The sequence below is a fragment of the Ziziphus jujuba genome, chromosome 1 (assembly GCF_031755915.1).
Source record: "Ziziphus jujuba cultivar Dongzao chromosome 1, ASM3175591v1".
Lineage (NCBI taxonomy): Eukaryota > Viridiplantae > Streptophyta > Magnoliopsida > Rosales > Rhamnaceae > Ziziphus > Ziziphus jujuba.
Genome location: NC_083379.1, coordinates 35,366,783 through 35,510,961, shown reverse-complemented (window position 1 = coordinate 35,510,961; position 144,179 = coordinate 35,366,783). Strand labels below are relative to the sequence as shown.

The window sequence follows — 144,179 nt, the reverse complement described above, 5'->3', positions numbered from 1 at the left end:
TTTGAAAGTTTCCAAATCACGTGCTAGAAAATAGAAACAAAAACAAAAAAAGAAAAAAACGAGAGTGAAGGTGCACCTAATAATCTTTTTAACTTACTGGTGGTACACAGGTATTCTCCCAAACTCGTCGACCTGTACATAGAATTGCACATCGTATTAAACTGCAGCTTTCTCTGTTCTCAAAAAATATATTCCAAATGGAAACCAATATCTTCATCGATTTTTATGCTTTGGTGATGTCTCTCCCAATCTTGTTGGTACTCTGTAAAGCAGCAGACACGGTAACTAAAACACACTCCATCACAGACGGCACAACTTTAGTTTCTTCAGGCCAAAGATTTGAGCTCGGCTTCTTCTCCCCTGGCAGCTCCAAGAACAGGTATTTAGGAATATGGTACAAGACTGCCCCTGATGTTGTTGTCTGGGTTGCAAACAGAAATAACCCATTTCACGATTCATCTGGGAAATTGGTCATCACCGACCATGGAAACCTTCTTCTTCTCAACCAGACGAGGAGTGTCATTTGGTCCACAAACACATCGTGGGTCGCCAAGGAACCAATTGCTCTGCTTTTGGATTCAGGAAACTTTGTAGTTGGAGAGAAAAACAAGATCACAAGCTCTGAGATTTTTGTATGGCAGAGCTTCGATTATCCATCAAACACACTATCAGGGATGAAGATCGGATGGAACAGAAAGACAGGTCTAGAAGGGTATTTAACATCGTGGAAAAGCGATGATGACCCATCAGACGGCGATTTCACTTACAGGATGGACAACAAAGGGCCACCCCAGATGATGGTCACGATGGGACAGACAAGGATGTTTCGGACAGGAACATGGAATGGTGTTCGATTCAGTGGTCTACCTGCTGTGTCCGATGTGGTGTTCAAATCGACTGTCGTATTCAACGACAACGAGTCGTATTACATGGCACTGCCCAACATTGCAGACACTGTTATTACACGCATGACGCTGAATTCTTCAGGTTTGGCTCAGCGATTCATATTGCGAAACGGTGAAACCGATTGGGCTATTATGTATTCACAGCCTTATGAGCCATGTGATAGTTATGGACATTGTGGACCAAATGGTATTTGTAGGATAAACAGAATGCCCATATGTGAGTGTTTGGAAGGCTTTACACCGAGGAATCCAGAAGAGTGGAAAATTCTGAGTTGGTCCAGGGAATGTGTGAGAAAAAACCCGTTGACTTGCCAGAAAGGAGAAGGGTTTGTAAAGCTTGTGGGTGTGAAATTGCCTGACTTATTGGAGTTTTGGTCGAACCAGAATATGAGCCTCCGAGAATGTAAAGAGATGTGCTTGAAGAATTGTCCGTGTAAAGCTTATGCTAATTCTGATATAAGAGAAGGAGGCAATGGGTGTATGATGTGGTTTGGTGACTTTATTGATGTCCGGGAGTTGAGCATAAAAGGCAGTGAAGATAGTATTTACATTCGCGTGTCTGCTTCGGACATGAGTAAGTGTACTTCCGAAACTACAATTTAATCTTGTGGCCTAGCATTTGATACATCTTCTCTGTTTGTATAAGTAATATAAAAAAGAAAGTAGAAATGGATTCTAGACAAGCAAATAAAGGAAATATTTACGGCAAGATTGATTAATTGATGTGTAGTCTTGTCTTTGTAGAAACAATCCGTGAAGCGAATGCAAAATCAAGACTAAAGAAGATCCTAGTGAATTCATTATCCGTTGTGTGTATTTTTTGCCTGGTCTTCTGCTCCGTATATGGGAAAATAAGAAAAAAGATAAGAGGTAAGGAAATTGTTCCACTTGACTTAATTTTCTTAATTTTGTTAATTCAGGAAATGGTCTTAAAGAGTTTATGAATGAAGTTTACTGAGAAAAATAATTATGTAAACTTAATAGGTTTTAGAAGACAGAAAGAAGATATAGAATTACCTTTATTTGATTTGGCTACTGTTGCTTCTGCTACAAAAAACTTCTCTCCCGAGCGTATGATTGGTGCAGGCGGCTTTGGTTCTGTTTACAAGGTAGTAACTTCTTATTGAATTGAACTGAGAGTTCATTTACCAGAATATTGAATTGAAAGTTCACATTGTTTTTATGGCATTATGCAGGGGAACCTCTCAACAGGACAAGAAATAGCTGTGAAGAGACTGGCCCAGAATTCAGGACAGGGTCTTAAAGAGTTTATGAATGAAGTAGACTTGATTGGAAAGCTTCAACATCGAAATCTCGTTGCACTTTTGGGCTGTTGTATTGAAAGAAAAGAGAGGATCTTAATCTACGAGTTTATGCCCAATGAAAGCTTAGATCATTTTATCTTTGGTTTGAACCTCTTGGCCTTTTACGCATTTAAATTAATCATTGCAGACTTTGGCTACTTGAAATTAAGAATTGAATGCGTTGTTACTAATCTATCTGAAAGTTTACAAAGAGTGGAAATGTTGTGCAGATAATAAAAGAAGCACCATCTTATGTTGGGAAAAGAGATTCAATATTGTACTGGGGATTGCAAGAGGTCTTCTCTACCTCCACAGAGATTCTAAACTTCAAATTATTCACATGGATCTTAAAGCAGGGAATATTTTACTGGACAAGAACTTGAATCCTAAGATTTCTGACTTTGGCTTAGCAAGGATTTTTGGGGGTGATGAAAATGAAGCCAGAACAAGGAGAGTTGTTGGAACATAGTAAGTATAGGAGCTCTTTCATTTTTCCTTTAGTTACAAGCATATAGAGAAAGTTCGGTAACTATATTCTTCATGTAGTGGATATATGTCTCCAGAATATGCAATTGATGGAAAGTTCTCTGCAAAATCCGATGTCTTTAGCTTTGGTGTGCTTTTGCTAGAGATTGTGAGCGGCAAAAAGAATAGAAGGTTCAGTCACCCTGATCACCACCACAATCTTCTAGGACATGTAAGTTTGGCTGATATACTGTTTTATCCACAGCATTATTTTTCTTTTTTTTCTTATGTGAATTACTCAGCTAAGCTTATTTTCACAGGCATGGTTGCTTTGGAATGAAGACAGGGCCTTGGATCTAATGGATGGTTGCTTCAAGGATTCATATGTTGAATCTCAAGTATTAAGATGCATTCAAGTGGGTTTGATTTGTGTTCAAAAGTTTCAAAATGATAGACCAACTATGTCCTCCATCGTTTCCATGTTGGAAAACGAGGGAACAATCTTGCCTCAACCTAAGCAGCCTGGTTTCTTCATAGAAAGAAGTTCAAACGATGAGAACTCAACACCAAAAAATGAAGAAACCGGTTCACAAAATTCAGTGACTATGACAAAGCTGGATGCAGGTAGATAGATATTAAATCATTAACCTTCAACTTAACCTGACATTTTTATCCTTCCATTAAGAAACAAGTGCATTATTCAATATTTGGTTGGGATGCATGGTTTAAAGTATGTGCTTCAGATGAATGGTTACAACTATAATAATGATTGAGATTTTCCCAATCAAAAAGTCCTGTTACTATTAACTGGTTTGTGCAATGAGGCCATGTTTGATAGGATGGGTAAATTAAATTCTGGACTTAGACAATTTAATTCTAATCCTATATTTGCTTATAGCTGGGGTTGATCTAAAAGGTCCAAGCTAAAGAAAAAAAAAAGGGGTATTACATATTTGTTTCTATTTTAGAAGATAAGTTACACACTTAATCCTCTTTAAAGGAGTACTACTTCTTAGATCTTAATTTTATTTTACCAAAATAAACAAAGCGACGACTTCTTAATAGCCTGGACATAACAGGTGGCAGTTAGGCTATAGTACAGCATTTGTCAGATCTAATTCTCCACATATGATGACAATGCTGGAGCCATGATCACAATAGCTCAAGCTCCTATGAGGTTTTCATATTTTCATGGTTCTGGGACAAAAATGGTATTTAAAAACAGATTTTTTTTTCTCCATATTCTTGGTAAATAAGCTCTTTTTGCTTTTGTGTGTCTGTAAGAGAGTGATGCATGATCTCTATTTTTGTTCCCATTAGATGTGTAAAAAAGAAAAACAGAGGAAACAGAGCTTCAGACATGAGCTTTTTCATCCCAACAAAATTAATTCCTACTTGCAGTAGATCAAATGTTTATGTTTGTAGAGGCCGTAGAAAGCAAATGTCACAGTCGAGGGAGTTCTGACATCCAGGTGGGAAAAAAGTTCTTGTTAACCTTACAGCGTATGTACTCCAAAAGGAACAATCTACTGACCATGCCTTGAACACATGTTGATTACTGCATATAAGCATCAAAACCATCAGCTGCTTAACAACAGCATTCTAACTCTATCTCTATCTACCATTCAGCATTGTCATAGTTACAACGTTTTCATTTTTTGATTTAGAGCTCTCATCATTTGCATCTTAATGCTTCACATTCAACACATGAATCCATCAAACTTGAATCCATTAGATCCAAGGCTCTTCCTTCAGTCCAAAGCAACCATGCCTACGACAATATCCTTAGCTCACCAATTCAAAAATAAAATAAAATAAAATAAAAATAGAAAATGAAAAAAGCCAAAAAACCAAAACCAAAAAAAAAATTAAAAACAAAACAAAAACTTAAAAATAAATAAATAAATTAAGAAAAAAAGCCAATAACAAAGGCAACAACTATGGATTAGTGAGACTGGATACTCAAAAGCATTATTTTTTTCACTTCTTACATGTCCCAGAAGATTGTGGTGGTGATCAGGACGACTAAACCTTCTATTTCTCTTCCCACTCACCATCTCCAACAGAAGCACACCAAAGCTAAACACCTCAGATTTTACTGAGAACTTTCCATCAAAGGTATATTCTGGAGACATGTATCCACTGCATGAAAAATATAGTAATAAAAGTTTTGAATGAGTTTGAAGAGATTGAAAATTTTGATTCTTACTATGTTCCTAAAATCATCCTTGTTTTGGCTTCTTTCTCATCATCTTGAAATTTCCTGGCTAATCAAAAGTCAGAAATTTGGGATTCAAGTTATTATCCAATAAAATATTGCTTTCCTTGAGATCCTTGTGAATAAGTAGAAGTTTAGAATCTTGGAGGAGATATAGAAGACCTCTAGTAATGCCCATGACATAATGTCAAAGTGTGTTTTCCATCCCAATATCGTTATTCTTTTATCCTCTGCACATCAGCTGCCCTTGTAAACTCTTAAGTAGATTAATTTTGATCGTATTTGAAATTTCAAATTCAAATGTGCAAAATTTACGACAATTAAATAAGGACATATCAAGAACAAGAAGTTCGAACCAGATATAGAATAATCCACGCTTTTGTTAGGGATGTACTCATAGATTAAGCTCCTTTCTTCTCCTTGAATACAACAGCCTAAAAGGGCAACGAGATTCAGAATGTTGAATCTTTGCAGTCAAGTCTACTTCATTCATAAACTCTGTAATGCCCTACCTGGAATCCTTGGACAGTCTCTCCATAGCAATTTCTGGTCCTTTTGGGAGGTTGCCCCAAAAAATATGTCCCATGAGTAGGTGCCGTTGTTAGCCATGAGATGCATAGAAATCACATAATGGTTCAAGAAATTGGTACCTTGAAAACAGGAACAAAGCCACCTGCTCCAATCATATATTCAGGAGAGAAATTGTTTATAAAATCAAATAAGTTCTAGTTCATCTTCTTTTTTGCTTCCCTGTCCTATTTATTTCAATAATTAATGAATTATCAAAACATTACTTTTAAAAATTAAGTTGTAAGAGAAAACGGGTTGATTATATCTTCCATTGGTTTTTTTTTTTTTTTTTTTCCCCAAACGATGCACCAGATACACATGATACACATGCCAGAGCCAGAGGTTGTTGAAACAATTAGTTTTGTGTTGCAGTCTCCTCTTCCTTTTCCCATCTCGAATTGATTCTGTAACATATAGGGCAATAAAATATGAAAAAAAAAAAAAATACTAATAATCCGTTATTTGATGAAATACTACGAAATTATCTTCTGATTTAAAACCGTGAAGTAATCACTTAATAAGGAATAGTTTTACTATTTTTTTTTTAATAAAATAAATATCAGTTAGTCTTGCTTACATCTGGCTTATAAATACATGTATATTTAAATATTTACCCTACTCAAAATTAACGACAAAATACAGAGGTAAGAAAAAGATCTCTGTCAGTATCACTATCATTCGTTTATCAAGCATTACCAAAAACATTTGTTTATCAAGCATTACCAAAAACATTTTTTTTTTTTTCTCCCTCTTATTTGAAAAAAAAAAAAAAAAGAATGAAATGAAAAGAAAAACTTTTATGTCTCTCATTGAGAGTAGAAAAAAGAATCTGTTATCATTTATATAAGCAGAAAACTCTATTTTTAAATAAAATCCTAAAACAGAAAGAAGCAAGGAAACTCATTCAGCCCATCTTTGCTGACTGTATTCTATTTTAATTGATAAATAGTTGCACCTTATTCCATCTCCTGCATCCATTTAACTCTATTACACTTTCATTTATATATATTTTTATTGTCACTTTGATTGATCATAACAGAGAAAGATTTCACTTTTAGTTACAGAGCAAGCGGGAGTGTTACGTGAGGTAGACTTACACGGTTCAGATTTTGGCAACCGTATTTAGATGTCCAGCTCAGTAAATTGTACTCTCAACCCTTTGACATCAACAAGGTCACCAAAACCACGTCAAGTAGCTGTTAGAAATTTTATGGATCGAAATATACATAATAAATTTCATAAATCATAAATTACTAACCTCCAAACTCAACCATTGATAAATTAGATCTTTAATCCTTAATCCTGCAAAATAGAAACAACGTAAAGTAGTGCCTACGGACACACTACTCTCAAACCACTTTCAGATTTCTGAAAACCCTAATCTCCAAATACTATATGGTATATCCTTGTCTGCTTGCCCTAGACCCTTTAAATAGTCTCTGCAAGTCAGACTTATCCATTAATTTTGACACACATAAAATAATAATAATTTGATTATATAATTATACTAGGAAAAATATGGATAAGTTAATGGGCTTATAAAGAGAGTTGGTCCTCCAATCCAATGGGCCAACTGGAGTCTTATAGAGAGTGTGTGACCAAGGGCCCTACTACATAATAATAAAATAAGTCAGTCCCATTAATGGCATAAATAGGCCCTATAAGTGAGTAATTGATTATGCCAAGTCCACAAATATTAATTTAATTCAACATTCTCCCACTTGGACTGCATAATCATCATCATATAAAATCCAAACTCACTAACTATATAATCTCCCGAACCATAATACCATTTCATCCAAATATATAGTATACCGACAGGGCACAACAATATACTAGACTAGGCAGTAGAGATTCTCTCAGTAAATCTCCCAAAACATTATACCATTTCAACTGAGTACTTTGCATGCCATAAACTCAGTCTAGGTAGTAGAGATTTACCTAACCATGTGCAATCCCCCAACACACAAAACCATTTCATTCAAGCACATTGCGTATCGACAGGATACAACAATATACCCAAACTAGGTAGTAGGGATTCACCATGACACCTGTGGATCAACATACACATATACATAGACTAATAGTCTCAACAGGCCTGTAAATATAAGGAGTAATAATATGTGTAATAAATCATCTCATAAATAAATAATGATCCACATACATCAATTTATTAAAATATTCAAAGAAATAAATAATACTCAACATGGATATTACTACAGAAAATATAACAAACTCCCACTGACCCACAGCAGTCTTAACTGCCTAACAATCCCATACGGGACACATGCTCCTCAAATATGCCTACCGATAAAACCTTGGTCAGTGGATCTGCCACCATACTATAAGTCGGCGTGTGAACAACAATAATGAGGCCCTCTTCAACTTTCTCCTTTACCACAAAATATTTCACATCAATGTACTTCGTACCAGGAGTACCTTTTAAATTATTGGAGAAAGAAACCGCTGCAGTATTATCACAATACATCATAATAGGCCTCTCAATGGAGTCAACTACTCCTAAATCACGGATAAAATTTCGTAGCCAAACTGCATGACGGGTAGCCTCATAACACGCCACATATTCTACCTCCATAGTCTAGGATGCTGTCACTGACTACTTAGCACTCTGCCAAGACACAGCACCTCCTGCCATGATAAATATATAACCAGTGGTAGATTTCTTATCATCAACACAACCTTTATAGTCTGCATCACTATAACCCACTACTTCAAGAGAGTTAGTGCGACGATATGTCAAAATATGATCTTTAGTACCCTGAAGATACCTAAAGACCTTCTTAACTGCTTGGTAATGAAGAGGACCAGGATTGCTCATAAATCTACCAAGCACACCCACAGCAAAAGCTAGATCAGGCCGTGTACATACTTAAGCATACATCAAACTACCTACTGCTGAAGAATAGCGAACATTCTTCATTGCCATCCTTTCTCTATCATTCTTGGGACACTGATCTTTAGAAAACTTTTCACATTTCATAACCGGTACACTTCCAGGAGAACAATTATGCATATCAAATCTCTTAAGAATTCTATCAATATAAGCTCTCTAAGACAATTGCAATACATAATTAGTCCTATCTCGAACAATCTTGATGCCCAAAACAAAAGAAGCCTCACCAAGATCTTTCATATCAAAATGGTTGCATAACATCTGCTTTGTCTCAGCTAATAGGTCAGTGTTATTAGTAGCCAAAAGTATGTCATCAACATACAACACCAGAAATATAAAACTGCTCCCACTGACCTTCATATATATGCATCTATCAACAACATTCTCCTTAAAGCCATTTTTGGTGACAACCTCATCAAACTTAAGATACCATTGTCTTGAAGCTTGTTTAAGACCATAAATAGATTTCTTAAGCTTACAAACCAAATTACCATTCCCTGTTTGTTGGAAACCAACTGGTTGAGCCATATATACATCCTCATATAAATCACCATTCAGAAAAGCAGTTCTGACATCCATCTGATGCAACTCCAGGTCATAATGCGCCACAATTGCCATAATGACTCTAAAAGAATCATTTGTGGATACAGGAGAGAAAGTCTCTGTATAATCAATTCCTTCCTTCTGGCTAAACCCTTTAGCTACAAGTCTAGCCTTATACCTCTCCACTTGACCATTGGAGTCCTTTTTAGTTTTAAAGACCCATCTGCACCCAATAGTCTTGCTATCCTCTGGTAACTCAACCAAATCCTAAACTCCATTTGATGCCATGGATTTCATTTCATCTTCCATTGCATCCAACCAAAAATTTGAGTTTGAACTGCTTATGGCCTCCTCATAAGTGATTGGATCTGAATCATCACTTATGTCAAACTCATGCTCCTGCAAGTAAACCTCATAGTCATCAAGAATAGCTGATCTCCTAATCCTTTGTGACCTTCTCAAAGGTACATCAGCATCTGCAATAGCTGGAATATCCTGCTCTTCAACAATGAGTTCATTCTGACCAACTACTGGTTCATCAACTACTGGATCAATAATATCTCTATCAGGAACAACTATACTGGGAATGAAAACACTTTCTTTTCTAAATTGAGATTCCCTTAGACCATTACTATCATCAAACCCAAAATCATCTTCAAAATAAATGGCCCTGTTTGATTCCACGATCCTGGTGGTGTGAGAAGGACAAAAGAATCTTGAACCCCTAGATCCTATACAATAGCTAACAAAATATCCACTAATGGTTTTAGGATCCAACTTCTTAATTTGGGGATTATAAATCCTTACTTCAGCTTTACAACCCCATATTCGAAAATGATGCAAATTAGGCTTTCTCCTTGACCACAACTCAAAAGGAGTCTTAGGAACAAATTTACTTGGAACTTGATTCAAAATATAAGCAGCCGTCCTTAAAGCCTCTCCCCACAAATAATCTGGCAACCTAGAATTTGCCAACATAGACCGCACCATATCCAACAAAGTTCTATTCCTTCTCTCAGCTATGCCATTTTGCTGAGGTGTACCAAGCATCGTATATTACGCATCAATGCCACACTCATGCAAATAAATAGCAAAAGGTCCTGGGTTCCTTCCAGTCTAATCATATTTACCATAAAACTCACCACCTCTATCAGACTTTACAGATTTTATTTTTTTATTCTTTTGAAGCTCCATCTTTACCTTAAACTCTTTAAAGACAACTAAAGAATCTGACTTCTCACGAATAAGCTTAACATGTCCATAATGAGAGTAATCGTCAATGAAGGTAATAAAATATCTATAACCACCCAAAGCAGTTGGTGTAAAAGGTCCACATATGTCAGTGTGGATTAACTCCAAAACATCTCCACACCTAGCTAACTTATCCTTTCTTACCTTGGCAGTTAACTTCCCTTTCACACATTCAACACAAGTCAACAGATCAGAGAAATCAAGATTAGGAAGTATCCCATCCTTTACTAACCTTTCCATTCTGTGCCTAGAAATATGTCCCAAACGTTTATGCCATAACATTGAGGAATTGTCATTAACTCTTGGGTGTTTGGAAGCAACAATAGGAGCAACAACAGAATTAACAGAGAAATTGAGACCATTATTAAATAAATCAAGCTTATATAAATTGCCACATAAAGTTCCAAAACCAACAACTTTACCATCCTGAAATAATTCAACTTTGTTATTTCCAAACAAAAAACTATAACCTTGACTATCCAAAACAGAAATAGATAACAAGTTTCTTCTTATTGAAGGTACATAAGAAACTTCTTGCAACTCCAAAACATATCCAGTGGCAAGCTTCAACTTGATTGTTCCCACAATGTCCACCTTTACTCTTGAGCTATCTCCCATATAAACATGCTGCTCAAGATTGGTTAGGCCCCTTCGACTTATCATCCCCTGCAATGAATTAGTAACATGAATTGTTGCTCTAGTATCTAACCACCAAGAATTTATAGGCACATCGATAATATTGGTCTCAATCATTAAAATATTACCTTTCTTCTCTTGCTTTCCCTTTAAGGTCCAACAGTCTATCTTCTTGTGTCCAACTTTATTGCAGTATCCACACCTTCCATTAAAGTACTCTTTCCTTTCTCTAATCTGAAAACCACCATCCCTCGACCCTTTAGGCTTCATACCAGAAAACTTCTTCCTATTGGGGTTAAAACCCTGCCCAGGCTTGAAACCTTGTCCTGGTTTGAATCCTTATCCCTTCTTTTGGAAAAACGTCTTGGACTTATCTACCTGATGTGAAACCATAGCAACAGACCTAGACTTACTTAATTTAATATCATCCTCTTCCTTGACAAGGATAGCAGTCAATTCCTCCAAGCTACAACCTTCTTTCTTAGTATTCAAACTCGACCTTATATTATCAAACTGTGATGGAAGACTCCTCATTATAGAATAGGTCAAGAACCCCTCTCCAATGTCCATCTTAAGGTCCTTCAGCTTATTATAATAGGAGGAAAGTAGCATAATATGGTCCCTTACTCCTTTAATACCATCATACTTGGTATTGTTCAATAGGTCCAAATAATGATGCTTCTCATTCATATCAAACTTGATAAACTTCTTTCCTATCTCCTCAAGAAGTCCCTTTGCAGTATCCACTTTAGGAATACTAGCATATATGGCCTCATCCATGTAATTCTCCATTATCATCATACAGCACTTATTAAAGTGCTTCCAATCCTCATAAAATTTCTTAGCTGCGGCAGTACTCTCATCAGTCGGTATCTCTGGTGGATCTATCTCCAAAGCCAAATCCAATTTCATGAAGGTCAAATTCATAACTAAGGTTTTCTTCCATTTCTGATAATTTGTCCCATCCAATTTCATCATGGCAGTCATGGGCAGAAGGTTTGAGGTGCTACTAGCTGTAAAAATAGTAAACAATAAGACATTCAAAAAATTTAAGATAATTCAATTACTATTTTCCAACCCCTCAACACAAAAACACAAACATAAATATCGCTTAGGGTCTTTGCAGCACTAAAGATACCCTTACGCGGGCCAGGGACAGTCAACCAAATAACCACAATCAAATGCATTGAACTGAATCACCGACAGGGCAACTCAGAACCCGCAATACATGGCATTTAATTAACTTCCACTGCCATTCCAGGCGTCATACAAAGCAACTAAAACTACCGACAGGGTAGCCTAGTTACCCGTATAGACCCTGGTTAATAAGTGGGAGATAATTAACAAATTGGCAATTTCATGATATAGGTAAATAAAAGATAACCCATCCACTATGCCAACACACATTACATTGGTACACATAATGCAGATAAAATAAGTCTCACGATAGGTGAGTACCTAAAATCCCACACTACTATACCAACTAGGCACAAAGCCTCTTTAGGTAAGCTCACACAATCCAATTTTCCAATCACAAATATTTAATTTAATTTAATAAAATTGGAATGTGATAATTAAACAAATAAATAAACAATAAATAAATAAATTGAACAATTGAATCACTAAATTAATTAATAAATAACCAACAAATGAATCAATAAAAAAAAAATAAGTTTTTTTTTTTTTTTTACCTGCTGACGTCAGCAAACGACATGTCGTGCTGACGTCAGCAGATGACGTCAGCAATCAGCCCAAACAGCACGTCGTTCGCGCCTTCTTCTTCACCTAACCGGGTCACGGGTGACCCGGTTCCAGTCCAAACGGGTCACGCGACCCGCTAGTCTTACCCGGCCATATCTCGCCGTTCCGGCCACCGTTTCTAACGCTACTGGCGGCGATAGTTTCGTCTTCCCCTGGGCAATGTTTTCCACAAATCAATTTGATTCAAAAACAGCCCAAAATAAACATCCAAGTAAGGCTTATATTCGGCCATGGAAGGTCCATAAATAATCAATTTTACATGGTTTTGCACCAAATTAATTAGTCTAATTCACTCCATTCAAACTGAAAAACAATTTCCAAGTTAACCCAGATCATGAATTCATACAAAACAAAATTTTCCCAAAATTTTGTAAAACAAATACACACCCGATATTTACAATTTTTTTTTGAAGGATTTTCAGATCCAATTAGAAATAATAAATAATATAAAACACAATAAAGAAGAATTTTTCACCATACCCAGGTCTTAATTCGAACTAAAACAAAGTTCACATAATTTACACAAACTTAATATAAACCCGTTATTGCACAAAAGAAGAGAAATTAATCAATAAAATTCCATCATTAAAATTTGGATCTCCAAACAAGCCGCAAAACACAGATGAATATCACATATTGGATTTTAGGAAACAAGCATGTAATAGCATAATCACAAGGACGAGAGAATAATTATAAAATAAATATCATGTCATCAATATACACGATAAAAGTTCAATGGCCGCATATCAATATAACAACAAATTTCAAAATAATTTATTATGCATATTAACCATGTGCTCTGATACCAATTGTTAGAAATTTTATGGATCTAAATATACATAATAAATTTCATAAATCATAAATTACTAACCTCCAAACGCAGCCATTGATAAATTAGATCTTTAATCCTGCAAAATAGAAACAACGTAAAGTAGTGCCTATGGACACACTACTCTCAAACCACTCTCAAATTTCTGAAAACCCTAATCTCCAAATACTGTATGGTATATCCTTGTCTACTTGCCTTAGACCCTTTAAATAGTCTCTGCAAGTCAGACTTATCCATTAATTTTGACACACATAAAATAATAATAATTTGATAATATAATTATACTAGGAAAAATATGGATAAGTCAATGGGCTTATAAAGAGAGTTGGTCTTCCAATCCAATGGGCCAACTGGAGTCTTATAGAGAGTGTGTGACCAAGGACCCTACTACATAATAATAAAATAAGCCAGTCCCATTAATTGCATTAATAAGCCCTGTAAGTGAGTAATTGATTATGCCAAGTTCACAAATATTAATTTAATTCAACAGTAGCCACCGCCACCTTTTATGGTATCAGAATTAGCATAAGCTGCACAAGAACAGTTCTTCGTGCACATCTCCTTGCATTCTTCGAGGTTCATACTCTTGTTCCACCAGAATTCCAACAAGTTAGGAAATTTCACCCCAACAAGCTTCTCAAAATTGCCCCCATCATTGTAATCCAGAGGTGTTTTCCTTACACCCCCGTCAGAACAATTTAGAACTTGCCATTCTTGCTGGACTTTGGGGTGAACAATTCCAAACAGTCACATATTGGATCCCCGTTAATTCTACAGACATCATTAGGCACCGCAGTATCCATATATGTCACGCAGTTCATATGGCATAGAGGGCAAATTAGTCCATTCTGTATTGTGCATTATAAGACAGGTCCAGATTACCAGAATCACTCAATTTCAGGCGTGTAATTTCATCTTCTTTGTTAACTTTGGGCTTGAACATGTAGTAGGACTCGTTCTTATCAAATACAAAAATTGATTCATAAACAGTGTCTCCGTTAAACATATATACCATGAATTAGTACTCCATTCCAATGGTCTATTCGCAATGTTCTTGTTGTTCCCTTGAATACTATGACCTAAGGCACACCTTTAATGTCCATATGGAGAGTAAAGTCTTGGGATCATCAGCACTTTTCCATGATGTTAAATAACGTTTCAAACCATAATGCCACCGTTGATGTGTTTGAGTACCAGATGACAGTCCTGGTTCTGTTGAGAAGAAGAAGATTTCCATGGTTGGTGATGGTGATTTGGCCATATGAATTAGTAAGAGGGTTGTTACTGTTTGCAACCCAGACAACAACATCAGGAGTGGTTTTGTACCATAGTCCCAAGTACCTGTTCTTGAAGTTGCCAGGGTAGAAGAAACCGAGCTCAAGAAACTAAGTTTTGCCCTCAACGATTGACTGGATTAGGGTTATGGTATCAGCTGTGGCACCATAGAATATGAACCAGAAGAAGAAAACATAGAAAATGGATAGCAAATGCATGGTGTCCATTAGCGTGTATTATGAATAAGAAATAGAATTCTGATTCTGATTTTAACTTAGTCCTCTTTTTTCATGCTACCCACCATGGTTTGGATTGTCCATGGAACCATATAATCATGAAACAAGACAAAAAAATGAAATATAAAGTCTTCATTTTTTATTTTTTTTATTTTCGTAAAAGGAAATATAAGTCTTTTAAATTTTTCTTGGATTTTGAAAAATTCATTTTTGGAAATAATTATTATAAGCCTGAAATATCATATAAAAAATACAATAATGCTAGACTTACCAAAATGTTTACCAAATAATATTATAGGTGATGTGACAGTATTTGATTGGTTTATTTTTTTAATTTTCTCATTCATTCAAGAATTTATTTTTTTATATTTAAGTTATATGAATATGTCAACCAATAATAATTTAACACATATCAGAAAGTAAATAAATTTGGTAAACATTTTGATATCTATAGTATTGGAGATATTGACTAAACTAGGTTTGAGATATACAACTTATCAGAAAAATTAAATTTTGGAGACAAAAGCAATCTTGTGAGTTTCACTTGGACTGCCGCTTAACTATCCATTTACTTCATTAATGAATTAGACCAATCTGTAAATTTGAAAACTAAAAGACGTAAATCGTATATTTATGAAATTGAGATTCTAAACCGTACAAATTTGAAATATTGAAGGTCTAATAGCATTTTTATGAAGTTCAAAACCTAAATGACACAAATATTGAAAGTTGAGCGTATCAAAGTGAAAGGGGTAAAGGATAGCATGCTAACAGTCCATTTATAATTGGACCAATTTACAGCAATTTGAAAAATTAAAAGCTCAAATCACATAGTTGTAAAGTTGAAGGTTTAAATTGCAAAATTTGAAAGTACAGGCTATCAAAGTACAATAAACCTAATAATTTATTGGAAAAAAATAATTATGGGTAAAAGTGTCCTTTTCGAAGAATAAATGTATCATTGATAACTTAAACAAAAGACTTAGACCTTTTTTTTTTTTGGGGGGGGGGGGGGGGGGGGGACAATGCATAAAACTTAAAATATGTCCAATAAAGATGTGTATTTTGAAAATAGACATGCCACATAAGGCAATATGGACTTTTTTTTTATTACTCTCCAATGGTAATATCTAAAATGAATGCCATATTGATGTGGCTTAGACATTATCAAGGTCAATGTCGATTCTACATTTTTTCTAGACGATGTTTTTTTTAGATGCAAAATTTTTATTAGAAAGCCAAGTTTTTCAAAAAAGACATAAGAGTTAACAAAATATATAGTTAATTAATGTTCATTAATAGTTTTTGTGCACAATAATATTCGAAAACAATCTTAAAACAAGTAATACATCTATGCCACATAGATATCAAGAATGTCAACTTCTATACTCGGTATAAAGCAATCTACATTCACTATTGGAGAAGCTCTTAGGCTTGATAATTCAAAAATCTATTTGATATTAATATATATTTAAATTTATTAAAGTTATAAATTCATAATATGAAAAATCAAAAGCGTACTTAGAAATGCATATGGTGAAAGCGAAAGACAGATTAGTAAAAGAAAAGAACAGCTAGAGAAAATACCAACGAGTTACACGTAAGGTCGAGTTTTTTTTGGAGTTGTGTCCACAGGAAGCAACATTCCAACGTATATCCTTCAGAGACGACCTTAAGACTCTTAACCGAATCCTACTTTCAAATTTGAAACCCAATTAATCGAAAAGAATGAAATAAAGTGAACACTTTAAGTTTTCTATATATTAGTTAATTTAGTTTAGTGTGATTATTGCTTTTTTATTGGACCATACATAAGCATAGTTTCTTTTTTTCTCTATTTTTTTTTTTTAAGACATGAGATTGTCTAACTTAATTACACCATAATCATCGTGTCAAGTGCAATACAATTATATGCTTTCAACCATGGTTATAAAAAACATATGAGTTACGATTCAATACATGCGATTCAACTCGTTTTATAGCCCAATCGATTCAAAACACAAGATTGGAATGAAAGTAGAAAAATTCGTACCATTTTATCTAATGTATCATGCCTTTATGCATTTTTAAATATTCAACAATTTAACAAAATAAAAATAAAAAAAAGAATTGTTTCTATATTCTTCAATCTTTTCATACCGAAACAATAAATCCAAGTTTGTTTTAGGGCAAAATGCATTTTAGTACCCTCTAATTTTAGCCTTTTTTAGTTAGGGGTGTCAGGACCCGTCCAAAATTCCTCACCGGAACCCTAGACAAGCCCTGATCCCAAGAAAACCCTACCAGATCCTTCAATGGAAAATCCGGCAGAACTTCCCCTAAGGGTTGAAATTATCACAATTTTCCTGCACTGAAAACACACTTCAATATACACCACCTTATTCCTCCCACATTACTACAATTTAATTCCACAAATTTACAGCACTTCAAATGAATAATAGCAAATCAGTGCATAATTAATAAATAAATGTCCAAGATAGTATACAGAGCTTCATAAAGTACCATTAAGTATAGAAATTATACAACAAGGATGAAGAAAATATTACAATAGAAATAAATGAAAATAAAGAGAACTTCTCGAAATACGACAGCGACGAAAATTAAGCTCGCTCCAAAAGAACGTCTACCAATCCTTGTACCTAAGGGAACAGAATTTAAAAATATGAGATGCTAACCATTTCAGTGAGCGATCCTATCTACTGTACAATTATAATAGTAACGATAATTATAACACATTTGATTAATTAAAAATAAATAAGTAAATAAATAATAATTAATTGAAAATAATATTTTCTCTCAAAACCCTCACCATTCATTCCGTTGGAAAGATTCCCCTTTTAAAACATTTTCGCAAAACCCAATCTTTTATGCACCAAAAATTAAGGAATAATTAATCTAATAAATAATTAAATAATCCAAATACGAATAAAATGTAATGAAATATAATAAAATAAATTTAGAATACTTGCATGAAAAAAAATATAACATAAAGGAAAAATTCAATATATAATTCATAAAATTTGATTTAATAAATCAAAATAAACAGTATCAAAAATATAATTTAAATAATTATAAACAATCCTGTAAAATAAATGGTAGAAAAATACTATAATATTCATTTTGAAATATTCAACCAATCTATATAATATTTTTATGACAAGATGCATTTTAAAAACATTGATTTAAAATAAGTGACATAAAATATGAATAGTTATATTTTAGAAAACACTAATTGGAAATAGATGATAAAACAAATTAAATGCATTTAATTTAAATACGATTTTAAAACCTTTTGGATTTGAAATTTATATTTGGAAAATAATATCTGACGGACCACACTATATACCAGTAATGTCCTACGATATCCAGCGTCCCGAGCACCATCTGGCGGGAGGTTAAAGAGAAAAACTTGCATACGGTCGCTTCGGCGTCCCGACAGCGCTGCTGCTTAAACCGTCAACCCGGCCATGGAGGGGAGCGGCCTATGTGCACTATATAAAACTTGCCTGCCCTCGGTCTGATGGCAACTCACGGGAAACATTATAACTTGTGCGCTCATCCACATGTACAGTACAGAACACTAGTACTGTATGAGTGCGTCTAAAACAAATAACCAAATTTATTATTAAAATAAACAATTTTTTCCAAAATTCACCGTAGGAATTATACCATTTTTCAAACTCACATTCCCACATTTTTCTTTAATATTTCCAGCATAAATCCACCAATAATAATATACAAATAATTTTTCCCCAAATCATAAAATCAATCAAATAATATTTCAAGGACATAATTATATAATTTGAAACCACCAAACTTAAACCAATATTTTTCTTGAAATATTAAAAATCAAATCATGCCCAAAAATAATATTAAAATCCAAATACAATTAGTTAAATGAAAACACATTGCTGATGCATAATAAATACAATTAAATCACAATAATAATAATCAAGAATTCCTTAATAAACCAAATTTTCATTTAGCATCAATAAGCATATATATATATATATATTACCACAATTATAATTAAATTCCACCACATGAGCATATTTCTAAATATTAAATTAACACAAGATAAATATAATTAATCATCCCAAAATAGTTTTAAAGGTGGGTCACTCACCTCAAGCACGTGTATCAATTGAGATCCTCTGCAGGATCAACGCCACTACCCACACGTGCATCTAAAATATCCACAATACACAAAACTAATTATTTTAACATTTTAATCGGGTAACTCCCAAATGGTTACCCGGGGAGCGAACACAAACGACAACCAAAATTTACGAGTAATATACCGAATCGAAGCTTGTGAAATGATGATTACGAATCTGGTCTTACTTCCCGGAGATCGGACCCGAGGCAGCCGAAATCTCGCCGAAAAGCTCTCAGATTTTAAACCCTCGATTCTCACAATTAGTTAAGAATTGAGGAAAGGATGGGCGGTGCAGCTGAAAACTCGCTGGAAAGTCGATTTCCCGACGAGCCGCCGTGGTCACCAGAACCTGTCACCGCCGACGGTGCGTCCGGTAGCCATTGGTCGTGATTTTTGGTGGGAAGATAGATTGGGGAATGGGTGACTCAAGGGACCCGCGGTGAGGCAAACGGAGGTCAAAATGGAGAGAAATCTGGGTTTGACGTAATCGGCGCTGCCATCGGAAAAAGTCTCGATCTAGGTGCATCGAGGTCAGTTGGATGTGATTTTTGGCTAGCCGGCCGATTTTCAGGTGGGCTTCAAGCTAGGGTGGGCATATACTGTTCTGGTGGCCGAAAATGGGTGAACAGCGGTTGGCCGGTTGGGTTTCTCTCTCTAGCTCTCTCTTTCTCCTCCCCTCTTTCTCTCTCCTTCCCCGGCTCACGTAGTTTGGCCAAAATAAAAGCCACCCGTGGGTGACACTCTTCACTTATGGGATTGGCTGAAAATATGACACATGGCACATACTATTCACTTAAGTCAAAATATATTAAAATATTATGGTATTCGAAAAAATTTGCATGTCCATAACTTTTTAACCAGATGTTCAATTCAAGTGTACCGCTAGTCTATGAACTCGTATCGACGAGTACTTCACAATCATGCATGAGTCAAAGCTCAACTTTGCATAAACAAAAAGTCAACTTCGGCACCCCTTGGACAGTTTGGACCTCAACTTGTTTTACTCATAACTTTCAAATCGTAGCTCCGTTTTCAATGTGCTACTAGTCTATGGACTCGTGACAACGTACTCTTTAACGGTGCCTCCATCAATGTGAAATTCCATCAGGAACAAAAAGTCAACATTTGACCCCTTCTCGGTCAACGATGGTCAAACCCGGTCAACCTTGGTCAAATTTTAGAAATTTCCGATGTACTTCGGGACGGTGTGTTACAAGGGGCTTGTAAAAATTTTTTTTACATATAATACCCTCTACTACCCAAACTGTTAAAGAAATATGGATTCTATTAAAAACCAGTTTCGTGAGTTGCACGTGACAACTAAGTTCAATTTTTTAATACTTACTTGTTTTTTTTTGAAAAATTGAAAATGGAAAAATATTTTTAAAATGAAAAATCTAAAACTCACCGTTTCGGCAAAACGAAACTTGCACACGTAGGGATTTAAGGACTTTGGTTGCCGATTTTGATTGATTTAAAGAAGAACAACATTGGAATTTCGGGATTGATTTGCTGATCTTGATTGATTTAAGGAGAGGATTATGAAATTGCAAAGCTCTGTTTTGACGATGAAAAAAGTGCGGGATTGTGACAAGATGAGGTATGTATGAATATTAGCTTAGTTTTATGCAAAAATGAACGTGCTGGTTGAAAATGTAATTGTTTTAGTTCATGTTTGCATGTGGGTTGTTTGGAAGGGGTACTGATGTTTGATTAGGTGGTGTGGGTCATAGTTTGTGGAATGGGTCTGATGTGTGATTGGGTTATGTGGGTCACAGTTCGTCTAAAGCTTTGCTAACACCATGTATGTTCACATGTTTTTTTAATATATTTATTTTTTATTTAATTTTTTTTGTTTGTATTATTTTGTGAATGGATGGTCCTACTGATGATGATAGTTATTGTTGTAGTCATTTGATAGTAACAGCATGATATTATGTTGATAACATGCGTTGTAAGAATAAAAAAATGCTACAACAGTGGTATCGGTCCCATTATATCTCTTTTAAGTTAGACATGGGTTGGCAGCATGTAGTTAAATGTTTAAAAATGATAAAACAGATGTGCTGGTGTGCTGGTCCCCATTGATGAAGTACCTGGATGGGGACCTTATTATTACTATTCTTTTTTTAAGTACGAGTGGCAATATTTGTTATTTTACTAAAATATTTAGAACTTATGTGTATTTTTTATTTGAGTAATATATTTGAAACTTATATGGCTGTGTATTGTGTACAATATAGGTTCAATGGATTTATTTTCAATACATATGTGGTATGATGGTTATTTTGACTTTAATCCAGTTAGAAAATATAAGGGTGGGAAGGTGAGAATATTTGAAAAGTTTGATCCCGATACAGCCAACATAATTGACTTGAAAGATATGGTAAAAAAGATGGGGTACAATAAGTTTAAGTTGTGGTATTTAGAGCCTCATAGCATATTACAATGGGGTGTGAAACCATTACAAACTGATGGAGATGTATTGAAGTTGGCTGAGTTGGGTAGTAAAAATGGAGTGATTACATCTAGCATGAGGATATGGATGGAAATGAACAAGTAGATGAAGCAGTACAGTCACCATTGGATGAACCAGTTGGTTCATTGCTTGACTCACCATTGGATGAACCAGTGGCTGATGAAACTGAGAGTGAAGGCCATAATTCTGATATGAATGTTAATGTAGAAGAAGATGATGATGCTTGGTTACATGAGAGGGATGAGGATGAAGAAGATGATGACCATGAATGGTTATATGAGAGTGATGAGGATGAAGAATAAGATGAGGTCCAAGGGGGTAATGGTGCTGGTATTTCTACTGGGACTGCAGAAGGTAATGGTGCTAGTACTTCTGTTGGGACTGCAAGAGTGAATGATGTCAGAAAATATGTTAGAAATTATGCTGGTAGGAAAAATAGATCGAATGGTGTTGGTACTTCTTCTTGGAATGCCAGGGATGGTAATGCAGAAGGTAGTAATGAAGAGAGTGTTGGTGTAGCCCCTGCATCTGGCCATAAGAATGATAACAGTACGGAAGAGGTTCACTGGGATTCTGATGAGCTTGTTAGTTTGGGAAGCTCAGATGAGGATAGGGAAACTTTGACAATCCAAATTTATAGTTCAGTGGGTGACCAGTTGGAACTTTATGTTTGAATGAAGTTTTCTAGTAAAGCAGCTTTTAGAGAGTACTTGGTGGATTATGCTTTGAAAGGTGGTTACAATACTAGATTTATAAAAAGTGCTTCGTGGAGGGTTATAACAGTTTGTAAAGTAGGCTACCCTTGGAGAGTACATGCTTTAAACATGAAAAAAGAAGAGATTTTCCATATCAAGACTTTGCAAGAAGAGCATGCTTGCAGTAGGCAGCTGAATAATAGGTTGGCTAATTCAAAGTGGTTGGCCAAGAAATATTTCCATACATTTAGAGAAAACCCTAAAATTAAACCTACACAGTTTCAATCCCAAGTTAAGCAGGATTATGTAGTTGGCATATCAAATTTACAAGCATATAGGGCAAAGGCTAAGGCAAATGATCAAGCAACAGGAGATGTGGCATAACAATACAATAGGTTATGAGACTACTGTGTTGAGATTGTTAGAACCAATCTTGGGAGCAATTGTAAGCTGAAAATAAATAGAGAAAGTGGGAAACATATTTTCCAAAGAGTTTATATTTGTTTAGCAGCATACAAAAATGGGTTCAGGGCTGGATGCATTTCATTGATTGGATTAGATGGCTGTCATTTGAAAAGCAAGTATGGAGGACAACTATTGTCAGCTGTTGGAAGGAATCCAAACAAGCAAATGTATCCAATAGCCTATGCTGTGTTTGAGAATAAGAATAAAGAATCATGGACTTGGTTCTTTAAATATTTAATGGATAATATTGGGTATGCCGATGGAGATAAGAAGTTTACCTTCATGAGTGATCAACAAAAGGTATTTGTAATTAATTTCTTAAGTTCTCTTTGAGGATCTACTTATTAGTAATATTGTTTGTTTGTTATTTTTTTTTCCTTTGTTTTTAACAAACAATTTAGCATTCGTTATGTTCTGTTACTAATAACCTAATTTTTATTTATGTAAGGCATTTATAGAGGCTAGTTCCTGCAATTGAAGAGTTTATGCCGGATGTGGACCATCGCTTTTGTGTAAGACACCTCCATGTTTGCTTCAATAAGCTTTATAGAGGAAAGAAATTTAAGGATTTACTGTGGGATGTAGCTAGGGCAAGCAATGCACCTGATTTTGTGATGAAAATGGAAGTTTTGAAAAAGGTAGACAAGAATGCAACCGAGTGGTTGCTAAGGTTGGATCCGAAGCATTAGAGTAGACATGCATTTAGGAAGGATATTAAATGCAATTTGCTAACAAATAACATTAGTGAGTCTTTTAACTATTGGATTTTGGAGGGGAGAGAGAAACCCATTATATGCATATTAGAGTATATAAGGCAGAAGCTAATGTTGAGGATGAGGGAAAATAGGAAGAGTATGAGAAAACATACTTACAGGATTTGCCTATTACCTCTACAGAAACTAGAGCAAGTAAAAGCGGATAGTAGGAACTGCTGGCCATATTGGGCTTGTGGTGAATTTTTCGAGGTAGATAATCATCCGAATAGGTTTGTGGTTAATTTGTAACAACATTCATGTAGTTGTAGAAAGTGGAAAATAAGTGGTGTCCCATGTAAGCATGCTGTGTCATGCATCTTTTTTATGAAACATGATCTAGCTGACTACATTGACCCCTCATACAGTACAGCTGCTTACATGAGAGCATGCGAACCTATTATTTTCCCATTAAGTGGACCAGAGATGTGGACAAAGACCTCATTTAACCCTGTGTATCCTCCCCCATATAGAAAGGCTATTGGAAGGTCAAAAAGAGTAAGAAGGAGAGATCCATCCGAGAATGATAATGCATGGCCTACAAAGGAATCAACAGTCCAGTGTAAGAACTATTGGGAGTGGGGACACAACAAGAGATCATGTAAGCAAGTTGCTAGGAAGAGACCACAAATATGGCGACTAGGAGACAGTGTGACCATGAGGCTGCAACTACAACTGAGATGGTAATATTCAAACTAGTGTATAGAATATGAGTAGTTGTTAGATGTGTAGTATTATGAGTAATTATTACATTTTTGCTATTTATGGTAGGGAGACAATGATAATGATGGTATAGTAAGTGAGAATGTAGCCACCATGGCACCTGCAGCTACAATTCATTATGCAGCTGTAAGTACTTTGTAATTTAAGCTTAAATCCTACACAGCTTATACCATTGATGTAAATTGTTGCTTTTAAATAATCATCACAAAGTCAACTGATTTGTTTTTTTTTAAACATGTTAAATAGATTGCCACACATAATACAGCGATAGACAGAGGGTTCTCAGCTGAAACTCGAGGAAGACGGAGAGTCAGGGGGAAAACAAGAGGAAAAGGAAGTGCAGGTAGAGGCATTTCCATTGATGAACAACAGCCAACAGAGATAGACAGAGGCTCCTCAACTGAAACTCGAGGAAGAGGGAGAGTCGGGGGGAAAACGAGAAGAAAAGGAAGTGCAAGTAGAGGCATTTCCATTGATGACCAAAAACCTCCACCAACAGAGCCAGAGGCAAAGAGCAATACCCAACCACTACTTTCTAGAAAGATTTGTAAGGGCAGAGGTAAAGGAACAGAAAAATCATTGTCTCAACCAAGTTGAAAATAGATTGTAGTTGATGTTCAAGATTTTCTAATATGTTTTCCAACAATTAGCACCTGTGTGGGACATCTTTAGCATATATATGGACATATTTAGCATATGTATAAACATATTCTTTATATGTATGGACGCAATTTGTGCTACAATATATTTTAATATATTCAAATTAAATCAAGTTATCTAATTTCCCCATTATATTTAGATTTCGATTAATTTAGTTTGAAATTTTCCATTACTTAAGCTACAACAAGGATTACTTTGATTTTATGCTCAAAAGTCTATTGACCAATGGTTGATATGAACTAGTTGAAACATGTTTTATCTTACTTTGAATGAGTATTGATATGAATAAGCTGCTATACTTTTTAATTGGACTGTACTTATAATGCACATTAATATAAACAATTTGAGCCAAAAATTATGATCAAAATGACATAACAACATTAAGCTAGTAAACAAGATCATCTATATCACACATTGAACATCCATTATCTAATTCAACTCGAATACACTACTACAAGAAAAATACATTAACTACAGGCCATCCACACAACTATACAGGTCATCCCTAATTCAAATACATATAATATATATTTGTCTTAGGTCCACAACTACAACCACTCCAGAGCAATAACATAAGAACTATCACAATTCTTGTTAATACAAAGTATAGCTTCCTAATTTTGATCACATCGATGTTGACTTTACCCTCAAGTTTCGAACATTTTTTCTCCATATACTTATTTCGTGACATCCATTTGTCCACCTCTGCCTTATAATCATCTATTGTTCTGCTCTCATACCTTTCTTGTTGTTGATAAGCTTGAATTTTATCCTCCAATTTTCAAATTTTCCCCTTTAAATGATAAACCATATCCTTTGCATTATCTGATATAGGTGCATCAATCCACTTAAAAAAATTACATCCTCCAGTATCCTACAAACATTGACAATTTATTAGTTGTATAGTCATCATATAAATGGATAACAATTGCAGGCAATAATAAATTATCAATATGGGAATTAGAAATGGAATTTAGGAAGTTTTATACTGCACTTTAAGCTTCAAAGATGGTGTACTAATTCCATGTTCGAGAATCAAAATCCCAATCTTAATGTGTTCATTCGAAAATTATTATTCAATTACTTCATTTGGCTAGCTTTTACAGTTTCCCCAACCACTAAATCAAAACTTTTTTCCAAAATCAGAATCATCATCTACGTGATTGGTATTTTCTTTAAACTCCATCGACACAAAACCCCATGTCCTAATATTGCATTTCATACCTAGAACATACCTTATGGGTATCACATCGGTAAAACCTCCTTCCACTTTTGGCACTAGTCATGAAGGTTCTCACCATAACAAGTCGTGGCCTTTCACAGCTGCATAACAACTTTGTTGAATAAATCGAGCTACTTGAAGACATCTCACTTCTCTTCTTCTTACTTCCTTCTTCCTTACCTCACTTTGAAAACATCTCGAAAGGCATGTCTTCTTCTTTCTCCCTTCTACGTTTCGTCGGTTTGAAGAAAATCCCTAAATACCAAAATCCCTAAATCACTAAATCCCAAAATCTGCCGAAACGGTGAGTTTTAGATTTTTCATTTTAAAACATTTTTCCATGTTCAATTTTTCAGAAAAAGACAAGAAAGTATTAAAAAATTGAACTTAGTTTTCATGTGCAACTCATGTGACTGGTTTTTAACAGAATCCATTTTTCTTTAACAGTTTGGGTAGTAGAGGGTATTATATGTAAAAAAAAGTTCACAGACCCTAATTAAAAAAGGCTAAAACTAGAGGGTACTGAAATGCATTTTACCCTTCTTTTTAGGTAACAGAGAGACGAAGACTCTGTTTATTTACCTTCCATATTTCTAATTACAAATGTGTACGAATCTAAACCTTAGAAAGAAACTAAACATGATGAAGTCAATAATTCTCATGGCCACATTGAACAAAAAATTAAAGTGAAGAAGAATAGAAGACAGAGCTGTTAAGGTTAAAACAAGCTTATGCCATGACTGATGCAAAAGTCTAGAAGAAGATGTAGAAGATGAAAAAATGTCAAACTTTAAAAGAATAAAATACCTTTTGGTGTGATTTTTAAAAATAAGGGTAATTGTGGTTAGTAAATCATCTAATTTTAGGTCATTTAAGTGGTCTAGGTTGTTTTATGATAAATACTTATTTTTGGAATGTTATGATAATTATTCTTTTTTTGGCATCTTAGATAATTATACATTACGTGGCAATTTCACACGCTATTTTATGATTATTTTGCTAAATTTATATGGTTACGCTTCTTATAATTTCAGTATTGAAATTAATTCAAATTTGATTAACTTATCATGCATACATATTACATATTAAAAGTTAAAACTTCTTATATGTAAAATTAAAATATTGTGTATCTTACAATACATGATTTTTTACAATACACATTCCACAAAATTAACAAAACGATTCACAATTTAATAACCTTGCTTTCAACAACAATTGGAGAAACACCAAAGCTTTAGTGAAAAGAGTAGTTGTGTTGACTTTACCATTGAGAGGTTACTTAAAATTTTCAAGTCTAAAATGGCGGCATTCTATTAATTGGAGTTTTTTTTTTTTTTATGCATTAATTTCAGTTGAAATGTGCGAAAGGCATAGAATCTTCGTACTGTATTGTGGCGCTCACTTTTTCTTGTCATTTTTTTTTTTTTTTTTAATGAGACTACAAACGCCCGATTTACTACTAAAATTAGCCAGCCAATAAAATGGTTTTGAATTTAGAAAACTTAATTGCTTTTGAGATGAGTATTACTAATTTTGTATGTTCTTGCTATGTCAAGGAGTTTGATGTTGACTGGAGTTGAGTTATTGAAAGACTAGTATGGTGGAAAATTCTTTTTTCACAAACTGATCAATGCAGAAGACTTGGAGAATAAAAGGGGGATTAGAAATGCATTAAGTCAAAGATGCTCATCTGTTCTATCATAGTCAGGATGCAGAGAAAGGTTCTGCTGAGTTTATCTTGACTTTTTCTTTTCCAACAATGACTACTATATATTATTTAAAATTAATTGTATGTATCCATTCGTGCATGCATGTATGTACGTATGTATATATGTATGCATATATGTATAATCCATGCAGTGTAATTTAGGGAACACACATGCTAATTGTATGTGTATATATATATATATGTATGTGTAGGTGACATTAATCCATGTATTATAATTTAGAGAACACACGTGCTAATATACCATACTTGTTAAAGTCAAATTATAGAGAGAAAATATGAGGTTTGGGCTACTCTAATGCAATAATGTTACTAGAAGTTCTAGTTGCATTACTAAGTGAATTTTTTATATAGTTTCATTATTAATTTACATTTTTACCTCCATTTAAAATTACTAATAAAGATATTTAATAATTAAACATATTAATATTCATAAATATATAAGTGAACATCTCAAATGTATTTAAAAGAATATGGTTGAAATTTGAAATATATTCATAAATATATGACCGAATATTTTTAGAGATGAATATCTTAAATATATTAAAAAATATGTGACTAAACATTTAATCTATGTTCAAAAGTATATGATTGCACGTATTTAGGGACGTTCATAATTTTAAAACCAAATACCCCAACGAATCATTCTTTCTATTATTCAAAATTGTTGATGGGAAAGAAAATTTCATAGAGTTTTCTTGATTATTAGTTTTATCCAAAAGCATTTTGATTTATTGCCCAACAACAACAACCAGGTTTTGTGTAAAGTTTCCTTAGAGTAGTGTTTGATTTGTGAATGATTTTTCAAATTAAAAAAATAAAAATAAAAATGGTGTTTTTGGCTTAGTTGTGACTGTATGAACTGCTGATATTTTAAATATTAAAAATATTATATAAAGTGATATATTTTATATATTTTATATGTCTAAATGATAGTGTATAAAGAACGGTTTTGTAAAAAGTTTTTTTTAGAATTGAAAAAAGAACTTTAATGTTATAACATATAATTATTTATCAAATTTATTTACTAAATTAATATTATTGATAATATTTAATTATTTATTTTTTAATTTATTTATATTTAAGTAGATGTACTTCAGATGAACTAAAGGTTACGACTCCACTAATAATTTAGATTTGTCCAATTAAACAGTCTTGATACAACTAACTGGTTTGTGCAATGAAGCCATGTTTGATAGGATGCATAAATTAAATTTTGAAGCAAGACAAATTAATTCTAATTCTGTGTTTGCTAATAGCCGGGTTTATCTTAGAAGTCCAAGCTAAAGAAGAAAATATTGGTATTACATGTTTGTTTCTATCACAGAAGATATGTTACACACTTATCCTCTTTAAAGGAGCACTACTTCTTATGTCCTCCATCCCCCCTAGGAGACGGAGAATATACTTCTTAAAGTCTTAATTTTATTTTACCAACCAAAAAGAAGAAAAAAAAAAAAAAAAAAAAAAAAAACAACAACAACAACAACATGACAGCTTCTTAAGAGTCTGGACATAACGGGTGGCAGGCTGTTACAGCATTTGTCTGATCTAATTCTCTACATGTGATCACAATGCTGGACCCATGATCACAATAGTTAATGCTTCTATGAGGATTTCATATTTTTCATGGTTATGGCACAAAAATGGCATTAAAAAAAAAAAAGGATTTTTTTTTACCATATTCTTTGTAAATAAGCTCTTTTTTATTTTGTATGTCTGTAATAGAGTGGTACACCATCACTATTTCTGTTTCCGTTAGATGTTGTGTTAAAAAAAATATATATATATATATATATATAATTAATAATAATTAAAAAGAAAAAGGAAAAAGAGAAAAAATAAATAAATAAATAAATAAACAGAGGAAACAGAGCTTCAGACATGAGCTTTTTCATCCCACAAAATTATCCCCACATGCAGTAGATCGAGTGTTAATGTTTGTAGAGGCCGCAGAGAGCAAATGTCGCCGTCCACAAAGTTCTGACATCCCTCAGGTAGGAAAAAAGTTCTTTTTAACTTTACAGCGTATCTACCTAAAAGCTTTTGGCCCAAAAAGATCAATCTACTTACCATGCCTTGAACACAAGTTGACTATTGCATATAAGCATCAAAACCATTGGCTACATGGCAACAACATTATAACCGTATTTCTATCTACCAGTCAGCTTTGTCATAGTCACAGCAATTTCCGAATGGGGTTTTTCATTTTTAGATGCAGAGCACTCATCATTTGAATCCCTTTCGACGAAGAAACCGGACAGTTCAGGTTGAGGCAATGTCGCTCCTTCATTTTCTCACATGAAAACCACGGACGCCATTGTAGGTCTGTCTTGTGGAAACTCTTGGACACATAACAAACCCACTTGAATGCATCTTAATGCTTGACATTCAACACATGAATCCTTCAAGCTTGAATCCATTAGATCCAAGGCGCTTCCTTCATTCCAAAGCAACCATGCCTGTGACTAGACTCTTAGCTCAGCCATTCACACACACACACACACAAACACACAACCCAAAAAATATAAATAAATAAAAAATCCCTAACTACTATGGATTAGTTAGACTGAATAATCAAAAGCATTATTTTTTATTTCTTACATGTCCCAGAAGATTGTGGTGGTGATCAGGATGACTAAACCTTCTATTTCTTTTCCCGCTTATCATCTCTAACAGAAGCACACCGAAGCTAAACACATCAGAATTTACTGAGAACTTTCCATTAAATGCATCCTCTGGGGACATGTACCCACTGTATGAAAAGTACAATTATAAAATTTTTGCTAACCGTTACCTTATGAATGAGTTTGAAGAGAATGAAAATTTTGCTTCTTACTATGTTCCTACAATCATCCTAGTTTTGGCTTCTTTATCATCATCTCGAAATTTCCTGGCTAATCCAAAATCAGAAATCTTAGGATTCAGATTGGTATCCAATATAATATTGCTTGCTTTGAGATCCCTGTGAATAATTTGAAGTTTTGAATCTCGGTGGAGATATAGAAGACCTCTTACAATACCCATGACAATGTCAAAGTGAGTTTTCCATCCCAATAACGTTATTCTTTTATACTCTGCACATATCAGTTGCCCTTTCAAATTCTTAAGTATAATAATTTTGATCGTATTCGAAATTTCAAATTCATATTTGCAGAATTATTCGACAATTAAATAAAGATAAGTCAAGAACAAGAAGTGCGAACCAAATATAAAATAATCCAAGCTTTTGTTGGGCATTTACTCATAGATTAAGCTCCTTTCTTCTCCTTGAATGCAACAGCCTAAAAGGGCAACGAGATTCCGATGTTGAAGCTTTGCAATCAAATCTACTTCATTCATAAACTCTTTAAGACCCTGTCCTGAATCCTTGGACAGTCTCTTCACAGCAATTTCTTGTCCATTTGAGAGCTTCCCCCGAATACATATCACATCAATTGCCTTTGTTAGCCATTAGATGCATAGAAATCACATAATGGTTCAATTTACAGTAAAAAATGGGTACCTTGAAAACAGGACCATAGCCACCTGCTCTAATCATATGCTGAGGAGAGAAATTGTTTGTAGCAGATATAATGGGAGCCAAATCAAATAAAGGTAGTTCTAGTTCATCTTCCATTTTGCTTCCCCGTCCTACTTATTTCAATAATTAATGGTTTATCGAAACATTACTTCTAAAAATAAAGTTTAAGAGAAAACGTATTAATTACCTCTTCCATTGGTTCTTTTTTTCCTAATGATGCACCAGATCATCAGTACCATGATACACATGCCAGAGCCAGAGGCTGTTGAAACAATAAGTATGGAGTTTTGTTTCCTCCTCCTATTCCCATCACTAATTGAATCTGGAACATAAAGGACAATAAAATAGGAAAAAGAATAATACTAATAATCCGTTATTTGACCAAATACTAAAAATACTAATAATCCGTTATTTGACCAAATACTAAAAAATTATCTTCTGATTTAAAACTAGTAGTCATCACTTAAGAAGGAATAATTCTTTTTTTGGAAATATAAATATCTGTTAATTTTGCTTACCTAAGGCTTACATATTATGAATATTTAAATACTTCCGCTATTGGAAATTAACGACAAAAGACATTAGTATGAAAAAGATCTTTGCTTGTATCACTAACGATATTTGTTTATCATGCATACAATCAACAATTTTCACCAAGCGAAAAGCATGATTCTATTTTTTTATTTTTTTTATTTGTTTTATTATTTATTATTTTTTAAACTTCCATCTCTCTCATAGACCTTGAGAAAAAGAATATGTTATCATTTATAAAGCAGAAAGCTCTATTTTTAAATGAAATCTTAAAACAGAAAGAAACAAGGAAACTCATTCAGCCTATCTTTGCTGACTGCATCCTCAATTAATTGATTAAGAGTTGCACCTTATTTCATCTCCTGCATTCATTTAACTCTATTTATACTTTTGCTTTTTCTTTACATTTTTATTGTTTCTTAGATTGATCAGAACAGTAAAAGGATTTCATCTTTAGTGAAGGAGCAAGCAGGACAATGACAATAAAAAATGTGACAGGGGAAGACTTACTGAGTTCAGACTTCGACAACCGTATATAGAAGTTCAGCCCAATAAATTGTGCTTTCAACTCGCTGACATAAATGAGGTCACCAAACCACATCAAGCATCCACTGCCACCTTCTCTGATATCAGAATTCGCATAAGCTGCACAAGAACAGTTCGTTGAGCACATCTCCTTACATTCTTCGAGGTTCATTCTCTTGTTCGACCAGAAGTCCAACAAGTCAGGCACTTTCACCCGAACAAGCTTCTTAAAACCATCCCCATCCTTGCAATCCAGAGGTTTTTTCCTCACACACCCATTGGACCAATTTAGAACTTGCCATTCTTACTGGGACTTTAGGGTGAATCCCTCCAGACAGTCACATATTGGATTCCCATTAATTCTATAGACACCGGTAGCACCACAGTATCCATATCTATCACAGAGCACATATGGCATAGAGGACATGGTTCTCCACTCTGTGCTGCTATTATAGATTACAAAACGCACCAAATTACCAGAATTACTCAATCTCACACGCGTAACTTCTTCATCATTGCTAACTGTGGGCTTGAACATGTAATGGGACTCATTCTCATTGAATACAAAATTTGAACCATAAATAGTGTTTCCTCTCACATACACACCATTTAATCGTACTCCATTCCATGGCCCCAATCTCAACATTCTCGTTGTTCTTTTGGAAACTATGACCTGAGGCATACCTTTGATGTCAATATGGAAAGAAAAGTCTCCAGTTGATGGATCATCAGAGCTTTTCCATGATGTTAAATAACGTTCCACACAGGTTTTCATGTTCCATCCAATCTTCATCCCTGCTAAAGACGTGTCCGTTGGATAATCAAAGCTCTGCCATGCATAAATCTCAGAGTCGGCATCCCTGTTTTTGCCTTGGACTACAAGATTCCCTGATTCCAATAGCCGAGCCATTGGATCTTTTGCAACCATTGATGTGTTTGAGGACCAGATGATAATCTTGGTTCTATTGAGAAGAAGAAGTTTTCCATGATTGGTGATGGTGAATTAGCCATATGAATCAGCAAGAGGGTTGTTTCTATTTGCAACCCAGACAACAATCTTAAGAGTGGTTTTTGTACCATATTCCCAACGATAAAATTGAAAATAATATGGCTGGAATGAATGTATTTCATTAACGTAATGGTATTTATACAAGAGTCAAAGACTATGTGATAAGTCATATAAAAATTACAGATAGACTTGCACATACAGATAGGTTTACATATTTATATTAACTAAATCTGTTAAGATATTTTATCATTCCCCCGCAAGCGAAATAGGGATGCCTTCAGATTTAGATTGGACCGTAGCAGCAAGAACTGTGAGGATGGAAGAACTTTGGTTAAGACATCTGCAATTTGTTTAGAACTAGGCACATAACGAACTTCTAATTTCTTTTGAATTACTCTATCACGAACAAAATGAACATCAATTTCTATATGTTTCGTCCGTTGATGATGAGACAGATTTTTAGCAAGATAACCAGCCCGCACATTGTCATACCAAATAACTGGAACTCTGTTTAACTCAACCTGTAACTCATTGAGTAAGGACTATAACCAAAGAACTTCTGCAGCACCATTAGCCAGAGATCTATATTCTGATTCAATACTAGAACAAGCAACAACATGTTTCTTCTTTGAGGACCAAGAAATTAAAGTTTGTCCCAGAAAAATACAATAACTGCCTGTAGATCTTCTATCATCAACATTTGAAGCCTAATCCACATCTGTATAACCTAAGATTGTAACATCAGAAGAGGGTCGAAACTGAAGTCCAAAGGTTTTAGTACATTGTAAATAACGAAGGACCCGTTTACATGTACTCCAATGCATATCTGTAGGTTTATGCATAAACTGGCTCAATTTGTTCACTATGAAAGCAAGTTTCGGTCTTGTAATTGTCAAGTACTGAAGAGCTCCAACAGTACTTCTGTACATAAAAACATTCTTGAAAGCACTACCGACAGCTTTACCAAGTTGAATGCCTGTGCTAGCAGGAGTTGGACTAATGGAACAATCAGCCATACCAGTTTGCTATAGGAGATCCTCAATATATCGAGTTTATGACAAATGCATCTCATTTGAACCATAAACAGTGTTTCCTCTCACATACACACCATTTAATCGTACTCCATTCCATGGCCCCAATCTCAACGTTCTTGTTGTTCCTTTGGAAACTATGACCTGAGGCATACCTTTAATGTCAATATGGAAAGAAAAGTCTCCAATTGATGGATCATCAGAGCTTTTCCATGATGTTAAATAATGTTCCACATAGGTTTTCAAGTTCCATCCAATCTTATCCCTGCTAAAGACGTGTCCATCGGATAATTAAAGCTCTGCCGTGCATAAATCTCAGAGTCGGCCTCCCTGTTTTTGCCTTGGACTACAAGATTCCCTGATTCCAATAGCCAAGCCACTGGATCTTTTGCAACCATTGATGTGTTTGAGGACCAGATGATAATCCTGGTTCTGTTGAGATGAAGAAGTTTTCCATGGTTGGTGATGGTGAATTGGCCATATGAATCAGTAAGAGGGTTGTTTCTGTTTGTAACCCAGACAACAACCTCAGAAGTGGTTTTGTACCATATTCCCAATGATAAAATTGAAAATAATATGGCTGGAATGAATGTATTTCATTAACATAATGGTATTTATACAAGAGTCAAAGACTATGTGATAAGTCATATAAAAATTACAGATAGACTTGCACATACAGATAGGTTTACATATTTATCTTAACTAAATCTGTTAAGATATTTTATCATTCCTCCGTAAGCGAAATAGGGATGCCTTCAGATTTAGCTTGCACCATAGCACCAAGAACTGTGAGGATGGAAGAACTTTGGTTAAGACATCTGCAATTTGTTCAAAACTAGGCACATAACGAAATTCTAATTTCTTTTGAATTACTCTATCACGAACAAAATGAGCATCAATTTCTATATGTTTCATCCGTTGATGATGAACCGTATTTTCAGCTAGATAACCAACCTCCACATTGTCATACCAAATAACTGGAACTCTGTTTAACTCAACCTGTAACTCATTGAGTAAGGACTGTAACCAAAGAACTTCTGCGGCACCATTAGCCAGAGATCTATATTCTGATTCAGTACTAGAACAAGCAACAACGTGTTGCTTCTTTGAGGACCAAGAAACTAAATTTTGTCCCAGAAAAATACAATAACTGCCTGTAGATCTTCTATCATCAGCATTTGAGGCCCAATCCATATCTATATAACCTGAGATTGTAATATCAGAAGAGGGTCGAATCTGAAGTCCAAAGGTTTTAGTACCTTGTAAATAACGAAAGACCCATTTACATGAACTCCAATGCATATCTGTAGGTTTGTGCATAAACTGACTCAATTTGTTTACTATGAAAGTAAGTTCCGGTCTTGTAATTGTCAAGTACTGAAGAGCTCCAATGGTACTTCTGTACATAAAAACATTCTTGAAAGCACTACTGACGATTTTATTGAGTTGAATGCCTGTGCTAGCAGGAGTTGGACTAATGGAACAATCAGCCATACCAGTTCATTGTAGGAGATCCTCAATATATCAAGTTTGTGACAAATGCATGCCATTGACATCTCTGACAACTTCTATGCCCAAAAAATAGGATACTGAACCAGATCTTTAAGAGAGAAAGTTTTGTTTAATTGAAAAACAAACTTGTTGATGAGAGAAAAAGAAAAATCGGTTATCAAAATGTCATCCACATATAGTAGTAGCCAGATACATCCAACAACACAATGAAGAAAGAACAAGGAAGAATCAACTTTAGAATGCTTAAAACCCTATTGTAAAAGTGTACCTTTGAGTTTATCAAACCAAGCACGTGGTGCCTGTTTGAGACCATAAAGTGATCTATGGAGTTTACACACAAAGTTAGGATGAGTTCCATCGGAGAATCCCACCGACTGCTGCATGTAGACCTCTTCGTGTAACTCACCATTTAAGAAAGCATTATTAATATGAAGTTGTCTTACTCGCCAACCTCTTGAAACTGCAATGGACAGGACCATCCGAATGGTTATTGGTTTGATTACAGGACTGAAGGTGTCTATATAATCAACTCCAGCAGTTTGATGAAAACCTTTTGCCACAAGTCATGCCTTATACCGCTGTATAGAGCCATCAAGATTCCTTTTAAGCCGAAATACCCATTTATTTCCAAGCACGTTCATTTTGGGATCATAAGGCACAAGAGACCATGTTTTATTTTTTGATAAAGCATCAAGTTCATTATGCATTGCATGTTTCCATGGAGGTGACTAAAGGGCTTGAGCAACAGTGATAGGTTCAGTGTGAAGAAAATTTTCTATGGAACATGTAAACGTTTTCTTTTTACAGATACCAAGCTTGGATCGGGTGACCATCAGATGTGTGGATTTTGACAAAGCAACGGAAAGATCAAGGAACAATTTAGTGTCTCACATGGTGGTTGTTGTGCCCACAGGTTGTCTCTGGTGCAAGCTAGAAGTTGCAGGAATTGGTATCTGTGTTGGTGGAGCACTATCAAGTGGGTTGGATTCTTGTGAAGGAGATGGCATGGTGCTAGGATGTTATATGGCCTCTGTTTGTTGAGTATTATTAAGAGCATGTGACATGTCAGATAATAATGGATTAGAATGACTTACATTGGGAGTTGGTGTTGAATAAGGTGAAAAAGGTGTTAGACAAGGAGAAGTTAAAGATGGCACGTGACTTGGATGGTGGTTATTGTCCTACGCTAAAACACTTAAGGAATGAAAAGAATGGCTAGAGTTAGAATTTATGTGGGCCCCCCCTTTCTATCAAAATAAGGAAATACATTTTCATTAAATATTACATGTTAAGTAATATATATTTTACCCGTAGTAATACTCTGGCATCTATATCCTTTATGATTTTGACTATAACCAATAAAAATACATTTTTCAGAGTGATAAGAAAATTTATTATTTTGATAAGGTATGATAAAAGGATAGCACTCACATCCAAATATTTTAAAAAAAGAATAATCAAAGGATTTTCGAAATAATTTTTCAAGTGGGGACTTAAAATTTAGAATTTTTGCTGGTAATTTATTGATTAAGAAAAAAGCCGTAGAACATGCATCCCACCAATATGTGAGAGGCATGGAACTATGTACCAATAAAGACAAGGTAGTTTCAGTTATATGGTGATGTTTTCTTTCAATTTTACCATTTTGATTGTTAGTGTGTAGGCAAGGGTGTTGGAAATGAATCCCAAAATTATTTAAAATAATTTTCAATGGCCTAAACTCACCCCCCCCCCCCCCAATCAGATTGAAAAGTTTTAATGGTAGTTTGAAAAGTATTTTCAACCATAGTTTTAAATTGTAAAAATATTTTTAAGGCTATAGATATTAATTTCATGGGATAAATCCAAGAATAACAAGAATAATCATCTTCAAAAAGAATATAGTACCTATATCCCTCATTTGACAAAACAAAGGCTGGTCCCCACACATCAGAGAATACCATATCAAAAGGTGCATGACTTTTAGAATTAGATACTGATGAAAATAAATGATGCATTTTTCCTAAAGGGCAGAAATCACAAAATTCTTTATTATTTGAAATTGAGAATTTTTTACACTGAGAAGCAATAGATTTAAGAATAGGTAAAGCAGGATGACCTAGACGATAATGCCATAACTTATTGGAAGATAAATTTACAGAAAAACAAGTAAACTGATCAACTTTATTGTCCATAGTGGCAAGAGAAACAGATTTTTTTTACTGCACATTAGGCAAGGACACCTGATACAAACCATCTTTAAGGATTCCTTGTAGCAACACCTTCTTTGTAACCTGATCCTTCACAAACACAAAATGTGAGTTAAATTCTACAATTGTATTATTATCAGATGTCAAACGTGCAATACTTAATAAATTTCTTTTGATTTGAGGCACATGCAAAACATTTTTAAGTATTAAATTATTAGAGGATTTGACAAGAGAAGACCCAGTATGATGAATTATCAACCCTTGTCCATTACCTACTACCAATTTGTCAATTCCTCCATATTCAGATCTCTGATGAATGTTAGTAGGATCCAATGTTATGTGATTGCACCACTGTCCATCAACCAATCAGGATTGGCTACCTCAGAAGATGAATAATACGCATAATTGTTGCTATTATTATTTGATGACAGAGGGACAAAGTCTTGATCAAACCTGTGCCAACACTTAGCAACAACATGACCTGGCACCCTACACAATTGACAATAGACCCTAGGGCCACCTCCAGAACCATGGCCTCTACCTCTGCTGCCACGTCCTCCACGAGCTCCTCTTCCATGGCTTGATGACCTTTCGTTCCAACTTACTTTGTTTGACCCAACATAGTGGTCGTTATTCCTAGAAGTATCAATATTGGCCAACAAAATAGATTCTGAAGCAATTTTCTGTTGAAGCCAAATTTCCTGGCTTAACAATATGGCCTGAACATCTTCAATCTCGACTAATCCACTGATTGAATTTATATTTGCAACTACTGGATCGTATTCAATTGGCAGCCCTTGAAGGACATGCATCACAAAATCATCAGTGGAAATTGAATAACCTACCATGGTTAGATTGTCTGATATCTCTTTCATTTTAGACAGATATTCAATCATGATAAGTGATCCCTTTCTCATAGATTGAAGTTACAATTTTAATTGCATTAGTTTTTCCTTGGACTGATTTCCAAAAAGTTTATTTAAAGAGTTCCAAAGCTGAAAAGAGGTTACCGGTTTTGTAATCTGAGTTTGAACTTGAGGTGACACGGATGAAAGCATCCATCCCAAAAGTGCTTGATCCAAGTGTCTCCACAGCAAGTAGTCTAGGTTGATTTGTGTAGCTTGACTGGTGTCTTCTGTAGCTGTAATCTCCATTGATGGCTCACAGATTGCTCCATTAATAAAACCTTCAAGGTTGCTTCCTCTGATGGCAGGCAACATCTGAGTTTTCCATAGTATATAATTATCATTCTGAAGTTGAAAGGGAAAATTGTAATTTGGCAGAGAAACTTCATTAAGTTGTGGAATTTTAGGAGATGAAATTGTAAGCTGAGACATTTTTACAAGCTCTGATACCATGATAAAGTTGAAAATAATATGGCTGGAATGAATGTATTTCATTAACGTAGTGATATTTATACAAGAGTCAAAGACTATGTGATAAGTCATATAAAAATTACAGATAGACTTACACATACAGGTAGGTTTACCTATTTATCTTAACTAAATCTGTTAAGATATTTTATCACCCAAGTACCTGATCTTGGAGTTGCCAAGGGAGAAGAAGCCAAGCTCAAAGGTTTGGCCCGAAGAAACTAAAGTTTTTCCGTCAATGATTGATTGGTTTGGATTTATGGTATCAGCTGCAGCGCTATAGAATCTGGACACGGTTCGCAGAAAGAAGAGAACATAGAAAATGTATAGCAAATGTATGGTGTCCATTAGCATATACTATGAATGAGAAATAGGATTCTGATACTGATTTTTACGTAGTCCTCTTTTTTCTTGTTACCAATAAGGCTTGGATTGTGCTTATAATCATATAATCATGAATGATGAAACAACAGAAAGATAGGAAATATAAAGTCTTCAGTTTTTATATATTTGTTATTATGATTATTATTATTATTATTATTATTATTATTATTTTGTAAAAGGAAATATAAGTCTTTTAGATTTGTCTTGGATTTTGGAAAATTGGTTTTAGGATATTATTTTATAAGCCTGAAATATCATGTAAAGGATATGATTGATTTTCGTAGGCTTTAACATAGGAGATGTTGACTATTCTAGGTTTGAGATCTACAAACTATAGGAAAATTCAATTTTGCAGAGGAAAGGGATCCTGTGAAATTCATTTGGGTTGCTAGTTAACAATCCATCTGTTCAATTAGTAAATTAGATCAATTTGTAATAATTTTTAAAAGCTAAATCGCACATTTATGAAGTTCTTTTTCTTTCTTTCTTTCTTTTTTCCCCCCGAAAAAGCACATTTATGAAGTTGAGAGCTAAAATTAGGCAAATTTGAAAAATTGAAAGCCTAATCACATATTTATGAAGTTGAGAATCTAAATGGCACAAATTTGGAAGTTTAAGGTTATCAAAGTGCAATTAAAAGGAATTAAGTAAAACTTTAGGCTAGCAATGTGTAATTAACTTAAGAATTTATTGAGGAAAAAAAAACACTAATTATGGGTAAAAGTGACTTTTTGAAAAATAAATACGTTGTTGATAACTTAATCATAAAACTTACACTTTTTTCTTTATTCTGACAATGCATAAAACTTAGAGCATCTCTAATGGATTATGAATTGTCAAAATAGATAGGCTATGTAAGACAATATGGATATTTTTTAAAACAAATGCACTTCAATGATAATATGTAAAATGAATGTTAAGTTGATACGACTTAGATATTGTCACGGTAAATGTAGATTTTAAAAATTGTTTTAGACATTATAAAATTTCTTTAAAAGCAAAATTCTTTTAAAAAGTAAAATTTTTCAGGAAAAAAAGTTAATAAAATATATAATTAATTAATATCCATTAATAGCCTTTATGAGTACTTAATTTTAAAATTAACAGAACATTTATGCCATTTAAATTTTAAAAATTTCAACTTTTATACTACATATAAAGCAATCCACATGTAACATTGGAGAAATTCTTAGATTGGTAATTTAAAAATCTATTTAGACATTAACATCCACTTAAACTTATTAAAGGTATAAATTCATAGTATGAAAAATCAAAGTCAAACTTAGTGAAACCCAAAGACCAACTGGTAAAAGAAAATGACAGTTAGAGAAAATACCAACACATGACATGTAAAGTGGAGTTTTTTTTTTTGGAGTTTTGTGCGCAGGAAGCAAACATTCCAATGTATCCTACAGAGACGGTCTTAAGATGCCTTACCAAGTTCCGCTTCCAAATTTGACCCTATCAATCGAAAACAATGAAATAAAATGAACACCTAAAATTTCCTATTAATTAATTTAGTTTAGTGTAATCATTGCATTTTTATTAGACTATACATATGCAAGAGTTTATTTTTTATTTTTATTTCTTTTAACCTCAGACATCTAAGGCATGGGATTATCTTAACTTAATTATTCCATAATTATTGTGTCAATTTCAGTACTACTAAATGATTTCAACAACAATGGGAAAAACACGAAAGCTTTAGTGGAGAGAGTATTAGTGTTAATTTTACCAATAAAAGCTTACTGTCACATTCCGTGCAAAAGGAGTGGAATCCTTGAGGTTTAACCGGAAGATTCTACACTCTCCATGAAGATTCAAGAAAGCCTGGAAGATTCTAGAAGATTCAAGAGCAACCTAGACTAATGTAGATAGGAATCTCTCTATAATACTCCATGTAAATATCTTGTACATAACCCTAGAATAAAATAAAACCTTAACTAGATAGGTGACATGTGTACATATCGAGAACCTTGTATTTTTGTGATACGTGCCAAGCCCTCTATATAAAGGGTTGGACTCTCGTTTGTAAGATATCCAAGAATTCAAGCAATACAAGCACTCTCCACATTCTCTCAAACTCTCTCAAGTTCTCCTACTTCCTACTTTCTTACTCTTAACTTCCGCATTGTGATAGCTTGTGATCAAGGCTTACTTAGCAAGGGAGGTGCTAAGTGCCGCACGGGAGTGTTGGAAAACTTAGGTCCGTGACAGTTGGTATTAGAGCCAATTGCTACTCAAGCATACCATTGGCATAACGTGGAAGTAGGCAAGATGGCTAGTTCGGAGGTTACCATCAATGTGGAAGGGGCTACCGATGTGCAAGGTCGTGAAAAGCAACGCAACCCCAATGCGGGGAGGCAGAGGCATAAGTCCAAGTCCAAGGATGTGATGACTAGCATAGAGTTACGCCTGGAAGAGCATGTGGCTCAAGTACATGAACGGTTTGAGGTGCTGGAGAGTCGCCTAGATGGTCTAGAGTCGAAGGACATCGCCATCAGTCAAGCCATGAGAGGATTACTCAATGGGCTAGATGATGCCTTAAGGAGGGAGCTCCGCTCAACACGCGACCAATGCATGGGGGAGGTAGCAGACCTTCATGCCATGCTGGAGAGAGAATTGGATGTTATCCGCACATAAATGGAGGAAATGCGAGTTGATTGGGCTCTTTGCAAGAGGGCGGTGGCATCAGGAACAACCACCATATGCGAGGGGCCATGAATCGATGTACCAAAGCCCAAGTCCTACTCTAGCGCAAGGAATGTGAGGGAGCTCGAGAATTTCCTTTGGGGCTTGGAGCAATACTTTGAAGCGATGGCCATTGTGGACGATGCTTCAAAGATTAGGACTGCCACTCTCTACCTTAATGACACGGCCATGTTATGGTGGAGGAGGAGGCATAGTGACATAGAGCGAGGTACATGCACTTTTCATACCTTTGATGACTTTAAAAAGGATCTAAAAAGGCAATTTTATCCGGAGAATGCCGAAGATCAGGCAAGGAGTCGCCTTCGAGGACTCAAGCAAGTGGGCTATATCCGGGAATACATCAAGGAGTTCACCAACTTGGTGTTGGAGATCCTGGACCTATCGGATAAAGACTCCCTTTTCTACTTCATGGATAGTCTACAACCCTGGGCAAAGACGGAGTTAAAAAGGCATGGAGTACAAGATTTGGCTAGTGTCATTGAGTATGCCGAAGGCTTCATTGACTACTCCACCCAAAAAGACTCTCCAAAGCTGAAGGAATGGAAAGACAACCATGGAAAAGGTAGGGGAGAACCTAGTAGGTCTAAAGAGGATGAAAGGGAAGAAAGTACACATAAGCCAAAAAGCTCAAGGTGAACGGCATCTAAAGAAGTTAAGGATGCTTCCAAACCCAAAAAATCTTGTTTCTTATATGATGGACCACATTGGGTTAGGGATTGTCCGAAAAAGAAGGCTTTGAATGCCATGACTACCCAATACGAGGAGAAGCAAGAGGAAGGAACTAGTATAGGTTCCTTACAATTGTTGAATGTATCAAGGCTGCTCCTAAGGAGACAAAGAAGGGTGGCCTAATGTTTGTAGAGGCAAAACTCAATGGAGTGCTCACCAAGGTGTTAGTGGACACGGGTGCCTCACATAATTTCCTATTGGTTGAGGAGGCACAAAGGCTTGGGATTAAGGCAACAAAAGAAAGGGGCTCTATAAAGGCGGTGAATTCTGAACCGAAGCCTCTCCAAGGAGTTGCTAGAGGCGTGAAAACCACCATTGGAGATTGGGATGGCCAAATGAACCTATCGATTGTGTCCATGGATGACTACAAGGTTGTACTTGGCATGGAATTCTTCAACCAAGTAAAGGCTTTCCCACTCCCCTTTGTAAACACGTTATACATCATGGATGAGGGAGTGACGTGCATGGTGCCTATGGAACAAGCTAGCAAGCAAGAGGCTAAAGTTTTGTTGGCACTGCAAGTTGAGAAGGAGGAGCAAATCAACCTAGTTACTGCCCAAGAGCCTAGCAAGGATGCTCTAAGCCATGCTAATACATCTCCTAAGGTGTAAGATGTACCAAAGGAGTTGGAGCAAGTGAGCTTGCATGCATTGGCCTCAAGTTGTGGAGACAATGAGACGAAGCATATAGAGGTTAAGGAAGGGAACTTAGTCAAGCTACCACCCTAACAATCCAAAACACTACACAAGGAGCATAAGGGGGTGATAGGACCCTATGAGGGGTCACTTCCCATTATAGGAAAAGGGTGCAAGGAAGCCCCAAACAAAGGTAAGTTAAGAAGGGCACCTATGGTGATAGTGACTTCACCCGACAAGAATGTGGAAGCCACACCTGCGGATCGAGTCATTCAACGTAGAGGCATGCCTAACTAGACCAAATACTTGGTGAAGGGGAAGAACCTGCCGGATGGTGAAGTAAATGGGGAGCACAAAGATACACAATGGCAACTCAAAGATCACCTTCGGCTGGCAAGGAAGAAGGCACGACGAGGGCATCACGAGTTTAAGTAGGGGGGAGTGTCACGTTCCATGCAAAAGGAGTGGAATCCTTGAGGTTTAACTAGAAGATTCTACACTCTCCATGAAGATTGAAGAAAGCCTGAAAGATTCTAGAAGATTCAAGAGCAACCTAGACTGATGTAGATAGGAATCTCTCTAGAATACTCCATGTAAATATCTTGTACATAACCCTAGAATAATCTAGAACCTTAACTAGATAGGTGACATTTGTACATATCTAGAGCCTTGTATTTTTGTGATACGTACCAAGCCCTCTATATAAAGGGTTGGACTCTCATTTGTAAGATATCCAAGAATTCAAGCAATACAAGCATTCTCCACATTCTCTCAAACTCTCTCAATTTCTCCTACTTCCTACTTTCTTACTCTTAGCTTCCGCATTGTGATAGCTTGTGAGCAAGGCTTACTTAGCAAGGGAGGTGCTAAGTGCCGCACGGGAGTGTTGGAAAACTTAGGCCCGTGACATTACGTGCTTAAAATTTTCAAGTCTAAAATGGCGGCATTCTATTAATTGTAGTTGAAATGTGTGAAAAGGATTCCTGGTGTAATTTAGCTCTCATTTTCCTCGTAATGTTTCCTTTTTTGTTTGCTCCTTCTTCTTTTTTTCCTTCTTTTTTATTTGAATGCAAATGCCTGATTTACGACGGAATAAAATGGTTTTGAATTTAGAAAAAAATAAATAAATTGCTTTTCAGAGATGAGTATTACTAATTTTGAACGCTTATTGCTATACATGTTGAGGAGCTTGATGTTGACTGGAGTTGCGTTATAGAAAGGCTAGTATGGTGGAAAATCTTTTTCATAAACCGATAAGTATAAATGGAGGACTTAGAGGCTAAAAGGAGATTAGAAATGCATTTAGTCAAAGTATTCACAACAAAATTGGAAAAAAGAAAAATACCAAAAATATGGAATATATTGGTGATACACTGGAAGTCTAATTCAATTTAATATATAATTATTAATTATTTCATTAAACCGCTATTCTTCTCTCTCCTCTTTTATTGCTGAATGGTGAGACAAGGTATCAGGACCCTTCCAGAATTACCTATTGAAACCCTATGATAGCCCTGATTAGCGAAAAGCCCATCAGAAATTCAACAAAAATTCCAACAACATCTCCCCTGCAAATTGAACTTTTCCAACTGACTCCAAAACTATACATTCACCTTACTTCTCCTCTCCTTACTACAAGTTTCCATAAATTTGCCATTTTTCGTTAACAACAATGTAAAAATATAAGCATAAATAATAAATCATAAGTATATTTTTCTATGTCAGGATCCATCTTGGAGTGTCCTACCTGAACACTAGGATGGCTCTGACTTTTCCCTAAGTTTTAACTCAGGATATGAAAGCCGCCCACACCTCTCACTCCTCTCACTCACTACCATTCTAAAATTTTACAGCACTTCATAAATATACCGGTATCTAAATGAAAATAAAAAGATAATAGTAATAATACGGACCATGACAGGTCCATAACATATCTAGTAATAAGGGATACAACTATGATAGTAAAGACAACCCCAAAGTCATAATAATAATAATAATAATGATGATGACGATAAATGTAGACAAACTAGTCCTAGATCCTAAATCATATAACCCACATTTCAACATTTAGGAAAGATACCGCTACAAATTTATGTTGTTAAGAACCAATAAATTGGAAAATATCCTTAAATAAATGAAATTATATTAAAATACACATATAAAAATAATCCTTTAAATTGAATAACTAAGGTCATGACAAATAATTCCGATAGCATTACCGCTATTCAGAACTAACGTAAATACATATTTTCTTTATATATTATATATGTATATATATATATATATACATAAATATAAATATGTATACAGTCTCTCAAAATATTTGAGTAACCTGCTTGAAGGCTGATACACCTGCTTGAAGACTAATACACTTGTTCAAAAGCTGAAACACCCGTCTGAAGGCTAATAAACCTGCCGAAATACTAATACACTTGCTCAAAGGCTGAAATACATGCACAAAGGCTTATACAGATTGTTGTTACCAGTACTGTATGAACCTTCACACTACTTTATAATGTTACATACATACTTCCAAATTGATAATGATGATGATGATGATAATAGTAATTAGAATAATAATAATATAAAATAGAATTAAAAATAATAAATATATTATTTAAACTTAAAAATAATAAACATATTATTTAAACCACACATTCAATGCTGAAATACATCCAATGTACCACTTGATATACTAATGCACAGTCTCATGATATCAACTGTCCGTAGGTATTACTGCTTCCAATATGGCTAAGGGTGGTTGCCTATAATGGTCATCCAACCCAAGCAACAAAAATATGATACTACATCATTCATGACTGTATAGTACACTTAACATATAATATATATATATATATAAGTAGAAAGGATATCTTATGCACTCATATAATATACCAATACTGACAAGTGATATTTGGCATCCCAACACCACTTGACAGATGGGGAGGGGAGAAAATATCTTGCACACGACCCCTCTAACATCCTAAAAACCTATCATCCTACGGCTAAGGGGAGGCTGGCTAGTGTAATCACTACAAAAATACATATCTATCCTCGCTCACCTTAACTCCCATAGGATGGTTAAATATAAGCTGTCATCATTTAACTATAAGGAAGGTAGCTAATGCGATCATTGCAAAATATATATCTACCATCGCTCACCACATTGTACAAAGGATGACGACATATAACATCGATCCTAATATTGATTACATTTATATCAAGAATAGCAGTACCATATGGTACATCTATAAACCAACTAATCATGTGCATGTTATACAAATATGAAAGCATCGACTTCTCATAATTACATTTTAAAACAGTAAATAAATATTTTAAATAAATAAATAGATGAATGAATAAATAAATAATAAACAAATAAAAAAATAAGATTTACACATAACAAATAATTTTACACATTCCATAAAATCAACATAATTCTAACCATTTAAATATCATCAAAGAATTAATAATCAAAATAAAAATTTTCGAAACCCAAAATATAATTTTAAGAAAATATACCATATTAATATCATTTTAATATTAAATATTTTTATAACTCTTAATTCTCTTACATCAACATAAATAAATAATAACAAATGGCCTTATAAAATCATATACACGTATTTATTTATTTACACATATATGCATACATATATGAATATATTTTAATACTATATTCACTTTACCAAAATTAGAGTAATGAATACTGTTTTCCCAAATCAAACATAACTTAGAAAATGGCATGCCACTCATATTTATATGCCTTACACATATAAGCACATTCATAATTTTATAATCAAAATTTAAGCGCTGAAGCATTAAAAATAAATTTTATTACTTTTTTAATTCTACAATCGACCTAGATAAGCAATTTAATAGTCAATTATGTCCAAGTCACTTTTGGAAGAAAACAAAATCTCATAAAATAATCATTGTTATACATAATAAATATACTTATAAAAATACATGAAATTATATTAATTAAATATTAACCTCTAAACCTTTTAGAAATTTGTAAAATACCCAATTAACACTAACTTGTTAAATGACACATTAAATCCAAATTTAATAATACAGATGTATATATTATCCCAAAACATAATTTAAAAACAAAAATATATCACTTATAGTACTAATATTTGCTCATCCTCGCTTTACTACAAGGTTAGCTGCAAGATCTACGAGGGTGCTTAATATACACCATAAATATTATTTAGATATCAAATACATTATACAAGGATATTTGAATACTTTGAGTATTATAAGATTAATTTTTAATATTTCAGGTTTGCAAAGTTGAACTCCAAGAGAGTCCAGATATACAGTGATCCCGAATGACCTATTATCCAAAAAATTTGGACTTTTCTTATTTATGCTTAATTTTATGAAATTGAGTATTTCATTAACCTCTATTTATCATGGGTAACCTACATGAAATATGAATTTGTAGGAAAGACTTCCAACATAGACCAATTTTTACAGTAATTACTAAAATTAGCTCAAACATAGTAAAATTTTAAATACTTAATCATAATTAGCAAACTATATACCAAATGAAATTTGTAAGACAAGCATTTAAGATACTTAACTTAATTTAACAAAACCCAGCACCGGTGGCCAGAAAATAGATAGAAAGTTTAAGCTAAACTTCAAATCAACATAACTCTCAAACAGCTTCGAATTTGGAAGAACGAAGGCTATATACGAAATCAGAAGGATGAAAATAAGGAAGATAGTTGTATGGATCGGATTTGGTTGGTCAAAAAATGGCTGAATCATCAAAAAAATAAAAATGGCCACCCTCGAATTCAAAAGCCAGATCAAGGCACATCGCAGGCCAGCTGGCCGTGAAATTTGACTACCAATGTAACACCCCGTCTCGAAGTACACCGAAAATTTTGCAAGTTGATTGTCGTTGACTGAGAAGGGTCAAACTTTGACTTTTTGACTCGGCAAGAATTCTAGGTTGACCAAGGCACCATTGCGAAGTACGCATCGACTCGAGTTCGTAGACTAGTAGCACGTTGAAGATGGAGTTACGATTTGAAAGTTATGAGTAAAACAAGTTGAGATCCCAACTGTCCAAGAGTGCGAAAGTTGACTTTTTATTCTTGTAAAATTGAGCTTTGACTTATATATGGTTATGAAATACTCATTGATATGCATTTGTCGACTAGCGGCGCGTCCGATTTGAACATGTGGTTGGAAAGTTATGGACCTGTGAAGTTTTTCCAAGACAATTGTTACTATTCATCGATCTATGAGTGTGCGTGAACAGCGATGCCACGTGTAACATTATAAAAGGTACCATGTGTCACAACAAGAAAATGCCACATGTCAGCCATAATTAAACATTACATTATTTTATTTTATTATTTTATTTTATTTATTTCTTTTTCTTTTTCTTTCTTTTCTTTTTTTCTTTTCCCCATGTGGAAAATAGGCAGGGAGACCCCGTTCCTTCTTCCTTTTCTTGTTCTTCTTTTTGGAACTCTCAGGGAGCTCTCCCTCTCTTCCCCTCCCCGCTCATTCATGACAACCATTTTCCATAACCAATTTCCTTTCAATTTTGGACACCCACCAAGAAATGTTTATACTGACTTGAAACCCACCTTCCCAGGAAACCATAGCCATGTTTATCACACCACGAAATGGTCTAGACTCGCCAGGAAGCCATGAAAACAGGTGAGGGATGCATTTTTCGATTGCTGTCTTCCGATGAGCATGAGGTCGAATGGGTTTTTTCATATCTCAAAACTCGCTCGTTTAGGAGATATGACTAAACCCATTTCGACAACAAGGTCCTGGCGGGATTTCGGCCACCTACGGCGTCGGTTAAACCAATTGAAGATATATTCTTGATGCTCTCACCATAAGCTTCAAATTGGTAGTTAGAATGTGAATTATAGTTGAGTATTTAGGAAGTTGCCATTGATGAAGCTAAGTTATGTTTATGTTGAAATTGGACAGAAATTAGACAAGTCTTCAAACAATTGTCATCACAGCTAAGTTCATAATGATTGTTAAAGGCCAAAGAAATTATTAAATTAAATTAATCCTCAAGATGTTAAAAAACCCCAACTTTTGAGTTAAGGCTAATCGGGTTTTGTGTATAAATGTTTATGTATACATATGTTTGTAAATATATATGTGTTTCATTCATGTATACATATGCGGACATATAAGTGTTGGTGCATTCCATGGTATGTGCTAGTTTGATATATATATATATATATATATATTACTATATGCACATATATTTTGTAGGTATATGAGCATGTGTATACATTTATTTAATTGCTGAAAGAATGTGTATGTGCATATGAACAAGTATGAACGAATATATATATATATACATATATATACATTGAAGATATTTATATGTGCGTATATACATATATATATATATATATGCTTGTGTATACATATGTATGTGTAAATAAATATATATATATATATATAAATATTGTGTTATGGTAATTTACGTGTGTAATGCCTAAATAAAATTGTTCTTTAAAATTATGGTGCCAAAGTTAAGTATAGCATTTAATTTATATCTTCGAAATTAAGGAAATTGTAGTTTTCAATTGTTGCAAAATTACTATTAATTTTGTTGTTGAGGTTATGATGCATAACAAAAGTATTCTCATTTATTTACTTATATATAACATTTTACGTGTTTCTAATGATATTTGTTATGAATTGATTTTATTAAATTACTATGATAAAGAAAATATGTTTATGTGTTTATTTATTTATTTATTTATGGAATTGAATTATTGTGGAAGAGATTAATTTTATGAAATTATGGTTTAAATTTTTTTATTAAAATTATTGTTGATTTAAATGTCAAAATTTTGATGCATAAATAATGCATTTATGTGATTCTAATTATGCAATAATTTTTATATTGTTTTGGTGAAAATTAATTTCATAGATTTGAAGAAAAATATTTATTTAAAATTTAGTATTTCCAAAAAAAAAAATTATGCATTAATTAATTCTTCATAAACTTGATTTTATCTTATTTTATTAAAACTCATTATTTTAATAATATTATAAAAATTTATAGTTTTTAGATGTATCATACATGTACCGGTGTTCTGTATTGTGGATGTGATTAGCGCGCAGGTGGATGTGGATGTGATTATCACACAGGTTGATTTATAGGGTTGTCCTGTGGTTGCCATCGGACCTAGGGTAGGCAGGGTATAATGCATAGTGAGCATCAGCCACCCCCCTCCATGGCCAAGACACCTGTTAATAGAGACACGGTGGGACACCACGCGACCATATATCGGTTTCTCTCTTTAACCTCCCCGTCAGACGATGCTTTGAGATGCTGGGCACCATAGGCCACCACTAGTATATAGTATGTGTATCAAGTATCTTTTGTAAATATATATATTTCATATTTGTATGTATCACACCGAACGGAGATAGCGATTCGATGTGGTCCATGAAGAGCTAGCCTCGTAACTATGTTGCCTATGAGTCCAGGGGATTGGACAGCCAATCTATGCAATCACTTTGGATTGTATTGGTAGCAGGGTGCTGACAACAGCTAAAATCATGGATTGAGCAGCATGTTGGAGGGTATCGTTTGTACCCCTGAACGAGTTTATATTTCATAATATATTTTGAATTTTAAAAATATTATTTGATCTCATACTATTTTATCTATTAATAACCTGATTTTCTAACATTATACTTAATTGCTTTTATTGTCATTATTATTATTAATATTATTCTTGTTATTAATATTACAATTATTATTCATCAGAATTATGTTTACAATTATTTTCATTATTACTAATATTATCATCATCATTATGATTATTAATTTTATTTTTATTTTTAGTTTATTATTATCATCATATGATATAATCCGAACAAGTATCACAGCTTACGGGTAAGAAAGATAGCCATAGGGCAAGTATAATAGTCCTTGGACAAGTGGAAGTCTTTGCGCAGGTGAGATAGTTCTTGGAACAGCTGTGATTATGTGATAGCTTTTGGACAAGTGATTACCTTCAGGTAAATATGACAGATGACATTAATACTATTTTTATCATGAAAACGACTGCTATTATTATTATTGTTGTTGATGTGATGATTGTTTTACTTTTCTTCCTATATTATGCATCGGTAGATTTCGTAACACAATATTTGAAATGTATTTAAAATGTACGACAATAAGTGGGTAGTGTGGGAAAATGTATTTAAAATGTACGACAATATTTGAAATGTATTTAAAATGTACGGCAATAAGGTATATTTGGTGTTTATTTAGTTGATTATTCCTATTACATATATATATATATATATATGTGCATATTTTTTTTTTTATACAAATTGTTGTCGAAGTGCTGTCATTGTGAAAATTATTATAGTAAGGTGGGAGGGATAAGGTGGTACCATATAGGAGTACATTTTTGTGCAAGTAAATTGTTATGGTAAGTCCTTCCTTTAAGGGAGGTGCTATCGGGTTTTCCATTGGAAGGTTCGGTGGTATTTTCCTGGGATCAAGGTTTGTCCAGGGTTCTGGTGAGGTGTGTTGGACGGATCCTGACAGCCGAGGTCACCGACGACTAGACTTTACCAGCCACCAGTGCATGTCAAAATCGGGTGGCCAAAAATAGTCAATTCTAGCCAAACCAAGAGAGAGAGAGAGAGAGAGAGAGAAGGAAAAGAAGTTGGCCATGTGTCATTTGTAGATTGGTGACACATGGCACCCATTAGAGATATGTTCAAATATCCCCTTATATGCTTTTCGATAAGGACTACCCAATAAAGTCAGTCCTAAAAAAATATGTAAAACTTTATAGATTCATTACTCTTCAACCGTAGGTCCAAATTAAGCATGCCACTACTCAAAGCTAGAATTTATGCGGATAAAAAGTCAACTTCAACCTCACTCGATCAATTTGGATCTCACCTTGACCTTACCATAACTTTTTGATCTCAACTCCAATTTTGCCATGCTATGAGTCTATAAACTCATGATGTTGCATACTTCACGATAATGTTCTGGTCAATATGAAACTCTACCCATGCCAAGAAGTCAACTATGGGACCTATTCAATCAATCTCAATTAAATTCGATCAAATTTGATCAAAAATCCAAATTCAAAGTGTTTTCTCAGATCAAAATGTTACAAGAGGTTTATTAAGCTAAGCTTATATTCTATACTTTGTATTTGAATTATGTAACAAAACACAACTTCTCTTTATAGATTGTCCAAATTTCATATCTCCATCACTAAATTTAACTCATATTTTAACAAAACAATATGGCTTCAGTTTGTTGAACCAGGTAGTCAATCTTTTTTATTTTTCTTTTTATTATTTTATTATTATTATTATTATTATTTATTTTTTCCAATAGTAGTTGATCATTTTGATTGTTATATGATGAATATCCATATAATACAGCTGATACAACTACATTTTCAATGTCTCTACCCATGTTGCCAAATGACAATTAGGGAAGCTATGTAAAATCAACTATGATTTTGCACATGATTAAACCTTAGTGGCTCCAAATGTCTGGGTAAATTAATAAGTTAATAATAGTGAAGTATATCTGCATACAAATTTCGTGAATAGGATTATTCATTTGTTGATATTGAGCCCTCAACATTTGAACTCGTTTCTATGAATACAAACCAAATGTTATTGCGACTCTAAATTCAAGAACCAGCTTAAGTTGGATGCATATGCTTTGATGAAATGTGAAATGATGGTTGTGACGAAGCATTGGAGGGCTTTTTTTTTTTTTTTTATGTGACAAGTCAAAAAGGTGGTAATGGTGAAGTTCACATGTATGGCTTGAGTTTTGAATTAATCTTTAGGAATTGGTCTATGTTATGGCACATGGACTCACAAGCTGAAAATTTCAGCATCTTTTAAGTGGGCTCATAAACCCATCTGCTCATGGGACCAATTTTAATTCGGTGGTTCAAGCACACTTGGCCCAAGCTGAATTGGTACTCACAACAGCTAGCGTACGAACGCATGATCCCAAGGCTTGGGGTACACTAGTTGATGTTCAAATGTGCTAGAATGTCAATTTAGCCCTCATAAGAGATAAATCTTTCTTGCAAATTGAAATTGGGGCAGTAGATGTGAGAGAAAACCTATTTTAGTGAAAGAAAGAGTGTCCTCTTTATTTTCTTGGAAAGCCATTGCTCAAGAAAAAATCAAGGTTGTATTTCTTCAAGATTAATGAGAAATCCTTCTTTACCCTATAGACGTAGATTACATAGATTGAACTATGTATTTCTTAGTGTGCATGCTCTTACTTGCTCTCTAACTTTCTCTCTCTCTCTCTCTCTCTCTCTCTCTCTCTCTCTCTCTCTCTCTCTCTCTCTTTTTATATTTATTTACTTGTTGGTTGTGTTGCTTGGTTCATCTATTGCTTTCATATTTTTCTTTATTGGTTATTTTGCTTGGTGAAATTTATTTTTTCAGCTACACAATCTAGATAATTTCTCATTGAACCTTAGGTTTTGGGATTTGGACTTTGAGTTTGGAATTGGGGATTTTGTTTGGTTAGTGAATTAGTATCTTCTGGTTGGAATTTGTTGTTCCTTGATAAAAAATATTTTGAAATCTTGCATACCCAAGTAAATTAGCCATGTCTAACAAGTTTGAATTGGAGAAATTCATTGGTTCAAATGATTTTGGCCGCTGAAAAATGAAGATAAAGGTGGTGTTGGTTAAGGAAGGGTTGGATGCATATTTAGATGGTGAGGATGAGCTATTGAAGACTATGGAATCAAAAGAGATGAGAGAATTATTGAAAAGACTTATAGTTCAATAATTCTTGGTTTAGAAGACAAGGTTTTGAGAGAAGTTTTAAGGGAAATTATAATGGCGGATGTTTGTAGGAAGTTGGAAGACATTGGAGTTGAAGGAAATGATAACGGCTATCATGGTAAAGAATGCAAAGAAGAAGGTCATTGGCAAGTATAGAGATGGTGAGGGTCTCTTGGCATGAGGTAGAGCCTCAAAGCGGTCTAGTGGAAGATATTGGCATAGTAAAAGTTAGGAAAGATCAAAATCAAAGGACAAAATGAGATGTTGAAATAATTAATTGAGGTATTCTAATAAGCATTGTCTAAAAGGAATTAGGAAAGAAACCAATGGAGATGCTAGTGTTATTATGGAAAGCTATGAAAGTGTGAAGGTCTTGTTTGTAGCCAATCACAACAATGGTGATGAATGGATTCTTGATTCGAGTCTCACCTTTCACATGTTTCCAAAAATAAACAATTTTAATACATTTGAGGAGCTTGATGGAAGACAAGTACTCATGGGCAACAATGCAGTTTTCAAATTTAAGGGAATTAGCATGATAAAGTTGAAGTTGCATGATGGAATTGTATGGACTTTGACCAATGTAAGGTTTCCAACATAAGGAGTAATTTGATTTCTCTTAGTGCACTGAGTGGTAATGGTTTTTCATACAAGGTGGAAAATGGTATATTGAAGGTTTTGAAGGGTTTATTGGTGGCTATTAAGGCTTCAAAGGTTAATGGTTTTTATCTGGTTGATGGAAATATGGTTTAAGGTGTATCTGAAATACTAAGAATTTGAGCAAGACTACACTTTGGCAGAAAAAAGCAAGCCATATTAACGAGAAAAGAGTAATTGATCTTTGTAACCAAGGAATTTTGTATGCTCATAAAGTGGAGAATCTTGATTTTTATGATTTTTATATATATAGCAAGCAAGCAAAGGTGAAGTTTAATGTAGCAAACTTTCAATCCATTTGTCAAACTAAGGGAACCTTAGATTACATTCATTTCAATGTATGGTGTCAAGCAAACTCTCAATCCATGGGTAGTTATAGGCACTTCATAACTTTTATTGTTGGTTACTCTAGAATAGTATGGGTGTACATGTTGAAGACCAAGAATGAGGCCTTTCAAAAGTTTAAGGTATGACAACTAGTGTAGACAAGTGCGAGGTACTAACAAGTTACTTGGTATCCAATCCCACATCACCAGGGTATGAGTCAGGGGATAGTTTAAATATAATGATAATCACTCTCATAACACTGAGATATTTTCAGAGTTGTTGGCTTCAGAGTTCAAAAGAATTTTGAAGTTAAGCTTGCTCAGGCGATTGGAAGCTCGTCTGACTACCTCTTATTATTACTATATTCTAGTAGAGTTCCTCTTTCCATCCCCTTTTATATTGTTATTTTTATTTCTTCTGACTCTGTAACATTTGTACTTCTTTAAATAAATTTCAAACAGCTTTGGTACTGAACTACAGACTAAGAGTTTTTGTATAAAACTATTTTGGGTATTTACTTATTTATTCATTCATCGTGTTTGTTTAGTTTTTGAAGTGCTGCAATCTTATGGAAATTTTATAATAAAAAAGGAGGAATAAGGTGGTTGTACCTTTTTGGAGTGTGTTTTCTATAGAAGAGAATTTTTGGAAAATTCTATTCTCAAGAGAGATGCTGCTAAATTTCCTGTACAATTTCCATAAGGTTTTCCTAGTCGAGCCTAGCCTAGGGATCCGGTAGGGAATCATGGGAAAGTCATGACAATTTTGGTATCAGAGCCCCAAGTTCTCGTATTCCTAAGGGATTGTACATTGTTGTGCATCCCATTTTTCAATTGTGTTCTTTATCAAATAATAATGAAAATTTTTTTTCCAAATCTATGTTTTGCTTTTCTAGAATCCAACGTGATGCCCAAACGAAATAAATGCGATGCAAGAGAGGACTCGGCTAAGACTTCTAGAAGTAGATCAACCTTCAAAAATTTTGTCATACATTTACTAATGCTATGGGGTACATGGTGGATTAGGCAAGGCATTTGGGAGCTATGAACTTTGGTGGAACTAAAGGTCTAGTAGCGGCTATAGTATGGTTAGTCGACATGGAAAAGATCCTAAATGAAGGGATATAGTGTTTTGACTAGAATAGAGTCAAGATATCATGCTTTATGCTATATATAGATGCCAAGAAATAGTGGAGAATAGAAAAGAAGAGGAGATGTCATACTTAGGAGCAATTTAAAAACGTGTTCACCACAGAATATTACCCTCCTGTTTTCCATGAGTCGAGAAGGAGAGAATTCATAAGGCTGCACCAAGAGAATATGACAATCTTTAAGTATGAAAGAAAGTTCAGAGAGTTGTTTGAGTTCTATATTCATCTGATTTCGTATGATGAAAGTAAGAAGACAAGATTCATGGATTGCCTTAATAAGAACATAGAATTGAATATTTCTGAGGCCATGCATCTAACTTACCAATTTATGCGAGATACCATGCTTGAAGTTGAAAGACAAATTCTGATGTGCAGATCAAGGCATAGGTCATTCGAAGGTACTTACGTGGGAGCCCCAAGTCGAGGATCACCTAAAAGAAGCCATAGTATGAGATCTGCTGGTAATGGATACAGGATGTTATAGATGGTATCAGAGCCTATACCTGATCAGAAGTGTGCCAGCGAGGACACTAGGGTCCAAAGAGAGTGGATTGTGATGATCAGCGTGGGCGAGGGCAGGGCACTAGTGAACTTCCTAGTGTCCAATCCCACATCACTGGTGTGGATCGAGAAATGGTTCAAATATAATGATAGTCATTCTCATAACACCGAGGTCTTTTCAGAGATGTTTACTCCATAGTTTGAAAGAACTTCGAAGTGAAGTATGCTTAGGCAAAAGTAATCCAAGGACAAGTGACCTTCCAGGAAGCTCTTAAAAAAAATCCTATACCAAGTGCGGTGGCAATATCAGCAGAAAGTGACAAGTCCATCAGTGGAGGTGAAATGTTACACAAGGATGGGTGAACTCCCAAAAAAAAAAAAAAATCCAAGTGCAATGGCAACATTGGCAAAGAGTAATAATTTTTCCAGTTGAGGAGGGATGTTACACAAGGAATGGAGGGTTATGGTTAAGAACCAAAAGTGGGGAGGAGATTAAGATGCTTCGGTTGAATAATAGGCTTGAGTATTGCAATGAGGAGTTTAAGTCCTATTGTAGTGAGCATGGAATTGCGAGATATAAAGACTATAAGGATGACTCCACAACAAAATGGTCTTGCAAAATAGATGAATAGGACTATTTTGGAAAGGGTTAGAAGTATGTTATCCAATTCTAAGTTACCTATGAAGTTTTGGACGGAGGTGATGAATACTATAGTGCATTTAATTAATTGTTGTCCATTACATGCTATAGGTTTCAAGACTCCTATAGAGATGTGATCTAAGCATACACTGAAGTTGAGCAATCATAAAGTCTTTGGTTGCACTTCATTTGTACATGTCAGTGAAGGCAAACTAAATAGAATGATAAGTCCATCAATGGAGGCGAGATGTTACACAAGGATAGGTGACCTTCTAGAAAGCTTTTCTCTTAAAAAAAATAATAAAATAACTATTCCAAGTGTGGTGGTAATATTAGTAGAAAGTGACAAGTTCGCCAATGAAAAGGGAGTGTTACACAAGGAACGGATGGTTATAGTTGAGAACAAAAGTGGGAAGGAGATTAAGATACTTCAAACAAATAATAAACTTGAGTACTGCAATGAAGAGTTTAATTCCTATTTTAGTGAGCATGGAATTGTGAGATATAAGACTGTGCAGATGACTCTACAACAAAATGGTTTTGTAAAATGGATGAAGAGGCCTATTTTGCAAAGGTTGAGGAGTATGTATCCAATTCTAACTTACCTACGAAGTTTGGGGCGGATGTGATGAATATTGTAATGTATGTAATCAAGCGTTGTCCATTAAGTGCTCGAGTTTCAAGACTCCTATGGAGATGCGGTCCAACCATGCAATGAATTTAAGGAATCTCAAAGTCCTTGGCTGCATTTCATGTGCACATGTCAACATAGGCAAACTACATTGAAGGTTTATGAAATGCATTTTCTTCAAGGATCCAGATGGTGTTAAAGGCTATAAAATTTGGAATCTGATTACAAGGAATGTGTGATTAGCAAAGATATGATGTTTAAGAACAGTAAAATGCATGGTTGGCAAAGGACAATGAATCTTCAGATGGAGGTGAAGTTATCAATGAGATATTTAACTTGGGGATGGGTTTATCTGATAAAGCAAGTGGAGATGTGACTCCTAAGGAGCACCATAATACATAAAAGTCTTCAGAACAAGTTGTTGAGGTAAATGATCATATCGAGGAAGAGGTTGTTAATGGTCAATACCTCCAAGATTACAATTTGGCTCGGATTTGTGGATTACATTACTTATGCACTTGAAGTTATGGAAGATATAAATTTGAAGCCAAACACATATGAGCAAGCTTTGAAATCAAATGACTTAGAAATGTGGAAGGCGGCCATAGATGATGAGATTGATTCCTTGTATCGAAATCAAACTTGGAAATTGATTGACAAACCTAAAAGGAAAAAGTAGTTGGTTGAAAATTGGTATTCAAGAGGAAAGAAGGTGCACTCAGAGTTGAGGTACTACGATACAAAATAAGATTGGTAGCTAAAGGTTATACTCAAAAGGAAGGATTGAATTTCAATGAAATATTCTCTCCGGTTGTGACACAATACCTCTATTAGGATCTTATTGTCACTTATGCTACAAAAGAACCTTGAATTACATCAATTGGATATCAAAATGGCCTTTTTACATAGGAACCTCAATGAGAAGATATACATGGATCAACCCATAGGTTATGCCAGAGGTTCTAAGGTATATTTGCTCAAAAAGTCCCTTTATGGTTTAACGCAATCTCCTAGGCAATGGCATAAGAAATTCAACATGTTTATGCTTGATGTTGGCTTCAAAAAAAGCACGTTTTATGACTATGTGTATTATAAAGAGTTGTCAAATGAGGGGTTCATGTATCTCTTATTGTATGTTAATAGTGTGCAAATAAATGAAAGAAACGAACAATTTAAAGAGGTTGATGAGTTCAAAATTCAAGAGGAAAGACCTTGGAGAAACTAAAAACCTTTTGAAATCGACATACTTCTAGATAAGAAGAAATGGGAGATATTTGTTTCTTAAAGGAATTATTTGGAAAAGGTTTTAGAAAGGTTCGACATGGGGGATGTAAATCCAATGATCACACCTATAGCACTCAACTTCAAATTGTGGCTAAACAATGCCTAAAGGATCAATAAGAGATGAAAAATATGGCTGAGATGTCATATGCAAGTGCTGTTGGTTGCATTATCTATTTGATAGTTTGTATTAAACCAGACATTGCTTATACGATGAGTGTGGTGAGTAGATAAATGATTAACTCGAGCAAACTATATTGGGAGGCAGTACAATGGATCTTGAGGTATTTGAGAGGATCCATGGATGTTGGACTATTATACAAGAAGTGGAACAATATCAATGATTGTATTGTTGGATATGTTGATGCAGACCTTGGCGGTGATTGAGATAAGAGGAAATCTTTGATAGGCTATATTTTCTCAGTTTGGGAGAATACTATAAGTTGGAGAGCATCGTTGTAACCCGCAGTTTCTTTCTTAAGTATGGAACTCCAGCATATAGCAACGATGAAAGCCATTAACATAACATTATGGTTAAAGTGGTTAACCAATGAGCATGGAGTTTCCCAAAACCAAGTCATTGTTCATTGTGACAACCAAAGTGCAATCTCCTTGGCAAAAAACCAAGCCTTTTCGGATAGAACAAAGCATATAAAAAAGAAGAAGTACCACTTTGTTAAGGATTTAATGGACAAAGGTGAGGTTGGTTTGGTAAATACTATGGGAAAAAAGAACCCAACAGATATGTTGACCAAGATAGCACCAACGAAGAAGCATAGGCATTGTATAAGCCTAAACAATGTGCTCAAGAAGTGATGAGCATGTAAGCAAGCAAAGAGGAGGTAGAGACTGAAGAAATGGGAATTTAGAGTCAAGGTGAAGAGTTGTTAATGTGACTCTAAATTCATGAACAAGCTTGAATGGGATGTACATGTGTCAGTGAAATTTGAAATGATGGTTGAGATGAAGCATTGTAGTTGGCTTTTTTTTTTTTTTAATGTGACAAGTCAAAAAGGTGGTAATGATGAAGTTCACATGTGTGGCTTGAGGTTTGAATAATTTTTGGTAGCTGGTCAATGTTATGGCATGTGAACTTACAAGCTGAAAATTTTGGCATCTCCTTAGTGGACGAATAGACCTATATACACTAGGATGCCAATTTTGATGCATCGGGAGCACCTAGCCCAAGCTAAATTGGTGCTAACAGCATCTAGGGTGCAAACAAGTGACCTTAAGGCACAGGGCACATGAGTTAATGTCTAAATGTGTTGAAATGTCAGTTTTACCCCTCATGAGCGAAATATGTTTCCTGGGAATCGAAATATGGGTTGTAGATGTAAAACAAAAACCTATTTTAGTGAGAGAAAGAGTGTTCTCTTCATTTCTCTTGGGAGCAATTGTTGAAGACCAAATCCAGCTTGTACTTCTTCAAGATTCATGAGAAATCCTTCTTGCTTGCCCCATGGATGTAGATTACATCGGTCAAACCACATATTTCTTGGTGTGCTTGTTTCTTGCTTTATCTTTATATTTATTTGCTCATCTTTCTCTCTCTAGATACATAATCTAGATAATTCCTCAACCCCAAAGATGTTTTAAGTTGAGGCAATATCAATTGGTCCCTTGTTTTCCAACATGAAAACCAAGGATCACATTGTTGTTTTGTCTCTTGAAAACTTTTTGCACCACATAAGACATAACAAATCCACATGATATAGCTCGAGACTTGAGATTCAAACTTGTAAATCCCTAAACCATATATATATATATATGTCCTAACTCCCTATCTTCATCCCAAAGATATAGTCATTCACCAAAAACTGTATGCTCTTTTATTTGTTCTTTAAATGCCCCAAAAGATTGTGCTAGTGATCAGGTAATTAATCTTCAATTCTTCTGGTAAAAGCACTCCAAGGTAAAAAAGCATCAAATTCTACCAAGAACTTAGCAGTGCATGGCGTACATCGGGACATAAATACATCCAGTGCATGAAGAATATATGTATACATATATATATATATATAAGTGCATTTGTGTATGTGTGTGTGTTATAGAAACTCAAGCAATATTGGCAAAAACCTTATTTGTATTGAGTAAATATCAAGTTTAAATACAACTTTACAGATATGTATGATATATAAGACATGCACATGATATAACAACTAGCTTGAAGTTAATAACAACCAATGGATGAATGAAAACAAATTATCTAGCTTAGCTATTATTTCCCTTCAAGATGTGGGGTTGTTGTAAGGTAGCAATCTTGGATCCTAGAAGATGAAACTGATGTCTAGAGAAAGTCTTGGTGAGAGTATCTATCAAGGACCCATCCAGGATTCCTTCCCAGAATCCTAGATAAATCCTGATCCAGGGAGATCCAACCAGACCGTCCTATGAAAAATCCGGCAACATCTCTTCCTAGGGGTAGAAAATGCCCTAAATTTACCTGCACAAAAACGCACTTCTAACCATGTCTCATTATTCCTCCCACCTTACGACAATAATTTTCACAATTTGCAGCACTTTGATACCAAACTATATAAAAAAACATACATCATAGAAATGAACTAATAAGTAAATAACAAAGTTATACCTTTAGATGTTCACATCCGCCCACACCACCCACTTAGTATTATATTACATGTTAATATTGCTCTACAACATTCCAATGCATAACATAATCAAGAGAGCATAGGACAATAATAATAATAATATTAATAACAATAACATCATAACTTGCTTGTAGGCTTCCACACTTGTTCGTAAGCTTACCCACTTGCCCAAAGGCTTACACGCTTGCCTGAAGGCTTCCTTAATGATACCTATGATAATAATAATAATAAAAATAACAATAAATGATAATAGTACCAATAAAAATAATAATAATAATGATAATAACAATAATAATGATAATAATAAGGAATAAATAATTAATAATCATAGTAACAATATTAATAACAATAATAATCACAAAATACCAATAATAAAAATAGTAGCAACCATGACAATTAATGGCGATAATAATAATAATAAAAGCAATTAAGCATAATATTAGAAAAGCAGGTTATGAATAAATAAAATAATATTTTAAAACTAAAATCATATTATAAAATATACGCCCGCATCGAAGGTATGAGCGGTACTCTCTAATATGCTACGCGATCCATCATTCCAGCTGTCGCCAGTACCTTGCTACCAATACAGTTTGGGGTGGTTGCCTAGATTGGCCATCCGATCCCCTGTACTCGTAGGCAACATAGTTACAAGACTAGCTCTTCATGGACCACATCAGATCGTCGCCCCGTGGGGAGTAATACATACAAACATAACATACATATTTATATATATATATATATATATATAAAGATATTTGATGCATATACTATATACCAGTGGTGTCCAACAGTGCCCAACATCCCAAAGCACCGCCTGACGAGGAGGTTACAGAGAAAAACCGGCATACGGTCACATGGCGTCCCACTGCGCCGCTGCTAATAGGAATCCTGGCCATGGAGGGGGCCGGCTACGGCCAATATTAAACTTGTCTACCCTCGTTCCGATGGCAACCACATGACAACCCTACAAATAAACCTCTACACTAATCATATCCACCTGTGCACTAATCACATCCACATGCGCGCTAATCATACCCACAACTACAAAACACCGATACGTGTATGGTACATCTAAAAACTCTAAATTTTTATAATATTACTAAAATAATGAGTTTTGATAAAATAAGATAAAATCAAGTTTATGATAATAAATTAATTAATTAATGCATAAATATATTTTTTGGAAATACTAAATTTTAAATAAATATTTTACTTCAAATCCATGAAATCAATTTTCACCAAAACAATATAAAAATTCTTACATAATTTATAATATGTGTAAACATCTTTATGTACTAAGCATATATATACATATATATACACACACACACACACACACACACATACATATATATATGTCTCATGTATATGTACATGCATATATACATATATAAATTTAAGTAGTCACAAGTTGGGCATTATGATCGCATAACTATAGTACACAGTATACAAGCGTTTCAAATGTTCCAATTACTAACCCAAGCTCAATGCCAACCAAAGCTTCATGGTATCCATACACCATTTCCGTTGGTCAACTTTTAATTGACTTTACAGATATACATATATATATATATATAAGAACCTTTCACATTTATAAATCTCAAAATCCTCAAGAATTTAAACCGCCTTAGCATTGTGAATTCTAAATATGTCAAAACCTCAAATTGGAATACACATGCACACATATATACATACACATATACACATATTTATAATTTATTCAAATTTCACCACAATTATGATATTACCCCACAAATAGCAAAATTTTAAATACCCATAAACAACTGACATATTATATATCAAATAGAAGCTTGAGAGACATAGAGTACCAATATTTAAATTAACTTAGCTTAAATCGTCAGCGGTGGCTGAAATTTCTGTCAGAAAATGCTGTCAAGTATGTCTTCTTGGTGTGCACCACCAAACGAGCTTAAATTGAGCTAAACGGGGATCGCCATCATCTTTAGAAGGTTCATATTAGTGAGAGAGGACCAGAAGTTGACAGGAAACGGCCAAAATCCGACGCATTGAAAAGAAGCCAGCCACCGGCTTTTATGGTATCTTCCGGGGTGTTTCCGCTGTCTCGAGAACGGCGAGCACCATGGAATTGCTGGTGTGATAGGTTGTGAGCTGGGCATGGTGGTGATGCTCAGTCTGACTGGCATTGATGGCAGCACAAGGAGGAGGATGACTGGCAGGGAGGAAGAGAGGGAGAGCTCCAGAGAGTTCCAAAAAGAAGAAGAAAAAAAGAAAGGAGGAGCGGGTGAACCCCCCGCCGCGGCCGTTTTCCCACGTGGGGAAAAGAAAAAAAGAAAAGAAAGAAAAAGAAAAAGAAATAAGTAAAATAAAATAATAAAATAATAATAATAATAAAATAATGTAATATTTAATTATAGCTGACATGTGGCATTTTTTATTGTGACACATGGTAGCCTTTAAATGTTACATGTGGCATCGCTGTTCACACACACTTGCAGGTTGATGAATAGTAACAGTTGTCTTGGGAAAACTTTACAGGTTTGTAACTTTCAAACCACATGTCCATATCAGGCGTGCTACTAGTCTATGAACTCGTATCGATGCGTACTTTGTAACGGTACCTTGATCAATCTAAAATTCTTTCCAAATCAAAAAGTCAAAATTTGACCCTTCTCGGTCAACGACAGTCAAACCCGATCAACTTTAGTTAACTTGAGAAATTTTCGATATACTTTGGGACGGGATGTTACAGTGTCAGCTAATTGGTCATTACTTGAGACATTAGACACATGAATTTACCAGTGGAAACAATATCACAAACAAAATGATAGTCAGCACACATAAATTTTCCAATGGCATATTGGATTTGCACACAAATAGGTTGCACCAATATTATCGTAGTAAACTGAAGGTGGAATCGAAAAAATGATTTTTAACTCATGAAGAAGGGAAAGAATTTAACACTATGTGCTCTGCTTCTGGTAAAAGAGCAAGACACAAATTTTTGTTTCTTAGAGGACCATAAAACAAGATTTCCATTGAAAAAAATATGAAAGTAGTGCTTAAGGTTCTATCATCTTGGTTTCTAACCTTATTAGTATCAAAAAAAGCATCCAAAAAAAGATCTTTTTCTTTTTTTATGAAGAATAGACCAAATGAGCATGTTCAAGTCATTTGTTAACTACATGGGCCATATGTCCGGACGGATTAACAACAAAGCTGCCCACTATGATGTTGAGTTGCGTCAAAGGATTTGGAACCATCATGTATGTTTGGTACGTTGGATTGGCCAGGATTGTACGAGACACAGTCCGAATCTGATGTTTGGTTTATCATTTTGAGATCGGGACAAACTTAACCTAAGCAATAAATTTATATCGATCGGGACACATCTGACCTGTCTCCCCCCCGGGTCACTTTTGTCCCAAACTCAAACAAGCCTTAGTCTATTCTCTCGCCAAGCGTATCATTGCCTCGCGTGGAAAATCGAAGGAAAAATCACATATGCAACTCTCAGAGAAAGAAACATGATCGGTGAGTATGTTTTCTTCTCTACACCTCTGTATCTGTTTTCTTCTTCCTGTGTTGTGACCTTTCTTCTTATCCTTTGAAATGAAAGGCCATCTTACTCGATCTAGAAAAGGCTTCGATTTGTAAGTAAATCCCGGACCCAGGCAAGTGTCATCTTCCTCTCTGTTTTATGTTGTCGTGGTGGGTGTGGATTTGAAACCCAATGTCATATCTCGCCGACATATCTTAGAAAAAAAAAATACTTAATTTTTACCCAAAATTCATTATTTTGTTCTCTGCGTTTGGGAAATTTTTTTTTCTCAATTTGTGTTTTCTTTCCGATTGGGAAAGGGCTTCCATTTGCAAGTACCCCAAATTTGCAAGGACCCAGGCAATTGTCTTTCTCTTTGTATGTCGTTGTGGGTGTGGATTTGAAACCCACTTTTCATCTCTCACCTACATATCTAAAAAGAAAAAATATATCTTTTTACCAAAATTTGTTTTTTTTTTTTCTGCGTTTGGGAAATTTTTTTTTTTTTTTTTTTGGTTGCAAATTGTGTTTTCTTTCGGGTTAGGTTTACATTCGTTTGGCTTTCTTCTTCTTCTTATTTCATTCCAGAAGATCGAAAGAGCTCGCCGGACACCTGCATCACTCGGACAAAGAAACACAGTTGGTGAGTATGGTTCTTACCCTCCATCTTTGCAGCTCTATATATAATATTTTCTTCTTCTTCCTTCTATGTCGTGATTTTTCTTCATGTGCCGATCTTACTCGATTTGGTATTAGGCAATGCAAGTAAATCCCAGATTTGCAAGTAAATCCCAAAGTTGAAACCCAATTTTCTTGTTAGGGTAATAGGTTTTAATTTGATGGATTGCATTTTTTTTTTAATTTGGTCTTGTGTGTCTGAAGTATGTAAAATGGTTCTAACTTAGTTGTGGTCTTCTTTGTGCTATCTTGATTTGGGTCGGTTTGATTGATTGTTCAACATTTGGGTCGGTTTGATTGATTGTTCTCATTTGGTGTTGATTTCACCTATGGTAAGTGTGGTATCTCGGGATTGATTTGAATTTGGAGTGTTCGATCTTGGTTCTGTGTTTAGAGATGTATAGCAATGTTATTCAATGGGTTCTGTGAATTTGTTGTGTACCAGTCCTTCAAAATCTCTATGTTCACGCTAATGGGATGGATGTGTGGAATATGGTGATTCATTTTTTTTATTTTTTTTTTAATGATGATGATGATATGCATCTGCAGAAGTAATGCTACCTTTCAGCAGATTCTTCATGTACATATTGAGGTTTAATTTAATTATATTGCTTATCATCACTTTAGACTTTATATTGTATATATTTTGCTGAAAGCATTTATTGATTAGCTTAGCAATTTAAAAATGAAGTTTTAGTACCAACGAATATCTTGCCAACAAAACGGACATATAAATATGTAAAGTGGTTTTTGGGTCTCTGTCTGCGTGGATCTCATGTGCCACCAATGATAATTAATGATGCATCTGCTAATTGCCCATAACACATGTGCTACCAATATATTCAGAATTTGTTTTTAATCATGAAGGTGGATTCACTGCTTGCTTAATGTTTAGGGGATACACGTTTCCACTTTTATCTCTTAGTCGGTTCTTATCCAGTACTATCTTCAAACTTGGTCAGGAACTTATAGATCTTTCACTCCATTCGCAATTGCTTTATCTGATCTTATCTTTGCCTAGTGTAGAGTCCAACTTTTCCAAAGATGTCGTAAGGAAAAATTTATTCAGCAATCTTATAATATATGTATGGTATATTCTGTCCATTCAACCTCTTCTTTTTAGCTTCTTCTGTGAAGCATCTTCTCTACTACTTGTGCAAGTTATGTTCGCTGTCTATCTGATCCTTGGCTGGTTGGGTTTACCACCCTTCTCACCAAAATTTTTGGTTTCTCAAATTTGACCATGGTGTTAAATTAATTATGCGATTCTGGAAATGAACTGTGCTGATTGATAGTATAGTTCATTCAATATCATCCCCCCTAATGAAGGCAAAGTGTGTGCTTATTGAGATTCTGCTTTCTAAAATATTTCCTCATTCTGCATCCTGATGGTGTTATGGTATTCAAAATAAACTCCATGAAACACAGTATGAACGCGGCAGTATCCTGATGCTTCTTGGTCACTCACTCTCATTTTCTCATATCTTTTGTTTTTTGTTCTATCTATTATGTGACCCTTGAATGATTTGTTATAGCATATTTCGGCAATTAATACAGCATATTTAGCAGTTGGCAAAGTGCTCACATATTGTGATTCTTCCTTCTAACATATTTCTTCCTCCTGTGTCATGATCGTCTTATCATTGAAACATGCTATGATAGCTATAACACAACCATTGCAGTGGCAATGATGCTTATTTTAAAGCTGTTTACTCATTTCCCCATAATTCGTCTTTTATATCCGTGTTTCTATTTTACCATTGAATTATTCGTAATGGTATATTTGAATGTTGGAACCAACGTGCTTACCTTGTTGAAGTTACTATTTCTTATTGGATATATATGGCTTTAAGTTGATAGGATCTTTTCTTCATACACGGAAAAGGGATATATGTGCTGACAAAAGCTCATCAAAATCAACATGCATAGAGCATATAATGCGTTTTCCAGATTTATCAAAATCGGGGTATTTATTTGTGGCGGTGGACAGGTGGTACATGTCTTTGTTAATTGTATAAGGATCCTTGTCAAGGCAGAATGTGTGAAGTCCAGTCGCACCAACCACAGCCGCACCAACCACAGCCACCATTTTTGACAAATGGACATTGCTGCACCGAATTCCAAATTGATCAACAATTGTGGGCTAAGCTGTTGAATATTGTGGCCTTGTAAGCCTATAAATAGGCTCCTTCCCGTTGCATGCAAATTAAGCCAAGTGAGCAAAGCTCAATATTATCCCAAGTGAGGAATATTGAGAGAAAACTCCGAGAGAGAGAGTGTTTAAGTTCCAGAGAGAGCTTGAGAGAAGAGTGAGCAATTCCAGAGAGAATTGGAAGGTGTAGGGAGAGATTCCACGTGAGAATCCAAGAGAGAGAAGTTTTTGTATTTTTGTATTCTATTTCTAAGAGATTAATAGAATTCTTTTTATTTTCTTCTCATATTTCTTCTCTAACGTGGTCAGACAACCACAACAAGTGGTATCAGAGCTCCAGGTCGAGAGCTTGGGTTCAAAATTTGAAGAAACAGAGCTACTGTTCTTCAAGTTGGTGTTTCGAAAAGTTGCTCAAATAATTAATTTGACAATACCAGGTGACAGTAGTCGACGAGACGAGAACACACAAGTTTTCCGGAGAGAAAGAAACCGTCGCACGCGCCCGCACGCGCCGCCTGAAGTTTTCTGCAACAAGTCAGGCGCCTCACGCGCCGCACGCGCCGTCTGGAGGTTGAAGACAACCACGTTAGCAGACACGTCAGCGCACCCTGCCACGTCATCTGCCACGCCAGCCGACACGTCGTCAGCCACGCCAGCCGACACGTCATCTGCCACGTGTTGACACGTCAGCACAATCTGCCACGTCATCAATATTTTCTGAAATTACGGAACAGCCCCTGAATTATTGGAAATTACAGATTGACCCCTGTAGTTTCTGAAATTACGGAACAGCCCCTGAAGTTTCTGTATTTGCAGGTTGACCCAGAAAGTTTGTGAAATTACAGTTTTGCCCCAAAATTTCTGGTAATTATATTTTGACCCCGGAAGAGTCAAGTCCACTATTTTCGGCCGTTCCGGACGCAACGGTTAACTCCGTTTTGCCAAATTCAGCTCCATTTTTTGTCAAGCCATAATGTCAATGGAAGAATCATCTTCGGGAGCTATGGTTAAGCTCACTGCCACAAATTATACACTTTGGAAACCTCGGATGGAAGATCTCCTCAATTGTAAGGATCTGTTTGATCCTATAGAAGCTAAAGGAGAAAATCCCGATCCCAGCAAAGTAGCAGAATGGAAGAAATTAAACAAGAAAACGATCGGTCAAATCAGGCAATGGATCGATCACAGTGTCTTCCATCATGTAGCGAAGGAAACGGATGCATATGCCCTCTGGATAAAATTGGAGGACATGTACCAGGCCAAGACTGCTCGGAACAAAGCCCTGTTGCTTAAGCAATTGGTAAATTTAAAATTACAGAGTGGAACTTCTGTAGCCGAGCATACCAGTGAGTTCCAGAGCTTGGTAAATCAACTATCTGCTGTGGATTATCAACTAGGGGATGAGGATCAAGCCCTCCTACTTCTAAGCTCTCTTCCAGACAGTTGGGAGACATTGGTAGTCTCTCTAGGCAATTCGGCCCCGAATGGCAAACTTACTATGTCTATGGTTAAGGATGCCCTATTTAATGAAGAGGCCAGGAGAAAGGACATTGGCATGGATCAGTCACATGCCCTCGTCACAGAGAGAGGAAGACAGCAAAGAGGTGGTCATGATAGGGGGAGAGGCAGGAGCAAGAGCAGAGGCAGATCTACAGACGGCAGAAAATCATCATATAAGTGCTATCATTGTGGCCTGGAAGGTCACATGAAGAAGAACTGCAGAAAGTTGTTGAGAGAGCAGAGACTCCAAGGTAATCAGCCGAAGAAGGATGGAGAGACACTAGTCACTGTTACAGGCGAAGTGGCGCTCTGCTCCACCGAAGAAGAGACATGCCTTCATATATCAACCCAAGATGTTGAGTGGGTAGTAGATACTGCAGCATCCTACCATGTCACTCCACACAGAGATTTTTTCAAAACGTACAAAGCAGGAGACTTTGGTACGGTAAAGATGGGAAATTCCAGTTTCGCAAAGATAATGGGAACTGGTGATATTCAGGTAAAAACGAATGTTGGTTGTACAATCACTTTGAAGGATGTCCGTCACGTTACAGATCTTCGGCTTAATCTACTTTCGGGAGCAGCCTTAGATAAGCAAGGCTATGACAACTACTTCAGCAATGGCACATGGAAAATGACGAAAGGTGCCATAGTTGTCGCCCGAGGACATATTTGTGGAACGCTGTACAAGACTCATGTGAATATATGTGCAGATAGCCTCAATATTGCAGAAGGAGAGGCGTCTCAAAATCTGTTGCACCAGAGACTCGGTCACATGAGTGAAAAAGGATTGTCCACTTTGGCAAGGAAGAAGCTTATCACTGTTTGCAAGGATGCTGCGCTAGATCCTTGTAATCACTGCTTGTTTGGTAAGCAACATAGAGTCTCCTTCAGTTCCTCTGCATTGAGAAGATCAGAGTTGCTTAGTCTGGTACACTCTGATGTTTGTGGTCCCATGGAGGTGGAATCATTAGGTGGCAACAAGTATTTCCTGACCTTCATTGATGATGCTTCTCGGAAGGTGTGGGTATATTTCTTGAAGACAAAGGACCAGGTATTAGATTACTTCAAACTGTTTCATACCATGGTAGAGCGTGAAACAGGAAAGAAGCTGAAATGTCTCCGCTCAGATAATGGAGGCGAGTATACTTCCAAGGAGTTCGATGCCTACTGCAGAAGACACGGCATTCGACATGAGAAGACGGTCCCTCACACCCCACAACATAATGGAATAGCCGAAAGAATGAACTGAACCATTATGGAAAAGGTCAGAAGTATGATCAATATGGCTAAGCTGCCAAAGCCATTCTGGGGAGAAGCTGTTCGTGCCGCCTGCTATTTAATCAACAGATCACCGTCAGTACCGTTGAATTTTGAAATTCCGGAGAAAATGTGGTCGGGTAAGATTCCCTCCTACTCTCATTTAAGAGTATCTGGTTGTTTAGCTTATGTACATATATCCAAGGAGCTCAGACAGAAGCTCGATGCAAGATCTACTCCATGCATCTTTATAGGATATGGAGATGAAGAATTCGGATACAGGTTATGGGACCCGAAAACAAAGAAGGTTATTAGAAGCAGGGATGTAGTAATCCATGAAAACCAGAAAATGGAAGACATTGAAAAGCCCAGAATGTCTCCTAATTGTAGTTCTAGTGCCGAGAATTTTTGTCCTAATCCAGCACCAGCACAAATAGCCACAGAAGATAATGAGGTGCATGAAGATATACCAGAAGCAGACCAGGAGGAAGAAGGGGATATTGAGCAGGGGGAGACTCAATCCTCTCAAGCAGCTGCAGGGCCATCACAGCGGTCAGATGATGGTACACCTCCTGAAACCAGTGGTTTACAAGTTCGGAGATCTGAGCGAGGCCGAATTCCATCAAAGAGATTTCCAGAATCTGAGTATATTCTGCTTACTGAAGAGGGGGAGCCAGAGAGTTTCCAGGAAGCTGTTTCTCATCAAGAGAAGGAAAAGTGGCTGCAAGCAATGCAAGATGAGATGGAATCCTTGCAGAAAAATCATACTTATGAGTTGGTTGAGCTTCCAACAGGAAAGAAGGCACTAAAGAATAAATGGGTGTTCAAGCTCAAGAAAGATGGCAGCGGAAAGGTGGTGAAACACAAAGCTCGATTGGTGGTCAAAGGATTTCTTCAGAAGAAAGGAATTGACTTTGATGAGATTTTTTCACCAGTGGTAAAAATAACTTCAATTCGAGTCATTTTTGGTTTAGTAGCAAGTCTAAACCTAGAACTTGAACAGATGGATGTGAAGACAGCATTTCTTCACGGTGATTTACATGAAGAAATCTACATGGAGCAACCAGAAGGATTTGAGGTTTCAGGGAAAGAAAACCTCGTATGCAAGCTAAAGAAGAGCTTGTATGGCCTCAAACAAGCACCAAGACAATGGTATAAGAAGTTTGACTCGTTTATGGTGAGTCAAGGTTATAAAAGGACTGCAGCAGACCAGTGTGTTTATATTCAAAAATTTTCAGGTGGAAACTTCATTGCACTTTTGCTATATGTGGACGACATGTTGATCGTTGGACAAGATGCAATGAAGATTAGTCAGCTGAAGAAAGAATTATCTAAGTCCTTTGATATGAAAGACTTAGGACCAGCTCAACAAATTTTGGGAATGCAAATAATCCGAGACAGGAAGAATAGAAGGTTATGGCTATCTCAAGAGAAGTATGTTGAACGGGTGATAAAGAGATTCAACATGGATAAAGCCAAACCGGTCAGCATTCCACTTGCAAATCATTTTAAGTTGAGTAAGAGAATGTGCCCCTCATCCAAAGAAGAGATAGAGGAGATGGCTTCAGTACCATATTCTTCAGCGGTAGGAAGTCTGATGTATGCAATGGTGTGTACCAGACCAGACATTGCTCATGCAGTAGGTGTTGTGAGCAGATTTCTTTCAAATCCTGGAAAAAAACACTGGGAAGCAGTCAAATGGATTCTCAGGTATCTTAAAGGTACATCGAAGCTGTGCTTGTGCTACGGGGGAGGTGATCCAATCTTAGAAGGCTATACAGATGCAGATATGGCCGGAGACCCTGATAATAGAAAGTCTACATCAGGTTATCTCTACACTTTTGCAGGGGGAGCTGTGTCATGGCAGTCAAGATTGCAGAAGTGTGTTGCTTTATCCACTACTGAAGCAGAGTACATTGCCGCAGCGGAAGCGGGTAAGGAAATGTTGTGGTTAAAGCGGTTTCTCACAGAATTGGGCATCAAGCAAGAAGACTACAAGATACATTGTGATAACCAAAGTGCCATGGATTTGAGCAAAAACTCAATGTATCATTCCCGTACAAAGCACATTGACATCCGCTATCATTGGATACGCGAAGTAATAGATCAACAGTTGCTGAACTGATGAAGATCCACACAAAAGAGAATCCAGCAGATATGCTAACAAAAGTTGTAGCTCAAGAGAAGCTGAAGCTATGCAGAAACATAGCTGGAATAGATGGCAGATGACCATCAGTTTAAATGCGGCTGGAGGGGGAGAATTGTGAAGTCCAGCCGCACCAACCACAGCCGCACCAACCACAGCCACCATTTTTGACAAATGGACATTGCTGCACCGAATTCCAAATTGATCAACAATTGTGGGCTAAGCTGTTGAATATTGTGGCCTTGTAAGCCTATAAATAGGCTCCTTCCCGTTGCATGCAAATTAAGCCAAGTGAGCAAAGCTCAATATTATCCCAAGTGAGGAATATTGAGAGAAAACTCCAAGAGAGAGAGTGTTTAAGTTCCAGAGAGAGCTTGAGAGAAGAGTGAGCAATTCGAGAGAGAATTGGAGGGTGTAGGGAGAGATTCCACGTGAGAATCCAAGAGAGAGAAGTTTTTGTATTTTTGTATTTTATTTCAAGAGAGTAATAGAATTCTTTTTATTTTCTTCTCATATTTCTTCTCTAACGTGGTCAGAGAACCACAACAGAATGCACTTCCTATGGGAGAGAATATTTCTTTTTTCCTCGCAGTTAACTTTTCATTTTCTTTGGTTGCTATAGTTGCTTTTAATTGATGGCCGTGAATATTTTTTTACATACAGATTATGTAGTTGTAGAATAGATGGAAGAGATTAGACACGGGTCTAAATATTCAATTCTTTTGAAGAGCATATTTAACGAATCTGTAAGCTGCTCCATTAAATCTTTCAATTTCATCATATTGTGCCCTTTGAGGATACCATTTAAAGCTTTTGTAGAATATTGGTGTTTGGATATTTTTAAGTACCATTGTCCATGGAACCATAATCTCGAATGATGGCTGGTTTGCACCTTTGTATATCATTTTTAACTACATGATTTCTTCATATCTTTTTGATACAAAATATTGCTGGTGTTTACTTTCTCATCTTTGATTACCCGTATTTTCCGATGCACGTTTGTTCATCCCTTTTCCCTCATATTGATGTATGCGTTTAATATTTGTAAATGATGAGAGTAATCCAATGTGTAAGGCCAAGAAGAACAATGTATTTTTTTTGGTCAATGTGATTTATTTTAAAAGTTGTCAATATAATTAATACCCGATTTTATCCTTCGCGTTTGTAGGTTTTCTTGGACCCTACTGAGTACAAATTCCAAAGTTCTGCTGCAGTTTATCAGCAGCTTACAGGCAAGGATTTTGGTTTGGAGGACTTGTTAGAGAATGTTTTTTGATGGATGTTGTTCTATTTTCTGGCAGTACCAAATGTTCATGTTATTGCTTGAAGTAGAGTTTTTATATGTTTGAGATAATATTGTCCCGAGTGTTGAAGCCACTTTATTAGTTTCAGTCCTGAGGCATACACGTTTGTTGGTTTTATCTTCTCTCTCTTGGCAAAATATGCATGATGTAGTTGAATAATTTAATGTCTTCAACAAAAACAAACTCATTTTTTGCAAAGTATCTGGACATACTAAAAATTCCATGTCTCCTAAAAATTCCCCTCTCACACACAATCAAACACATTTTACTGTACTGACCCCATCTACTTTATTGAAATGAGGTTATGAAATTGATGCCTTATTTATTTAAAACATGTAAAAAAAAAAGATTAAAAAATACATATTAAATTTAACAATAAAAAAATATATATTTGATTAAAACTGAACAAATGTTTAAAAAAATATAAGTATAAATGTTTTTGCTTTTAATCTTTAATTCTACCCCATTGCCATAATCAAATAAACAAAAAAACTACATTAATGATTCTGTTTCTTTATCTTTGTATGAAGAAAGTATGTGAAATCTTCGTTATCAACAAGTTTTTAATTAAATATGATGCTAACTTTATTTATTTGTACTTATGATTTAGCATATTATAATATCATTTTAATTTGTTTTGAAAACCATATATTAACATAATTTGTGGGTCTAAAAAAAAATTACAATTTAATTTCAATGTAAAAACAAAATTACAATTACAAAATTTCATTAATTAACTTTATTTCTCATTAATTTTTATTTATAAAATATTATGTTATAATTTAATTTTCATTTATTTTTAAAATTATAAATTAATATAGCTTGTGGATGTAATAAAAATTTAAATTTTATATGTAAATACAAATATATCAATTTCCAATATTAATTAAGTACATTATTTTTTATTGTAATTATAAATAAAATTTTATAATTTTTCACTTAAAAAAAAATTAAAATTATAAAATAGTTCAATCCAGTCTAATCCTCTACCAAATATGGAACAACTAGTCCATCATTCAATCCGAAACTATACCAAATACAGAACTGCACTATTCTATTCTGTCTGATCCAAACCTATCATGTCCAATCCGAACCTATCTTGCGTACCAAATGCACCCGAAAAGTTGACTAGGTGGAGGAGGCCATTAGCATCAAATCATCCTTAGTTTCATGCATCATTTGTTCCCCCCCCCCCCCCCCCCCCCCCCCCTGCCCGTGTCTTTAAGAGAAAATTGGTTGGATAATTGTGTGATGAAGCGAGACAGAAGTGTTGCATCAATACCAATATATGCAATTTCATCTACATAAATATATAGATACATTGTGAGATTTTAATGATAGATAAACAATGATGTATTCAAGAGAGAGTGTGCAAATTCAAGTTCAAACATCTTCGACTCATTATACCAAGCTTGAGGAGCCTGTTTAAGCCTGTAAATAGCTTTCCTCGGTCGGCACACATGAATAGGTCGGTTGGAGTCAATGAACGTGGGATTCAACCATATAAACTTCTTAATGAATAGTGCCAAGGAAGGCATAATTGACATGCATCAAGTTGTCGAACTGGCCATATGTTACAAGAGCAATGCTTAATACAAGGTGAATTATGTCTAGTTTTTCTTTTCTTTTCTTTTTTCTTTTATATTTGTAATTAATTTATATGTTTAACAAAATCTAACTATTACTAACACCAACAAACAAATAAAATAAGCAAATTACATATAATTAAAAAAAATTGAACATATTAATTTAACGAACAGCACGTTAAAGTTTACTTTAATTAATTTAGTTTAGTATAATTATTGGTTATTTATAAGACCATACAACATTCGTGACTTTTTTTCTTTTCTTTTTTTTTTTTTTTTTTTTAATAACAACCTCAGTCTAAGATATTAGATTGGCTAACTTGATTAGAACACAATTATTGTGTCAACTGCAGCACTACGGTATGATTTCAACAACAATTGGAGAAAACACCAAAGCTTTAATTAGGAGAGTATTGTATTGGTGTATATTTGACCAATAAGAGGTTACATGCTTAAATTTTTATATTTATTTTGTCTGAAATGGCATTCTATTATATTTATTTATTTTTTCTTTTTACAATTATAACAGTTTCTAATTTAAAAGGAAAAAAAGTGTGGCATTTCAAATCCACGATTTTATGGATGTGAAATATATTAACTCACCCAATTTTATTTGACAAATAACATTATATTAATTGTAGAGGCTCTATTCAGTTTTACATATTTCAACTGCAATCAATAGAAATGACATTTTATTAATTGCAATTGAAATATGGAAAAATGTATTGAAACTTATTGTGCCACTCATTTTCTCTAGATCTTGTCAGTTTTTGTTTTTTCTAATGTGATTGCCAATGCCTTATTTACTACGTTAATCAGCCCATAAAAATGGTTTTGAATTTAGAAAAGTTACTTGTTTTTGAGAAATGCTATGTTGAGGAGCTAGCAAGATGTTGACTGGAGTTGGCTATAGAAAGACTAGTATGCTGGAAAATTCAACTGAAGCAAGCTCATCCATGAAAAGGACTTGGAGACAAAAAGGGAGATTAGAAACGCTTATGGTCAAAGTATTCGCAACAAAATTTAAAAAAAAAAAAAAAAAAAAAAAAAAAAGGCGTTCGTAAAAGATGGCATACATAGGTGATACATGGGACTCTAAAACTTAGTTTAAAGTTGCTGTAAATTATAAAATAATCCGCAAAAGCTATGCTGAAACAGCAATTAATTTTTTTAAAAGCTAATTAGTGTTTAATAAATTATTATTTCAAAATTGCTAAAAAGTTATAAAATTAGAATTTAAACATTTGGTAAAAAAAAAAAAAGAAAAAAAAACTATTTAAATATTTTAATTATATACAATGACCAAAATAAATATGAATTATTAATTCCTTGTTTATATATATATATATATATATTATTATTACTATATATAAATGGATATAAAGAAATTTTATTATTAGTTTAAAAATATAATAGTAATTTTAAGTTTAAAATTTAGATTGTGCTAGAAGGAGAATCTAAAGAACCTACTTTTGACTACTTCTTAGATTTTACCTTTTGGAAATGGTAGATTATTAAAGAATATAAAATCTATAGGTTTATCAAACACTACAATTGATAAAAAAATTTCCTATAAACCAAAAATGAGGTTTAAAAGCAACCTCAAACGCATACTGATTCAATTAAATATAATTAGAAATTATTTGATTAAATTGGTAGTCTCTCTCTTCTCTCTTAGAGCTGAATGCTAAGATTAGTTTATCAAGCTTATTACAAATGATAATTCATCTAGTATCTAGGATTTTGAACTTTGATATTATATTAAATTATCATTAATTTCAAAAACTTAAACTATTAGGCTATAAGTTTATTATGTATAACAAACTTTATCAAAATAATTTTAGAAAGAGTTTATCAAGCTTATATAGTTTGTACTTATATGAAGTAACAGAGCACAACTTCTCTTGAAATATTGGTGCCACCTATTTTTGTGCTAATCCTGTCATTTATTCTTGATAAAGTATATTGCAATTGATTTTTATTTTGTTTGCGACAAGGTTCAAAATGATCTTATTCGGGTTGCTCATGTAATTGCTTCTGCTGATCAATTAGTTAATGCCTTAACTAAACCTCTCTCTCTCTCTTTCTCAATTTCTTATTCTACGGTTCAAGATTGTGTATATTTGATTTGTATTTACCTTAGTTAGGATCATATATATTACTTTTTAAAGTTTGTATCTGTATTTATATATTTAGCCAATTCAATGCAATACACGGTTTTTGCCATATCACAGTCATCTTCTATAGATAAAAGTATCCGAAAACCATTTGGCCAAAGCACACATGGCTTGGATGTCGTAATCTAATCCCGAAGGGGATCCAAACCATATTACACTTGCCCAATGATATCCCTTAAATAAGTGGTTAATGCTTTCAAATCCACAATTCATCCCTTGCTGCCTTTCTCCTCATTAAAATTAACCTTTATAGGAACACTATTAAGGAGAAGTCTCAAAACAAAATTTCTAATTTTTGATGCTACCTCCAAGTTCCAACTTATTTTCAAATTGTGGGTCCAGGACTTAGTCTTTGCACGACGTTTCTTCACTTTTTTTTTTTTTTTTTTCCTTGAAGAAGAAGAAGAAAAAAAGGTGGAATTGTCACTATAAGGATCCAAGTGATATGGTAATGTCAAGGAATATTGTAGTTCAGCCCTCCATTTTTATTTTTGCTTCAGGCTCTAGAAAGAAACACAAATGGGCAAACTGCCTTTTCTTGCCTTGTTTCACGCTCTAATCCTATTTGTAGCATTTTTTTGTCAATTTTCCATTGAAGTTGAAACTATAACCCCAAACAATTCAATCAGTAAAGGAGAGACTTTAGTTTGCTCAGGTAAAAGCTTTGAGTTTGGCTTCTTCTCTCCGGCCAACTCAAAAAACAACTACTTAGCTATATGGTACAAGAAAACCCCAGAAATAGTTGTGTGGACTGCTAACAGAGAAAACCCAGTTACAGATCCAAAAGGAGTGCTTTTCACCATCAGCACTAATGGAACTCTTCTACTTCTTAACCAAAGAAGCCGAAAGCCCAGTAATTAGGCTCTTAGATTCCGGTAACCTTGTTCTTCAAGAAACTGTCACAAACGGTTCTGGAAGTCATCTGTGGGAGAGCTTTGATTACCCAAGCAAAACATGGTTGCCTGGCATGAAAATTGGAGGTGGGTTAAAAAATAGATACTTGGTTTCATGGAAGAACTTGGATGATCCATCTTCTGGGGAATGGACTTTAGTTTTGAAGAAAGGCAAGAAGTAATAAAATCGGGTTCAATAAAAAAATACCGGTCAGGTCAATGGAATGGTATCCAATTCAATGGCCTGCCTTTTTTCACTGATCCGTTGTTCTCTCCGAGATTAGAATTTCTAGATGATGGTCTAACTTACAGTTATGAACCAAAAAGCAACTCATTATTTACTGCGAGAATAGAACTGGATCACTCAGGCTTTCTCCATTTATACGTGTTGAGAGATGGAACCACAGAATGGTCCAAGATGTACACAATACCAGATGACCAATGTGACAGTTACGGGAAGTGTGGAGCTAATGCCGTTTGCAGAGTTTACAGAGCACCAATATGCGAATGTCTGAATGGGTTCATACCGAAATCATAATATGAATGGGAAATACTCAATTGGTCAAGTGGATGCGTGAGAAGAACGTCACTGAATTGTCAAAATGGAGATGGTCTTATGAAACTCATGGATGTGAAGTTGCCAGACTTGGCTGATTTTCATTTCAATGCGAGTATGAGCACCAAGGAATGCCAAGCAGAGTGCTTTAAGAAGTGTGATTGCATGGCATATGCTAATTCTAATGTTAGTGGAGAAGGCAGTAGTAATGGTGGCACCGGCTGTTTGCTGTGGTATGGGGATTTGATTGATATTAAAGGTTTCACAGAAGAAAGTAGAAGACAAGATGTCTATATACGACTGGCTGCTTCAGAACTTGGTATGTGCTGTAGTTTTTTTCATCAAAGTAACTTTTTTCCCATATTCAATCTCATAATTTCATCCACAAAAGCCAAGCAAGTACAATTACATGGAATACAAATTTGTTGACTTGTATTAGCCTGAAAGGCTGGAAACAGGAATTTTGGAAATAATAATGTGGTATATCAATTTATTTGTTGTAGAATCAATTTATAACTCAGATAAGAAGAGAAAGTTGGCTATCATCCTTTCACTATCAATCGCTTTTGGAATGCTTACTCTTGGGTTAGTCTTCTATTGTGTAGTTTCGAAGAAGAGGAGAATTATGACAGGTAAGAATGTTCCCATTGATGATTTTCTGGATATGAGATTTTAGAGTAGTGAGCGTCATATAATAATATACATATGTCTAAAAGTGACATTTATAAGGTATATATCTAGCATTATCAGATTATCTTCTTCTTCTTTTTTCTTTTCTTTTTTTTTCATTTTGTGCTGTATCAATAGCAAATTATTCTTTGTCATGTGTATGTTTATAAGTAGTTCCTACCAAATAACGTTATAGGCTTGGAAAGCAAGAGGTATGACACAGAGGTGCCGTTTTTTTATTTTGAAACAATCATTGCCGCTACAGATAACTTCTCTGATGCAAATAAGATTGGAGCAGGTGGATTTGGATCTGTTTATAAGGTAATAGTAACAATATACTTTTGCAACAAAGAACAGACAAAATTCTATTTCAGACTTTTGGACAACCGAAACCAATGCTCATTTATGGTGATATGCAGGGCAACCTACCTACAGGAGAAGGTATTGCAGTGAAGAGACTGTCAAGAAATTCAGGTCAAGGTCTTTCAGAGTTCAAGAATGAAGTTGTTCTGATTGCCAAACTTCAGCACAGGAATCTCGTCAGGCTTTTTGGCTACTGTGTTCATGGAGAGGAAAGGATTTTAATCTATGAGTACATGCCCCACAAAAGCTTGGATTATTTTATATTCGGTATGATCCACTTAACCATTTTCTTGCTTGAATCTATTTCTTTTTTCTTTATGCTCAACGATAAAGAATGTTAAAGAACTTAAAGGATACTGCAGTTCATGTAATAGGAAATTCACAACAGATATAAATTATTTGCAGATAATACTAGATGTAAACTACTCTCATGGCAAAAGCACTTCGACATTGTTTTGGGGATTGCTCGCGGACTTCTATATCTCCACCAGGACTCAAGGCTGCAAATTATTCACAGGGACCTTAAAGCAAGCAATATTTTGCTAGACAGCAACTTTAATCCGAAAGTTTCAGATTTTGGCTTGGCGAGGACCTTTGGTGGGGATGAAGATGAAGCAAAAACAAACCGAGTTGTTGGAACCTAGTAAGTGATGTATAGTGACCTTGAACGGCCTGATGTATTCATCAAATGAAGTAACCTCTATTTGATAGCTAAATAACTTCATGCAGTGGCTACATGTCTCCAGAGTATGCGGTTGATGGAACATTTTCATCAAAATCCGATGTCTTTAGCTTGGGAGTGATTTTGTTAGAGATTGTTAGTGGCAAGAAGAACAGAAAATTCTATCAACCAGATCATCGCCATAACCTCCTAGGACATGTAAGTGGAAAAAAGAAAATTTAAATCCCCTACTCTTTTCTCTCTTATTCATTCATGGACAAAGAGAAAGACCAGATTTGCTAAACAATTAAGCGCATGTGGTTTTAAATTTGTACCAGGCATGGTTACTGTGGAATGAGAACAGGGGCATGGAACTAATGGGTGAATGTGAGATGGCTTCTTTCAACAAATCTCAAGTATTAAGATGTATTCATGTGGGTTTACTATGCGTCCAGAATTACCCAGAAGACAGGCCAGCCATGTCATCAGTGGTTTTCATGTTGGCAAATGACCAAGCTATTTTGCCTCATCCTAAACACCCTGGTTTCTTCACAGAGTCAAGTTCCTCTAATGCAGATGAAACATCAGGAAGTGAAAAAATCCTCAGCCAAAATGCTGTCACTATTACTACAATGCAAGCAAGATAAGCACTGGTAACTCAACAGATAACTTCCAAGAAAATTTGCTGAATGCATTATGCACGTGTGTGTATCAGTTTGTTCATATTGCTGTCAGATTTATATCCTTTGGCATATACTTGGAATATTGAGTATTTTTGCCTTTAGAAAAGGCATAATTGCTTAATTAGTAATAAATTGAAGGGCATAGTTAAAAGTGTGTGTTTTATAATGAAATGTACAAAAAATTTATGTCTAAATTTTCACTACAAAAATTGATAATTTACACATATAAAAATAATAATATACCTCTATATTTGACATATATGATATTTAATTTACTTAGAACAAGATTTTGGCTTCAACCATCCCCATGCCTTGAATGCAAGTTGATTAATGCGGAACAGCATACTTGAGGGATGGATGGTTCAAAGTTGGCAGCTGCTCAAATAAGATAATTTAATTGTTATCTACCATTCAGCTTTGTCAAAGTTACTGCATTTTGTGAGCCGGATTCTTCATTTCTTAATTTTGATGAGCTCTCTTCATTTGAGCTCCTTTCCATGAAGAAACCAGGCTCTTTAGGTTGCGGCAGTACTGCTCCTTCGTTTTCCAACATGAAAACCACAGACGCCATTGTTGGTCTGTCATGTGAAAACTTTTGGACACATAACAAACCCACTTGAATGCATCTTAATAATTGACATTCATCACTTGAGTCCCCGAAGCTTGCATCCATTAGATTTAAGGCTCTATCTTCATTCCAAAGCAACCACGCCTACATAAAATTCATAGCTTCATTGAGACATTCAAACACAAAATGAAAAAACAAAAGAAAATTGTTGTGGATAAGCCAAATCATTGCTCTTTTCTTACATGTCCTAGAAGGTTGTGGTCGTGATTTGGGTGAATAAACTTTCTATTCCTTTTGCCACTGATAATCTCTAGTAGAAGCACACCAAAGCTAAACACATCAGATTTTACTGAGAACTTTCCATCAATTGCATACTCTGGAGACATATATCCACTGAATGAAAAAAAATTTTAAAAAAAATTGTTAAAAACTTTTGCCGAGTGATGGTTGATGAATGTATTCGATAAAAATGAGAGGAAACTGCTTACTTACTATGTTCCAATGACTATCCTAGTTGTGGCTTCTTTTTCATCGTCTTCAACAATCCTTGCTAATCCAAAGTCAGAAATCTTGGGATTCAGGTTGATATCCAGTAAAATATTGCTTGCTTTGAGATCCCTATGAACAATTTGAAGTTTAGAATCTCGGTGGAGATACAGGAGACCTCTTGCAATGCCCTTGACAATATCAAACCGTTTTCTCCATCCTATTAGGCTGATTCTTTGATCATCTGCACATCAGTTGACCTTGCAAATTCAGAAGAATATTAATTTTGAGCATATTGATAACCTTTTTAACTAATAAGATATGTGAAAGACGAACCAAATATAAAATAATCCAAACTTTTGCTTGGCATGTACTCATAGATTAAAATCCTTTCTTCTCCTTGAATACAGCAGCCCAAAAGTGCAACAAGATTCCGATGTTGAAGCTTTGCAATCAAGTTTACTTCATTCATAAACTCTTTAAATCCTTGTCCTGAATCCTTGGACAGTCTCTTCACAGCAATTTCTTGTCCTGTTGAGAGCTTCCCCTGAACATATGCCACATCAAGTGCCTTTGTCAGCCATGAGATGGATGCATAGAAATCACATAATGCTTCAATTTACAGTAAGTAATGGGTACCTTGAAAACAGGACCAAAGCCACCTGCTCCAATCATATGTTCAGCTGAGAAATTATTTGTAGCAGATATAATGGCAGCCAAATCAAATAAAGGTAGTTCTAGTTCATCTTCTATTTTGCTTCCCTGTCCTATTTATTTCAATAATTAATGGTTTATCAAAACATTACTTTTAAAAATAAATTTTTTGAGAAAATGTATTAGTTACCTCTTCCATTGGTTCTTTTTCTCCAAAAAATGCACCAGATCACCAGTGCCATGACAAACATGCCAGAGCAAGAGGTTGTAGAAACAATTAGTATGGTGTTTAGTTTCCTCTTCCCGTTAATTGATTCTGGAACATATACAATATGAAAAAATAAAATAAAATAATTACAACACTGTTCAAGTAAATGAAAAGTGACACGGGAATTAAGACTTACTAAGCTCGGATTTAGGCAAACGTAAATAGATGTCCTGCTCAGTATCTTTAACTCTCAACTCTCTGACGTCAACAAGGTTACCAAACCACATCAAGCAGCCACTGCCACCTTCTCTGATATCAGAATTAGCATAAGCTGCACACGAACAATTTTTCAAGCACATCTCCTTGCATTCCTGGAGGCTCATACTCTTGTTCAACCAGAACTCCAACAAGTCAGGCAATTTCACTCCAACAAGCTTCACAAAATCATCACCATTCTTGCAATCAAGAGGTGTTTTCCTCACACACCCATTAGACCAATTTAAAACTTCCCATTCTTGCTGCGACTTTGGGGTGAATCCCTTCAGACAGTCACATATTGGATCTCCATTAATTCTACAGACACCGTTAGCACCACAGTATCCATATCTGTCACAGAGCTCATATGGCATAGAGGACATAGTTGTCCATTCTGTATTATGCATTACAAGACGCTCCAAATTACCAGAATTACTCAATCTCAGGCGCGTAACTTCGTCTTTGTTAACTTTGGGCTTGAACATGTAATAGGATTCATTCTCATCGAATACAAAAATTGATTCGTAAACAGGGTCTCCGTTAACATACATACCAGTAAACATAACTCCATTCCATAGCCCTGACCGCAAGGTTCTGGATGTTCCACTGTAAACTACGATCTGAGGCATACCTTTGATGTCCATATGGAGAGTAAACTCTCCAGTTGATGGATCATCAGCGCTTTTCCATGATGTTAGATACCGTTCCAAACCGGTTTTCAAGTCCCATCCAATCTTCATCCCCGCTAAAGATGTGTCGGTCGGATAATCAAAACTCTGCCATGCATATATCTCAGAGTCGGCCTCTCTGTTTTTTTCTTGGACTACAAGATTCCCCGATTCCAAAAGCCGAGCCACCGGATCTTTTGTGACCATTGATGTGTTGGAGGACCAAACAAGAAACCCGGTTCGGTTGAGAAGAAGAAGATTTCCATGGTTGGTGATGGTGAGTTGTCCATGTGAATCAGTAAGAGGGTTATCTCTGTTTGCAACCCAGACAACAACATCAGGGGTGGTCTTGTACCATATTCCCAGGTACCTGTTCTTGGATTTGCCAGGGGCGAAGAAGCCTAGCTCAAAGCTCTGACCCGAAGAAACTAGAGTTTTGTCGCCATCGGTGATGGACTGGTTTGAAGTCATGGTATCATCTGCAGTGCCACAGAATATGGACAAGGTTTGGAGAAAGACCAAAGCATAGAAAATGGAGAGCAAATGTATGGCGTCCATTAGCATTTACTATCACTAAGAACTAGGATTCTAAGTTTTACGCAGTCCTTTTGTTTCTTTATATATATATATATATATATATATATATTTAACCCAACGAAGCTTGGAGTGCCATAGATTCATTAAGCAACAGAAAAAGAGGAAATATCAGTATTTTTTATTTGTCTTTGAATTTTGGCATATCAGTATTTTTATATGTATCGTTCAATTTTGTAGGCTTTATAATATATTGGAGATGTTGACTGGACTAAAATTCCATGTGAAGTCTAGCCACACCACACTGCACCGACAGTGTGAAACCAGCAGCTCACCATTTTTTACAATGGCCATTGCTGCATTTGACACCGAACTCCAACTTGCTCAACAATTATGGGCAATGTCAAAAAGCTGGTGCTGAAAGTCAGAAGAGGTTAAAAATGGAGGACATGCACCGAATTTGTGAGCCTATAAATAGGCTCCATCCCATTGCATGCAACCCAAGCCAAGTTGAGCAAGCTTAATATCATCCCAAGTGAAGAGTATTGAGAATAAATTCCAAAAAAGAGTGTTTAAGTCTACAGAGAGCGCTTGAGAAAATAGTTGAAACTCCAGGAGAAAATTTGATAATAAATAGAGAGAGATTCCACGTGAGAATCCGAAAGAGAAGTTTGTGTTTTGTATTCTAAGAGAAGTTTGTGTTTTGTATTCTATTTTCAAGAGAGTAATAGAATTTTTTTTATTTTTCTTCTCATACTTCTCCTCTAAAATGATCAAAAAACATAACATTCCGAACTGGACCCTATAAGAGGCGCAACTAAAAAAGAATCCTCCTCGAATTTCTGACTGAAAAGGGAATGGCAAATTAAACTCTAGCAAAATTCAATTTTGCAGCAAGGTTAAGTTTTAATTTTGATTTATTTAAACTAAATAAAACGTTTTATTCTTTTTTTTAATTTAAAAATATTTATCTGAAGCTAAATTTTACTACTTTATGTTATAAAAAAAAAAAAGTAAATAAATAAAGTCTTAAATTTTGTTTAAATAAAATTTTTGAAACTATCCTTATACCGGCTGCCATCCATATTTTTTTTTTTTTTTTTTTTTTTTTTAATTGTGACATGAGAACAAAGTTTGAGTTTGGGTCAAAGTTCGAGATTCCGATCCAGAGACTTTGTATTATAATATTTTGCCATTGAAGAGTGTTTCAACATTTCTCCAAAAAAGGAGTGTTGATTGAAAAAAAAAAAAAAAAAAAAATTGGTATTTCAACATTAAATTAAAACATTATTTCAAAAAACATTAAATTCAACCTCTTTTGCTCAACCTTATTTTATATGATGGAATTCTTTGACTGCTGAGCTTGTGGCAGATGCTACTCTTTTTTGTTTGGAAGCTGGTTCTTTCACGATCAAGCAATTAGTGATTCTTTGGGCCGGGGCCAAGAAAATTGACTAATCAACTAGTTGGTGTAGATGCAAATTGATCTCTTGTTGAAGAAATCCAATCTTTACTTTCTCGCCATGTCAATTTTCAATGTGTTTATAAGAACTAGAAGTATTAATAGGGTAGCTCATAAGATAGCTCTTATGCAGTATATTTAGAGTCTTTTGAATCTTAAATAGTGAAGGTTCTTGGTTAGATTTCTGCTGCTATTGAAGAAGACAATTGTATTTCTGTTTCTTCTTTAAAAAAAATTTCTTCTTTCAAAAAATAAAAGAAAATAGGAAAAAAAAAAAAGCCTCTTTTATCAATTCAACAAAGAAATAATTTATTGCAAAAAAATAATTAATTATGGGTAAAAGTGTCTTTTTAAGGAATAAATATATTATTAGTAACTTAAATATAAAACTTAAAACTTAGTAATTTAAAAATATATTTAGATGTAAACATTCACTGAAATTTATCAGGTGATAAAATCATAATATGAAAAATTCAAACGCGAACTTAAAAATGCATAAGCTGAAAGCAAAAGATGGACTAGTAAAAGAAAATGTCAGTCAGAGGGAAATATCAACACGTAAGGTGGAGTCAAATTACCAAATAAAAAAACACGTAAGGTGGAGTTTTTTTTTTTTTTTTTTTTTTTTTTTTTTTGGGTTTTTGGTAGTTGTCTGCCTGAGAAGTCCACAGGAAGCAAACCTTTGAAGCTATCCTTCAGTGACTGTCTTAGGACTCTTAACCAAGTCCTGCTTTCAAATTTGATTTCCTATAAATCGCCAAAAAAATGAAATAAAATGACACATAAAGTTTTCGTTTAATAAGTAACTGAGTTTAGTATAATTACTGGTTATTTATTAGACTGTACATTTTTTTTTTTTAAACCTCAGACTAAGATATGAGATTGTCTAACTTAATTATTATTTGTACCACAATAATTGTATCAATGCAGTACTATTATATGATTTCAACAACAATTGGATAAACAGCAAAGCAAGCTTAATTTAGTGAAGAGAATATTGGTGTGCTTATATTTTTCAAGCCCAAAATGGCATTTTATTAATTGCAGTTGACTTTTGCGAAAAGACATAGAGCCTTGTTAGTGTATTGTGCCGCTCATTTTACTTGGATTTGTATTCAAACTTTCAAACCTTATCTAGGAGTCATTGTCTTGTTTTTTAATTCAAGCTAGAAAATGATTTTTATTTTTTATGATTATAGCTAGAAAATGATTAGGTTGGTTTTCTTAATAACAATTGCATTATCCAGTTTAATTATTGGATTCCTGATTTTCATTCAATATTGTCGGGTATGTATTTAATATCATTTGGTTGAATAATTCATTTTTTTTTTTAACAACATTTAAGTTAACAAAAATTATCTACTTACTTATATGAATTTTTTTTTTTTAATTTAAGGGAAAAATAATATTGTTTTTACCTTTAGTAGTTCTGATCATATTAAAATACCCAAATGTTATGAAATTAGGATATTGTATCTTACTTTATAAAATTAAAATATTCTGATATGATAATTACAATATATATATATATATACATATTTCTATTTTTTTGGGCTACCGAGACATTTTTCTTGTTATACTGAAAATTATTTTTTTATGTTTGATTAAAAATATATTTGATTAGAATATCCTACAACTTATATTATAATTTTATTAAAATGTATAATGTAAATGTATAATGAAAATTTATTCAAAAAGAAATTAGTGAATTGTATTTGTTTTAAAATTGAAATTGATCTCTGTCCTCATGGATTTTTTTTGCACCACATAAAACATTAGCAAACCCTTCTGATATTAGATACATCAAATTTTACTGAGAACTTTCCATCGATGCGTAGTATACATGGACACACCAGGGATATATATCCACTGCATGAAGAATATATATATATATATATACACACATATATGTGTGTGTCATAATTAATGGGAAAATGAAGATCTATATGATTTATTAAGTTCCAACAGCTCGATCTCTTTGTTCTGGCTTCTTTTCAGAATCCCAAAAATATATCCTTGTTAAGCCAAAGTCAGAAATCTTAGGATTCAAGTCATCTTCCTGTAAAATGTTGTGATTCTTTTACCATCTGCACATCATTTCCAGCACTACTCCTTGTACTAATTAGTTCCAATTCTAATTAGATTGATTTCGTCATTTCTATCTTTCTAATTTTCGGTACGCAAAATTTTGCAACAATTAATAAGATGTATTGAAAACCAAGAAAATCAATGATTTGGTTATGCTTTTATTGGCAAATATATAGCCATATAGAGGGTAAGATACTTTATTTTCCTTGGATATAAAAGCCCAAAGGTGCAACGAGATTTCTATGTTAGAAGTTTGCAATTAAATTTACTTTATATTTAAACTCTTTAGGACCCCTCTTCTGAGTTTTTTGCACGAGAAATAACAACTCAAGAGAAGAAAATTGTTCTCCTGTTTTCACTCTCATGTTACTCAATTTTATTTCTCAATTTCATTTCTCTATGTTTCAAATGACTAGCTTAGGAGGCTAATATAGCCATTCAAGATACATCAATATTAATTACATTCATCATAAGACAAGAATATAATTATTACATACACAATCTTATCTTATCCAATTATCTAAATCACAATCTATATCTTATTTATCCATATCTTATCTAGAGCATTGATTAATGCATATTTATCAAACCAATATTTTATTGTATCTTAAAAGATATTACTCTATTAACAATCTGGCAGCTGTCTCTTGTCCTGTTGAAAAGGTTCTCCTGTTGTTATGCTTTAATGAGAAAAAAGAATAGAAATATTATTATTGAGCGTATAATTAGAAAGAAGCAACAGTCACCTTGTAAACAAGAAAAATGTAGCGATGGTTGCCACATCTTCTATCATGCTTTGCAGATATATATGTTCCATTGAATAGTTGTTCTTTATAAATTCCGTATGCAGTAATTGAACAATACACCATGTTCAGCAAACAATGTCAAAAGTAAACAATTAAATGAGGATAGAACAGAATGAAATTTGATTACCTCTTAGCTTGGTCCTTGTGTTCCAAAATATGCACCAGATTTAATGGCGGTTCCAAGATATACACGCACAGGTCAAAATAACCAGTATGGTTATGTGAATATTCACATCATGGATTAATTATGGAAAAGAATAACTATAAGCTTCTCTGATTCAGCATTTTACATTTGTATTATAATCTTTTCTTTGTTGTAACTTTGTCAACATAAAATATGAAAAGTAGTGTAGTTTATCACCGAAATTGGTTGATCTGCAGGTAACAAAGTAGGAATGAATATAATGTAGTTTCACATTATAACATGGACTCGTAGGGCAGCAGTAGCCCCAAATCATCGTCTCCTAAGTGGAGCGGCTCTATCTATTCACTACATCTCCTCTAAGTGGTTTCTTCTAGTTATTCTTTTTGCTTCTCTGTCTGCTTCTAATGTCATTCTATTTGCAATCTATCTTTATCTCTTATCTCTCCCCTATGATTTCAACTGGATATGGCATCAATCGGGGGGACCTTATTCATTCGCCCCTGAAACAGCTTTCCCCCTGTATCCCTGTTTGTTTCAAAGCTGTATCTGAAAATACATTAATCCTCTATGAACTGGAAGTGGATTTTAATTTACCTTATTTCTTTAAAAAAAAAAAAAGGAAACAAAATGTCTATCAAATTCTTTGATTGTCACTTTTGACTAACGTGGACAAATGGCAAGGGAGATGTGTTGAAAAACAATTTTGCTTGGCTTCATATATAATTGTTTTAACAGTCACTTTTGACTAATATGGATAAATATAGGGGAGTTAAGTGATGAAAAAATAATTTTTGGGATCTATGTATGATAATAGCAAAATTCATATGTGGTTAATGATATTGTTGTTATATTGAAATTTTTTGGTGCTCCTCTACATCTTTAGTCCTGGCTAAACTTTTTTTTTTTTTTTTTGATTTATAAAAATGTAAATTACACAAAATCATCTTAGGTTATCTAGTTACAAAATATTTTACTAATCTTATAATTAAATAACATCCATATAATATAAAGTGCAATGCGAATACAATTTCAAATTTAAAGAATTCTGTCATTTTGATTAAAATTTCAACGATGGAATTGATATTATATTCTTAAACGTACATGTCGTGTGGTAATGCAACGCATTCTAGAAAGTGTTCCCATCTTCAAGACAAATCAGGGCTGGCTTCTTTCTTACGACATGGTAGTATTACTATTAACAAGAATGACACAGCAAATTAAAACAAAGCTACAAATTTTTGTTGAAAAAATTGAATAGAGTGGTCGTAGTCCTTTTCTTTTTCTTTTTCTTTTTTCCTTTTTTTGAGTGTGTGTGTGTGTGTGTGGAGGTTGGTCATGGTAGTTGGAGTGTTTGGTCGCACTGTATGAGATTGTGACCTACCAAGCTATATATAATTAATCATCATACTTAGAAAATAGTCTGTTTCATAATTGCTTACTAGGAAATGATATCACACATGGATCAGCCAGGGCAAGTAATTAATTTGCATGACTAGGGATTTTGATGAATTAAAAAACTCTAGTCCCAATTCAGCAAGTTCTTACTTGGGTGAAAAATTAGCAAATGGTTAAGTTTGTAATTATAATCAATTTTGTTGATTGAGTATGATTTATTCAAGGATAACAAATTTATTTTCATTGTTTTTTTCTTCTAATTTCCTATTAGAAAATCATGACTTACTTTACTACTATGGCCGTATGAGTAATGGTAGTACATATTTTTTAAAAAAAAATTGCATATATGTAAATTTTACTTTTTTTCATATTTATTTTATTTATGATTTTTTTTTTTTTTTTGGAATAATAAGTTATAATTTTCGTTTAGATAATTTTGACAAGACAAATGAAGTAATGTAACCTCATCAAAGTTTTAAAACCATATTAATGAACGTACCATATAAGATTTTGATGTCCAAACGAGTCCCTCTTTAAGTAAACCCGGTTTACAATTCCAACTCAGCCAGCGTAACAAAACTGAACTTTTCCGACCCAACGTAATGACCAAAATTAAAATATGACAAGAGAATAATGTCACATTAAAAATTGGAAGTAATATGGTAATTCAAAGAACGAGAAAAAAATTTAATTAACAAGTGGTGGAAATTTCAAAAACACCCTCCTAGTTTTCATTTACTACACATATTTAGCACTTGATGTTAATTAGACCCATGAAAATGTTAACTTGTTTATCAATTAATACCTAGAAAAATGAAATATACGAAAAGTCAGATAGAGCCTAGTTCCTCACAACCATGTATTTCCATTTCCTACATTAAATGTGGGTCCATCATTCAATCTGATAAGATGATGACCATACACGAGCAATTGTTTATCAATTTCATGATTGAAACGAGCATGAAAATATATTTCTTATCTTTTTTTTTTCTTTTCTCCTTTTCTTTTCTTTTCTTCATGAGGAATTATCAAGATTTTGAATTTTTGATTAGGGAAAATATGCGTATTATGTGGAAGCATATATGATTTCTTTGAAATTTATGTTTGAAAATTGTAATTATTGGTTAGTTAATTAGAAGGAAATTTCGAAAATTAAAATGCAAAGGCCTTTAATTTTTTTGTGTGTACTTTCTAATAAAGAGAGGAAAGGAAGTATGAAGGAAGCTGCATTGAAATTTCCTCCAGTTGGACTTATGCAAACCCAATTCAATGTGAACATCACCTCAGACCCTCACTATCATATCCCTCACCATTTACCTTTCAGTGTAATAGTAAAGCTATGAGTTTCTTATATTTTGATACTCTCATTTTTAGGGTCTTACAATTTAGATATTTGAGTTCTCATCCTAATAATTTAAATTTTTAATTTTGAACAATTTAGGCCTTTTTGAATTTTGATTAACAGCTGTTTTGTATAACCAATATCAAATTCCAAATTAGATGAAATTAAAGTGTAAAATTTTAAAAATCTACAATTTTAACATCTACTAGTTTTTTGTTCAAAAAAATATATTTTTTCTAGTTTAAAATTTAATATAATTTAATAACAATTAGGTGATCTTCACTTACCTTTTTAAAAAATAAATAAAGAGTGTTAACGTGCAAAATTTTAAAAATAGTTTTAACACTTTACCTTATAATGTCTTTTAATTTGAAAATTGATACAACTTAATATCAATCATGTAAGACAACCATTAAATTTGGTATATAAAAATAAAAAATAAAAAAAAAATCAAATTACAACGAATTAAGTGTATGTTTAGTATGCAAAATAAATGTATGAATAAAATACATATTTTCTAGATTCAATTTTTTTTATGTTTGGTTCATTTTAATTTGAAAATAGTTATTCGATAGAAATATATGTACATCTATTTAAAAAAATAGAAATTCCTTATAAAAATTTTAGAATTTTTATTTTTATGTTTTAATCTAAATAAATTTTAAAATATTCTTACAATATTTTGATAAATTTATATTTAGATTGGTTATATAAAATTTAAATGTGAATTAATTTTTATCAAATTTGAAATTTTTTTAAGAAAATTATAAATGCTAAATCTTATTCTAATTCAAAATTTTTATAAAACACATAAATAAAAATGATTATTCATTTTTTATTTTTTATTTTTTATTGTTATAAATAATTAATTTTATTTTGTTAAAAACAGTTATTCTGTGTACAAAATAAATGTTAAAAAATTAAAAGCCTAAATGGCTTGTGTTAAAATTGGTACATTAATTTATCACCAGGGCTCGCTGTACCTGATTTTGATAAGGACAAATCCACTGCCATGCAATAATGGCGATTTAAATTTTTCCTTGAAGTGAAATCCAATCAATTAATTTGTAACCCAAAAAAAAGAAATGGTAAAACTCTAGAATCACACCCACAAAAGAGAGAAAAAAAAAAAAAAACAAAAAAAAAAAAAAAACACTCTTATGTAGAGGTACAATCATTTCTGAAAGTTCATTTTTAGATCGATGTACCATATGATTTTCAAACTGCACGACTTCAGAGGAATGATCCAGTTTTTTTTTTTTTTTTCATTTTTTCATTAGAAAAAAAAAATTTCTTTCAACACAGAAGTATATATGAAAGATACAAATGAATAGAAGCGTAAATTTACAAGTACGTTACGTTTAATGGTAAATTATAAATTTATTATTTTTTCGGTAAATCTAAATTATACATATATTAATGTATGAAAGTATAAAGCAAACGTATAATACACATATATAATGTTTAAATGTACAGTAAATATTAACAGCAATTAATATTGTTTTTAAGCTTTAATCTGTTAGATTATTTTTCTTTCCAAAAACTTTAATCTTATAGAAGATAGGATCTTCAATACATTATAAAAAATGAATCCCTCTACCTTTAGAATATATATATATATATATATATATATATCAAATACATTTCCGATTAAGAAGTAGAAAACAAAATGATTTTTATTTTTTGAGGAAAAAAAAAAAGAAAACAAAAAGATATTAGAATTAATTATTAAATGCATTAGAAGCAAAGGAAAGTAAAGTTACAACTACAGCTATGAAGTTTATAATTTCGTTTGTGCAGTTTGGAATATAATTATTTGTCGTATTATATATATATATATACATACACATAGTATATTTGTCATATGAGCTTAGTTTAGGTGGTGAATCAATTATATTTATATTTCGAAGATTTTGAAAGTTATAGATTTTTGACATTGAAATGGAAAAAAATCATTGTAAATAATAAAAAAGAAATTCTCTCAAATAACGCTCAAATGAACATAAATGGATTCAATTATTATATATGATGGTTAATTATTAACTGTTTAGATTGAAAATATCTTTATTTTGTGTGTGTGTGTGTGTGTGTGTGTGTGTGTGTGTGTGTATCTGCTATAAGTTCAACTGCTACTTTTTTTTTTTTTGGTGAATAGTTTATATGTTAAGGGGGCACGTATTATCAACCATGATGGGGATAGAGAGAGAGAATGAAAATTTTGTTTAGCTAAATAATGGCAGAGCAAAGGAAACCAGTGATTGACGGAGAGAGATTAAAGAAGTGAGAAAAGAATAGAGCAGCAACCGCAAAACTGACAAGATGGGTGAGGTGTGGTAGCATGAGTCAATGAGAAAAAGTTGGAGGAATTAATAACTTCAAAAGCAGTTCGCTCATGATCATCATTATTATTATTATAACTTACAAAAAAAAAAAAAGCAGTGATTAATTATTGCATATCTTTTTGAGAGGCAGTATAATATTATTACTTGGGTATATAACATACATTAAAATCACCAATGTGTATATTATGTAGTACGGGCATTTATTATTTACAAATAGTTAACCTTTTGAAACAATATTTATTCATATATTAATGTATATATGAAAAATATATTTTTGATTATCATAACTTGTGCTACATATTACATTAATCCAAATAGCATAACTCCTGCATTTTGGTTGATAAATTTAAGTTAAGCATTCGACAAATGGAAACAGCCCATTTAGATTGTTATATATATTGCAACACATGCAATTTACACTAAATAGGGGTAAATATTCTATTTGTGTTCCTAGAAATAGAAGAAAATGGAAGGAAATTGGAGAACGATCCACCAATTTTTTTTTTATTTTTTTTTTTGGCTAAAAGCTCAAGCCTATAAAAGATAGATTTTGAACAATTTGATACCCTAATAGATTCCTTTCACGTGTGGACTTCAATTTGAATCCCATAATTAATTGTAGAATAAGTTTTGAAACCACAGGATTTGGAATAAAAAATCTTCAAATTTAATACCTGGTCAAAGCACTTTTTTTTTTTTTTCCCCAATAACTTACACTATGTTTGAATTGAGAAAATAGGAAAGAGTACAAAAAATGTACTCAAAATTTTAAATCTCTTGTTTGAATAATTTAAATGAAGTGGAAAGGAAAGGAATAGGAAGGAAAAAGAGGAAATTAATCCTTTTATCATCTAGTTGACTTGTTAGAGATATACATTCTGGTAATTATGTAAACAATCCATTTTTCTTTCATTTTTTTCTTTTTGCATTTACTAATCACCCAAAAATTATTATTAATACATACTATCATTTCCTTTCCTTTTTTTTATTTATTAAATTTATCTTTTCCTTTTCTTTCCTCCCTCCAATCCAATCATAGTTTTAAGCTGACGGAGAAAATGGGCCTTAAACGCTTTACATACCAAAGTATCCTCAATATCGGTAGGGGCTCCAAGAATTCATAGGTGAAACCTTTCATACATACTACGTTAAGGTCCAATGAGCTCCTTCACGTTTATCAAAGCTCATAATGACATATATTTTGGGTTTAAATTAGCAATAGCCTTATGCAATGTGGATATATATATGTTAGTTAGCAAAATACAAAATTATGTACCATCATCATTATTATCATCAGCAACCTATAATTTCCAATAATAAGTGCGTAGAATATTCAATTAGTGCTTTGAATCGGCTTGCTCTTTTTAATTACTTTCTCTTTATCTTTTTTCGTTCTTTATTTTAAATGACAATTAAAATTTTAAGTTAATTTAGGAGAACGATTGTCAGCCAGCCAACTCGTGAATTAACTCACATAAGTTTGTCTTAGAGCACTCACCTTCTGCCATATGGCAGTGTTGACGTCTTGGGCTGTTTAGCATAGCATTACTCCAAATCTAAAGACTTTTTGCACCGGTTTATAATGTAGAAAAACAAATCTAGCAAAAATAACAAAATCTAGTTTTGTTGTTTTACTTGTTTTTAACTTGCAATCATAGAAAACAAGGCGGGTTAATTTGTTCAAGAAAAATAAAATTTGTATACCCACCTTTTTGTCGGCCACTATTTTCAACCACGAAAATAATCACATTTTATTCTATCAATTTGGAGCACTTGGTGTCTACGTATGATAATGATTTACACTAGCAAGCACATATAGAACTCAAATATGTTCATACTATTTGTGTAACACATAGTCACATACGGTACTTTCCCATGCCATGAAATGCTTTTTGCACCCTCCAACCCTAGACGAAAATAAAAATATATATACGTGGAGTTTATTGATCGATGACATTTGGCCTTTCATAACGTTATAATTCACTACCGTATTACCTACTTTTTAATTGGAAAATAATAGTGCAAAAATATACATCAAAATCAACAATGAACAAACACATAGATGGTGATATATAAAAGACCTGCATAATAATGTAAGTGTGACTAGCGTGAGTGGTAATTTTGTAAATTCTTCCATTAAGTTGAGCTAAGTTGTAATGGGCTACGCATATGATCCATGCAGCTTCCAGGAAGGAGAGAAGCTCTTAGAAAACCAAAGACAAGGAAAGCAAAAGAAACTCACTATACAAAAAAACGACCATTTAAAACCAAAACAACAAAATAAAAAATAAGAAAAAAAGTAATTAATTAATTAATTCTTTACTTTATTGTCCGTACTCTTTGGGTTTACCTTCATCCCTTCCCTTAATAAATACCCCACTTCAACTTTCCTATTCTCCACCACTACTCAAAAAATATTTCAATAGTATTCCTTATCTTTAGTCTGCCAAACAAAAATTTGTGTTCTTTGATTTTACAGTCATTAACCATGGCCTTGGACATTAATGCGGTGGATTTCGAGGATTACTTCCCGTCGATGATAGCTCGGTTGGGAACAGAAGGGTTCATCTGGGAGCTGTGCAATGGATTCAGGTTGCTGATGGACGTGGAGAAGGGTCTGATAACGTTCGAGAGCTTGAAGAGGAACAGTGTTCTTCTTGGTCTTCACGACATGAGGGATGATGAGCTCCTATGCATGTTGATGGAAGGAGATCTGGATGGAGATGGTGCTCTCAGTCAGACGGAGTTTTGCATTCTCATGTTTAGGTTAAGTCCTGGTTTAGTGGATGCTGGACCCAATATTAATAAACAGTGGATGGAAGATGGTGATGTCAATGAAATGCAGGCCGCTTGTTAGCTGCTCATGACTCCTTATTATCATCATCATCCGGATATTAATTACTTAATCTCTCTTTGTCTCTATCTCTTTGTCTCTCTCTGCTGCTGTTTCTTGTTTCTGAATTTTCATCTTCAATTAATGTTCTTTTTGGAGTAATGGAAGATCATTTCTAAATTCTAATTAATATATTTGGTTGATGGTGTAGTCTTCCTTCAAAGATCAAATTCTCTTATCAAATTAATCAAAATTAATGCTTCTCAATGGAGAATTGATTACAAATCCATATATGTTTATAATTCAACTCTATAATTTTAATTATTCCAAGAATTTTAAGAAACTAAATAGATAGAGTTAGTTTACATGGCCAGTATTAATTTGAAAAAAATAAATAAATAAATGAATAAAAAAATAAAATCAAAATTAATAAGTGGAAGCTAGCTTGGACGATCACATGGTGCACAGAGAGAGTTATTCCTTTAGAATTTTTTACGGGGTTTTATAATCTAAAAAAAGCCTTATTTTAGCTAGATTTAATTTCCATATTTTACTAAACTCTCGAATAATTATCAGTGGCTGTTGGAGTTTTCTCTGAACGTTCAGCCGACAGTTTGCTTCCCCAATTTGCAAAAGAAACCAGCGGCTCCAGTTTGCTTCACAAGTTGAGAGTTGTTCCCCATATATGGTATTTTTTCTGGTTTTGCAGGACATTAGTTAACCAGCTGTCTAAAAAATGTGACCAGACGATGTATGCGTCTGCTTACTTTTTTCCCACGTTTTTTGGGGTTTATTCTGTTTTTTGTTTTTTTACTCTACTCGGTGTACTTTTTTTTTTTTTTTCACTAATATTCCTACTATTTTTCTTCCTTTTTCCTTTTCCTCATGTTTTAAGCATGTAAAACTTCAATTTTAGTGACTGTTTAGTCACTCATTTGAAAGAAAGAGATCAAGTCATTAAAACAAAGCGCAAGAGACTGGGAGAGAGTGTGGAGCACTATTATATTATTGACAAAGGAAGAAAGCGATATTGAAAAAACGATGGATTATAACTATTATTATTATTATTATTATCTCAAAACTTGAAAATTTTCTTATATCTCACTATAGAACTTTTGAAAATATGGGCAAGAGAATGAGAAAAAAGGTCAGCCGGAGAGAATTTCTTATTAATTTGGTGCTCATGATCAGTATCAGACTTTATTTAAGCTTTTATCTGCTGCCACGTAGGACTATCTGACCGTACGTATCCAAGTTATTATATATATATATATATATATAGCGATAAAAGGAAGGAATAATAAGCATGCTGGCTCTCTTACATCTGGGCCTGATATAGGTAAGTAAGATACAAGCATACATGGTCCAGCTCTAGGACGAATTGCAATTTTTAAATAGTATGATATTATTAATATTACATATAGGTTATATCAGCAGAAAAAGACAAGAACAAAGCTAAAACCAAGTTTTGATAGATGACTTTTATGTTGATCCAAATCGAAAAGGCTTTTTTTTTTTTCTTTTCTTTTTTTTTTTTTTTAATAGAATCGAAAAAGCATTAAATAATGTTCTAGCGCAAAATTATATGCTTTCGATTTTCTTTTTTTCTTTTTTTGTTTTGTTTTTGTGATAAGACGAAAAAGAAAAAGAGATTATAAAATCAAATAACGTGGCCCATCATACACTTCTTCGCTATCAATGTCGCAAAGTGATGATAATAAAATTAAAAAAATAAAAATAACAGTCTATAATATTAAGAAGTTACTAGAATTGGACCAATTATTGTCTTAACACGTGTTTGTTTTCGATTATATTATTCTTCCTCTTTTTACATATTAATAATATATAAATTAAAGTTGAAAACAACAAACAGCAGTTAAGTCGCTTTCCCATATCACTTTTAATTAATAACTAAATAAAAAGATGCATTTGCAACCCCACAAGTTAAAGTGGACATGTGAACGATCTACCTTGTACAATTTTATATGACTAGGTCACTAAAGCTTATATAGGCTATGTCTATGGCTGATGTACTCATAGATTTACAGGTCTAACTGTAATAATTTGGAAAAGTGAGTCTTGTTTTATGTACACGTTGTGCAGAAAAGATACTTCGATTCCATGCACCTTCCAGGAAGGAGAAGAAGCTCTCTTCAACAAAGAAGTTTCAGGCCAAATTAAGAAAGATGGAAGAAGCTCCCCTTTAAAAAACAAAAAACCATACAAACTATATATATTGTGTATATATATATATACACTATATATATAGTACCTTATATATTAATATCCTATATATATATATATACACCGTACCTTTATTGGCTCCCTGCACAGTGGCTCCACTTTCCTCTAATATTTCCTCTCTTTCTGTCCCCTTATCTCTTCTCTTTCTCTCCCTTTGCTTTTTCCCCTTTTTTTTTTTTTTTTTTTTTTTTAAATGCAATTCGTTTCCAACACCTATACACACTACATTACAAGTTTTACAAGCTCTTATGAATCTTCCCTTTTCACGTGTGCTAACTATATATATTTTCAACAATGCAATTATATACTTATATATTTGTATCTATGAATCTTCCTCCTTTTTTCGTATAAAAAGTTAAAAACCTTCTTTTTTTTTCCTTTTTTTTTTTTGTGGGTAATTGGCTTTCCGGTGCTAGCTAATAAGGCAGTACTACTACTATAATTATTGGATTTGGAGGCAATTTAAAAACGATAAGTATTGTTGGTGTTCATTTCCGGGAGATAACTGAGAATGGTTTGGTCCATGAATCAGATATAGGTTTATGTGGAATTTTCAAACTCTCAAGCTTTCTTGATATAGGTAAAACACAAAAAAAAAAAAAAAAAAAAGGCCTGTAAAATAGACAAGCATTTTTAATTGGTATAGAACTCGTTGAGCCAGATCAATAAGCTGATCTTGTGCAAAGAAATCAATTTGTTTTGAGCCATATGGATAAGCTCTTACGTGAAGAAATCAATTTAGTTTTCGAATTATCCATACACAAAGATAAGATCTTCTATTCCTATCTCTAATCTTGTCCTATCAATTATAACTGCACATCTTATTTAAAAAATCCATCTCATATTCCCTTTATCTCACTCTTTTAACCCCGTTTGTTGACTTTGCTCTCTATTTCTTTACAATCCTGTCACAATAGACTTTTTTTAAATTTTTAGCTGATTCTATTACAAATAGACTTATGTCTTTTCAATTACACTGCCCTACTGCATTAAATATTAGGGATTATGTTTGTGCTTTTTGTTTTTTATTTCTTTGTTTCGAAAATGCTTCATCAAGAGTCTGCCACTCTTTGTCCCACACCCAGCAAATAAGCCTTCAACACTTTTTTTTTTTTTTTTAACCTTTTTAGTTTATTTCCTTCTTATTTGAAACCCTCTGCATTTTTTTTAAATGCTTCCTACCCTCTCATTCTCCCACACCTCCCATACCTTTTTTTGTTGTAAGTGAGAAGCCATTAACAATGTTTTTACTCTTCTTCTTCTTCTTGTAGGGATAAAAATGGTCTTAAGGAGAACATTGATTTTACTAGCTTATGAATCTTTCTAATTGGTTCAATATTTTTTTAATTTAATAAATAATGGCAGTGGAGGAAAGCGTTTTGGGTGAAAAAAATGGCTAAGGGTTTCAAAGAAGAAAAAATAAAAAAGTAAAAACAACGACTGAGGTAGCCTTTTTGAAAAAAATATAATAAAATAAAATTGTTAACAAACTGGGAGAACAAACTGAGGAAGAGAAAGAGAGATGAAGATAGATAAGTTAAAATTTTAAATTATGTGTCAATTGATAATTGATAGAACAGAATTAGAGGGGATAGAAGATCTCGATCCCACACACACTTTATTTTTAAGTTAATTATCTTGTTTTACTTGAAAATATGACATACTTTTCATTTTATTTTGAAAAAAAATAAAAATTTGTTGCATTGCCTTTCAAAATATTGTTGTATCACTTTTAGTCCAATAATTATTTTTAATGAATTTTGATCAAATAAACCGTACATATGCTGTACAAAAGCAAAATAGAATATCTTTGAATTGTTCAACACAAAGTTCAATGGGCTGTATATATGAAGAGAGAAAGACACAGAGAGAGAGAGAGAGAGAGAGAGAGATAATTTTATCAAATTCATGCATCGAAAATTCTATATTAGACTGAAATGACACAAAACAATTATTATATACAATTTAAGAGACAAAGATAAAAATGTGTGGTAGTTTAAATGGTAAAACGATATAGATTTTTTGTATTATTATTATCTTAGACCTTTGTTGCTTTTTGAAAGATCATTTATCGATTTAAAAATATGTAACTAAAGTTAATTAGGATAAGAGGGACGCAAGGTTGAAGCTTCGTACAATTTGGAGACGTCTGAGAGAGACCTGTCGGGCCTTCATAGCCCCCCCACCACAAACATGGGCACCTATGGACCACCCTGTTTTCACCAAAGACAATGGGCCTTCATATTTTGGATCTACATGTATTCCTTCATGGAAGGAACCAGGCTACAACTTCAACTTTCAAACACAATCATCACAAATCATCTAACAAAAATGCTTTTAATGCCATTTGTCATCGTTGCAAACCACCATCTGTCATTTAATAATTAAAATAACTCCCCCAAAAAAAATATCTTTGAAATGTTCATCACAAAGTTACGTGGGCTATAATATAGTTAATATTATCAAATTCTTGCATTGAAAATTTTTTATTAGGCTAAAATGACACAAAACAAATATTATATACAATTTAAGAGGTAAAGTAAAAAAGTTGTTGTAGTTTGGAGGGTAAATAATATCGATCTTTTATTCATTTATTTTTTATTCCAAATCTCTGCTTCTCTTTGGAAGATCATTGATCAATTTAAAAATATCTAACTAAAGTTAAATTAGGATTTGAGGGATACAAAACGTTCATAAACAAAGCTACGTACAGTTTAGAGATGTTTAAGAAGAACATTACTATTTATAATCACTAATTATTATCACTAGTAAGATCTATATTTACATGTGAAGTTGTAGATGGTTGCATTTGAATAAGTTTTACTTTTTAAACCTAAAATCGTAGACAAGAAAGTAAACCCTTTGTCATTAATTTGTTAATAACTGATACATAAATATGGATTTTATTGACGATGATTAGCAGTAATCACAAACATATATTTTTCTGTATGAAAGAGACCAGTGGGTCTTCTTTGCGCCTACCAACACCCAATCAAAACACAATGGGCCTTCATATTTTGGATCTACTTGAATTCCTACATTGAAGGCACCAGGCCTGTAATTTCAATTCTCAAATAATACAATCATCTTCATCCAGTGCGCTGTCTCCCAGTCAAGACCGTCTTGTTATTCCATTTTGTTCTACTTCAACAAAAATGAGCAGAATTTCTGGGAAACAGCAATATATGTACCCATTGTACTTAGAATTTTGGACTCTTCTATTCAATTTCCAATTGTTTTTAGATGGTTCTGGTCAGTTTCCCTACTTTGTTATCCATGATCAATCAAGCATGCAATAGGGGAAGCTGATAATTCTTTGCAAAACCTTGTTTTAGATTGTTTTTTCTGTGGGTATAATGGGAGACAAAATGGCCTAACACAAAACAAAACAAAACAAAACAAAACTTCATTATCTAATGGGAAAAGATACATTATAGCTGGGTAAGGCCTAGCTACACCAATTGCTGCCAACAATGTGTAAACGTCCCATCTCCTCAAAAAGAAGAATCTACAGTACTCCCGGGAATAAGGTCGTTTAAGACTTTTTGCTCTGATCAATTTTCACAACCAACCAGTATACCATTTATTTGCTTTTTTTTTTTTTTTTTTTTTGTTTTTTTTGGCTCAGATTCGTTTTTTGCTCACTATTACTGATTCCTGAATGTCCATCTGTATTGTTATATATTATGAATTTATTTGTGGAGGAGCTGAACTCAAGTGGATTACTTCCAAGCATACAGTTGGATGGGATAATGTACCTGCTTATAATTTCAACCACATCATTTGCGAATTCACCACTTTTTTTCAATTATTATTATATAAACTGAAATCTCCCAGCAAAACTAAGTGATAGTTTGGTTATTGAACTTAAGATCTATCCCAAAAAGGAGGTTTAAAATTGATTGATTTTGGATAAGACAACACTACCAAAAATTCAAACAAATCTATACTTTTTCGATGGGTCTTCTTCTTATTATTCTTCCACCGCGATAAAGAAACAAATATAACAAATAAAACCATACTAGCCATTCACAAAAATTACATGTCGGTTAGAGGGTGCCAGCCATACAAATTGAGCTTTCACCCTATTGCTCCACTTATCTTGATTTTGTTGAACAAGATTTCTATTAAAAAGAAAAAAAAAATAAAAAAATTCATAAATATAGTTATCACTCAAAATTAAGAAATATGCTCAAATTTAGTGGGCTTTTCTTAAGTACGTATGTGTGGGCCTCACAACTCACCACCAAAGTCGTCACCTTGTTTCTACTTTGGCAGTTGAGTCTACCCAAAACCGAAGAACATGCATTTCCCCTTTCTCAACCCTCCCAGCACGCCGTCTGGATACATAGAACCTTCAGATCTTCACTCTCCTCCACACAATTACCATCTCCATCTATTTCTTTCTCTCCTCCACGTGTTCATACTTGAATGGCACTACTCCCCCCACTCCACGTCAGCAAACAAAGATTTCTCGTTCTATAATCTCATCCCACGTAGGACGACCCACGTGAAATCTGCCACATCATCATCTCAATACTGGATTTGTAATAATATTCCTTTTTTCTTTTTTTCTTTGTTTTTTTAACGTTTTCTTAGGGGGCATGGCATGGCCAGGGTCTCCAACCCTCTCCTAGCTCATTAAATTATATGGGGCCAATATTTAATTTCTATATTATACATATATATATATATATATTGGTAAAACCAATAATGTCCTCGACTTGTCGTACATTAATATATATATATATATATATGTATTAATTTTCTTTTTTAACTGATAAAAGAAAAAAAAAATATATATATATATATATATAAAATAGTGGGATTAAAGAAAAGCTAGAAGATCAAAACAAAATTATTCGGGAACCGAAAGACGAGGCGTGAATAAAGAGAGTAGATAGATAGATAGATAGATAATTGGTGGGTCCTCCTATTTTGTACCAAAGCTAGATGCTCAATCAAAAACATCCAGGTGGGCATCACGTGGCTCGCGGCCCCTTTGCGGCCAATAACCGTACACGTAGGACTATTGGGGAATCTGCTGGCCCCTACTGTGGGTTGAAACGTCATCACTAAATCCGCGATAAAAATATCTTGTGAGAGAGCCCAGTAAATGCACTTGTACACGCAATGTACCTTCGCTCCACATTTTCTCTGCCACGTGGATTTCCTTGAGCTAATTAAGGGTTAACTCTCAGCCGCTTGATTTCACTTTTTATTTGGTGTGTGCGAGTTTCAATACGTTGGATATTATATAGCCAATGAAATGTTGTCACATGCTAGTCAACGTGATGTTTCTTCTGACGTGGCCAATTGGTAATCGTTGGGATGGATTTAAAGAATTGGTTCGTCGTACAACCAGAGGAGGTTTTAAGCAAAGAAAGAAAGCTATGGTTCCGGATGAAAACTGTTAAAGATATTTTTTTTTTTCTTTTAAAAATATATATATATGTTATATATATTATTCGATTGCGATGACGACATTGCCCTTGATCGTGTGGACGGCGATAGAGAATTACGTAATTAAATCCGAAATGTTTGGGTGTTTTCCATAAATACCTTCAACTTGAACTTTACTGCCTCCTTCCAATATCTTCTTGTTCTATTCGGCGAGGAACAAAGAGAGAGAGAGAGAGAGAGAGACAGAGAGCAGACGAGAGAAAAAGCTTTCAGAGACCCCCCAAGAGGAAATGATAAAGTGCGAGCTCTGTGGGTTGAGAGCGAGGATTTACTGCGAATCTGACCAAGCGAGCTTATGTTGGGATTGTGAAGAGAAAGTTCACGGCGCGAATTTTCTGGTTGCCAAGCACACCAGGAGCCTCCTCTGCCACGTCTGTCAGTCTCCGACTCCATGGAAAGCCTCTGGTCCGAAACTCACACCTACGGTTTCGGTCTGCGAGAGCTGTGTCGATTGCAATAGTGGAAAGTGCGAGAAAGGCCAAAAAGTTGAGAGCCAAGGAGGAAATGATGTGGAAGAAGATGAAGAAGATGAGGATGAGGTTGATATGTTCCATTCGAGCGATGATGAAGTAGATGATGAGGAAGATTTTGATGAGGAAGAAGACGAGGACGAGGATGGAGAGAATCAGGTGGTTCCATGGTCGTGCTCTTCGTCGGCCCCACCGCCGCCTCCGTCAGCGAGCTCTTCGAGTAGTGAAGAGGAGGGGCTTTCGGTGTCGAAGCTGATGCGAGAGAATGCAGATCTGGATTCCGATGTACGTTTCTTTATCATTTTCGTCTTGTTTTTCCATATTTTCTTTTTTCTAGGCGGCCAAACACGGCGGCTGAGCATTTTCTGTTATTTTTTATTTTTTATTTTTAAATGCAACTGACGGTGTGAAGTTTGTCAGGGTGAAATTGGGTGCTGCTCGTTGGCCAATGACGAAGCGACGTCGTCGAACTCGTTCAGACCATTGAAGCGGTCAAGGATCAGTGAGGCATTCCAATCAGCAAGAGGAGCTGAAGATCATCATCGTGGTCAAGAAGAGTCAAGGTCAAAGGCGATAATAAGCGCTCTTCGGAGGCTACAGGACAACGTGATCACCGACGATGATCATGCGTCCGCCACAGTTCTCGGAATTTGCAAACTTAGCAGAGATCAGAGCAATTGATCCGACTGCCATTTAAACTTGTTTTTTTGTTCTTTTTTATTTATTAATTCTAACCATACAGCCTGAGGAAGCTTTTTTCATTTTTCATTTTTCTTTTTTCTTTTTTCTTTTTTTCTTTTTCTTTTTTTGTGGGTTGGGTTTTCCCTATTATATCTAATTTGTCCATCATATTCGTTGATAATCCAGAATTGAATTGTTTTATAATTTTAATTAAAAGCATGTGCAAGTTGAATGATTTTTTTTAATATTAAGTTTTTTTTTTTCTTTTTTTCTTTTTTTTTTATTTTTGGTTCTATGTAGAGGATATGGAGATTAAATTGGAAAAATACTAATATTTTATTCAAAATCCATGATGATGATGATGATGTGGTCTGACAATTCCTCAAATCAAATATGAAGCAAAAAATGAAGCGATTTTTAGACCACACAAACCGTTGAATATCTGACAACAGTGATCGGCGGCCATAGGCTGATATGAATGGTGGAGCCCACAATCGTACAGCATGTCTCGAGGTAGCAAAAATAGAGATAAAAAAGAAGGGGAAAAAGGAATTATTAATAAAAGGGGCTTAGTGTAGGTATTGGAGTGCTTTAGATACGGCGGCCATAAAGCAGAAAGCTTATCTTAGATTTGGCAAAGCATGAGGGAAAGCGAGTCCGGTTTGTGGTTGGTGAAACTAATGAAAATAGTTTTTAATTTTTGAGTGGTTTTGGTTTCGAGTGCCCGCAGTGTGGATGTGCAGAATGTAGCATATGTGAAGCCGTCAATTGAATGGCATGTGAATCTTGAGATGAGAGTCTCATCTTTAGGCCTTTTTTTCGTTTTTTTTTATTTATTTTATTTTAATTATTGGTACCGTGTTTACCTTGTCCTTATAAAATTGAATTTTTAAATAAAGTAAGTAGGAAAAATTGGAGTGGATAACATGGCATCTTGGAATACGTGGGTTGTATTTGATTTAAGGTAAATTTTTAGATCAGGCATTTTGAAGAAGCCTGTCCTGATAGCAACTGGTTAAATTGAATTTTTCTTTTTTCTTTTTTTTTTTTTTTCCTCAGGGATTAGAATAATATTTTCAGAGACATTTCAACCATACCTGATTGAAAATTTGACCATCTAAATTTGCGAAGCTAAAGGCTGCTCCTTTCATTCCCAATACTATTTAAACACTAGAGCTCAGAATCTATTTAGTATAAAAAATAATTTACAAGATTTTTTTTTTTTTTTTTTTTGGTAATTCAATTTACAAAGAGTTGGATATGTAACGTCGTGCGTGGAGGATAAATTTTGTTTTACTTTTTTATATTTATTTCCTTACTGATTACATTCAAAATAAGTTACCAAATTTCATTAAAAAAAATTAGCCCCAAAAAAATAAAAATAAAAAGTAGATGGTTTTCTCGTAACAAAATCTATCGGTTAATTCAAAAAATTCGTATACAAAACCTTATTCTTGTTACTATTGTAAACATACGCCACTAGATATCATTCCTATAGTGTCCCACCATTCTGTTTGGTGAATTTTACTATGGAACTGTTTATACATGAACAATACCCCTTTTTTAAATTTTTATTTTATTTATTTATTTATTAAAATGCCCTCACACAATCTGGTTTTAAAATCAGTAAATCTGACTTTTACTTTAAAATTTGTTGCTAAATTCATTATCTTCATTACTTCTCTATTTTTTGTTTTAAAATTATAACTTACTAACATTATTTAATTAAAGTTTTAAATTTTAAAATTATATAATTTAAATTGTATAGATAATTTTTTGTAGTTTGGCAGGATAGATGTCTACTTTTTTTGCCTATCTAACAATAAATTCATTATTTAAGTTTCTTATTATGATTGCTAAAACAATAAATTTACAATTAATTGATTATTCGTTATTTTTTTTTGTTATGAAGTTTCATTGAAAATTTTTTGTTAAAATGAAAACCAATGTAATTAAAAAAAAAACTTTTTTAATACAAATATTGATTTTTTTATTTATTATTAATTATGCATTTTATGAAGAATTATTTTGTAATTTACCATTCCTATATAATATATTGCAATATAGTGCTTTTGCCATTAAAAGGTAATCTATCACTACCGATGTTATCATTTTATTTTAATCAATTTTCCTTTATAAATCTATTATTATATACCATAAGTATGTATAGTAAATTTTCCTGTACATGTCTATTATTATATACCATAGGTAGGCCTAGTCCGTTACATACAATGAGAAAGGTACTAATCCGTTGATGAGGATTTTGAATGTAAAATCATATAAATAATCAATGAATATATTAGGAAGTTGAATGTAAAATCATATAAATAATCCATTAATATATTGCTATCAAATGAAATAAATTAAAAAAAAAAAAAAAAGAAGAAGAAGAAAAATCTGTTAATGTTGCTAAGTTTCCTAGTACACTTTTTCCTCTGACAAAGAATATAAATAATTAACTTTTTTTATAGCAGTGAAAGAATTTCAATTTGAACTAACCTTTTTCTCTACCATGTAAAATTTAAAGGTTAAAATTGTACCAGATTTCCTTTATTTTATTTTATTTTTTTTAAGAAACCTTAAATTGTAAGTTATTATATTTGTATTGAATTGGCTTTATTTTTTATATTTTTAAAATTTATGCTGAATCTTGATATTTCAATTAGAAGACATTATAAATAAAATTTTGTTTTTTTTTAAAAAATAACTTTTTTATTATTTTAATTTATAAAATGTGGTTCAACAAAATTTGTGATCTAACAATATATTTTGAAAAAAAAAATTATTTGTTTTTTGAAACATCATATTAAATTTCTACTAAAATATTATAGTTATATCTTTGATTAAAAAAAGATTCAAAATAACAAATTATTAAACATATCAATATGTAAGCATCAAATAAATAAGAAAAAATGGAATCCTTTCATACAAAAAGTGTCAGTTTTTGATGTAATTTTCCCTTTTATTTCTAAATTAAAATATCATCCAATTCAATAAATCAAAGTTGGTTTGTTCTCCTTTTAATTAATTTTACTATTGTTATTTTTTGAGATAAGAGTTCATTCTCTTTTTTATTTATACAAACTTTATTTCAGCCAATAAAAAATAAATAAACGTTAGCATAAACAAAGCAAAAATTCTTTTTTTCAGTTATTGACATAAATAATTAAATAAAACTATTGTAGAATTCAGAATATATTTAAATTATTTAATAAAATAACAAAACAATTTTTTTTCTTTTTTTTCTTTAGAACAAAACAATTATGTTATATTTCAAATAAAAAGCTTCATAACGAAGCATATTTTATAAAAATATTTATAAATATAAATATATAGAAAAAGAATTTGGGCGGTTCAAAATTTTTACCCTACTATAGGTCTTTACTGGTCCGTGCCTTAAAAATTTGCATGGGCTCAAGCAGGCAATAGTGATCCTTGCCAGACTCGCTAAATTGATTCAAAATGTCAACAATCCATCAACTATCACCAATTTTTATAAACAAATAATTAAAAATTTGCATACCACTCGCGCAAATCGTTTTTAAGTAAATGCATCACAAAGCAGACAACCATTTCTCCAAGTCCAACAGAAAATCAAAAATACCATTAGCGCTACAAATATCATCCCAAGTTCTCCCAAACTTCATGCATAAGAGAAGTTGCTGGAGAGAAGAAGATTGGCAGAGAGAGAGAGAGCGAACACTCTACAGTCAACCATTTCTGCAACAATTCACCCACGAAAAAGAAATTATTGACTCCTTATCGTGTCAGCTTATCCCAGTTGATCTGGTCACAGTTGACTCAGATACCTAATCATTGTAGAAAAAATAAAACCTAGGTACAATATCCAAATTATAAAAAAGTACAAACAGAGGGATAAATACATGTAAAGAAAAGGCAATGTGCATTTAAGTCAAAGATCATCATGCAGAAGCAAAGCCAACTAGAGAAAAATCGAAATATTAATTCCTTCTTAAAGAGGACCAAGTTTCGTTCGGAATTAATAAAAAGTGTGAAACCATACGTCGGATTTTAGCACCAAGAATGCATACCTGCACTTGAGAGGATCCAACAACGACTCAAATGACCTGCTAAGCAACTGCAACAGGACAAAGAACAAGAAGTAGCTTGTTGTAAGGGGCCATCCATATTTCTATATCACCTTAATTTTTGTAAATCCCAAAGACAAGCATAGTAAACAATTCCAGTAATTTAAGCATCAAGTATTCTCAATAGGTTAACAATTAATGGAAAACAGGAACAACCATGTGAAACTATCAAAAACAAGAAAGAATATCTGGAGATAGCTTTATCGAAAGGACAATCAAGCTGCAGTCGACAATCCTGTCCACACTCCAAAGTCATTTTTTGTTCATTTTCTTCAGTTTGAAAAATCTCAAAGGAAAACATAAACACAATGAAAGACTTTTAAGAACTACAATATCATTGGTTGAGCCTTTGCTTAGTTAACTGCCAATACCATGTCTCATAGTTGATGGAAATGTAGAAAACAGTGTCATTTAGCAAAACTCTACCTTGAAACTCTAGCAAATCTAACATACATCTTAATTAACATAAAAAAATATTTCTCAAAATATAACACATTACTCAATTAACTGTGCAAACGAAACTCATGAAATAAATAATATACTTAATCTAAATAATTGACGTAGAACAAGAATACATACAAACTGCTAAGATATTGTAGTCAATCATACCAAAAAAATGGAATGAATTCTGTTTAACACAACTTTGGAAGCTCAAGCACATAGCAGTATAGCACTAAAATTCCCAACCGTTTTAACATGAATAAAGCAATACCGATGATATTTTTCATAGCTGTTGTCATAGTTGTCAAAATGTGTATCATAACGTGGATCATTTTGTGAAAAAAAGTGTATCCTGTATGTTAACGTATCGTGTATTGTATGATACGCTTTTGGACTATAATATTTTTAAAACTATAGGTTTTCCAGTGCATATTGGTCATGTGCACTCATAGGTGTTTATGGTGTTCCCAGAAAATCCCTTTCCTGGTCCTTGTATGGTATACATCTTAAACATAGATAAAAACCATAAATACAGTAAACTATGAACATCATTATTGAGTCATATAAAAGTTCTATAAATAAATACGGTAAACCATGAACATCATTATGCAGTCATAAAAAAGTTCTATAAACTTTCTAAACAATTAAATTTTCATTTTCAATTGCATCATAATTTGCATTCTTAGATGTCAATAAATGTAGACTACTTATTCTTTATGAAAACAATACATATTTTAGCTAAACTTAGACAATTTTACACAAGATGGCATTGTCTTGTTAAATTCTCACCTACCGTACATCTCGGTGTACTAGATGTATTGTTACGAAATGCATCGTGAATCGGATGATATGATGCAATTTCTGATACACTTAAGAAAAGTATCGTTTTTTGGCCGTAACGATACGTATCTTATCGTGTATCATATGATACTAACAACAATGGCTGTAGTGAATATGGTTCATCAACTACAAGACAAGGCATAATTTTTTCTCATGGAAAAGTTGAACATAAATTACAGTGAGGACAAATTTTCTGCATTTTGATCGGATAGAAATAGTTAATTTTTGTCAAAACAATCATTTGCTTAATGTTTTCAATTGAGCTATATAGTCTAATTACTAAAAAACAAATTAAAATTGAGACAAACTATTTTCTCCAACAACCTAGCAGCAGCGGTGGTTGGGGGAACATTTGCTGCATTTTTCTTTGCACTATAATGGTACGGCTTTAGCATAGATTTGTTTATTTCTAGCCTGGTCTCTATGTGTAATATTCTAATAGGGCACGGTCCAGGTATAATAATGAGTGTATCACTTTTTTTGAGGACATTAAATAACAGACTGGGTTAGATCCTTTCATGAAGTTGGTTAATCACACTTAGCAGGGACTATCCCCAAACAGTGCGAATCCAAGGAAGTAGAACTAAGAAAGCAGAGTAATTGGCTCAGTAATTGGCCTCCGTTAAGGCTAAAGATCTTCCAAAGGTATAACAAAATTACCATTCTTTTACAGCTGATGTTTATTCCTAATCCCTTTACCCTTCTCCTAAAGGGAGCCTTCCTAAATTTCTAAATTCCAAAGACAGAAATAAGCAGTGCAAGCCACAATTTTATATCCAACCAGCTGTTATACAGCATAGAAAGAAAAATGTAAATACAAGTCTGCGATAGGTAAAAGCTCCAATAAGCAAAGGCATATAAAGCACTCAGGTTGGATTAGAATCCATCTTGCCAATAAAATTACTGGAAAGCAAATCCCCCCATCTCATCACATGTAAGAAGACTAAGAAGTCCAAGTAGCCCACTGTCTCAGCGTAGGGAACTGAAGTCCGAGTAGCCCACTGTCTCAATGTAGGGAACTACATATATTATACTTACATAGTAACGAATTTCCTGGAAAATTTCGCAATTCTAGCTACTATAGCAATTACAGGCCAATAAGGAACATATACTTTTGAAAAAAGATAAAACAATGTAAAGCAATTCAACGTCAAGCCATAAAAACAAGAAATCAATGAAGACCAATCCCAATTCCAAATCACCCTTCTTCTTTTTTTTTTCTTTTTTTTTTTCACTCTTAGAAAAAACTCTTAATTCAAAATCAAGGAATACCAATGCCCTACTAATAATTCCATTAAAATTCCCAAAAAATAAAAAATAAAAAATAAAAAATAAATTCTCTATGGGGCATAAAATCTCAAACCTTTCTGATGCCCCTCCTCCTCCGGCACTGGCTTGATCACAGTCTCCTCGTCTCCTTCTTTCACCGCAACAACGGCACTGCCATCGCCGCTAGGAGCATCACCATCATTTCCACCATCCTTATCTTCGGGATACCGCACAACCACAACGGGACAAACACAGTGATGCACGCAGTAATCGCTGACACTTCCAAGCTTCCCATCACTGCCACGTCGCACAGCCCCAAACCCTCTGCTACCCATGATGACGGCGCTAAGCCCCAGCCTCTCGACCTCCAAACAAAGCCTCTCCTTCATGTCATGGTCCTTGACGATGTGGATCTTGTAGGGAATCTGAGCCTCCTTCAGTGGCTTAGCAATATCAGCAGCCTTGGAAGCCGTGAAGGCATCGAAGTCGTCCTCGAGCTTCTGCTTGGCGTGTCTCTTGGTCGGAGTAGCCGATTCGTGCTGCTGCCTGCTGCCGTGGTCGTTCAGAGGGTCAGCATCTTCGTTGGTGTTGATGGAGAGATCGATGGAACCCCAGTCGGCGCCGAACAGTACGGAGGTGGGGCTGACGTGGAGGAGGATCACGGCGTCTCCGGGACGGATGTAGTGGTGGACGGCCCAACGTACGGCGTACGCACTCTCGTCGGAGAGGTCGACGGCGACGCCGATCTTGCGTCGTGCTCCGGCGGTTGGGGTTGGGGTGGCGGCGGAGAGAGCGGAGGATGATGTGGTGGAGTGGTGGCGCGGGGAAGCAGGGTGGTGGATTTTGATGGTGGGGAGCTGTGGGTCTGATGGGTCCAGTTGTTGCTGTTGTTGTTGCTGCTGATGAGGATGCATTTGTGTGTTGTTGTATCAGAGACGACTAACGGAGTCCGGGGAATGAAAGAATTGAAAGAGACGAAAGAGCTTTCTAGAGCTTCTTCACTAGCAAATGGAATTTGGTCGAAAACGAGAGCTGCTTGTGCCTTACTACTCTAAACTGGTGGCTTTGCAAATGGAAATCAATGTGGGCTCTTAGGGAAGGATTTATTCATATAAGCCTCCTTTGGGCGAGTAAAACCGAATTGGGCTGTGTTTTATATTTGGGTTTAGGAGATTTCGACCTTTGAATATTAAACCCATATTTCCATCATCCATACCTTTCAATTAAATCGAAAATAGATGGATTCAATCATTTAAATTGGATGAGATATGTTATTGACTTTATTTATCTTCAATTTAAAATATGAAAAAGATGTTTTTATTGGAATCTTTTTTTTTTTTAATATTATCTCCATCTTTATTATCGTTGATAATGTCATATAATTTAAATACATTAATAAGGAAATTCAAAAAAAAAAAAAAGTGGAATTTTATCACTTTTATAACGATAAATACAGAAAAATAGAAAAATAAGAGAAAAAAAAAAAAAAAATATATATATATATATATATATACACATAGAGGGTTTCTACGACTACGATCAGGATATCAGACAAAAAATGTAATCCTATGATGGGGTTTCTTAGCCGTTGGATTAAATGAATGGTCCAGATTAGTTTTGGCCAATCTTAAATTCCCTCCCAAATACCGTGCGCAAGCTTCCCTTCCCTTCCTTTCCCACGTCCCAAGTACAACGCCACATAGAAATATCAGGAGGTACAATTCGACCCAGAAACCCGTCCATCCGAAACCCATTGCCCAGAGCCACCATTCACGGCGTATAATCATCCATCAAAGAAGAAAGAGGAAATACCTATCAGAGGATAAGAATCCAGCAAGGGAAATACACATATTGAAATAAATAAATAAAAATTGCCCTACCCTACTACAAGTTCATTTTAAATGAAGCTGACCGCAGAATGACACATGATGACCACTATACTTGAAATACTAAACAGCAAGCATAGTCAGATTCATTTGAATATTTGCTCAATTCTATAGCACACAACGAAAAGAGCTAACAATGGCCTTTTGGAAGCAATCATGTCTAAAGAGGTATGCCAAAAGCTAGTGAAGCTCATATAAAATGTTTAATGAACATGCAAATCCAGAGAATTTTCTAAAATGAAACCCCAATGTTGGTAATATAAGCCGTAGGAGATGCGACTTCCATTTAGGGGTATCGGGACCATAAGGCAGATATGGGATCTAAATCTAGTATTCAACACTATTCATCTCTAAATCTATACAGAAGGTATTGCATTTGCAATAGCAATCAGTTAGGCCTAGAATCTGTATGATGAGCTTTCCCATACAAAACTAAGCCAATGATCACTACACTTATCTAATCATTAGAATAATGCCAAGTCCTTTTTTCTTTAATTAAGAATATAGTAACTTAGTACTTCTTTTTTATGTTTTCTAATAAGTAAAACAAAAATATTTTAAAATGATTAGAATGAAAATCTGTTGAAGTACCAAATTACCAATTACATTTTCCAAAAAAAAAAAAAAAGGGTATCATTTATCCTCTGCCCATATGGTAACAAGCTAAAGGCACCAGCCTGTTTCCCAAAAGTCTGTCATCGAAATTATTGGGTTGAGTCTTAAATTGCTTGCAGATACCCTTTTCAATGGTTGTACTAAGAGATGAATAATGGACTAAATAGCAAACCCACATTCTAAAAAGGAATTTTCCAGAATAGAAACAATAAAAATCCAACCTTTTTTGTATCCTAAATTGCAACAATCAATATTAGGAGTTCAATAAATGAAGAACAAAATAAAGAAATTAATCAACTAAAGAAACAACTTTATTTCAAAACATAGCTAATATAATAATCTTCACCAACACGCTTAACTTGTTGATAATCCCCAACATTACATACAAAACAAATTCCTCTTTCTCCTCTGATGGGTGATTCTTCATCGTGAACAGTTGCTCTAAGCGATGTGTTTTGGATGGATGGGTTTCTGGGACGAACGGTGCCTCTTTCTCCTTTGAATTGTGGCTCTTTCTCTCGGGATGAACGGGGGCTCGTGATATTTTTATGTGGCATCGTATTTGGTAGGCGGGAGATGGTGGGAAAGGAAGGGAAGGGAAGCTTGTGCACGATACTTGGGAGGGAACTTGAGATTAGCCAAAACTAATCTAGGCCATTCATTTAATCCAACGGTCAAAAAACTTCATTATCATAAGAGCATTCCTAATGGATTTTTTATATGTTTAATTTGAATAACTAATATGTAAAATTATCCTACAAAATGGATTTGAATCTTCAAAATTTAAAAAGGTAAAAATACTCTTTATTATTTAATAATAATTAAATTTCAAAACAACTATAATATATTTTACTTGCTAAAAAATCAAAAAAATTTAAAAAAAAAAACATAATGATAAATGTTTATTAAAAAAATAAAAAATATTGTTGAAAAATATTTAAAAACTTAATTTTTTTTTTATATAAAAATACTTTCTATTTGATAAAAAATATTTTTTATTTTAAAAAATCTCTTGGGAATATTCTAAAAAGACCATGTTTTTGGTTTGATGTTATTTGGTCAGGATATTCTGATTGTAGAAGCCCCCTAAATATATATATATATATATATATATATATATATATATAGAGAGAGAGAGAGAGAGAGAGAGAGAGAGAGAGAGAGAGAGAGAGAGAGAGAGAGAGAGAGAGAGAGAGAGAGAGAGAGAGAGAGAGAGAGAGAGAGAATTGTTGTAGAGTGAGAACGTACACACGGTAAGGAGTGAGAATGTGAGAAGGGAGACGTACCGTTAACTTTGCCTCATATTAATGAAACGGTGCGTGGCACCTATTTTCAAAAAAAAAAAAAAAAAAAAAAAAAAACCAAACTGCAGAGACTTTTTTGCCTAAAATAATGAAACGGTGCGTGGCACCTATTTTCCCCAAAAAAAAAAAAAAAACACAAAACTGCAGAGAAGAACCCGCAGCTCCAGCTCCAGATCCAGAATCCCTAAACCAACAGCAGCAGCACAAGCTCCTCCAGCAACAGCCCCGCACCGCCAGCGTGTTCCTCTCTGCAGCCCAGCACCTCCAGCAGCCGCCCCACACCTCCAGCAACAGCTACTTTCAGGTTCCTTCTCTTCCTCTCTCACTCTGCAATTTTTGGGTATCACCAAACCGATTAAATGCTGATGATATACCAGAATGTTTTTTTTACAACATTGTCACATTATATTAGGGACAAGATAGTACCTGTATGTTCATTAAATCAATTACCAGTACGACATGATTTATATTATACTAAAAAATCAGCTTAGAGCAGTATGTAGCAGCATGAAGTAGGCGCTTCAATGCCATTGGTTTGGAGTTCGGTGGTCTTTGAATGGTTGGGTTTTGAAAAATACACTGCATATGTATATAGGAGATGGAATCGATCCAAGAAGTAAGTGTGCATATGATTCGGTCCCAGACCAAATGGTTGGCAGCTCATGTGCATGTTATGGAGGACGATGGACCTTCTTCTGGATTGTGGAGGGAAAATAGGTGCCACGCACCGTTTCATTATTGTAGGCAAAAAAGTCTCTGCAGTTTTGGTTTTTTTTTTTTTTCGGTTTTTTGAAAATAGGTGCCACGCACCGTTTCATTAATCTTAGGCAAAGTTAACGGCACTCCCTTCTCACATTCTCATTCCATACCGTGCGGATGTTCTCATTCTCCAGCAATTCTATATATATATATATATATATATACATATATCCATATAATGATGTAGGGAATGGATTTTGGATGGTAGGAGAAAGTAATTATTTGGGAGGCAAAGGTGTATTTACATTAGATTGTAAATGGTCCAAGCTCATTTCCATCTTCTATCATAAAAGCCAAATTTATTGTGGTAGGTCAACTTTCATAATCATGATCGAGGTGTTACAGAAAGAATCACGCATGTATTTTCCATCTTTATAATGTTCCTATTTTAATGACTTAAAGACAGAAAAGATGCATCGAATAAATTATACATAGTAAATGAAAAAGAAAATACCATTGACTACGTTATCAGTGGACGTGCCGGAGTGGTTATCGGGCATGACTAGAAATCATGTGGGCTCTGCCCGCGCAGGTTCGAATCCTGCCGTCCACGCTGCCATTTTTACATTTTAAATATGGGTTTCTTATACTTTATTTTATACATTTTAAATATGAGTGGTTTCTTTTACTTTATTTCACTTTTTATACAGTAAAAAGTTTGTAACTTGGTGGTCAGACTCCACCGCAAAGACACTAGCGCAGGGGAGATATGGTTGGATGATAAAAGCTTAACGCCACTTGTTCTTATTACTTTATTTATCCTTTTATATAAAAAAGAAAAATAGTTTGTAACTAAAGCAAAATGCTTCTTTCCTCGTATATGAAAATTATATTAAACGTTAAATAAGATGTATTTAATCAATAAGTCATTTAAAACCACTCATTTTTATTACTTTATTTCTCTTTTTATACAACCGAAAAAAAAAGTTTGTAATTAAAGAAAAATGCTTATTTTTCATATATGAAAGTTATATTCAAAGTTAAATAAGATGGATTCAATTAATAAATTATTTATACCTACATCAGAATTGAAAAAATCATTATAAATGTATAAAAAATTTTATAATAAATAATTAAAAATATATATTCAAATAGTAAGCAGTATGAGATATATAATTTAAGTATGATGAATAATTCCAGACCTCTAAACTCTACGTAGCGATACTATTGCAAGGGAGATCTTATAAAAATACATATCGACGCTAAGAAGAAAAAAAGTTTAACACCACTCATTCTTCTTATGTTATTTCCCTTTTTGTCATTAAAAAAAAAAAAAAAAGAAGTTGTAAACTGAAGCAAATGCTTATTTTTTCATATATGAAAAATATATTTAAATTTAAGTGAAATGGATTTAATTAATGAGCAACTTACACCTACAACGAAATAGCAAAAATCATTATAAATGTATAAAAAGTGTTATTATAAATGATTGAATAAAGATATTCAAATAGTAAGAAATATGAGATATATAGTAGCTATATATATATATATATATAGCAAAACTAATTTAAGTACGGTGAATAATTCCACGCCTCTTCATGCATTTTTTTTCAGCTCTTTGTTAACAATTTTCATGCTCTATTTCTTTTGCCTGCTTACAATTATGCAAGGCCAATGATTCGTACCACATAATTACATAATTAAGTATCTCAATTTTAAGAGCCGTTGTAATTACACTGTGGGGACGGAATGTAGAATGGAGGGAGAATGATAAGACAGATTTTGATCAGTATTTTATTGGTAGCCTCTAGTTATAACAGCCATCACAAAAATACTTGGACATTATCATCACAACTATTAATATTACAGTTCCTCTCATATGTTTATCGTCCATAATAACACTTGAAGTTGAAAGTCTTATGCAAATTCCAACATAATTTATATAATGTGAATTAACCCTCTCTATCTATGGTTGGAAAGTTGCTTATCACTTCCACTTTTAAGAAATGGATCTGCTCATTTTGATTAAAACAAATGAAAGGGTAGCATACGGATTAAAAGTGACTATTAAATAAAATTAATTTCGGTGGAAGTCGCATTTATCATTACATAATATATATATATATATATATATATATATATATATATATATATATATGGATTTTCAAGTAATTAAAGAGTTTCTCAAGACTTCCTTTGTTAGCAATTTAATTGTTTTAGAAGCTAAAATATGAAAATGTATTATTTGCTAATTATTTGAGTTCATATCAGATTAATTTTATCCGCATTTTAAATATTTCACTACATTTATATAATTTATTAAGAATATTAATATCATTTAATATATTAATAAATTAACTAATAAATCTTAAAATGACAATCACCTTTAATAAAAAAATGTCTGACTTTTTTTTTTTGGCGATGAACTTTTAGAAACCGTGGCTAAAACCCTATTTTTTATTTATTTAATTTTTTTTTTTTCAACATTATGGATGTCAAATGGATTTAACGAAAAGTCGAAGCGCCTGTTGATGGAATTGCTCAATCAAAAATCAGGTCATCAACTAACTGATTCTTTACATGTGAGCAGCGGCAGGTCCTCGGGCCTGCACTCTGGACCAAGTTCATCAATGGCTCATCTAGTCTTCATCCAGATCGAGATGCTGGTTTAAATAATTCATCTCAGGTGAGTCCTATGGTTCCAATGGACCACCACTGGAAGAGAAGGCCAGCAGTGTTGAAAACAACGAAAAATTGCCTTTTAGATCTGATTCTATCACAACAGTTGAGAGAGAGTCTTTCTTAGCAGTAGCTAATGAGACCAGTCTGTCACTTTACACAAATCCGAAAATGATTAGTAGGTCTCTTGTGAACAAAGAGATTCCTGAGGTGGTTGGGAAGAAGACTAAGATGAAAGGTGGGTGGTGCGAGCGGGAAGGAAAGAAATAGCAGGAAGGAAAGGAATTTTTTTGTCAATTTTTTCTCACCTGAGGGAGGCTTTAATCTAAGTTGTTCGTTTTGATAAGTTATGGATCCAATTAATTTTTCCACAGTTTTTAACCAGATTAATTTTTTTCGGTCCTGATTATAAAAAAAACTCTATATATATATATATATATATTATATAGACATGCTCACGAATGCACATCAATCAATAGAAAGTTCTCCTCCTACTTAAACAGGCCAATTCACTGTGATTGATATACTTCTGATTTCTATTGTAGCAAGGGAAAGTTTGGTTAAAGGCTATAATTGGTCATATTATTCCACGACACGCCCAAGTTGGCGCAGTAAAGGCCACTGCCATAGATTAAAGGATGTAGTTACTTGAAAACCCAAAAATTAAACTACTAAGGACAACCACATAGAAGAATTCCTACAAGGGAATGATAATCATCTTAAATTTTGAGTGCTTGACAAATTATTAGACATATGTAGATATGCATTTGAATCATAAATATTGTGCATATTGGAAACTTAACATACCATCAAAGGTGTACAAAAAATCCAAAAGAAACTTACCCAACATGAGAAATATAATAAATTCGATTGACTGACCATACAAAGAGCTAATGTGCTCTGAAATTTATCCTTATTTTAAATTATACCCATAAGTTTTAAACATTTTAAAAATACCCCAGATAAATTCTAATTGCATGGCATATTTTTTACAAAACATATGATATCAATATAAAGTATTGAAAAGCCAAACCATAACGGGAATCATCTATACAACAAGCAAAGACCTCGAAGATTAGCAGCTAATATTACAGAGATTAGAAGACGATCGAGCTTAATTAGCGAGTTTGGCATTTTATTTCAAGCTGTAATTACATTAAAGAAACCAATTTGCTTTGTAAATTGTTTTTGAAACCCAAACCAGGTCGTGGACGTGCCGGAGTGGTTATCGGGCATGACTAGAAATCATGTGGGCTCTGCCCGCGCAGGTTCGAATCCTGCCGTTCACGCCTGTTCTTTCTTATTGCCATTTTTCGTTGTAAATTTTTTAGAGAATAAAACTGGTGATTACTATACGTTGTATTAATCAATTTTTTTTAATATATTATGTTAATTTGTATTTTGGAATTCCTAGATATTTACCTACATTGGTGATTAATTAAATTTGTAAATTCATTAAGAAAATAATTAATTATATATTGTTATTTGTACTTCAAAATCATTTGTATTTTATTTTATATCTATATATATAATATGGATTTTCGATCGGTCATGTTTTCAGTATCTATCAATAATACAATGCTCAAGATTATCATTTATTCAATTTCACTTTTACCATTAAATCATTAATTGATGTAATGGTATTCAATGTGGGCATATATATTGCATATTTTAGTAAAATTATAATTTATAATATTATAATATCTAGAATTTTTACAATTCACTAAAATAACAAAACAAATGAACAACGAAAAAAAGAATATAATAAAAAAGAGACAAAGTATTGCCGAAAATAAAATAGCAAGAAGGAGGAAAAGAAAAAGCAAAAAGCTGAGTATATGTGGGAAAACAGCCAATGAAATTGAAAAGATGAGTTATTAGAAAAAGCTTCCACTTCCACCAGCCCCTCTTACTCGAACTGAGACTCCCACAGACTCCCAGTGTCTGCATATTAATAGTGATTACAGGTTTTGTGTACTATTTGTGTGGTGTATAGGTCTAAGGACTAAGGGTGTTGCATAGTCAGACGAACTCAGTGATATATTCACAGAGAGAGAGAGAGAAAGCAGTCTCGTTAAAGAAAGCAAACAGAAGCAGGTTATAAGCTATGGTATATAGCATGCCCTTTTTCTTATATATATACCTATACCTTTTTTCACCATCTTCAATAACACATTTTTTCTGAAGCCTGCTTATAGTCTCCTATAAACAGAAAGCCACAGACACCCTCCCTTATGTTTCAGCACATAAAAGGTCTAAAACCTAACTCTAGAACAGAAATTCCATATCCTTCCCTTTTTTTTTAATTTTATTTTTTCAAGACAAAAGTATAATTATAAAGTGCCAGAGGTGAAAAGGGTTTTATTGTATCGAATGCTTTCTAACTTCTAGCTAGGTATTGTCTTCCAAACAGATTTATTTTAAGATATAGAATATTGCTTAAAATATTCATTGAAAGGGCTTTTTATTTTCTAAATTATGTATGTTTTTTTAAGAGAACAAAGTTAATGAAATTAAAGGACATGCAGTTTTCTGTGGCTTTTTGAACAAAGTTAACTTGGGTTTGGAGGTTTATTTTATTCGTTCTTTAAAAAAGTCACTGCCCATAAGTCTCATTGTAATTGAGCCTATATATATTATGCACATTTTGGTAGTAAACTTGATTGAATCAATACACCAAAAAAAAAATGATAATTAATCATTATAGTAAAGGAAGACAAACTATAGCATATTTTATAATGAACCATTATAGACACATTTAGAGGGTGAAAAAAAATAAGTGCGAATATTAACTCAACCAAAATGGGGTATAAGTTATAAATTAAAATTTTGGGGTCAATTCTTGGTTATTTGCTGGTTATTTGCTAATTATAATTTGAAATATTCTTAACATACACATGTTCATTTAAATAGTCATCTCCAAACATAAAACCTTCATATCACCATTAATAATACAAATTAACACAATGTTTCTTACTTAATGTCATCATGTACATGTGCATGGATCTCAAAAAATAAGACCATTAAAACGCTTTTTAGGAGACCATTAAAACGCTTAAAACATGCAGAGCAATTATTTGTCATCAACGGATTAATGGAAACTGGCCATATAACATAAGAAGCATCTAATATCTAACCGTCATTAATGCATTTGGCCGGATTGAGTTGTGGATATATATATATATATATATATATGACATAAAGAGTACAAAATTGAGTAGTGTATTTGCATGAAGCAACTACTTCAATTGAGAATCCTCAAAGACATGTTGCTGCATCCACATCCATCTCATTATTACTTGCATATTTGACAGTCACACAAACACAACATTTGCAATTGCTCAACAAGTAAATAATTATCTTATAATTAATGAAAGAAAAGACGCATTTTCTGATTCAAATATCAATTGATTGAAATAATTTTGAACAAAAAAAAAAAAAACTAATTAGTATAAGAAGGTAAGAATCCATGAAACATTAATGAAACTGAAAAAATCAAGCGCCATATTAATTAATTGCAATAGCCAGAGAGAGATGCATTAATTGAACTTTAACTTAGATAAGATATTACATATATATATATATATATGTTTGTATCAAAGTTTTAGTCTGACAAAGGAAAAGGAAACTAAAAAGCTGTATGTAAATAAAAACAACAGAAAATCAAATAAAGGAAAGCCATTTTGATTCTAATAAGAAAGCTTGAGAGACAAATCAACATGATTAGAAGCTTTACTACCATTGACTGGAACTGAAGCTTCCAAAGGCAGAATCTCTGTGTCCTTGGGAAAAGTGCTTCCATATTCATATTCTTCTTTTCCCGCTGGGAAAAACTCATACTCCATTAACACTCCTCCACCACTCTCTGCATATAGGTTTCCCTTCCTGTGAATAGCCAAAACCTCTACTCCCTACAAAACCCATGTAATATAATTTAATCCCAACGAACCAAATGTCATATTAATAATATAAATATATTGTTTTTTTTTTTTTTTTTGGTTCTTTGTTAATTTTTTCAGTGGAATTCTTTCTGGTTTCTACCTCATGATCAATATTGCGTCCTGAATAATAACCAGTTGATCTCAATGATGCTCCGGCACCTAAACCAAAGGTTTCTCCGATCAAGGGTGAAATGCTCTCTGAGTTCAACCCCAGAAAAATATTAGTACCACCCATTGGCAATTCCTTGGAACATTTCTCTTTTCCTCCATGGACAACTATACTACTTTCACCATTGAACCGCTTCTTCTGTAACACCAAAAAAAAAAAAAAAAAAAAAAATTGATGTTGGCGAGTTTGTCAAAATGACAGAAAAAACGGAAAAAGAAAACCACATGAACTTTTAATGTAGCAGACCGACTAGGCAGTAAATATTTTGAAAACGCACCCCCCCAACACACACACACACACCAAAAAAAAAAAAAGGGCCTTTTCTCTCTATTTTTCTAGGAAGCCAAACAAGAAAGGAAACAAAAGCAGGCTAATTAAAACCCACCTTGCAGCAGACATCGCAGCGATCAGAAAACACAACAGCAGAGCTGGTGTGCATTTTTGGCATTGAAGAGAGCTCTTTCGAGGTCTCATACAAGTTGGCTCCCACTTTTTCCCTCTGATCCGGAGCTCCGACAATCCCATAAGGATTCGGTTCTACCAAAATAGGGTTAATTCTCGTACCCGAAACGTTAAACCCAGAACCAGAAGACCCACAACCAAACCCACCATTCCCAATCCTCTGAACAGCCAAACCACCACCCCTTTCAAAACCATACAAACCAGTACCAGTACCAGTACCATTATAGGAGCCATTAATCACGACCGGCCCAGGCCCACCACCACCGTACTGAACCGGAACACTGCCAAGTGGATCGGAAACCTTTTGGAAATTATACTGATCGAGAAGATTCAGAGGTTGCTGTTGTTGTTGTAGTTGGGCTATTTCGCTCATTTTCTTCAATCGCTCTTCCATTCTTAGGCGTTCGAGCTGAGCCACACCCAGACCTCGCTGAGGTTGCTTCTTCGGGTTTGAACCTTTGCCCGATTTCCTTGCTCTGGTTTTCGATGTTTCGGGTTTGGGTTCTTCCGAACCGAGATGGACTTTGTTGGTGGTGGACTGATCCCGTGCGGTGTTTTGTTCATGAGTAGCCATGAGTATTAGTGGGGTGGCCATTTTTGGGAAAAAAAAAAAATTTATGTTTCAGAGACTGAGTGAAAAAGAGAGAGTTGGGTTTTGAAAAAGAAAACGTTTTTGTGTGTTTCTGAAGATGAGGAATAGGATTGAAAAATATACAGGGACGTTTAATGTTTTAGAATGATAGTGTATATAAAGAAGATTTTAGATTTTTAGAGAGAGAAAATACTGTGTTTTATACCACAGAGAGAGAGAGAGAGAGAGAGATGTCCTTGTAAAACCATGCCAGATACTACCTGTGAATTGCTAAAAGGACACCGCCATGTCTCTCTCTCTCTCTCTTTGCTACTATATTGCTAGTATGTGTTTTTTGTTTTTGTTTCTGGGGTTTTCTCTTCTTCTTTTTTCTTTATTTATTTTTTTTTTTCTTCTTATCTCCATGCTAAATTTTACTATGTCCCCTCCACCACAGTATCATTTTTATTATTATTTTTTTATTTTTTGTGTCCTTTTCTGAATTCCCTCCAACAAAAAATATTTACATAATCCCTGGACAGAGTAAAAAAACAGAGTGGACGCAAGGTTTTTAGTATTCCAGAGAAAACACCAATCCCATGAAGGCATTCTTCAATACCAATCTCATAAGGTAATAAAATACAAACCGTAAAATATAAATCCAAAAGCAAGTGACAAACACGCTCATAGGCAAAGCGTGAAGTATGAGTTACCATAACATGGTACCCACAGACACGTGTCAAAAGCTGAGCCCAGTGGGCGATTATATATGCACACCAGCAGGACAGGCGTGGTCGGAAACCATGAAGCGCAGCGATTCAGCTAGATGCCAAAACAAGCAAATAAGAACCCTTTGTAGCACAGCTTTCAGTTTTGGCAAATTTAGCAAAAATATTATTAGGTTTTGAAATTCAACACCAAAAAGAAGCTCTTCAGCTTTGCATTTTTTAGTGGGGTTTGTTTTTTTCTCTTTTACTATATTGCCTATGGAATGGTGCATGGTGATCAATGATCATGGTGATGATCATCGTCGGATCATGGGGCCGGTGAAGATAGATAGGGAATGAGGGCTCATTAGGTGGTAGTGAATGTGACTAACACCATGTTTAATGGTGTAGTTGTTCAACATATTGAAAGTACTGCCTCCTGGGCAATCATAGAGAGTAAGATTTGCTCATGAATATATCAATCCGCCTATGATATAGGCTTGCAATGATATTATTGGCCATACATGGTAAAATCTAAAAGCTGAACCCCATGTGGTCTACGTACTTTAGTATATTTGGTAGTGTCATTTTTATTCTTATTATTTTTCAAAACATATAAGAGATAGAGATTGGAATTCGTCTGGTGGTTTTTGTTTAATTATGTTTATAATTATAATATAACTAGATAAATTTAAAGAAACATGGAACATAATTCGGAGTATCTCTGATAGAAATGAAAATTAGGTAAACTGAAAAATTCTACTTCAATAACAAAATATAAATATTGAATTTTAAACCGATATGATACAAAAATCATAAAAATGGATATTTATTTTTAAAGGCTGTTCGACATTGCAACGTTTTCTCAAAGATAAAATTTTTTTTTCCTTAAAAAATCAATTTTTAAGAAATAAAAAATAAAAAATATGTAATTAATTAATGCTTTTCTTAGATAGTACAATTAAAGAACAAATTTTGAATTAGCTACCAATATATACATTCATATAATCTAAATATCAATACTATTAATTTCTATACTATATAATATAATCCGCATTCTTATTGAAGATGCTTTAATAATAAATTTTATTGCAATAGTAATATTGGATGTACATGGCATTCTATAAATATGTTTAGAATGAGAATATATAATTTGTTGATGTTTAAGACTCAATTATTTTTTAGTGAAACTAATAGTTAAGTACTAATACTAGTCTATACATTTTAAACCAAAATTAATTAAAGAATTCACTTGTAAATGAAAGTTATTTTCGGTAGCATCACGCTCGAACTTAATCTTATAGTCAAAGATGAAAATTTCTTATCTTCTTGGTTACACCAAAGTTTGAAATTCATAATAGCAAAATGGGACCTGATTACAATTGGAACAAAGTAAGCATATCCAGTCTTCATGACAAAGCATTTGTCTAAATTAAAGAATCTCAACCTTTATGAACTGCTTGACTTTTTACTATACACAAAATGATCAAAATTGTCATGTCCAAATTAAATGGTCTCAACGTATATTGCCCGCTTGACTTTTTACTAACCATATGCAAAAGGATCAAAATTTGCTTATGTTGGATCTAAATTAATCAAAGATCGTAGGCTATATCAGCACTAATTTGAGTTAAATCAATACACATTTAGGAAGAATTTCATCAATCCTTGAGGTGTATATATATCTATAAATTTAGCAGTTTAAGCAACTACTAGTTTAGTAGTGACCGAGTCAACTAATGAAATTTCAAATCAATAGTACAACTTCTATGCAAAAAGGGAAAAAAAAAAATCAATAGTATTTTTAAAAGTCAATAAAATTTTGCGCTTAACTGATATGCCTTAATGAAATTTAGATATAGGTAAAATGGAAGCCTCAATAATTAGAATTTCTAGGAAATTTAGAAATTTCTTGGTGGAAAGAGGTTTGGGTAGTTACTTAATTAATGTGAAAGAAAAAAGAATCAAAAACATCTTTTTGACATTTTATGGTTGAAATTTACTCTTCACGCGGTTTTTGGGATGATAGAGAAAGACTGAAGACAAAAGATCAATATGGGTAAAACTATGGGTATCATATCTTTTAACAAATAAAGATTCCAAGTTTGAACGTTCTAAGATTCTTTTTTTTTTTTTTTTTTTTTTTTTGGGACAGCGGACTAATATTGTTTTTGAAATCTGCTCAATTATGTGTGCTAATTTATTGTGTAATATCATTGGTTGGAAATATAAAGCAAAGTTGGTTTATATGGGAATGGAAGTGAGCGTAATGATAATCATCTATAGACCTAAGCTTTCTATACTTGGTATCAATAGCTTCAAGAATGATGGTTTTTGTTTTATTTTTGGTCTCAGTAGGCATCTTAATGTGTCTCAATCAACATTTTGGTTAATTTCCTACACCAACCTAACCGATCCATATTAGAGACTTCCCTATCATGAGCTTCACACCAATCGGAAAAAACCCAAAACCATTTTTATTTTTATTTTTTGGGGAAAAGGATTTTAAAAAAAAATAAAAATAAAAAAAAACATAAATTGAACCAGTTTCTCAACATCCAAAACACCTACATGGACTCAATTGAGACCCACCAAATCTCTACCTAAATGCTTGTTAATTAACGAACAAATTAAAAAATATTTGGGTAGACACATATTGGATGCTTCATCTCAAGAAAGAAGAAAGTTTTAGATCCTTGAACCAATAGCATGAATCCACGTTTACAGACTTACAAATGGTAGAATCCATGTAGTTGCACAAAATGCATGCCCGCATCTTAGTCAAGCCCTCAAAGCCAAAAGCCAAAACCGCGTGACCAACCGACGCGTGTCGATACAATCCGGATGGGGATGTCATATTGCCCCCTCTCTCCATAGGCCATGGTAGGGTGTACGAAACTCGCGCCGTCCTGTGCTTTTTTTATTTGAAAAGATTTGAGGATGATCTTGACCAAGGCTAGCTCGCCACGTCACCATCTGGCTCCATTTTCGGATTATGGACCTTGATCTTGAAAGACAATCAAATGGCTTGGAGCCCCCCATCCTGAAAACCACAGCAGTGGGACTCACCCTCTCATCTCTCTCAGTGGTCCCCGCTTGAGGCAGGGGTGGCCCACTTCTATATTTGGGTCTGGCGTACGATGACAGATATGGGTATTGAACACAAAATAACGGCTGGGGAAAAGGGGCACACCACACAGTGTGTGCTTTGGGTGGGGGTTTTTCTCTTGGGTTTGGCACGTGCGAGGGAGATGGGTTCTTTGTGTTTCCACACGTGTTCATATATGATTGCTGGTTTTTTATTTTTTATTTTTTTATTTGGGTGGGGACAGACACGGCCTGTAGAGCCATAGAGGAATGATATGGTCTAGACGATGTTTTATTTTTGTTTTTATTTTTTAAATTAAAATTTTTACCTTAAGGCTATGGTGGGTCATTTGGTGAACATAAGCTTACAGTGGGTCTTTGTTACAGCTCTTTTGGGTGTTTTCTTTTTGGTGTGGACCAGCTCACACGTGTTAGAAAGATAGCTCTATCTTCATTTAGTTTCAGGTTGTTGGGAATTTCATAAAACATTCTTGTTTTATATCTAATTTTTTTATGCATCCAACCTAAATATTTCTGTTTCGCTCTGGGTCTCTAGCTCGATTTTGTTTTAGATATTGACTGATGCGGTGAATTTAAGTTTCTTTGTATCTTAGAATCTACGGGAATATCTAGAAGATATTTTTAATTTATATTGTTGAATTAAAATTTATATATTTATTAAAAAAAATATATAGAAACAACTAAATGCGCATACATACATACATGTAATGAATTTTCTGCTAGAAAATTATTGTTATTTAAGCTGCCATTCGTGCATAGAAGAAGTTGAGTTGGCTAGCAATGAGCCAATAACAATGTACAATTTTTATTTTTATTTTTTATTCTTGTCTTCTAATAGAAAATAAAATTTTGATGTGTTCTCCTAAGGGTTGCTAAAAGGAAACCAGAAGTTGGGGTAACAGTTAGTTGTGGCTTTATACTACTTGTGAAAGAGCTAACCATATTTGAACAAAGTAGCAAAAGATCGTCCCCTTTACATTTCTATGCCAATAAGACAATCATAAATAAGGACCACAGGGGAGATATAATTATTTAGATCTCAATCTGAACTGAGATTTGCTTTTCATTATCTGTGTTTTTTTTTTCATTTATGATTACTATTCTGCCCTCACCTTACATCCCCATAAAGACCAAGTTGTCCATCACCCATTTCCTTGTAGTCCCATATGACATGGCCAGTGAGAGGCAGTACATGCAGATTTAGTGCACAGTCTTGCACAGATTTTATGGAGGGCCCAGATGAGCAGCATACAGACATTGGCGGCATATCTGAGCCGTCAATGGATGACTAACTTGTGTAACAAATATTCGGTTTCTACAACATTTACTGTGCATTAGGGTGTATTTTTGAGTGCATATGGAACAGGGTCATTGTCATCTGGTTGTTGTATTGAAAGTGCAAAAATTCAGTACAAAACAGAGACTCAGACATAAAGCAAGATATGTCTGAGAGATGTCTGCTCTGCATGCACAATGTCACTGGTGCAACCCATTTAAACAAAGGTTTTGTACCAAAATTTAAAGGTTTTTCTTTGCCATTGAGAACTAAAGACATGAGTCCTAATTGCTGTGCCAATAAATCATCTATGGTTTTAAGCCATAACTTGAATGTTGAATTTCCACGCAATTAGATAAATTTGATGATTGACAATAAATCCAATGGGATAGATTTACCACCAAGGCACTATAAAGGAAATGGGAACATTTGGTTATTAGATGAAAATAAATATAGAAATGATTGGTTTATATATACAAAAAATAATATAATAATAATTTCACTGGTACAAAAAATGGGAATCACCATATCGGGGAAAGTAACAGGTTAAATATTGAATTAGTATATCATACGAAAGTTTAAAGCCCATGACATATACGAGCTTCAAGCTTCCAACACAGGCTTTGCAAAAGCAACACTCTTAGGGAGGACGAATGATGCACACAACATCCATTTTCCTGGTGCTACAAGGCGTACCCTACGCATTTCTACATCAACTGCCACTTCTGACAGAGAAATTCTTATTCTCTGCATTAAAAAATAAATAAATAAATAAATAATACCATAATTATTAGTAACATTGAATACATGGTGACAGAAAAATCAAGGATGAAAGAAACATGAAAGGATTTACACTAATCAACCCAGGCTCAGCAACACAGAATACAAATTTATATTTACAAGACTTCAGAACCTAACCTCGTGAAAGTCAAACTCTGGATCTTGAGCTTTAGAGAATCCATATACATGGATCGTTGGCAAGCTGAATTCTTCATCCCGAGGTCTCTCTCTTAATACTCCCCGAAATGCATCTGTTGGTAGACAAAGGAGTATTAGGATTGCATTATTGTGTAGCATGAAGCAGCCCAACTTGGAAAACATCACAAACCTGACTCACCACCCTTCTTACCATTTCAATTTAACTGTACGATGTTAGTCGTGATCAACCAATAAGTGCCTCTTCCTTTAAAGCTTTCTACCACACTTGGACATAACAAGGACTCTTAAGTTCCAAACATTTATAAGTAGACTCATCTAATTAAATACCAACTTATTCCCTTTTTACGTAGTTTGGTTATAAGCAAATATCAAATTATGAAGTTTACTTGCCACAGAAAAAGAAAAAATAAGGTCTTTTTCCCCAAGGGAAATAAATATACCTAGAAATTCGGCAGCATCATTTGGCAAATTCATCACCACTTGTGTTATTGAATGGGCTCTTTCACTTGAAAACATAGCTATAATGAATCTCCTCCCATCCATGTTAAAGACCTAGGCAGTAACAAATACACCAATTATAAAACAAAAATAATCAGATAAAAAACAAAGAAACCTTTTTACTGAATCATGCACAATTAATATGAAAGACAGCATCAATCTAGGATATGCTAAATAATACCATAAGCTTATTGCATACCTTAATCTTCCTTTCAAGTTTGTTGAGGACACAATTTCTTTCCAAATAGTCAATTGCATAAGGATTCAAGTCATTAGCATATACTCTTTTTACAATCTTTGCAGCTGATATAGCTATTGGACCAACACCAGAGAAAACATCACCTGTCAATCACAATACAATATGACCAAAATAACATGGACAGCTCAAAAATTTGATATTTAAGCAAACTAGGAGCTAAAAATGTAAGTTGAAAATTTCATTCAAAAAGCAATCCCAATGTTTTAGCAATTATTACATGTGAACTTCCAGATGATAATGATTTCAAGATCTCAGATCCTAGTCAAGGTTCTAGCAAGTATTGAAGGTTTGAAATCTAATCACCATGAATTATACAAACAATGACAATTAAAATACCAACAAACTAACTCAGTTTTGATGATCTAACAAATGACTCTTTCCTGACTTTTTTAAGGCAAAAACTAAAAAGATACATAATAGGAAATAAATTATTATATTAAAGGCCCGGACTGTAAGAAGTAGCTTAAATATTAATTACGCAGAATGAGGCAAAGACAAAAACATACAAACAACATCATTGCGTGTAAAGCCATTCAAAAGCCTTTGCCTTTCAGTTGCAAGCCTAGAATTCCAATACCTGCAAAATTGATATAAGAAACATAAGATCTTCTGCCCCTAAGCTCTGATCCTATAACATTAATGAACTTATAAATAACTCTTAGGATAGGCATTTAAATCTAACCCATGATCTGGACTCCAAGCTCAAATTAACAGCTAAAGCATCTACATCAAAGCTCAATGCCTAGTGTCTGTAGCACTGTCATGAAGTTATTTTTTCCATGTCTATGAACGATGGTAGGCATTGCATTGATAAATGAATAATAATTACTAGTAATAACAATAAAATGAAATGGGGAGAGATAAAGGAGGGGGAAAAAGTACCAACACCATAACATTGAAACAGAAATTGCTTACATCTCTTGATAGTTCCAATAAGGGAACTTTTTCTTTTTATTTCTATTACAGCTAGTTTTGATGAAGGAACATTGTATGTAAGAATGCAGCTTTTCATCACAATTGTGATAAATACACGAATACACATAATATTTAGCACTAAGTATTAAGATGACATACTCATGTGGCTGCATAGATGATATACAGCTCTTTTCAAATCCTAATATATATATATATATATATAGATAATACTTTTCAAGTCCTGATATGATATCATGCGTTTAGGAAAACGATAAAAAAATATGCAGCAGATTTTTCAATAGCTTGCAATAAAAGTAGAACATACACCGTTGCTAAATCAACCTGAAACCGCAATCCACTCTCAACTACTGTGGTCACAAGGGAATGGTTGCCAGCCAAAACCTCAAGCTGCATTGTTCTGTAGTCATTATGAATGACATCAATCTTATTGACAACTGTTTGAATCTTTGGCTTATTTTTATCCAGAATCACCTGTAAAAGAGAGATATATGTTGTCTACTAAGACAGGTGGATCTATAGAACATTTAATAAATGATAAACTTAATTCAATCACAAAATCGAGCACCTTTGCAATGAGCTTTTTGTATGGTATATGTTCATCTCTCAAGTTCAGGTGTGCGATATGCCCAACTGTTTCAAATGCTGAAGGAATAATCATACCCTTGGGCAGCAAATCCTCCAAGATCTGCAAGAAAAGAATTGAATGTAACTGAATGTGCTTCAGTGGTCCTTGAAGCGACCAGTCCCTCCAATTCACAGGTTAAATTTGGTGCATAGTTCCTCAAGCCTACACCTGAACTACCCAGCCTTAGAGAAATAAAAAGACATATGAAAATATGAAAGGTTGAACCCATGTCTAGATGTTTTGAAAGGATTGACCATTGGAGAAATAGGCTCTAATGGTAAAATTTATTATTCTTATAATAATGTCCTAAAGGTTGAAGTGATTCTTTCATATGATGAAAATGGATAAGCTGAAGCACCCTTTATACTTAATCTACAGTTCTTAGTTTATTCAGCAAAAATGTAAAAACATTTCAAAAATTAAATGGCAAGTTAAAACAGCATATACAAAATGAAAAAACCAAAGACAATTCCATTTGTGAAATACCTCATTCATCTGCCAGTAACCATAGAACAGAGTCAGCTTGCATCTTACAAGCTCAAAAATTGATGCCATACTCTGCCCAGTGTTTTCTTTCAGTACAGCCTGAAGAAGGGAAAGGACATTAAATATAGGTCATAAGCAAGTAGAAGTAGGTCATACAGTCGTACATATAACTTGTTCCAAAATGGTCAAATTAACTCAACACAGGTCTGTCCACCATGATAGCTCATCACTGATTTTAAAAAGACAAAATTTTATCCTTTGCCCTAGAAGAGACTAATGCATGAACCCGAGCAGCTCAAACACTCTAAACAATATCTCTCTCATAAAACATAAAATGTTATGGAATGCTTGAAAAATCAAGCTAAAAGATGGGCCCTATCACCAGAATAACTCTTAACTCTCTTAAGGTCAAATCAGCTTGATGAAAGCAGGTTTAATAAAGCTTAACATGGCCCAATATTCAATTTACAAACTTTATCAAGGTGGATCCTTTAGTTTGTCAACCCATTATATACTCACTCTCCTCAACGAGATTTCAACTATAGTAGTTCTCCAATCGGTTTGTTTCCCATAAGTTTACTATGATTATAGTAACCCAATACACATTTGGAAGAATCAAGGAAAACAATTTAGCTTAGGTTCTTTAAAATTCTGTTCCTGACAAAAACAATCACCAGAATAACTCTAAACTCATAGTAACCCAATACACATTTGGAAGAATCAAGGAAAACAATTTAGCTTAGGTTCTTTAAAATTCTGTTCCTGACAAAAACAATCACCAGAATAACTCTAAACTCATAGTAACCCAATACACATTTGGAAGAATCAAGGAAAACAATTTAGCTTAGGTTCTTTAAAATTCTGTTCCTGACAAAAACAATCACCAGAATAACTCTAAACTCTCTTAAAAGGTCAAATCAACCAGATGAAAGCAGGTTTAATAAAGCTTAACATGGCCCAATATTCAATTTACAAAACCTTACCAAGGTGGATTCTTTTGTTTGTCATTCCATTATATTATATCCACTCTCCTCAATGATATGTTGACTATGGTAGTTCTCCAATTGGTTTGTTTCCTCCATGAAGTTTTACTATGATTAAAGTAACCTAATCTACATTTGCAAGAATCAAGGAAAACAATTTAGCTTAGGTTCTATTAAAATTCTGTTCCTGACAAAAACAAAAGTTACTAATACGCAAACCCCACTTCAATGGGGAGGTGCTTCATGGTCTTCAAAAGCCTACAGACTAAAAATTAGCCTTCCAAAGAAAGGCCAATCTATATATTAGAAAGTTTAAGTAAATGAAATTGGAGCACCAATTGGCAGCAATTAAAATGCTGCTGCAAAAACACGTTTAACCAGATTCAAAATTATACAAAACGAAATTCAGAATCATTAAAATAGGCTAATGAACTCACAAGAGCAACAGAGTGTTGGGAATAGCCACCTTAATTGCCTCAGGCAACTCTTCCACGCATTTATTCGCATATCTCTCATCCAAAAGCAACAACCTTGTCGAACCCCTCCATTTCTTCCCAACGAATTCATCACCCAGAAGACCCTTCATATCCTTCCCCTCTTGTTCTTCATCATCCTCCACAACCTCCACCATAGCCAATTCATTCCTCCCAGTCCTCTTAGCATTCCCTTTACCCTTCTCTTCCTCTCTCTTCTTCTTCCTCCTCTTTGGCCTCGACAACCTCGCGAGGTTGCGGAATTTCACAAACCCACGAGAACTGAAAGTCTTCACGAGCTTTTCTCTGTACAGAACCGGACTCAACGGCTCTCCATCGTCCTCTGCTTTCCCATATAAACGCCGATTCACCGAAACAAGATCATCTTCTTCTTCGTTTGGATGGTTCCCTACAAGCTGTGCGAGCTCATCAACGATGTCGTCGCCGGGGACTCTAGCAATGTTGCGGATGCGAGGCCAGTTCAAGAGGTGACCTCGGAGGCGGCTCTCGAAGGCGAAGCAGTCTTTGGAAGGGACTCGAAGCGCCGCCATGTCGAAAATCCTGACGAATTTGTCTTCGTCGAGCAAACAATCATCGTTGGCTTGTGGTGGCTGTTCTTCCGGGTGGTTTTGGATGGAGGGTTGAGATAGGGGCATTGAGGGTATTTTGCCCTTGCGAAGGGAAGGTCCATAGGAGGAGAGTTTTAGGTGGTGTGGAAGTTGTTGATCCGCAGTGGCTGTGGTGGTGAAGGAGGGGAGAGAGAGGGTTGGGAATTTGGGGTAGAGTGTGTAAAGTGGAAGAGAGTGGGGTCTAAGAGTGAGAAAGAGCTTGGTCACCATATCCGCTCGCTGTGACTGAAAAATCAACCAATGGCTTAGGATTAGAAGGAAGTGTGCGTGTATGGTGGTTGTCGCTTTCTCATCAAATAAGTCGGTCAGTCGTCGTTGATGAACTGCACAGTCGAAGCGAAAGCGAAGACAGAATTTGAGGGTTTAGGACTGGTATAAGGATGCTCAACATGTAGATAACAATTATTCCAGCGGTACTGCAATAGTTTTTTTTTTAGTATTATTATTATTATTATTTATTTATTTTATGAAAAAGTGACTCAAAAAATTTATGAAATAAAATATAATATACTTAAAATTTTAAGAGACAAAATTAAAAATTATTATCTGACATAACAATAGCAATTTACTACTTTTATAAGTATTTAAAAAAGTATAAGACAATAAAGAAACTTATTTTGTGATTGTTATTTTTAAAATGTTTTTTAGTGATTATTTTTGGTTTTAAATTCTAACTTAATTCTATTTCTTTAATTTTTGTTCATGTGTCATGTCATAATAAAATGAGTAACCATGCAAAATATACTAATAATAGAAAAGGAAATTCGGCTAAAATAAAATTTTAAAATTGTTTATATTTTTGTCATATTTTTACTGAATTTAAAACTCCAGAAATAGGGTTAAAATAATTAATGAAATCAAACTAATAATAGGAGTTAACGTAATTAAACTTTAAACTATTAATTTAGTTAATATACATATTACAGTATTAAATCTAGATCTCTAAATGTAATCTCTTCAATGATAAAAAAACAAAAAAACAAAAAAACAAAAAAACAAAAAACCGTACTTAAGCTCGGTATAGGTTTTCATAAATGTATACTAATTACATAGAAGGATTTAAAAAAGGATGCCGGAATTCAGACAGCTTAAGACCCCAAACCACCAATAGCAACAAAACAATTGGTTCCACCAAGAAATTCCAAAACTACAACAAAAACAAATTGACGAGTCTTCGTGCCCTTTGGCAATATGTTATACAAATATTTCACACACAAAAAAAAAAATAATAAAAAAATATTCACAAAAAAAAAAGAAGCTATTGACTTGCACGATCAATAAGCACACGGTCGAATCGCTTCTTATACTCGGCCGAATCCATTTCCGCAGGCTTTTCCGACGCCCGAGCTTGTCTACCCGCCCAAAACGGTATGCAAAACAGCCACGTGGATGTGCAAAATATAGCGCAGATTTTCCCGCATGTTATCAAAGCCAACAGGCTCAGAACCATCAAACACAAACCTCTATTTGAAGCGTAACACAATCTCTTTTCCTCTGCACCTTCAACGTTGTTGTCGTTTGTTTGTCTCCACACGAATGAGTTGGATCCAAACGACCTTATCCTCTCTGTCGTAATATTTCTTGAATTCATGTTGTTGTTATTATTATTGTTATTATTATTATTATTCACTGCTGAGTTTGCTAATTGTGAACCGCAGTTACCGCACATTGGAGGTGCAATGTAAACGGCGGCAGAGGATACTGATAGAGATGATGGAACCCGGCTCATCATTCTTGATCGATCCGACGACTCATAGTCTCTTGTATAGAAATCGCTCATCAACGAGTTTGAAGATTTTTGCGGAAACAATTTTTTCTTTCCAAGACCCTTTGTCTGTTAAAATAATAACCAAATTATATATTACCAAAAAAAATGGAAAACAAAGCAATAACATTTTAATATTAAATTTTGGAAGGAAAAATCTAAAGCTCTTGAATCCTTATACCAATGAAGCGTCGCATAGAACGGCCTTCAAGGCACGAGAAATCCTACGGCTGCCAAATCTTTTCGGCCGGGGACCACTATATTCTTCTTCGTCTTCCTGATCGTCCTCCGACAAAGATGTCGGTGAAAATTCCGGGAACACGGCGGCTTCTTTCTTGCCCGTAGACATGTACTTGAAAAGATCATCATCATCTTCTGAACCATTTATGCCACCTCTTGGTCGGACAAAACCGTCGATGTTGGCCGGTCGGAAACACATCAAGAACCTCTTCCTCCTGCTTATTTTGTTGTTTTTCGAGGACGTCGATGACGACTTTGTGGTGGTGGTTGTTTCAGTGGAGTCCATGACGGTTGGGTGGTTTGGATGGTTTTTATGACCAGCCTGATTCTCAGACAGAAATATTTTGAGTAGTTAATTTGATTGGCCTGGTATTTCGATGATAATTAGGTTTGATCCGTTAACGAGGATATAGGAGGTGTTTGGGACGCGAGAAAGTTGGAGTTCCATGATCTGAGAAAGCGAAGGAAAACTCTTCGGATATTGTCTAGGTTACGGTTTTTATATAAAAATATACGGATTTTTATTTTATTTTTTGGCGTTGAGGAATTTCATGAGGCCGGCAATGCCGCTCGCTCTTCGTGTACTCCGGTAAACGGAAATTCTGGTTAAAGATCTTTTCAAATTATTTTATAGCCAGATATGGAAATGGAAAAAAAAGAAAAAAAAAAAGGATTTTTTTTAAATATGGATATTTTTAATATCTATTATCTAATTGGGAAATTTTCTACTTCTTCTCTGGTCTTAATATGGAATTGGTATTTTCGTTTTCATATAAATTTGTGGTTATTTCTTTTCAAAAAAAAAAAAAAAAAAGGTAGAAATTTGGGGTTATTTATTTATTTTTTTAAGCAATTTTCGGGTTATTTTATTAGGTTTCTTTCTATTTTTTTTGTTTTTTGTTTTTTGCTTTTTTTTTTTTTTTTTTGAGTAAAGGTTTCTTTCTATTTAATTTGTGTTTTTTTTTTTTTCCATTCATTAGTTATTACCAACAAATCGATTATTACTGAGGTGTGGACGCGTGGCATATAGATTATTATATGGCATGTTTCATTTATTTATTTATTTTAAAATCTTTTTTTGGTGAGTTGTTTATGTTAATATCTTGTTTGCATTAATTTAAACTGAATCAACTTTGTAATGTCCTTTTTAGGATCTTCCAATGAAAAAAGTTTTAAAAAAAAGGGAAAAGATTCTCACTTTACAATCAAACATTTCCCAATAAAAAAAATAAAAAATAAAAAGAATTTTTAAGCACTACTCTTTCTTAATCCCAAAAAAAAAAAAAAAAAAAAAACTTTTATATGTACATATATAAATATATATTACCTTGAAGATTACCTTGAATATATACATATATATTTATATTATATACATATTTATATATATATATATATTGATATTAAAAAATTACCTTGAACTTGATAGGGCATTTATTTTTATTGTCATTTAACACCTAAACATAGATATGGTTAAATAAAGGAAAAATTATTAATTGAAAGCAAATTTAACGTTGTAAGAAATTGTTTAAAAAATCTATTAAAAAGTTTCAAAAAAATCTTGTAAAAAAATACTAAATGTGTTTGGAGAGTTTTTTTTTTTTTTTTTTCGAAAATTCTACTTAAATATTAAAATTTTTTTTATTAAAAAATAAAGATATTTGACAAGAATCAACAGTCATTCATTTGACAAAAGAGAAAAATATGTAAAAACAAAAACAAACTAAGAACCACACAATGAAATTTTTTTAACTCCAAGAAAATGATTTAATAAAGTAGAAGGGTGAAGGACTAATTGATCACAAGCTGGTAAAAATAATCAAATTTTTAAACTATGCTTATTTGTCAATTAAATTGTTAAAAATCAATATCAAGTGCATGAAGTACTTTTGGGAGCCAAAATATTCCCTCTAACAGAAACGTCTTTTCACCCTATATAACTTGGAAGATATGATAGACGAATCATTAGAGTAAGAAAAAAATAAAAAAATCTATAAGCAAATCAAATTTAGCAAAAAATTAACCTTTCTTCCATTGATAGAATAGTGTTTTTATTAACTGAAGTTTTAATTATTGGAATTTAGCTAAACATAGACACTTTGCTTTTATTAATGTAAAATCATACCAACATAAACCAAACCGATAGACATCATGCTCCTCTGTATTTATTATGAATTTCTTTATAATAAAAATTATGATGGAAAAATATACAGATAAGATGAAAATAATAAAATCCCTACTTTTTAGAGTAAATTTTAAAATATTGAACGTAATTATATTTTGTTCTCATTTTTTTTTTCAAAAGTCTATCTTAAAAATCTATAACACATAATGAACACTAAGTATTTATGTTTATAGATTAAAATATTATTTGAATATACGAACAGACAATTTCTTTGTTTCTTTTTTAGAAAAAAAAAAATGGTAGATGGGTAATGGTTAGCAAGCTTCTATAACATAACAGGGAAAGATTATATTGTAAAATCTTTTTTATGTTGCAATGTGGCTTAAATTTTAAAACCTATCATTTAATGCATATATAAATATGCAATTTTAATTTGTTTATTGAGCCATGAATTTGTCTTTGTTAAGGGGAGTACAGCTACTATGTAAGTTTTTTTTTTTTTTTTTTTAACATTTTATTTTTTGTGAATGAGAATGAAATATTGAAATGATATTGAAGTTTTAATTTATAAATTGAAGAAAAAGAAAAACCCCAAGCCGTGCATTATCTTCCAATTACTCGCTAAAATCCAAGTGAGTTTACTTTGACTTGGTGTGGTATTAGCAGACTCTGATATGACTTGCGCCTGTAATTGTCACGTAAACGATGCTAGATTTGCATACGTTCCACTCTTCTCTTCCATACGGACTGCCCTAATTAATATGCTTTTATTGGCTGAAATTAATATATCTGATAAAATATATAGTGGGGAAAAAAGAATGCTTTGCTTCATTGGACTTTTTATCATTGGGCCAAGCCGACATGGCCACTGGTCTATATTATTAGGTTATGCCATCAGTACTACTAAGATCACACTAAAACCTGAACACAGGCACATATACTAATATATATATATATATATATATATATATAAGAATAATGAATTAAACAAAAAGGAATTATAGTTTTTTTTTTTTTACTTTCATAATCATGGAGGAATCTACAAATTATCTAATCCACCGCTGTACAACTATTTTTAGTATTTTTTTTTACAATGTTCAGCATATAAAATCCTCATCAAAATTCAGATAAGATTTATTAGAAATGGAATTTGTAATTTCTGCAACCAAGTGTGATGGATTTGTCAGCGTTGTACAATCTGATCCACCTTATTGGATGTAAAAAAAAGACTTATAGTTGGGTGTAAAGAAAATCCAACGTGTTGGGAATCCGACTGCGAGATAAATAATAAAAATTCAGCCCCCAATTCAAACGGAAAGCATGTGAAAAAATTTTGGATTTTGCTCTTGAAACAAAATGAGATTTGATGAGCTCCACAAGGTCCAATTCAATTAGGTTCGGAAATTTTAATATTATATATTTTACTTTTAGGCTTTTTTTTTTTTAACGAAAATATTTTGCTTTTAGTTAACATAATAAATTATTACTTTATTAACTTTTGCATAAATCATTAAATATTTACTTTATAGATTGTGTGATCTAATTGGGGCTTGAGTTTTGTTATTCCAATCACAATGACATTAAATTGATCTTAATTATTTTAGTTTTGATGATAAATTATTGGATATTTATCAAAAAAAAAAAATTATTGTGGCCTCTTTTTTCATTTAAAATATTTGGAAGTATTTAATTGAAAATTTTGAAACAGCAACGTAATAAATTTTGACTTTTAAGATGACATTTCCTTATGGTTTGTAAGTTTTATAAATAAATGTATATTTGAAGGTTTTGATTTTGTAATTTGTACATTTTGAGTACTAATTACAATTTTTAAAAATCCTACTTATATAGGTTAGGTCCAATGACTAGAGCATAATTGAAAGTGCACCTTTAAATCGAAGGTTCAATGCTTGATTTGGATGAAAAAAAATTTCCATACATACATCAAAATATAAATAAAATTTATTTACCAAATATTTAACTCTAGCATTATTATTATTTTTTACAATAAAAATATTTTATAATATTGAGAGAAATATCCTACTCAATACCAGTCAACCCTTTTTTTTTTTTTTTTTTTTTCTCATTTTGCTTTTTTCCCATAAACATTTAATGATTTTATCCAACGTCTCAATTTTCTTCAATAAATTTTAGAACACCAATTAAACTATTATGGTACTGGTGCATAAGAACTTGTACTTTAAAAAAAATATAATAAAACCAATATAAAATTTTTAAAGAGAGAGAGAAAGGATGGTTCTAACTTTTTATATTTGTAAACTGAACCAACTCTATATTGTCACCATTCACCAAAAACTACATATTATAACTTATTAAATTCAAAAAAGAAAAAAAAATTGTTTTAATCTTTTTTCATAGGATAACCATTTAAAGCAAATAAAATGAGATGATTAAAGATTTTTTCTAAGAAAAGATTTTATACATTTTACTCCATTGAAAAATCTAAATCTACTTATGTTTATTTTTGCATTGTGGCAATAATTTTGAGATTTCAATTATAAAATTGTTGAGATTTCAATTATTAACCGTTAGAAAATTAAATAATATGAATTTGTGTTTTATTTATTAAAAATAAACAAAATGTTTTATCATAAAAAAAACACAATCGAACAGAATATAGTGGTAAAATACAATGCAAGTAAAAAAAAAAAAAAACAAACTAGTATTATCCTTATATAAAACAAATAGAATTATTTACTAAAAAGTAATTTGATATATTTTATTTGTGAGTAAAACAAATTGAATTTCCAAAAGAGTACAAAATAGTA

At 33.7% G+C, this 144,179-nt stretch overlaps 14 protein-coding genes, 1 long non-coding RNA gene and 2 other non-coding genes across 28 annotated transcripts in view; 7 read left to right on the top strand and 10 right to left on the bottom strand.

The window, feature by feature from the left end:
* LOC125419061 (G-type lectin S-receptor-like serine/threonine-protein kinase At4g27290) overlaps window positions 1-3,380 on the top strand; it is a 3,421-nt gene extending 41 nt beyond the window's left edge. The window contains exons 1-7 of one of the 3 annotated variants that reach the window (XR_007238041.2): window positions 1-1,479; window positions 1,650-1,775; window positions 1,890-2,014; window positions 2,102-2,312; window positions 2,440-2,677; window positions 2,839-2,906; window positions 2,995-3,052. The exon at window positions 1-1,479 is cut by the window's left edge and continues 41 nt beyond it. Coding sequence is in view for 2 of the 3 variants with exons in the window: in XM_048464127.2 (XP_048320084.2) it covers window positions 198-1,479; window positions 1,650-1,775; window positions 1,890-2,014; window positions 2,102-2,312; window positions 2,440-2,677; window positions 2,756-2,906; window positions 2,995-3,306 (2,445 nt within the window). In the remaining variant the exon portion in view is untranslated. Of the gene's footprint in view, window positions 1,480-1,649; window positions 1,776-1,889; window positions 2,015-2,101; window positions 2,313-2,439; window positions 2,678-2,755; window positions 2,908-2,994 lie in introns of those variants that run through there. The other 2 variants (XM_048464127.2, XM_048464130.2) reach the window with 2 other exon arrangements.
* Window positions 3,381-29,601: 26,221 nt separating this feature from the next.
* LOC132799239 (G-type lectin S-receptor-like serine/threonine-protein kinase SRK) lies at window positions 29,602-30,947 on the bottom strand (the record flags this gene model as incomplete). The annotated part of the gene is made up of 3 exons (XM_048464140.2): window positions 29,602-30,250; window positions 30,393-30,543; window positions 30,628-30,947. Coding segments are annotated over 3 exons (636 nt in total), but the record flags the coding sequence as incomplete, so codon positions are not given.
* On the bottom strand, window positions 30,892-31,637 carry LOC107430562 (G-type lectin S-receptor-like serine/threonine-protein kinase RKS1). The gene is made up of 3 exons (XM_048464144.2): window positions 31,499-31,637; window positions 31,294-31,421; window positions 30,892-31,199 (listed from the first exon to the last, which is right to left on the bottom strand). The coding sequence occupies exons 1-3, from the start codon at window positions 31,557-31,559 to the stop codon at window positions 31,029-31,031; spliced, it is 360 nt and encodes a 119-aa protein (XP_048320101.2). The 5' UTR covers window positions 31,560-31,637; the 3' UTR covers window positions 30,892-31,028.
* Window positions 31,638-32,251: 614 nt separating this feature from the next.
* On the bottom strand, window positions 32,252-33,295 carry LOC132800379 (G-type lectin S-receptor-like serine/threonine-protein kinase At4g27290). The gene is made up of 2 exons (XM_060813920.1): window positions 32,676-33,295; window positions 32,252-32,633 (listed from the first exon to the last, which is right to left on the bottom strand). The coding sequence occupies exons 1-2, from the start codon at window positions 33,293-33,295 to the stop codon at window positions 32,252-32,254; spliced, it is 1,002 nt and encodes a 333-aa protein (XP_060669903.1).
* Window positions 33,296-35,118: 1,823 nt separating this feature from the next.
* LOC125420706 (secreted RxLR effector protein 161-like) lies at window positions 35,119-35,901 on the bottom strand. Its single transcript, XM_048467564.1, has one exon. It carries the CDS (start codon window positions 35,899-35,901, stop codon window positions 35,119-35,121), a length of 783 nt encoding a protein of 260 aa, XP_048323521.1.
* Window positions 35,902-79,701: 43,800 nt separating this feature from the next.
* On the top strand, window positions 79,702-80,321 carry LOC132800377 (S-locus-specific glycoprotein S13-like). The gene is made up of 2 exons (XM_060813914.1): window positions 79,702-79,954; window positions 80,068-80,321. The coding sequence occupies exons 1-2, from the start codon at window positions 79,702-79,704 to the stop codon at window positions 80,319-80,321; spliced, it is 507 nt and encodes a 168-aa protein (XP_060669897.1).
* Window positions 80,322-80,408: 87 nt separating this feature from the next.
* LOC107430553 (G-type lectin S-receptor-like serine/threonine-protein kinase SD1-1) lies at window positions 80,409-82,679 on the top strand. Its single transcript, XM_025070574.3, has 7 exons — window positions 80,409-80,658; window positions 80,843-80,971; window positions 81,205-81,329; window positions 81,428-81,638; window positions 81,777-82,014; window positions 82,101-82,251; window positions 82,371-82,679. Exons 1-7 carry the CDS (start codon window positions 80,409-80,411, stop codon window positions 82,677-82,679), a joined length of 1,413 nt encoding a protein of 470 aa, XP_024926342.3.
* Window positions 82,374-86,282, bottom strand: LOC107430772 (G-type lectin S-receptor-like serine/threonine-protein kinase SD1-1). 6 transcript variants are annotated; one of them, XM_048464116.2, is made up of 7 exons: window positions 84,828-86,282; window positions 84,614-84,739; window positions 84,409-84,431; window positions 84,106-84,316; window positions 83,776-84,013; window positions 83,526-83,676; window positions 82,380-83,427 (listed from the first exon to the last, which is right to left on the bottom strand). In XM_048464116.2, exons 1-7 carry the CDS (start codon window positions 86,116-86,118, stop codon window positions 83,116-83,118), a joined length of 2,352 nt encoding a protein of 783 aa, XP_048320073.2. In that variant the 5' UTR covers window positions 86,119-86,282; the 3' UTR covers window positions 82,380-83,115. The 6 variants fall into 6 exon arrangements, 5 of the variants coding, with proteins under 5 accessions (XP_060673334.1, XP_060673330.1, XP_048320073.2 ...); XM_025072005.3 differs by having other exon boundaries at window positions 82,381-83,427; window positions 84,409-84,536; XR_009638991.1 differs by having other exon boundaries at window positions 83,358-83,427; window positions 83,526-83,593; window positions 84,409-84,536.
* An 11,766-nt stretch (window positions 86,283-98,048) lies between these two features.
* LOC107430883 (calcium-binding protein KRP1) lies at window positions 98,049-98,691 on the top strand. Its single transcript, XM_016041760.4, has one exon. It carries the CDS (start codon window positions 98,157-98,159, stop codon window positions 98,523-98,525), a length of 369 nt encoding a protein of 122 aa, XP_015897246.1. The 5' UTR covers window positions 98,049-98,156; the 3' UTR covers window positions 98,526-98,691.
* Window positions 98,692-100,096: 1,405 nt separating this feature from the next.
* LOC125421957 (uncharacterized) lies at window positions 100,097-101,461 on the bottom strand. Its single transcript, XR_007240434.2, has 2 exons — window positions 100,815-101,461; window positions 100,097-100,652 (listed from the first exon to the last, which is right to left on the bottom strand). It is a non-coding gene; the product is annotated as an uncharacterized LOC125421957 (long non-coding RNA).
* A 4,808-nt stretch (window positions 101,462-106,269) lies between these two features.
* On the top strand, window positions 106,270-107,575 carry LOC107430863 (zinc finger protein CONSTANS-LIKE 9). The gene is made up of 2 exons (XM_016041736.4): window positions 106,270-106,963; window positions 107,099-107,575. Exons 1-2 carry the CDS (start codon window positions 106,439-106,441, stop codon window positions 107,357-107,359), a joined length of 786 nt encoding a protein of 261 aa, XP_015897222.1. The 5' UTR covers window positions 106,270-106,438; the 3' UTR covers window positions 107,360-107,575.
* A 3,249-nt stretch (window positions 107,576-110,824) lies between these two features.
* Window positions 110,825-115,113, bottom strand: LOC107430938 (universal stress protein PHOS32). 3 transcript variants are annotated; one of them, XM_048479002.2, is made up of 3 exons: window positions 114,113-115,113; window positions 111,412-111,458; window positions 110,825-111,193 (listed from the first exon to the last, which is right to left on the bottom strand). In XM_048479002.2, exons 1-2 carry the CDS (start codon window positions 114,930-114,932, stop codon window positions 111,451-111,453), a joined length of 828 nt encoding a protein of 275 aa, XP_048334959.1. In that variant the 5' UTR covers window positions 114,933-115,113; the 3' UTR covers window positions 110,825-111,193; window positions 111,412-111,450. The 3 variants fall into 3 exon arrangements, with proteins under 3 accessions (XP_048334959.1, XP_015897307.1, XP_015897301.1); XM_016041821.4 differs by having other exon boundaries at window positions 110,825-111,168; window positions 114,113-115,112; XM_016041815.4 differs by having other exon boundaries at window positions 110,825-111,079; window positions 114,113-115,111.
* A 3,940-nt stretch (window positions 115,114-119,053) lies between these two features.
* TRNAS-AGA (transfer RNA serine (anticodon AGA)) lies at window positions 119,054-119,135 on the top strand. The gene has a single exon. It is a non-coding gene; the product is annotated as a tRNA-Ser (tRNA).
* Window positions 119,136-122,408: 3,273 nt separating this feature from the next.
* Window positions 122,409-122,490, top strand: TRNAS-AGA (transfer RNA serine (anticodon AGA)). Its single transcript has one exon. It is a non-coding gene; the product is annotated as a tRNA-Ser (tRNA).
* A 2,244-nt stretch (window positions 122,491-124,734) lies between these two features.
* Window positions 124,735-126,749, bottom strand: LOC107430873 (protein SPOROCYTELESS). Of its 2 annotated transcripts, none has more exons than XM_016041748.4 (3): window positions 125,697-126,739; window positions 125,243-125,449; window positions 124,735-125,112 (listed from the first exon to the last, which is right to left on the bottom strand). In XM_016041748.4, exons 1-3 carry the CDS (start codon window positions 126,366-126,368, stop codon window positions 124,891-124,893), a joined length of 1,101 nt encoding a protein of 366 aa, XP_015897234.1. In that variant the 5' UTR covers window positions 126,369-126,739; the 3' UTR covers window positions 124,735-124,890. The 2 variants fall into 2 exon arrangements, with proteins under 2 accessions (XP_015897234.1, XP_024926173.1); XM_025070405.3 differs by having other exon boundaries at window positions 124,904-125,112; window positions 125,275-125,449; window positions 125,697-126,749.
* A 5,133-nt stretch (window positions 126,750-131,882) lies between these two features.
* Window positions 131,883-137,678, bottom strand: LOC112490528 (tRNA (guanine(37)-N1)-methyltransferase 1). Of its 2 annotated transcripts, none has more exons than XM_048463145.2 (9): window positions 136,628-137,677; window positions 135,179-135,277; window positions 134,633-134,752; window positions 134,372-134,538; window positions 133,638-133,708; window positions 133,072-133,214; window positions 132,815-132,926; window positions 132,354-132,466; window positions 131,883-132,182 (listed from the first exon to the last, which is right to left on the bottom strand). In XM_048463145.2, exons 1-9 carry the CDS (start codon window positions 137,471-137,473, stop codon window positions 132,039-132,041), a joined length of 1,815 nt encoding a protein of 604 aa, XP_048319102.2. In that variant the 5' UTR covers window positions 137,474-137,677; the 3' UTR covers window positions 131,883-132,038. The 2 variants fall into 2 exon arrangements, 1 of the variants encoding a protein (XP_048319102.2); XR_007237786.2 differs by having other exon boundaries at window positions 132,147-132,182; window positions 132,354-132,638; window positions 136,628-137,678.
* Window positions 137,679-138,412: 734 nt separating this feature from the next.
* LOC107430350 (uncharacterized) lies at window positions 138,413-139,898 on the bottom strand. Its single transcript, XM_016041188.4, has 2 exons — window positions 139,210-139,898; window positions 138,413-139,097 (listed from the first exon to the last, which is right to left on the bottom strand). Exons 1-2 carry the CDS (start codon window positions 139,552-139,554, stop codon window positions 138,522-138,524), a joined length of 921 nt encoding a protein of 306 aa, XP_015896674.3. The 5' UTR covers window positions 139,555-139,898; the 3' UTR covers window positions 138,413-138,521.
* Between the last annotated feature and the right edge of the window lie 4,281 nt (window positions 139,899-144,179).

Excerpts from the sequence above, each read along its gene's own strand:
- LOC107430562 (XM_048464144.2), bottom strand. The coding sequence starts at position 31,559 with ATGTGTATCATGGTACTGATGATCTGGTGCATCATTAGGAAAAAAAGA. Across the intron at positions 31,422-31,498 it reads AAAAAGAACCAATGGAAGAG|GACGGGGAAGCAAAATGGAA; the intron begins GTAATTAATACG and ends TGAAATAAGTAG. Across the intron at positions 31,200-31,293 it reads GCTATGGTCCTGTTTTCAAG|CTCTCAAATGGACAAGAAAT; the intron begins GTACCCATTTTT and ends ATTCGGGGGAAG.
- LOC132800379 (XM_060813920.1), bottom strand. The coding sequence starts at position 33,295 with ATGGTTGCAAAAGATCCAATGGCTCGGCTATTGGAATCAGGGAATCTT. Across the intron at positions 32,634-32,675 it reads GGATTCACCCTAAAGTCCCA|GAAAAAACCTCTGGATTGCA; the intron begins GTAAGAATGGCA and ends TGGGTGTGTGAG.
- LOC125420706 (XM_048467564.1), bottom strand. The coding sequence starts at position 35,901 with ATGGCTGATTGTTCCATTAGTCCAACTCCTGCTAGCACAGGCATTCAA.
- LOC132800377 (XM_060813914.1), top strand. The coding sequence starts at position 79,702 with ATGGAACTCTTCTACTTCTTAACCAAAGAAGCCGAAAGCCCAGTAATT. Across the intron at positions 79,955-80,067 it reads GACTTTAGTTTTGAAGAAAG|AATTTCTAGATGATGGTCTA; the intron begins GCAAGAAGTAAT and ends CTCCGAGATTAG.
- LOC107430553 (XM_025070574.3), top strand. The coding sequence starts at position 80,409 with ATGGATGTGAAGTTGCCAGACTTGGCTGATTTTCATTTCAATGCGAGT. Across the intron at positions 81,639-81,776 it reads CTTGGATTATTTTATATTCG|ATAATACTAGATGTAAACTA; the intron begins GTATGATCCACT and ends AATTATTTGCAG. Across the intron at positions 82,252-82,370 it reads GCCATAACCTCCTAGGACAT|GCATGGTTACTGTGGAATGA; the intron begins GTAAGTGGAAAA and ends AATTTGTACCAG.
- LOC107430772 (XM_025072005.3), bottom strand. The coding sequence starts at position 86,118 with ATGCTAATGGACGCCATACATTTGCTCTCCATTTTCTATGCTTTGGTC. Across the intron at positions 84,740-84,827 it reads TTTGCCTAAATCCGAGCTTA|AATCAATTAACGGGAAGAGG; the intron begins GTAAGTCTTAAT and ends TATATGTTCCAG. Across the intron at positions 83,677-83,775 it reads AGGATAGTCATTGGAACATA|TGGATATATGTCTCCAGAGT; the intron begins GTAAGTAAGCAG and ends TTTTTCATTCAG.
- LOC107430883 (XM_016041760.4), top strand. The coding sequence starts at position 98,157 with ATGGCCTTGGACATTAATGCGGTGGATTTCGAGGATTACTTCCCGTCG.
- LOC107430863 (XM_016041736.4), top strand. The coding sequence starts at position 106,439 with ATGATAAAGTGCGAGCTCTGTGGGTTGAGAGCGAGGATTTACTGCGAA. Across the intron at positions 106,964-107,098 it reads ATGCAGATCTGGATTCCGAT|GGTGAAATTGGGTGCTGCTC; the intron begins GTACGTTTCTTT and ends GAAGTTTGTCAG.
- LOC107430938 (XM_048479002.2), bottom strand. The coding sequence starts at position 114,932 with ATGCATCCTCATCAGCAGCAACAACAACAGCAACAACTGGACCCATCA.
- LOC107430873 (XM_016041748.4), bottom strand. The coding sequence starts at position 126,368 with ATGGCCACCCCACTAATACTCATGGCTACTCATGAACAAAACACCGCA. Across the intron at positions 125,450-125,696 it reads GCTGCGATGTCTGCTGCAAG|AAGAAGCGGTTCAATGGTGA; the intron begins GTGGGTTTTAAT and ends TTGGTGTTACAG. Across the intron at positions 125,113-125,242 it reads GACGCAATATTGATCATGAG|GGAGTAGAGGTTTTGGCTAT; the intron begins GTAGAAACCAGA and ends TGGGTTTTGTAG.
- LOC112490528 (XM_048463145.2), bottom strand. The coding sequence starts at position 137,473 with ATGGTGACCAAGCTCTTTCTCACTCTTAGACCCCACTCTCTTCCACTT. Across the intron at positions 135,278-136,627 it reads AGTTGCCTGAGGCAATTAAG|GCTGTACTGAAAGAAAACAC; the intron begins GTGGCTATTCCC and ends TCCCTTCTTCAG. Across the intron at positions 134,753-135,178 it reads GTTACTGGCAGATGAATGAG|ATCTTGGAGGATTTGCTGCC; the intron begins GTATTTCACAAA and ends CTTTTCTTGCAG.
- LOC107430350 (XM_016041188.4), bottom strand. The coding sequence starts at position 139,554 with ATGGACTCCACTGAAACAACCACCACCACAAAGTCGTCATCGACGTCC. Across the intron at positions 139,098-139,209 it reads TTCTATGCGACGCTTCATTG|ACAAAGGGTCTTGGAAAGAA; the intron begins GTATAAGGATTC and ends TTATTTTAACAG.